The 115441-nt window shown below is 42.5% G+C and overlaps 3 protein-coding genes across 8 annotated transcripts; all 3 read left to right on the top strand.

Annotated features, from left to right (window-relative positions):
* Positions 1–258: 258 nt before the first annotated feature.
* LOC139558614 (semaphorin-4A-like) lies at positions 259–51526 on the top strand. Of its 5 annotated transcripts, none has more exons than XM_071373850.1 (15): positions 259–406; positions 17737–17983; positions 36226–36386; positions 36735–36794; positions 38836–38934; positions 40297–40402; positions 41493–41615; positions 41979–42106; positions 42228–42409; positions 43912–44056; positions 44926–45115; positions 45253–45368; positions 47411–47574; positions 48675–48757; positions 49466–51526. In XM_071373850.1, the coding sequence occupies exons 2-15, from the start codon at positions 17887–17889 to the stop codon at positions 50299–50301; spliced, it is 2490 nt and encodes an 829-aa protein (XP_071229951.1). In that variant the 5' UTR covers positions 259–406; positions 17737–17886; the 3' UTR covers positions 50302–51526. The 5 variants fall into 5 exon arrangements, with proteins under 5 accessions (XP_071229951.1, XP_071229952.1, XP_071229948.1 ...); XM_071373851.1 differs by lacking the exon at positions 259–406 and adding an exon at positions 1267–1523 and having other exon boundaries at positions 49481–51526; XM_071373847.1 differs by lacking the exon at positions 259–406 and adding an exon at positions 1267–1523.
* A 6302-nt stretch (positions 51527–57828) lies between these two features.
* Positions 57829–62955, top strand: mrpl24 (mitochondrial ribosomal protein L24). Of its 2 annotated transcripts, none has more exons than XM_071373841.1 (6): positions 57829–58017; positions 58744–58930; positions 59395–59490; positions 60148–60251; positions 60752–60882; positions 62466–62955. In XM_071373841.1, the coding sequence occupies exons 2-6, from the start codon at positions 58748–58750 to the stop codon at positions 62600–62602; spliced, it is 651 nt and encodes a 216-aa protein (XP_071229942.1). In that variant the 5' UTR covers positions 57829–58017; positions 58744–58747; the 3' UTR covers positions 62603–62955. The 2 variants fall into 2 exon arrangements, with proteins under 2 accessions (XP_071229942.1, XP_071229943.1); XM_071373842.1 differs by lacking the exon at positions 57829–58017 and adding an exon at positions 58274–58304.
* Positions 62956–81985: 19030 nt separating this feature from the next.
* On the top strand, positions 81986–114969 carry LOC139558611 (brevican core protein-like). The gene is made up of 14 exons (XM_071373840.1): positions 81986–82247; positions 94453–94532; positions 95228–95614; positions 95851–96025; positions 96402–96529; positions 98615–98908; positions 100588–102192; positions 103174–104172; positions 107678–107785; positions 108877–109035; positions 109605–109687; positions 109842–109986; positions 110294–110476; positions 111540–114969. Exons 1-14 carry the CDS (start codon positions 82228–82230, stop codon positions 111662–111664), a joined length of 4491 nt encoding a protein of 1496 aa, XP_071229941.1. The 5' UTR covers positions 81986–82227; the 3' UTR covers positions 111665–114969.
* The last annotated feature ends 472 nt before the right edge of the window (positions 114970–115441 follow it).

Below are 115441 nucleotides of genomic sequence, written 5' to 3'. Positions count from 1 at the left end.
TGTGTCAGCAATTAGACATTGTTCTTAGTGTGGGCTAGTTACCCCCTATTACCCTAACCGTTTCGTCCTCACGATTATCCCTTGAGAAATTCTTCATTGGAGGTTTTCTCAGCGTTGATATGTTTTAGCAGTTGTTAAACTGCCTAGTTCAAAATTGCCGCCGGTATAGGCACGTAACGCCCATCTGACTATCCAAGATAGCGGCTGCGGTGGCAAATTGGTTTAGATTACATGAGAAGAAAATGATGGTCTGTTATAATAAGCGTTTCTCTTGTCCTTTCCTTAATGACCTTCTGTAACCCGTCCCAACAAGAAGGGCCTTCTATCATTTTCACCAGAGAATTGACCAGCGAGAGATTGACTGAAGATAAATTCTGTGGAGGGAGCAAGATCAAGTCATGACCAGGTAAACTGATTCTTTATCTACGGTACATGTCTGCACCTGTCATGAGCTCTGAGGCGCAGGGTTGCAGGGAGATGTTGGGGGTTTATGCATCCTGTGCTGTGTAGGTTAAGTTTTGTTTTATACCCAGCAAGCTGGTCCAGCATATCAAGCTAATGATTAACAATATGTTACTTTATCACAGGTAATTTATTTGCACGTTATTGGCTACACTCATCCAGGTATCACCTGTGAGATGGTTTCGCCTGCAAGGTATGTGTGAATAGCCTACCCAATGGTTTGATTTGTAATTAAAAGCTTAGGCTATGAGATGCTTTTCTGTCATTTTGTAGATATCAAGTGGCCATCTTAGTTTTAGGTTTTGATCAATTCAATTTGGCTAGGCCTACCTATTCAAATATATCCTACAGTAGACCTATTTATAATCGGCATTGTTTTGTTTCCAAAAACGGATAGTCAAGTAATATGTCTGCCAGAATGCTCTGCCGAAGTTGAGTTAGTAGTGGTTGATGCCAGTAAAAGCCAGATTGGGCTTTAAGTTGACAATGGCATTGAAAAAAATGTGTTAACATGAATTGTAATGAAGGGAAAATGTAATGATGTGACCTCAAGCGACATGGTGGATTTGTTCGTATAGCCTACAATATTGTGTTAAAAGCAGCAGAGGATAAAATACATGTTGGTTGTCTTAGCGACATGGTGGATTTGTTCGTATAGCCTACAATATTGTGTTAAAAGCAGCAGAGGATAAAATACATGTTGGTTGTCTTATCGGTTTTCCTCCTGTAGATGGCGCCTGTTGATCACTAGAGATCAGTCTACTAACAGCAATCTGTTGATCAACGGTGTGTGTTCACTTCGCTGAACAGGGGCAATACAATTGTATGGGAGAAAGCAGGCCAGGCAGACAGGCGTTTTTCATCTGGGAGCGCCATGAGCAAATGTTTACGGTCAGAGGTTTCCTCTTGTGGGCACGATTTATTTCGTTCGTAGCGAGAAGAGAGCTTGCTACCTTAGTGGCGTAGGTAGGCTTCTACAACAATCAGACCGTCTACCTGAACGCAAGGGCGCTCTGGTTAGATCAACGGGAGGGAAATATAAGCACCAACACTCGGTGAAGGTACACAATCCTCTGTACTTTGAGATGTGGGTAAGAACGCTGTGTCGAGTAGGGCATTTTAGCAGCTTTTGTTCAATTCGTTTGCACAACACGTTAAATATAGGCTATATAGCTAGTTATGCACTTGAAATTAGCACATTTCAACCAGCACAACGAGAATGTCGTTAGCCTGCTAACGTTTGCTAGCTCACTCTTTTTTTCAGTGAGTGTTTTGATTGCAAACAGCCCATGTTATAGCCAGCATACTCATGGCAGCCTGCACATGTTTCTGTAATTTGCGTTACAGAACAAAAAACCGGAACAAAACCGATGCACATGTGTGATAATGCACGCTTGTATTTTGCAAATGATTCTGAATGACTTTTGCGCGCTATATACGTAGAGAACGCAACAATTCTGGGATGAATATGGGAAAACACGTGCTTCCCTCTGTCTGTGGCATGTATTGACTGTTTTCCATGTTCTTGTACTTGGTTGTTATTGTAACGTTATGCAACTTGCTTCCAGCGTTCCCTCAGGAATTCAACGTTTGTGGGTGTTGAGTAATATCAGCAGTGAAAATATCAGCTATATTCACTGGCACATAACCTTTGCCCTGTCTGTTTTCCCGGCAACGTTTCCAACCAAACGCATAACATGGCGAAACGTGTCACGATTGTCTACACTCGGTCTCAAACGTGAGTCTACCCCCCTGATTCCACTGCTGCACAGAGATGCAGGATACCCATGAATAGGCTATATCTGCGTAACAAAGTGATTTGAATGCCTTTTTGTTATTCTGTGACCGACCTAATGCCAAGGGAAAGCCAGGCTGGGCTGCAAATATAAAGGCAAGGAAGTCATAATTGACTGACTATTGTCTTTATGGAGAGGGAGGGTCTTCTTCCTCTTACCTACTGAGGTGGAAAATTGGATAGATAGTTGAAGTGTGCATCAAAGGGGCACAAACAATTGCTTCTGCCCTTTGAGGAGGAATTCCACAGCTCTTGAAACCAAAGCGTGCACAGCACAATTATCTTGCATGAACTCTGCTTCAGCCTCAGGACATGCTTGCTGATGCTTTATAACCTGTCGGTAGTCGTTGTCCAGTCCTTTCATCTGACACTATTGTTCATTATTGGGGGATTTTCCCTCAGATCTTTGTATCATGAGTCAATGAGTAATGTTTGATAGCAGAGAAAGGGGTGTGGTGGGCAGAAGTGCAGGTATCTGCTGGTTTGTCTCTTTTTAAGAGAGGCTTTGTATGCTTCATTCACACACCTGTCACCAGGCAGTCTGTCAGCTATGTACAGTCTTGTATCATTAACCTTTTTTTAAATGACTAGTATTTGTTGATTAAAGTGGAACTGACATAATGCTATCAGGTTGTAAATCACAGCTGGTCTGGTACATTGTTTGCTGCCTCAAGCCTATTGGGATGCACTGTTTCAGTTTTAATACTTTGGACAAAAATGGTTGAATGTAATGAAGGCTGGGAATGTCAATATAATCATACTAGCATTGGCAATGATAACAAGTCAGTCATAACGTGGCTAATAGGATAGCTTATCTATTTATGTATTCATTTATTTAGCAAGCTAAAAACACGGAGCCTAATGTTAGCTATAAATGCAATATGTAAAGTGTTGGTCCTATGTTTCATGAGCTGAAATAAAAGATCCCAGAAATGTTCCATACACACAAAAAGCACATTTCTCAAGTTTTGTGCAGAAATTTGTTTACATCCCTGTTAGTGAACATCTCACTATTTCACTCTTGCTAACATTAGTTGATCTGGTTGTTGATGTGCATAGGCAACTGAGCCAGAGAGAGCCTACCTCATTGTTTGATCAATAAGACTGTAAAGTTCCCAAATCTAAGAGGACTCCTGTGGAATTTGCATATTTGCAGAAATCCATTCAGGTGTATTGTGTGGCTTTTGGCGAATGCTTTTTAATGATGTAAAGTCACGCTGTTACTGCTGCCTGTAAACACGCAGCCCAGTTTAAAGTGAATGATGGCAGGCCTGTGTGGAAAATGGCTTATTTTCATATAGGCCTAATCTAGCTCTGATTGGCTATTGCTGTGTAGAGTTCGGTCCTGGACAAGACGGATGTTTTTATTATGGTTTATTTAGTGCAGTGTCTATTAATTGTCCAAACGCACAGTCGCTTTATAACTCTCTATATTGCTATAGAATTTTAACAAATTACTTATATGAATGTTTGGGATTGAAGTAGAGTATGAAAATGGCCATATGTTTTTTTTAAATTTAACTAGGCACGTCAGTTAAGAACAAATTCTTATTTACAATGACAGCATACACCGGCCAAACCCGGACAACGCTAGGCCAATTGTGCGCCGCCCTATGGGACTCCCAATCACGGCCGGTTGTGATACAGCCTGGATTCGAACCAGGTTGTTCTGTAGTGACACCTCAAGCACTGTGATGCAGTGCCTTAGACCGCTGCGCCACTCGGGAGCCCCAGAATGTGGGTGTATATGAATGTATTAAAATCTGATTTCATGTTGCTAAAAAGCTGTCAGTTCCACTTTAAATCTGACTTTGTTAGTATAATGAGTAATTAAGGAATGTCAAGTTACAAGTCAATTGACACGTCAACCCGAGAAATAGCAACTCTACAGCGCGCCAATGGCTAAATTACTTCCGGACATGAACGGTTTGTAGAGTTCTTCCTCCTCACCTTTCATGCTCTGGGCTGGTCAGATCTGCTGTAGTCATGGAAACCCCACAGGGGCCTAGGGGATCAAAGCCTTCCCTGAGCCATTCCAGGAGACTTTCCTCTCGCTTTTCACGCGCTCTCTCTGTCCACTCTCTCGATGCCATATATATATATATGACACACAGACACACACACACACAAGTCTTCTCTTTCTTTCTTGTCTTCTCTTTCTTTGCAGCTGGGGTTACCCCTACCTAGGGCTATAGAGGTCATGACATTTTGTCATGCGAAAGACTGCCTGTCTCAAGGGTAATTGACAGTTAATGAACATAAACATGTTTCGCAACTCCAGACCTCCACACATACAAGCTGCGTACAAGCCGCTGCTGCGTGCCTTTGGAACATCTGCATTTAAAAAAGTATAATAAATCAATTGAATATACAGTGGGGAGAACAAGTATTTGATACACTGCCGATTTTGCAGGTTTTCCTACTTACAAAGCATGTAGAGGTCTGTCATTTTTATCATAGGTACACTTCAACTGTGAGAGACGGAATCTAAAACAAAAATCCAGAAAATCACATTGTATGATTTTTAAGTAATTAATTTGCATTTTATTGCATGACATAAGTATTTGATCACCTACCAACCAGTAAGAATTCCGGCTCTCACAGACCTGTTAGTTTTTCTTTAAGAAGCCCTCCTGTTCTCTACTCATTACCTGTATTAACTGCATCTGTTTGAACTCGTTACCTGTATAAAAGACACCTGTCCACACACTCAATCAAACAGACTCCAACCTCTCCACAATGGCCAAGACCAGAGAGCTGTGTAAGGACATCAGGGATAAATTGTAGACCTGTACAAGGCTGGGATGGGCTACAGGACAATAGCCAAGCAGCTTGGTGAGAAGGCAACAACTGTTGGCACAATTATTAGAAAATGGAAGAAGTTCAAGATGACGGTCAATCACCCTCGGTCTGGGGCTCCATGCAAGATCTCACCTCGTGGGGCATCAATGATCATGAGGAATGTGAGGGATCAGCCCAGAACTACACGGCAGGACCTGGTCAATGACCTGAAGAGAGCTGGGACCACAGTCTCAAAGAAAACCATTAGTAACACACTACGCCGTCATGGATTAAAATCCTGCAGCGCACGCAAGGTCCCCCTGCTCAAGCCAGCGCATGTCCAGGCCCGTCTGAAGTTTGCCAATGACCATCTGGATGATCCAGAGGAGGAATGGGAGAAGGTCATGTGGTCTGATGAGACAAAAATAGAGCTTTTTGCTCTAAACTCCACTCGCCGTGTTTGGAGGAATAGAAGGATGAGTACAACCCCAAGAACACCATCCCAACCGTGAAGCATGGAGGTGGAAACATCATTCTTTGGGGATGCTTTTCTGCAAAGGGGACAGGACGACTGCACCGTATTGAGGGGAGGATGGATGGGGCCATGTATCGCGAGATCTTGACCAACAACCTCCTTCCCTCAGTAAGAGCATTGAAGATGGGTCGTGGCTGGGTCTTCCAGCATGACAACGACCCGAAACACACAGCCAGGGCAACTAAGGAGTGGCTCCGTAAGAAGCATCTCAAGGTCCTGGAGTGGCCTAGCCAGTCTCCAGACCTGAACCCAATAGAAAATCTTTGGAGGGAGCCGAAAGTCCGTATTGCCCAGCGACAGCCCCGAAACCTGAAGGATCTGGAGAAGGTCTGTATGGAGGAGTGGGCCAAAATCCCTGCTGCAGTGTGTGCAAACCTGGTCAAGAACTACAGGAAACGTATGATCTCTGTAATTGCAAACTAAGGTTTCTGTACCAAATATTCAGTTCTGCTTTTCTGATGTATCAAATACTTATGTCATGCAATAAAATGCAAATTAATTACTTAAAAATCATACAATGTGATTTTCTGGATTTTTGTTTTAGATTCCTTCTCTCACAGTTGAAGTGTACCTATGATAAAAATTACAGACCTCTACATGCTTTGTAAGTAGGAAAACCTGCAAAATTGTCAGTGTATCAAATACTTGTTCTCCCCACTGTATACCATAGTAAATCCATTGTTTGTTTTAGGCAGGTCTAAAGAAACATGATATGAAGAAAATGTATTTCAGATTAACAGAATATTGGTTGGCCTATTTATTGTATGTTATCTGGCTATGCCACATGCAACAGGCTTGTTCATTTAGCAGACAAGATGTGTCATTATTTTATATGAATTTATAGTAAGAAGAATATAATTGAACTTAGCTGAATAAAATTGAAAGGATATTTTTCACATATGCGAGTGCGCATATGAATGCTAGGTTGAGTGTAAAGGGGATTATTTGAAACAGGTTCTATAGGCTATGCTAGACTTAAAGTTGCCAAATAACTCTAGTTGTTAATGATACAAACCTTACATGCTGACCAGACCGCACGTTGATTTTTGTCAATCCACCCCGGACGCACTCGGGACACGCAGGTTGAAATATCAAAGCGAACTCAGAACCAACTATATTAATTTGGGGACAGGTCGAAAAGTATTACACATTTATGGCAATAGCTAGCTAGCTTGCTGTTGCTAGCTAATTTGTCCTGGGATATAAACATTGGGTTGTTATTTTACCTGAAATGCACAAGGTCCTCTAGGACAATTAATCCACAGATAAAAGGGTAACGTTAAACCAAGTTCGTTTCTAGTGATCTCTCCAGGCTTCTTCTCCTCCTTTGGACTTTATATGGCGGTTTAACTTTAACCTCTACAGGATCGGTGTTTCCCCCTGCGTGACGGTTGAGCTAATGTAGGCTAATGTAATTAGCATGAGGTTGTAAGTAACAAGAACATTTCCCAGGACATAGACATATCTAATATGGGCAGGAAGATTAACAAGAATTTAAGCTAACTGCACTGTCCAATTTACTGTAGCTATTACAGTGAAAGAACACCATGCTATTGTTTGAGGAGAGTGCACAGTTATGAACATTTGGGCAGTCGTGATGCAACATTTTGAACAAAAATGCAATGGTTCAATGGATCAGTCTAAAACTTTGCACATACACTACTGCAATCTAGTGGCCAAAATCTACATTTCACCTAGATTTCTAAGTCATATGTTAGCCTTTCTCTTGCATTTCAAAGATGATAATTTAAAAAAATAAACATTTATAATATTTTTTGTATTATCTTTTACCAGATCTAATGTGTTATATTCTCCTACATTCCTTTCACTTTTCCACAAATGTCAAAGCGTTTCCTTTCAAATGGTATCAAGAATATGCATGTTCTTGCTTCAGGTCCTGAGCTACAGGCAGTTAGATTTGGTATGTCATTTTAAGCGAAAATTGAAGAAAGGGTCCGATCCTTTTTAAGGTGCATTACCACAACCAACTGGGCTGGAGTGTGGACCTCAGTTAATCTTTCAATCACCCACGTGGGTATATGCTTCTCAAAACTAATGACGAGATGGCACGTGGGTTATATGCTCCTGAAACCCAACGAGGAGATGGAAGAGGCAGGACTTACAGCGCATCAAATGACACAAATAGAACCGAGTTCTATTTTAGCGCTTGGCCACGCAGACGCTCGCGAGCAGTGTGGATTCAATGATTGAATAACATGTATGTGAGCGGTGTGGTCAGCATGTTAGAATGTCTTATAAATCAAAACATACAGTGCCTTCGGAAAGTATTCAGACTCCTTAACTTTTTCCACATTTTGTTACGTTACAGCCGTATTCTAAAATTGATTAAATGAGGGGGGGAAAATCCTCAGCAATCTACACACAATAACCCATAATGACAAAGCGAAAAACTGTTTTTTAGAATTCTTTGCAAAAATAAAATAAAAAAATAAAATAACAGACCTATGAGATTCGAAATTTAGCTCAGGTGCATCCTGTTTCCATTCATTATCCTTGATGTTTTTACAACTTGATTGGAGTCCAGGTGGAGTCCACCTGTGGTAAATTCAATTGATTGGACAGGATTTGAAAAGGCATGCACCTGTCTATATAAGGTCCTACTGTTGACAGTGCATGTCAGAGTAAAAACCAAGCCATGAGGTCAAGGGAATTGTCCGTAGAGCTCTGAGACAGCATTGTGTCGAGGCAGCGATCTGGGGAAGGGTACCAGAACATGTCTGCAGTATTGAAGCTTCCCAAGAACACAGTGGCCTGGAAGAAGTTTTGAACCACCAAAACTCTTCCCGGAGCTGGCCGCCTGGCCAAACAGAGCAATTGGGGGAGAAGGGCTTTGGTGAAGGAGGTAACCAAGAACCTGATGGTCACTCTGACAGAGCTCCAGAGTTCCACTGTGGAGATGGTTGTCCTTCTGGAAGGTTCTCCCATCTTTGCAACACTCCACCAATCAGGCCTTTATGGTAGAGTGGCCAGACGGAAGCCACTCCTCAGTAAAAGGCACGTGACAGCCCGCTTGGAGTTTGCCAAAAGGCACCTAAAGACTCTCAGACCATGAGAAACAAGATTCTCTGATCTGATGAAACTAACTATTTGGCCTGAATGACAAGCATCACATCTGGAGGAAACCTGGCACCATCCCTACAGTGAAGCATGGTGGTGGCAGCATCATGCTATGGGGATATTTGTCAGCAGCAGGGACTGGGAGACTAGTCAGGATAGAGGGATAGATGAAAAGAGCAAAGTACAGAGAGATCCGTAATAAGGCGAAGGTTCAACTTCCAACAGGACAACGACCCTAAACGCACATCCAAGACAACGCAGAAGTGGTATCGGGACAAGTCTCTGAATGTCCTTGAGTGGCCCAGCCAGAGCCCGGACTTGAATCTGATCGAACATCTCTGGAAAGACCTGGAATTAGCTGTGCAGCAAAACTCCCCAGCCAACCTAACAGAGCTTGAGAGGATATGTAGAGAATAATGGGAGAAACTCCCCAAATACAGGTGTGCCAAACTTGTAGCGTCATACCTAAGAAGAATCGATGCTGTAATCGCTGCCAAAGGTGCTTCAACAAAGTACTGAGTAAAGGGTTACGCACAGCAGGTCTGAATATTTATGTAAATGTAAAATTTCATTTTTTTAACGTTTTATTAGCAAACATTTCTAAAAACCATTTTTTTGCTTTGTCATTATGAGGTATTGTGTGTAGATTGATGTAGAAACAAAACAATTTAATCTATTTTAGAATAAGGCTGTTACGTACCAAAATGTGGAACAAGTCAAGGGGTCTGAATACTTTCTGAAGGCACTGTATCTGGGCTGCACGGTGCGACTACAGCACGCCTGGATTATAGACTACGGATTATTTGAGAAAGTCGCAGAAAAAGCGCTCTGTTGCTTGCCTTACACACTGTTCTCTCAAGCGATCATATTTCCATCCTTCAGACTATTCCAGTTTTATCTCGATTTAGAATGACCCATTATCAAATGAGCAGGGTCAGAGGAAAAAAGACATGTCATCCACCTATGCGCTTGAGGCCGCTATCCCCCTTTTCTTTTGGGTAGGCTACTCCAGTTATTCCACTCCATGCATCAACTTCTGTTTGAGGAGCATGCAGCCTCTCGCTGCACGACAGGTGATATTCCATACGGACGGTAGTGAGAGATTCTGTAGCAAAAGGTATCCTAATGTGTCACCCTATTAATTATGAAAATATTAAAACATGTCATATTACTAGGCTATTAAATATCAATACAAATTCACTATTGTAGGCTAACTCTGTAAGCCGCCCTGCACAATCAATGAACGAACAGCATCGCCTAGGCCCATAGGTTACATTTACATTACATTTACGTCATTTAGCAGACACTCTTATCCAGAGCGACTTACAAATTGGAAAGTTCATACATATTCATCCTGGTCCCCCTGTGGGGAATGAACCCACAACCCTGGAGTTGCAAGCGCCATGCTCTACCAACTGAGCCACACGGGACCAGGTTCTCTCCCAGACTCATTGATAAAAACTTTGGAGTGTACCACAAGGTAACCAGTCCATCCAGTATTCATAATACCTTCCACGTTCAAAGACTAGAATTTGTTTAATTTTGGAATATAGGCTAGAACAATTAAAGACATCTTATATAAGAACAATTTTACACGATTTTCTGCTGTGCGTAATTTGCTGTAAGCTATGTATTGTATAACGAACGGCACAATCATTATTCTATTTCAGTTTTTTCCCCCAGACTTGATGTCAGTGGTTAGAAGGACAATAGATCTTTGAGTACCAGGCCATTAGTGAGTTAGACAACCAATGCATGTCCTGAATCCATAGGAGGAGATTACCTCGTAACCGACTTCAGTGGGTAAATGCTCACCTTTTGATAGCCACTGGCATACCATTTATTACAGAGAATCTGTATCCTCTTGCCTATTGGCGACTTAGCGTATTCAAGCCTGTCTCAAAATGCAACACTGCACCTTTAAGACCAAAAGAATACTCTTCACATGACTCTCTTTTCAAAGATGTCTAGAAATGTACTCGTTTTGTGCCGTTGTAGGAAGCAATCACTCTCCTATTGCTGACTACAAATTATCTATAACTGGGCTAAAAACTCACTAATGAGCAAAGGATATAAACAGTGTGCACACGTGGCTACATGCAGCTCTCGCGTTGATCTCAAAACAAGCGCATCTACTCATGACCGTTCATGCTGTAAACACATTCCAGTTCAAAGTAAATGGCACAGATCCATATGGCAATGGTCTATTTAAGCAATAAGGCATGAGGGGGTAAGGTATATGGCCAATATACCACGGCTAAGGGATGTTCTTATGCACAACGCAATGCGGAGAGCCTGGATACAGCCCGTAGCTGTGGTATAGTGGCCACATACCACAAACCCCCAAGGTTTCTTATTGCTATTATAAACTGGTTACCAATGTAATTAGAGCAGTAAAAATAAATGTTTTGTCATACCTGTGGTATACGGTCTGATATACCACGGCTGTCAGCCAATCAGCATTCAGAGCTCGAACCACCGAGTTTACAGTTGCATATAGGCCTATTGCAGCCATGACTGTTTATGCCGCACCGGTATGTGTAGAGTAAGGGCTGAGTAGTGGGTGTCAATGTAATAGAATCCTACTCCGATGCGTTCTGCCTACAAAAAAATCTCTTTGAATAGTTTGTTTTGGTCTTTTGCATTGAAGTGGCTATTATTGCGTTGATTCTATCACATTTTCCACAGTAAAAAGAAACGTTGATGGTGTTAACAGGGAAATCTCTAGAACAGTGGTCACCAACCTCTTCTGAGTCAAGATCACTGAGTCAAAATGCAAGCCGATATTTATCTACGATCAGATTTGTTTTGCTTAACTTGCCATGCCAAAGCATTGTTTGGGGCATTGCTCATTCATACTTTTTAAAATCATTTGCTTTTTATTTTACTGGGCTGATGGTGCCTGCATCTGTTGGTCAGTCTCAGCAGAGGGAGAAAGCAGCAGACTGAGGGTCCGCCTCTCAAGATCCCTCCACTCTCCCTTTACTCTACTGACACTGACCAAAAAGGTACACAGTCATCCAGCTGCTAGTGAAACTCGAGTCGCACCGCATCATGCACAAATTCATGTTGTTACTCCTGTGACCAGACAGAGAAAGTGAAATATTCCTCTATATTAAAGAAGACCCAAGCTGCTAATAATAACAATGCAAGCCTATAGATGCACTTTCCTACTTATCCATTACTGCTGCACTGCTTGTCGTAGCGCTGAGTGGAAATGGGTGTTGACAGTGCTGAGTAAGAAGTTTAAACATGAACTCACTCATAATAACAGCATCTCTTTGCCATATGTGTTGACAGTTTTCTCTTGTCGTGGTTTTAAACATTTTGAATTCTCACAGTATCAACTTTTCTGTAGCTTTCTTTTATGGCTGCTACGTGGCTGCAGACACTGTATTCTGAGCCATTCGATTGGCCAGCAGTAGGCCTATAGTGCTCTTGATTTCCTCTTTGGGACCGCCGGGAAGGCAGAGTTTGTACCTTCAGACACATGACATGGTTCAAAATGGCAACTGTTTGCCGACCCAGCGTGCAGTGCAGCTGAATGGGTGCACCTACTGCCAACAGCCCCCCCCCTGTCCCCCCAATCGAATAGGAATGGCTTGGAGATCGACCGGTTGGTGACCACTGCTCTAGAAAGTTGGGTGAAGTTCAATCTCTCTTTGTGGGCGTATATTTCTCTGTGGCAGTCCGGGGAGCTGCATGGAAGTCTCGGGGCTAGCGCACACACACACACGCAGCTTAGAGGGAACATTGGTGACAACACTAGGAACGACCCAGAGATCTTTGAGCTATGTGGGTTATAGTGACAGCAGGGCTCATCTCGTCACATGTTTGTCACGCTGGAGGTGTCACATGGACATGCTGGCGTCCCTAATCCTTCTTATTCTGATGTTCATGGACTAGTAGTCTTAATGATTCCAGTGAGTTTTTATACTTTATCACCCAAGTATAATAACTCAATGCATGTACATTAAGTTAACGCTCAATGTCATCAATGTGTGCATATCCCAGATCAGTGGTTCCCAACCAGGGGTACTAGGACCCCTGGGGGTATGTGGTCTAGCCACAGGTGGTACTTGAGAAGACTCATTAGACTTACTGGTAAAATGCACAATAGTGGGTACTCCAGGCAGAGTCAAATTCAGTTGGTGGTACAGTAAATGAAAACTGTTGGGAACCACTGACCCAGTTTACAGGCTCAATCTAGGTGATGGAAAAACCAGGCAGATTTTCCAGTGATGTAACCTGGTCTACCAAGCCTGAAAAACCGGTTCTGCAAAAGCTGGTCCCTAATAATTGTAAGATCCCCCAGACAACGCTCTGTTTTCTATTAGTGCCCTGCAGGAATGCAGCATCGCCTGAGCACATCTCGCCCTACAAGTTACCAGCATCCTTCACAACACTGCCCAGAGAGGTAGAAACAGGGTGAGGGAGAGAGAAACTGAAAGGGAGAAAGAGAGATTGACACTGCGAGAGAAACCAGGGTGGAGACAATTGGAGAAGCTTGGAGAGGCAAAGACTGACCACCAAGGAGATCTCGGCTCTGCTCTCTGAACTTTGAACCCCTTGGTGAATGAATGTTTGAGATGTGTTTTTTTGTTTTGCTGGAATAGGGAGATTAGGAGCTCCTGAATTGGATGTTTTCATTCTACAGAAGGAAACTCTGAAACCCCCAGAAGATGGGTCACCCTGACATAGGTGAATGTACTTTATATAAAGGTGAAATAAGAAAAGACAAAACTAACCAAGGACATACCTGCTGTGGAATGTGTATGTTCCAAGAGTAGGCTAATTAGGCTATGCTTGTTCACATTTTGGACAAATGGCTGTTGTAGTAGATGTTGTGAAAATATTGTACATTTTACATTAGACTTATTTGAGTTAGATAATATTCTCCAAAAGGGTTGTGGCAAGACAGATGAATGGCAGGTATATTTATAGTTCCAGTAGATTGACTTGGAACGATTACTCAGATTAATGATGAGATCTGTTGGCGAGGTGCTTCTGTCTAGACAGCCTGAGACTTCAACCTGTCCTCATTGCCACGGGTAAAGGCTGACATATCTGTGCTAATCCTCATGCCTACAGCATCTGTGTAATCCTGTTATGTCACTCTGACAGGGGTGGACTCTGTTCTTGATTGGCCTATTGACCCAACACCGAGTTGGCACCGTCTATGGCGTTATGGGGGCTCCTCGCCATGTAGAGCGTACTTAGGTAGGGCCCTATAAAATCCTGGATGTCGAGAACGCGGACGGAATCACGGAATCCAGACATTAAAACGGAATTCAACAATATTCGAAAATGTATAGAATTTAGTAGTAAATATATTCTAAAATGATTTTGACCAAGAATATCATAAGACGTGAACATATTGCATAAATTGCATTTGCCTTCAACCTTCTGAAGCACAGTGTTAAATAACACTGTGAGAACAATATTTTTGGGGATTTTATTACTTTTCTTATTTTTACGTTATAATAAGGTTGGTAGCAACATGGAAAATCATTGTGTAAATCTGAGTCGCTAGCTTGCAAACGTAGCTACACAATAATATCAAAGACAATATCAGCATGTAACGTAGCTAGTTAGTGCACTTCACATTTAGGTGATTTTACAGCGATCAATTGAGGACTCTACAATCTCACCATGTTCAATCTGATCGTTGTGCCTCAGAGTAGAGTCAACATTCGCAAGGGCAGATATACTTTTGAGAATTGAAACGATGGATGGATCATTGGGGATCATTCAATATTCCCTTTTGTTGTTCAGTGAAATCATCCCAGGTGAAGAGTCAACTCATTTAATTACATTTCAGTTTGTAACTAAATTATTATTATTTTTTTTCTCTTGGAAGGATTTTATCATTTGCAATTGTCAACTTATGAGAAGGTAAAAGGTTTCTGTCTCCATATGATATGGTAAAAATATCCAATGCAAAAAATCAACTACATTTAAATGGTATTAATATTAATTAGCATATTCCCGTTAATTCCCACGGAAAGTTTCCACCTCTGAATGTGTCCCAAAATGTGCAAACCTAATCGTGACATTACGTACATGCAACGAAAATAGGCACGTTTCTCGACATATGCACCGACTGTGAGAAGGTATTGCGTGATGATTAGCTTAGCAACTGCGTGACGCAGCATGACAACGTGAACTTATGCTGGGTGGGACGTTATACGTTCCTTCATTCATTGGATTTCTAGCTCCTTTCTATAATATCTCTGGCAACGGCACCATCCAATGCACCCTGGACTAAAGAGCTGGACAAATAGGAAAGATGTGCTAGACCCTCCTTTTAAATTACACATTTCTCTGGGTAGGAATATTGCAAAAATATGATCAATGGCTCCTTCGAGAGAAGACATCCTCCCTACTTATGACATCGGCCAGTATTGAAATCTGACATGTATGATAGACATTTTTTCAATCTGAAAGTTGTATTCCTATTAACTTCATCACGGTGCTACGTCACACCTTCTGGATTTCTACCTGGTTGAACGCCGATCACTTGAAAACATGAAATGCTTTTAAGAGCAAAAACCTGAATAAACAGGAACAATCTTAAACCTGGAAAAACTAAACAAAGAAAAAGTAGTTTTGGGGAAAAACGGAATTAGACTAATCTAAATAGATTTTACATGGCCCTAATTATCTTGCACAGTAGATATCAATGAACATATTGGTAATGCATTTCCCTATATCATTTTCTTTTAAAAGGATCATATTGTTGTGAGCAGCAGTCATTTCAACCTAGTGTAGAGTAGGTCTTATCTGTATTCGTCACTGAACCCCCGTGATGTTCGGTATGTCAACTATCACTTTGAAATTCCATTTAAGTCCAAAATCAGTTTGTCAGGTATTTCTCTAGTTATAACTGAAATGACAGAATTTTATACCATATGAATCATCTAATTTAATTTAGGAAATTCCATGAGGTTTCTAGTAATGTTTTCCCCTAAAGAGCCTGTACTAGTCTGAAGTAATTTATTCCTCTTAATGCAGACTGGGGACGACTGATTTTGGATATGTTTTTCTGAACTTATTAGATCATTTTAACTCTGTCACATGACAGAACTAAAGAACCCTCAGGTTGATGGTGCCTTGTTATGATCTATAATGCTCAAACATACTAGTGGTTTTGCTTCATAGTGTAGAGCATCGTTTCCCAAACTCGGTCCTCTGGACCCCAGTGGGGCCACATTTTGGCTTTTGCCATAACACTACACAGCTGATTCAAATGATCAAAGCTTGATGATTAGTGGGTTATTTGAATCAGCTGTGTGGTGCTAGGACATACAGTGGGGAGAACAAGTATTTGACACACTGCCGATTTTGCAGGTTTTCCTACTTACAAAGCATGTAGAGGTCTTTAATTTTTATCATAGGTACACTTCAACTGTGAGAGACGGAATCTAAAACAAAAATCCAGAAAATCATTTTATGATTTTTAAGTAATTAATTAGCATTTTATTGCATGACATAAGTATTTGATCACCTACCAATCAGTAAGAGTTCCGGCTCTCACAGACCTGTTAGTTTTTCTTTAAACAGACTCCAACCTCTCCACAATGGCCAAGACCAGAGAGCTGTGTAAGGACATCAGGGATACAATTGTAGACCTGCACAAGGCTGGGATGGGCTACAGGACAATAGGCAAGCAGCTTGGTGAGAAGGCAACAACTGTTGGCGCAATTATTAGAAAATGGAAGAAGTTCAAGATGACGGTCAATCACCCTCGGTCTGGGGCTCCATGCAAGATCTCACCTCGTGGGGCATCAATGATCATGAGGAAGGTGAGGGATCAGCCCAGAACTACACGGCAGGACCTGGTCAATGACTTGAAGAGAGCTGGGACCACAGTCTCAAAGTAAACCATTAGTAACACACTACGCCGCCATGGAATAAAATCCTGCAGCGCACGCAAGGTCCCCCTGCTCAAGCCAGCGCATGTCCAGGCCCGTCTGAAGTTTGCCAATGACCATCTGGATGATCCAGAGGAGGAATGGGAGAAGGTCATGTGGTCTGATGAGATAAAAATAGAGCTTTTTGGTCTAAACTCCACTTGCCGTGTTTGGAGGAAGAAGAAGGATGAGTACAACCCCAAGAACACCATCCCAACCGTGAAGCATGGAGGTGGAAACATCATTCTTTGGGGATGCTTTTCTGCAAAGGGGACAGGACGACTGGAACGTATTGAGGGGAGGATGGATGGGGCCATGTATCGCGAGATCTTGGCCACCAACCTCCTTCCCTCAGTAAGAGCATTGAAGATGGGTCGTGGCTGGGTCTTCCAGCATGACAACGACCCGAAACACACAGCCAGGGCAACTAAGGAGTGGCTCCGTAAGAAGCATCTCAAGGTCCCGGAGTGGCCTAGCCAGTCTCCAGACCTGAACCCAATAGAAAATCTTTGGAGGGAGCTGAAAGTCCGTATTGCCCAGCGACAGCCCCGAAACTTGAAGGATCTGGAGAAGGTCTGTATGGAGGAGTGGGCCTAAATCCCTGCTGCAGTGTGTGCAAACCTGGTCAAGAACTACAGGAAACATATGATCATATGATCTCTGTAATTGCATATGATCTCTGTAATTGTAAGGTTTCTGTACCAAATATTAAGTTCTGTTTTTCTGATGTATCAAATACTTATGTCATGCAATAAAATACAAATTTATTACTTAAAAATCATACAATGTGATTTTCTGGATTTTTGTTTTAGATTCCGTCTCTCACAGTTGAAGTGTACCTATGATAAAAATTACAGACCTCTGCATGCTTTGTAAGTAGGAAAACCTGCAAAATCGGCAGTGTATCAAATACTTGTTCGCCCCACTGTATATCAAAATGTGCACCTCTTTGGGTCTCGAGGACCGAGTCTGGGGAAACTCTGTCAGAGGAAGTGGCCTCTCCTCCTCCCCCCCCCTTCTCGTGAGAAATTAGTCATTCCCTTGCATGCAGGCTCTGTCCACCCACATCTCCACCGTGCTAAGGGAGTACTGCTCTTCTCTCTGACCCTCCCTCCATATCTCTGTATTTTTCTCTCTCTCTCCATCTCTCTCTCTCTTTCTCTCTCCCTCAGATGCGATGACGGCTGCCTCCAGAGACCAGAGGAAGTGGCTTTTGCATCGGTGCTGCCCCCACAGACCCAGTGTTTGACATCTCAGACAAGCACCAGCCACTTTTCGCCTGACGCTAGCTCCCTAGCCCTGATTTTGCTCTTTGGGTCATCATGGAACACCAAGGCCTACTCTCTATCATCGTGGTCATTCTATGGGTTATGGCTGTGTGTGTGGCAAGGCTTACCCCCCGGGTCTCCTTTCCGATGGGTAAGTCGAAACACATTTTATGATCTTGTTAACTCCTCGATTTGTGAATATGAACTTTGAAATTGAGTGATACATTTCAATGCTTTCAGTTAGTCTCACTGTCTTGAAATGAAGTGACAGTCGCTTAAAGCAAAGTACTTTGCAGCTGTGATACGCTCCAGTGACTGTCTAGTTATGGATTTGTGTTTTTTGACTTAAGAACAGATCAGAAAGACACTCGTGGTGTGAATGCTTGTCTGTCATGCCCTGCTTGGGCTGAAGACACCCACCCAGTCCTCAGACATTTACACGTCCAATTTAACAGTGCTCCCGTACTTGTGTCGTGATATAAAAATGGTAAGGACCTGGAATGGCTGGGTAAGTATTGATATCTGTTATGGTGGTCACTATTAGAGCTCTGGTATTAACTGCATCCCTGACATGACAAGATGGAGGTTCAACAGGTCAGAAGTGCCACAGCGCTAACAGAGTGGAAATGCAACCGTGACTGACGAGCGAGGCGAATCATTTCTCTTGATGAGGGAGTTTCAGCTTTAAGTCGTGTTAGTTCAGTCCATTATCAAGAATTGAATCAAAATCAAAATCTTTGTCGTCTGTGTATGGTGGTGCTGTGTTTGTGCACATTGTATTGCTAGGTCCAAAGTTGTCCCACGTGAGGCTATTACAGGTCTGTTGCCATACATCATTTGTGGATATTCTAGAGAGGGGAATAAAAGTTGAGCTGAACCGATGCTCTGTTGTCTTTCGTACAAAGCACGGCTCTCTGCCATCTTAAGAAAAGCTCACGGGTTTTGTCCCAACTAACGAGCTACTAATGGGATAAGCATTATGGTTAACGAGACAGCCAGCTGATGACATCACAATGGTTGAACTGTTTGGTTGCATCGTCTTCAAAGCTTGTATTCATTACTATCGTTAAGGGGCTGGGTAAAAATATATATTTTTGTGATATGGTTTTTAAACTGTTTCAGTTTTTGTTTGCTCCAGTTGTGAGTATTGGAAGTTGTGACATAAAGTAAATAGCATCCACTGTTGGCCATTTGTTTGTATAACAATACTGTTCCTGCCTTAGTTTGTACTGAAAATGGCTCCATTTCTAATCAAATATCTCGTGATGCACGGTATCACACACAAATATTTACCTTTTATCTTTCTAGAGTATGGATTGTGGTTCATTTAAAAGCTGTGTTGTCTGTTGTGACCGAGGCTCTAATGGATTTATACCTAACATCGGAAGTGTTGTGCGACGCTAAATATTGAGTTGCCGAGAACTACTCAGTAAAACAAGGAAATAGTCTGCAGTGTCATGAAGGGAATCGAACAGGCCCTTGGCTTGCAAATATTACTGGACAAGATATGGACACTGGCACAATTTGGACAACTGTGTCAAGTCCTATAATGTTCATAGGCCCCCCCCCAAAAAAAAAAAAATCCCCACAAATTATTTTTCTTTGTTATGTTTTTTAAAGGTTTCTGTAAAACGTTAGTTTTTCGCTCTGAAAATCACGTGTTTTAAGGGAACATCCAATTTAGTTGTTTTTTGAATCCACAACAATGCTTGAACCAAAACAATGCATGAACCTACTTTTGAGGTCTGGTAGAAAAATAAAAATAAATGATTTTTGGGTGTAGTTACCCTTTAATGCAAGTGCACACCAGAAAGAGGCCGTTGTTTGGTTAGCAATGTTTCTGTAGCGCTCATGTGATTGCAGAGTTTGCAAAACAAATGGCCACTGGATTGATGCAAACAATCGTAACTACAAAGTAGCCTAACGTTTAATTGAGAAGGTTTTTGGGAAAGCCTTTCCATATCTGCTTGAAGGTTATCATTAGCATTATAGCTAACCGCTAAACAGTGTAGACGTACGCACGCACACGCAGGCATTCCTGTGCCGTTTCAGAAAGTTGAAGGAAAATACTAGTCACTGATGCATTTTGTTCATGTCTTATGATTTACAATGAATAAATCGAATAAGTTCAATACATTTAGTTGCTTTCCTACAACTCTGTGATTCTATTTGCGTTTATAGGGCCCTAAGTTCACATTAAGAGGACCTGCTGTATAACACAAACGGAAGCCCAAATGGGGTCCGACTACAAGACAAGGAAGCGAAGATGACCTGATTGAGGAGAAAAAGGAATGTGAAAGCTGATAGATTTGCTGTAGGTGAAGCCTTTTGTTTTCTTTGTGGCCTGGAATGAATAGCTCCGTTGTTTGGGCACAGTATCAGATAAGGTTGCGTGTGTGTGTTTTGTATGTGTTGCACAGGAATAGTACAAGTAGGGGTCACTCATACCCTTTTCACAGTATTGTACCGACCCAAACCGTTCTTTGCTGGCTTGGACGCATCTTCTCACATTGTCCTTTTTCAGCTTGGTTCCAGCAACAGGCCGTTGCAGTATAGCTAAGCTCAGCTCAGTAGTGTGAAAAGGGTAAGCTTTTAGTTTTCGCTGGAAGCCTGACTTGAACTCCTGGAAAAATGCCCATTCTCATAGACAATTGCCAACACCCCATTCAAGACCCATTTTCCCACACTCAATGATACAGCACAAATGCTAAGTTAGAGTTGACAACACTTCCTCCATCTAGGGACACAAGATCAGCATCTCCACCAATGCTGAATGTGTAGGGCCTGGGATTACGGTCTGAGGTGCTGATCTTTGATCATTTCCTGAGAGGTGAATGTAGACAAAGCTGCTTCAGGGTCTTTTCTCCTTTCAGATATCACTTAAGGAGGGTTGGCGGCAGGCAGGGGTTTGGGGAACTTAATAGAAACCTGTGACGTCCCCCTCCTCCAATGCAGCTCGTAAAGGTGATTAGCTCTGCTACCTGTGGCTGGGATGACCAAGAGAGCCTGGCAGTCTGATGCCTTAAGACCTGCCTGCTGCTTTAGTTTGGTTGTAGTTAGGGATGCACGATATGTCTGTAAGCATATCGGAATCGGACGATATTAGCTAAAAATGCCAACATCGGCATCGGTCCGATGTCTAGTTTAACTCTGATGTGCAAAACCGATGTCAAAGCTGACGTGCATACTTATATAACATAGGTAGATGAGGTAATGACACCACAAAAAATACATCTCTACACGTGTAACACAGCATTCCTAACCTAGCCCACAATGTCTGCTGTGTGGATCGAGCAGTCAACAAGTCGAGCAGGAATTTGAAAGAATAACAACATTTCAGCTAGACAACCAAAGGCGACATCCATTAACGCCAAGATAATGGAATTCATTGCACTTCGAGGACTGGTACACACTACCAAGCAGGTGCTATTTTTCAGATGCTGCCCTACCGGAGTTGCACAGTATTGTTGAAACTCACATCCAACACAACTGACATTTGGACCAGCAATGTCAGCCCCATGAGCATTAGGAGTCTGACAGCTAGGGTTGCACATTTTGGGGAATATATGGGAATTAATGGAAATATATGCAAATTAATGTTTTGCATTGGATATATTTACCATATCATATGGAGACAGAAACATAAACATTTGACCTTATCACAAGTAGACAATTGCAAATGATTAAATCTTTCCAATATAATAATTTTAAAAAATGTATTTACGAATTGAACTTTAAATGAGTTGACTCTTTACATGGGATGATTTCGCTGAACAACAAAGGGAATATTGAATGATCCCCAATGATCCATCGCATCTCCCAAAAACGTTTTCAACATACATCTGTAAAATGATAGTCTAGAAACTAAAGCTTTGGTTGTCTTCCTCTCAGTCTTCCATGTCTTCTCCCTGGACCTCCTCGATGTCCACCTCTTGAACATCAGACTCTGAAGCATCATCTTTACTGTCACTTTCCAACCTTGAGGATGGCTCGTTGTCAGGCTCAAAAAGTCTCAAATTTGCCCAGATGGCCATCAATTTTTCAACCCTTGTATTGGTCAGCCTGTTGCGTGCTTTGTTGTGTGTGTTCCCAAACAAGGACCAGTTGCGCTCTGAGGCGGCTGATGTTGGTGGGATTTGGAGGATGATGGAGGCAACAGGGGAAAGAGCCTCAGATCCACAAAATCCCTTCCACCAGGTGGCTGATGAGATACGTTGGCACAACTACCATATTGCATCTCCATCCCAAAGCCCTTGCTTGGAAGTGTACTTTGCCAGACTGCCAAGAACCTTGCCCTCATACAGGCCAAGGTGGCGAGACGGTAGTGATGACACCATAGGCCTTGTTGATCTCTGCACCAGACAGGATGCTCTTGCCAGCATACTTGGGGTCCAACATGTACGCTGTGGTGTGTATGGGCTTCAGGCAGAAGTCTTCACGCTTTTTTATGTATTTCAGAACTGCAGTTTCCTCTGCTTGGAGCAACAGTGAAGTGGGCAGGGCAGTATGGATTTCTTATCTTACATCTGCAAGCAGAGTCTGAACATCAGACAGGATGACATTGTCTCCCTCAATCCGTGCAATGGCTACTGCTATAGGTTTCAGCAGTTTCAGGCTGCTTACCACTCTCCCAAAATACATCATCCAGGAGGATCCTCTTGATGGGGCTGTCCATATCGGCAGACTGTGATTTGGCCATTTCTTGGAGAGACTCCTTCCCTTCCAGGAACCTTTCAAACATGATGACACCACCACCCCAAAGGGTGTTGCTGGGCAGCTTCAATGTGGTGCTCTTATTCTTCTCACTTTGCTTGGTGAGGTAGATTGCTGCTATAGCTTGATGACCCTTCACATACCTAACAATTTCCTTGGCTCTCTTGTAGAGTGTATCCATTGTTTCTAGTGCCATGATGTCCTTCAGGAGCAGATTCAATGCATGAGCAGCACAGCCAATGGGTGTGATGTGAGGGTAGGACTCCTCCACTTTAGACCAAGCAGCCTTCATGTTCGCAGCATTGTCTGTCACCAGTGCAAATACCTTCTGTTGGCCTTCAGCTCATCTCCAATGTAGAGACTGGTGTGTCTGTTGTCCCTTGTGTCTGTGCTCTTGTAGAATACTGGTTGAGGGGTGGACATGATGTAGTTAATTATTCCTTGCCCACGAACATTCGACCACCCATCAGAGATGATTGCAATACAGTCTGCTTTCTCTATGATTTGCTTGACCTTTTAGTAAATGAGTAGATAAAGCATGTCTGGTTGGAGGGGTGTATGCTGGGCTAAGAACATTCAGAAATCTCTTCCAATACACATTGCCTGTGAGCATCATAGGTGAATCACCTGCATACACAGCTCGAGCAAAACATTCATCAACATTTCTCTGACTACATTCCTCCATTGGGTCAAAAAAACTTCTGATTCCAGGAGGACCATGAGCTGTTGCTCTCGATAAGGTGTCTGATTCATCATTCTCACTTTTCACCTCGAAAAGAAGTAGAGGGACTTTTCTCAGAGGTTGCTTGTTGTGAGCGCTGAGGGAACTTTATGCACTTGGCCAGATTATTCTTCATCTTTGTTGCATTCTTCACACATGATTTGGCACAGTATTCACTATATTTGCTCCAGTGAAATGTCTCCACACATCAAATAAAATAATAATAATACAATTCCATGTTCAGATAAATAGTTAAGCAGTTAGATTAAACAACTCCTTTGTAAGATATGTTTTTAAATGAAACATGTATGGAAACAGGTGAATTAACACTCAGTCAGCAGGCTCAAGCAAGCCAAAACCCACATGCTAGCAAAAACTAACTAGCAGAAATTGTTAACAAGTTAGAAATGATTTAAACACACTTTATTGTGGGCTGCTATTTACTAGTTTACAAAAAAATCATGTCATATAAAATATATTCACCCCCACCCAGTATTGTGGGGCGGCAGGTAGCCTAGTGGTTAGAGCGTTGGACCAGTAACCGAAAGGTCAGGTCAGGGATTCGATCCAGCAACAAGATAAATATCTGTCATTCTGCCCCTGATCAAGGCAGTTAACCCACTGTTCCCCGGTAGGCCGTCATTGTAAATAAGCATTTGTTCTTAACTGACTTGCCTAGTTAAATAAAGGTTAAATACACACATTTATTTTTTCGTAATTGTAATCAAAACTTACCAGAAGGCATGTAGTCCTTGGCTGACAGTGTAGTAGTGTGGGCTCAAGAGCATCTCATTAGTATGCAAGATCTTGAGAATCAGCTGCACATGTGATGGAAGAATGCACTGTGCATGCAGAGGGTTGCAATTCTATTGAATTGGGGACAGATTAACCAAAATATGCCACAAGACCTAGAATTGCCTTATGTGTATCCCACAAAAAAAGGTTCACTGTTATAAGCTGAGTGTTTTGATGAATTTAAGCAACATTCTCCAAATTCCAGGGCTTGACTTCTCATGGAAAGTTTCCAACCCTCTGCAACTACTACTGACAGCACAGTGGGTCGACAAGGATTTTGTACTGAGGAAAACCGTATTGCATGCTCAAGAATTTGCTGGTTCTCATACCACTGCTGCCATTTCAAATGCATTTGAGAGCATGTTTGAAACTTGAACACTCCAAGTCCCATTCGAAAAAGTAACTTGAGAAATAAGCTCAACTGTGTCTGCAGCAGACGTGATGTCATGGCATTGAAACACCTCAACAAAAATGCCAACACAGACCGTCGGGTTAACTTGGAAAAGTACTCTACTAGAGGATGTGAACAAGCGATTCGGTGGCATTCTCTCTGAGCCTCTTCACTGTGTCGCCACCATGCGCGATGCTAGGTACAAGGACCGCTACGATGCAGACCAGAAACAGGGTTTGCGTGAAATGTTAGACACAGCTGGACAAGATGGAAAAGGACACAGTGCGCACCGATGAAGAGGCCACGGGTAGACAGAGCTGAAACTTCACTGCTTGACATGTATGATGAAATCCTGGTTGAGACTGAACAAATGAACAACGAAACAGCACAGCAAGTAAGTGATGGGGACACTTAAATACTTAGAAAATAACTTTTTGGTCAGGTGTGTGTTCAACTTTTTAACTGTACTAGAATGCTTTAAAGGCCGCAAAAAAATGTTATATTGGTATTTTTGTAAAGGAAAATATCGGATATCGTTATCGGCCAAAAATGTCATATCGGTGTATCACTAGTTGTAGTCTTATCATTTTCTCACAATAACATTGCGTTATTGGCGTTTGTGTACAGGAATCGCCTAACTTACAAAGCGGTTTGTCTTACAGTATGTTAGACCTGTGGTCAAATCAGTATAATAAGTATTTTATGCTTTTCTCCCAGTTTGCCAGGCATAGCTTATTAACAGCAATATCTGGTCTAGATGTCTAGAATTGACTCGTTTTAAGAATATGGTGTAGAAATGTTTACCTCAGGTGTTCAGGGCAGGTGCAGAAACTAATTTGTGAAAAATGTGTTTTCTGCTCACTCTCTGTTAGCTAAATGAGTACAAACACATTTTTGATAGTGTGTGAGAGCCAAGATACATGGTTGAGATGGACAACCACGTTTACAAGCTAAACTCCTTGTGACCCTACTCTGTGCTGTTTAGAATTCCACAGAATAGTGTTTGAGTTGGCCATCAGCGAAGACCTGACTATCACTTTACAGAACTCACTCATTTTTGTTGTGTTGACATGAGGATTTTTGGAGTTCCTCGTCTCGTTGGTCTTGAGGAAATGCCCTTGGGCAGTACATTTCTGCTGTTTGCAAACTCGCTCATCCATTTCCATCAGGCTTTACTTAACCACTCGGTCTCAGACAGTGGGGCCTCAGTCGGCTGGAGCCAGCCACTAATGTAGTAGCCGTCACGCAATGTGGAACACGAGTTGTGTACACATGCGTGCGCTCACACCCACACACATTTTATAGATACACAAGTTTTAGTGAGTGATGTTTTATTGGGAGTGTGACACAAGGAATCACACAAGTGTTGATCTCATTAATGGAGAGAAATGGATGTCCATCACGGTAGTTATTTCGATTCAAAATGGCATCAAATTGCCAAGAGAAAGGGAGAAACATGGGTCCTGTATCCACAATTGTGTTCAGTGTGTGTGTGAGAGAAAATAACCTCTTAGGATTAGTTTCCACTGAGGTCTCTTCATTTCCTCACTGAGACGAGCCTTAAACCCCGGTGTGTGTCTGTATGTGTGTCCAGATAGCGGAGGGATGATGACGCGTGCTGACAGATACGGGACGGGATCCATCCTAATCCCCAGGATGACAGGTCTTATCTACCGTGTTGCGCAACAACAGCCCCTCCCCCACTCCACTCTCTTTCTAAATGGGTGACTGCTCACACAGTAGCCCAGCTGTTGCTCATTCATGAGTAACCAACCCATGACCCATAGAGCAACACTGTAGTCGGGAAATGCAGTATTCACTCCGTCTGTCAAATGTCTCGCATGGCTAATTCTACAATGTGAAGTGTTTGTTTGTAGCTCACAGATGTTTTGGACTTCTAGATACGAATGTTTGTTACTATTTCAAGTGAAGTCAATGTGACTCTTTAAATGTAAACTCATCTCTTTAGCCGATATCCTGCCCCATCTTCCACTCCATCTGTGTTGCGTTAAAATACCTGTCTGAAGGCACGTGAAACAGCAAAATCAACTGTTTGTCTGGGCAAGGCCTCCTCTTCACGGCCTTACTCAGGACCCCTGTGAATCCCGTGCCAAGCTTCCTGGGGTTGCGGACAACCTTTCACTTGAACGGTTGCCAAGGACTGTTTGCTTTACTCCTCGGGCCTCATGAGACCTTATCTGTGTGAAGTCATGCTCTGCAGAGAGTTTACGTCTCAGCGCGTTCCTGCAACTGTGTGGAGTCTGTGATTCATCTGGCCATGCATGGGTGTGTGTGAGTGTGGCATGTTTGTGGGGGACATCAGCCAACGGACATCATTCATACCCAGCCCAGTCAGACTGAGAAAGACCTGTGTTTGTATTTTTGTATACTTTTGTTCTGAGTGTAGAGGAACTTTGAGGTTGTGGGAGAATCTTCCAGTGTGCGTTTTGCACACCCCAGGTAGAGGGAGATGTTCCCAGTAATGATGTGTGTGGCAATACACATGAATGAGTGAATGAGTGTGAGAGAGAGAGAAATGCTCTGTGAGTGGATGTGAAAGAAAATGTCAGGGGGAGAGGGAAAAAGTGAGAGGAGAGCAAATGTGGGTGAGAGAAAAACAACATATGAGAAAGACCGGGCCACTGAAACAGTTGGCTTAAAGGAATAATCCACTAACTTTCTTTTGGTATTTTTTTTCTCCCATTAGTCCACTGTTAATGCAGTCCCAAAATGTTGTGAATCTCAGCAATCAAGTTTTCAAGATATAGGACTTTCAAAAACCGAATTGTAATGATGATGTGGCAAGTTACAAATAGCTTTATGACATTCCTAAATCTTAACTTGATTGCTATTTTGTGACTGCATCAACAGTGGACTAAAGAAAAAATACCAAAATATAGTTTGAGTGGATATTCCTTTGTGAAAAGTGAAAATGATAAACTGCACGTGAGTAAAACCTGATGTAGCATGCTTCCATAATACAGTACCTCTTGGCCTAGCCTGAGCCTACAGCTGCTGGGTGGAGTTAGGGTGGGGCAGGGTGAGGATCTATGTCCTTGCATGAGGATGAGGGGGTGGGGAAGGATCTAAGGATCTATGGCAGTGTTGGCTCTTTAAACAAGGGTTACGTCTGTAACCTCCGGTTGCCACTAGATGAGGTTGTAATAAACAGAGCATTTCTTTCTTCAAAAAATGTGGCTCTATCTTTTGGAAGGTTTAAGCTACAAATATTATGACCCTTCACTGAACGATAAGACTCTCAGGAACACGTATGTGTCTTCTGTTTCCCTACAATATCTGACCAAATTATTAAAGACAAGAATTGTACTTTTAAATTCCGTAAAGTCAGTGTGGAATCGGTGACAAAATTATTGTTGTCTATCAACAATGACAAGCAACCGGGGTCTGACAATCTGGATGGAAAATTTACTGAGGATAATAGCGGGCGATATTGCCACTCCTATTTGCCACATCTTCAGTTTAAGCCTACTAGAAAGGGTGTGCCCTCAGGCCTGGAGGGAAGCTAAAGTCATTCCGCTCCCCAAGAATAGTAAAGCCCCCCTTTACTGGCTCAAATAGCCGACCAATCAGCCTGTTACCAACCCTTAGTAAACTTCTGGAAAAAATTGTGTTTGATCAGATACAATGCTATTTCACAGTAAACAAATTGACAACAGAATTTCAGCATGCTTATAGGGAAGGACACTCAACAAGCATGGCTCTTACACAAATTACTGATAATTGGCTGAGAGAAATTGATGATAAAGTGATTGTGGGGGCTGTCTTGTTAGACTTCAGTGCAGCTTTTGACATGATCAATCAGTCTGCTGCTGGAAAAACTTGTGTTATGGCTTTACACCCCCTGCTATAATGTGGATAAGAAGTTTATTGTCTAACAGAACACAGAGGGTGTTCTTTCATGGAAGCCTTTCAAACATAATCCAGGTAGAAGCAGGAATTCCCCAGGGTACCTGTTTAGGTCCCTTTATTTTCAAGCTTTACCAACGACATGCCACTGGCTTTGAGTAAGGCCAGTGTCTATGTATGCAGATGACTCAACACTATACACGTCAGCTACTACAGCAACTGAAATGACTGCAACACTTAACAAAGAGCTGCAGTTAGTTTCAGAATGGGTAGCAATGAATAAGTTAGTCCTAAATATTTCCAAAACTAAGAGCATTGTAAATGGGACAAATCATTCACTAAACCCTAAACCTCAACTACATCTCGTAATGAATAATGTTGAAAATGAGCAAGTTGAGGTGACTAAACTCAGAGTAACCCTGGATTGTGAACTGTAATGGTCAAAACATTGATACAACAATAGCTAAGATGGGGAGAAGACTGTCCATAATAAAGCGCTTCTCTGTCTTAACACTATCAACAAGGCAGGTCCGACAGGCCCTGGTTTTGTTGCACCTGTACTACTGTTCAGTCGTGTGGTCAGGTGCCACAGAGGGACTTGGGAAAATTGCAGTTGGCTCAGAACAGGGCTGCACGGCTGGCCCTTGGATGCACACGGAGAGCTAACATTAATGACATGCATGTCAATCTCTCATGGCTCAAAGTGGAAGAGAGATTGACTTCATTACTTGTTTTTGTAAGAGGTGTTGACAAGCTGAAGTCACTGAGCGGTCTGTTTTTAAAATACTAGCACACAGCTCGGGACACCCATGCATACCCCACAAGACATGCCACCAGAGGTCTCTTCACAGTCCCAAAGTCCAGAACAGACTATGGGAGGCGCACAGTACTACATAGAGCCATGACTACATGGAACTCGAATCCACATCAGGTAACTGATGCAAGCAGTAAAATCAGATTTAAGCAGGTAAAAATACACCTTATGGGACAGCGGGACTGTGAATCAACACAAACATAGATGCATGTATGCCTGCATGCCTGCATGCATACACACACCATAACATACGCACTATACACACACACACTTATACATGGATTTTGCGTTGTAGATATGTGGTAGTGGAGTAGGGGCCTGAGGGGGCACACTTAGTGTGTTATGAATTATGTAATGTTGTTAAAATTGTATAACTGCCTTAATTTTGCCGGACCCCAGGAAGAGTAGATGCTGCTGTAGAGAATCATACACCATTATTGCCTGATCTTCTGAACTTCCCAATACCTTTCTGATGCATTTCAGTCACTTCAAACCATACTTCCTTCAGATTGAAATACAGTGATCCCTCGCCACTTCGCGGTTCACTTATCGCGGATTCGCTATTTCGCGGATTTTCATAATGCTTTTTTTTTTTTTTTTTTGGTGCATTGTGCTCTGCATTCTGATTCGCTAAAAACTCACTCCCGCTTCTTGTATCAAAACATGCTACGAATTGTGCTATCATTTTGTCGTCTCGTGCAGTTATGTGTACGTACATAAAACAGCTTGGCAAATTTACATTAAGTTGGCCAAATTATCTTGTAATTTCGAACATCTCCTAAACCCATAATGTCGACGAAACGGCCTACACGTGAGTCACTGTATTTGTATACATGTAATAGTTGCTAATTGTAAAAAAAAAAAAAAAGTTTTCTATTTCGCGGATTTCACTTATCGCGGGTCATTTTCGGAACGTAACCCCCGCGATAAACGAGGGATTACTGTACTATCAAAAGTACTGTCAGACTGATTTGTAATATACTGTTTGTAATAGCCCCAATTAAAGAAGTAAACATTGGCCGTTGATTACATCACTTTTTTTTTTACATGGTGGGGTCGCAAAACAGTTTTGATATGAAAATGGGGTCCCAGCCAAAGAGACTGTTGGTTGTGACAACAGTCTAACATGATTGGTGCTGATCAAATGTTCACTGTCGGACCTCGAGTCTGGCCCGTGTGTGTGTGTGTACACCGCACTGAGATCTGGAACACAAATGGCTTGGCCCGAGTCCAGTTCTTGGCCCGAGTCCAGTTCTTGGCCCGAGTCCAGTTCTTCTCTCGGGTGCTCAGTTCTGGATTAACCAGAACTGAGCACCCGAGAGAGACAACCCATATCAGACCCTGAGGTGAGGGGGTGGTGCCTTTCAGACAGGTATTTTAACGCAACACAGCTGGAGTGGAAGATGTGGCAGGTTATGAGCTAAAGAGAAGAGTTTACATTTAAAGAGTCACACTGACTTCACTTGAAATAGTAAAATATCAAACTTTCATGTCCAGAAGTTCTAAAAAATATATATATTGTTAATCCACTATTGATGCAGTCACAAAATAGCAATCAAGTTTTCAAGATATAGGACTGTCAAAAAGCTATTTGTAACTTGCCACATTACAGTCCAGTTTTTGAAAGTCCTATATCTTGAAAACTTGATTGCTGACATGCACAACATTTTGGGACTGTATCAACAGTGGACTAATGGAAGAAAAAAAATACCAAAAGATAGTTTGAGTGAATTTTCTATTTCTGTCTTCTCTCGTTTTCTCTCTCCACTGGACATTTCCTCTCACAGGGCATATCTCTCTCACTTAATTAATTAATGTGTATTGCCATCCTCCCATTTCCTGGAGCAATCACTTCCGTGAGCGAGAATCCCAGTGGAGGAGCACATCCCTGTTGAAGCATAGACCACACTCATTATTACTGGGCACATCTCCCTCTCCCTGGGGTGGGCCAACAGCACACTGGAAGTTTCTCCCTGGGGTGGGCCAACAGCACACTGGAAGTTTCTCCCTGGGGTGGGCCAACAGCACACTGGAAGTTTCTCCCTGGGGTGGGCCAACAGCACACTGGAAGTTTCTCCCTGGGGTGGGCCAACAGCACACTGGAAGTTTCTCCCTGGGGTGGGGCAACAGCACACTGGAAGTTTCTCCCTGGGGTGGGCCAACAGCACACTGGAAGTTTCTCCCTGGGGTGGGCCAACAGCACACTGGAAGTTTCTCCCTGGGGTGGGCCAACAGCACACTGGAAGTTTCTCCCTGGGGTGGGCCAACAGCACACTGGAAGTTTCTCCCAAAACCTCAAAGTTCAGATGGGCTGGGTATGAATGATGGCCGTTGGCTGATGTCACCCACAAACACGCCACACTCTTGCACTCTCTCACACACACACCCATGCATGGCCAGATGAATCATCACAGACTCCACACCCTTGCAGGCACGTGCTGAGACGTAAACTCTCTGCAGAGCATGACTTCACACAGATCAGGTCTCATGAGAGTTGCACCCCTTCTGAAAAAACCTACACTCGATCCCTCCGATGTCAACAACTACAGACCAGTATCCCTTCTTTCTTTTCTCTCCAAAACTCTTGAACGTGCCGTCCTTGGCCAGCTCTCCTGCTATCTCTCTCAGAATGACCTTCTTGATCCAAATCAGTCAGGTTTCAAGACTAGTCATTCAACTGAGACTGCTCTTCTCTGTGTCACGGAGGCGCTCCGCACTGCTAAAGCTAACTCTCTCTCCTCTGCTCTCATCCTTCTAGACCTATCGGCTGCCTTTGATACTGTGAACCATCAGATCCTCCTCTCCACCCTCTCCGAGCTGGGCATCTCCGGCGCGGCCCACGCTTGGATTGCGTCCTACCTGACAGGTCGCTCCTACCAGGTGGCGTGGCGAGAATCTGTCTCCGCACCACGTGCTCTCACCACTGGTGTCCCCCAGGGCTCTGTTCTAGGCCCTCTCCTATTCTCGCTATACACCAAGTCACTTGGCTCTGTCATATCCTCACATGGTCTCTCCTATCATTGCTATGCAGACGACACACAATTAATCTTCTCCTTTCCCCCCTCTGATAACCAGGTGGTGAATCGCATCTCTGCATGTCTGGCAGACATATCAGTGTGGATGACGGATCACCACCTCAAGCTGAACCTCGGCAAGACGGAGCTGCTCTTCCTCCCGGGGAAGGACTGCCCGTTCCATGATCTCGCCATCACGGTTGACAACTCCATTGTGTCCTCCTCCCAGAGTGCTAAGAACCTTGGCGTGATCCTGGACAACACCCTGTCGTTCTCAACTAACATCAAGGCGGTGACCCGTTCCTGTAGGTTCATGCTCTACAACATTCGCAGAGTACGACCCTGCCTCACGCAGGAAGCGGCGCAGGTCCTAATCCAGGCACTTGTCATCTCCCGTCTGGATTACTGCAACTCGCTGTTGGCTGGGCTCCCTGCCTGTGCCATTAAACCCCTACAACTCATCCAGAACGCCGCAGCCCGTCTGGTGTTCAACTTTCCCAAGTTCTCTCACGTCACCCCGCTCCTCCGCTCTCTCCACTGGCTTCCAGTTGAAGCTCGCATCCGTTACAAGACCATGGTGCTTGCCTACGGAGCTGTGAGGGGAACGGCACCTCCGTACCTTCAGGCTCTGATCAGGCCCTACATCCAAACAAGGGCACTGCGTTCATCCACCTCTGGCCTGCTCGCCTCCCTACCTCTGAGGAAGTACAGTTCCCGCTCAGCCCAGTCAAAACTGTTCGCTGCTCTGGCACCCCAATGGTGGAACAAACTCCCTCACGACGCCAGGTCAGCGGAGTCAATCACCACCTTTCGGAGACACCTGAAACCCCACCTCTTTAAGGAATACCTAGGATAGGATAAAGTAATCCTTCTAACCCCCTCCCCCCTTAAAAGAGTTAGATGCACTATTGTAAAGTGGTTGTTCCACTGGATATCATAAGGTGAATGCACCAATTTGTAAGTCGCTCTGGATAAGAGCGTCTGCTAAATGACTTAAATGTAAATGTAATGAGGCCCGAGGAGTAAAGCAAACAGTCCTTGGCAACTGTTCAAGTGAAATGTTGTCCGCAACCCCGGGAAGCTTGGCACGGGATTCACAGGGGTCCTGAGTAAGGCCGTGTGGAGGAGGCCTTGCCCAGACAAACAAGCAACAGTTGATTTTTGCTGTTTCACGTTCTCCACTAACTCCTAAGCTGAAGCGGTTTTCTCATGACCTCCACAACAAAGGAGCACTGTGTGCCCAGGGCCTGGAAAGAGCCACTTCATAGGTGGGGTGGGCATGGAGGACAAACAATTACCTTGATCGCTGAGCTGGCGTTTTTGCGAGATGTCTCCTGCTAACAGAGCTTGGAGAAGGACGGAGTGGTGAAAGGTGACCTTGCACACAATGAAACCAGTGTTAAACTAGAGGGGTGGCAAATGCTCCTGAGGCAACCTTGCCCCAGGCCTAATGACAAGTTTTGACTACCTTAGCTACATTAACACCAACTTTATCAACTGGAATCACATATTTTTTCATGTAGGGCTGTAGTCTGTTCAAAACATATTTATTGGCTGAATACATGACTAATTTGAGGACGTTACTGCATAAAATATTCAGATTGCTTAACCTTTGTGAACCCAGAGGTAGAATTTGCTTTCATTGCAAGGAAATTAAGACTTGAAGAGAATACTTCTCAAAAGCGTCATTTTTAACATCTTTATGATTCAGTCGTATGATCGTTGCATTGATTCTAGGGTGCTAAGTATAGTGGTCGATGTAAATGGTTCCCAAGCTCTCTGCTACAATGACACAAACCAGTCACACCACCACGTTATTTTCACTGCAGCTCATACAGAGTAAACCCATATTTCACCAAACTTTGTACTGTTGCAAAAACTACTCTTCAGAGTTCAAGCGGAACTAGTCTTGTCCACCAGCCGTGTGTCTGACAGCTGTGAACACAGGAAAGCCATGCGAAAGTAGAACGAATGCGTTCACAAGTCTTCAAAAATAACCGTGTCTGTGAAAGCGTGACATAGGCCTAATCAATGTAATCAGTTTGGCTGCTGATTGGTTTTGAGGAATTGCCTAAAGCTGTTTGTTGGGTTCACTCACGGCACTTACTGTTCAAGTCTCATTAATGCTGTCAATGTTTTGTCGTCTGTAACTTCTGATGCCCCAGGCTTACGCGTTCTCTCTTGACAGGAGGTATTGTAACAGATCATAACAGTTTTCTGGATGGCAGTGCCTCTGTTCTGTAAGCAGAAGTGTTAGAACAATTCAGAACACTGATGTACTTGTCAGGCATCCACACGTATAGATCACTATGCACGCATGCAATTGTGCTGTGTTCAAGGCCTGTGTGTTAAATTTAAGGGTGTGTGCATGTGTTTTAAACACCTCTGTTTTATGTGTGGCCATGTTTGAGTAAGGACTGTGTGTATGTTTCTGTGCATGCATTCAATAGCTAGTCGTATGGCTGAGCCGCGGTACATGGATGTTTCCGCTGTTGTTAGCACATCACTCCAAATCTCTTTATCTTATCTCTTATAAAACCGAGATCTCATCTCCTCACCAGAAATACTGCCCTAAGCAGGAAGTGGCTTTGTGTATTCTTCGTCAGCTCAATGTCACACATACACAGGCACCTTTCGGAATCACTGAACACAAAGCTGTCATAGTGAAGCTCTGTGCCGATTTTAATAAGTGTGTGTGTGTATATATATATATATATATATATATATATATATATATACACATACACATACATACATACACTTAGGTGTTAACAAACTATAGTTTTGGCAAGTTGGTTAGGACATCTACTTTGACACAAGTAATTTTTCCAACAATTGTTTACAGACAGATTATTTCACTTATAATTCACTGTATCACAATTCCAGTGGGTCAGAAGTTTACAAACACTAAGTTGACTGTGCCTTTAAACAGCTTGGAAAATTCCAGAAAGTGATGTCATGGCTTTAGACGCTTCTGATAGGCTAATTGACAACAAGGAGACGGCCTATAGGGACAACAGGACAACAACCTCTCCCTCAACGTGCTCAAGACAAAGGGGATGATTGTGGACTACAGGAAAAAGAGCACCGAGCACGCTCCAATTCTCATCGACAGGGCTGTAGTGGAGCAGGTTGAGAGCTTCAACTTCCTTGGTGTCCACATCACCAACAAACTAACATGGTCCAAACACACCAAGACAGTCGTGAGGAGGGCACGACAAAGCCTATTGCCCGTCAGGAGACTGAAAAAATTTGGCGTGGGTCCTCAGATCCTCAAAAGGTTCTACTGCTGCACCATCGAGAGCATCCTGACTGGTTGCATCACTGCCTGGTATGGCAAATGCTCGGCCTCCGACCGCAAGGCACTACAGAGGGTAGTGAGTACGGCCCAGTACATCACTGGGGCCAAGCTTTCTGCCATTCAGGACCTCTATAGCAGGCGGTGTCAGAAGAAGGCCCTAAAAGTTGTCAGACTCCAGCCACCCCAGTCATAGACTGTTCTCTCTGCTATCGCACTGCAAGCGGTACCGGAGCGTCAAGTCTAGGTCCCCCCCCCGCTACTCTCTGTTTATTATCTATGCATAGTCACTTTACCTCTACCTACATGTACATATTCCCTCAACTCACCTGTACCCCCGCACATTGACTCTGTACCGCTGTCCCCTGTATATAGTCTCGCTGTTATTTTACTGCTGTTCTTGAATTATTTATAAAAAAATATATATTACTTTTCACTTAACACTTATTTTTCTTAACTGTATTGTTGGTTAAGGACTTGTAAGTAAGCATTTCACTGTAAGGTCTACCTGTTGTGTTCTGCGCATGTGACAAATAACATTTGAAAATGTAGGCCTAAGCTAATATTCTTGTAGACCATTTACTAGCTACTCGAATCCAACATGGATAGCATATGTGGGATTTGAACCCACGACCTCTGTGGGGCTGACACCATGTTCCAACTATCTGAGCCGTATGATACTCCCTGATTTATACGAAGGTCCAGCTCTATCTGTATGCACTTCATTTTGAATGTGAAAGGGAAGCCTAATGCCTGTCACTTTAATCTATTGCGTAACAGGTACACCCGGGAGGTGTCTCAGCCACTTCGACAGCTCGGACGTCGGCAACACCACGACACTGTTGCTCAGCGATGACGGCGACACGCTGTTTGTGGGAGCACGGAACGCAGTTCTCTCATTGGATGTCAGCCAGGAGGACGCCATTGTGATCAGGAGCAAGGTGCGGGGTTGACATTTTACCGTTGACATTTACACCCGTGTTATCAACACGTTATTAACGTAGTATTATGAGCTTTATGAGACTTCATGAAGCTTTATAGACCCCATAAGCTTTAAAGGTCATGCATAAGCCCACCAGATTTTGTGGGAAAATACTTAAGCCCGACAGTTCATGCAGGCTATATCGATCAGCAGTTTTCTATTGGGAAATATTCAACACTGCCTAGGGCCCGTCTATGCTGCAGGAACTGTCCCCCTCCAGTGGTTTAGTGCAGCGGTTGTCATGTGAAACACAAACACAGCTGGTTCAACAGTCTTAACACTGACCTCTCACCCTTCCTTCTCTCAGCTGGACTGGTCCCCCTCAGAGAAGGACCTGGACGAATGTTCCATGAAGGGCAAGAAAAAGGCAAGTTAACCCTGGCTCATACAATCCACCCATTTAGCGTTATTAATGCCACATGCTGCCAAGTGTTTCCCCCTAGATTTGATCTTGGCCAAGCAATTAATATCGCAAGGTTTTTCAATAGCACTTCATTTGAACTTTAGAACTTAAATAAATAATTTAATACGTTAGAATTAGAAATGACTAAAACAACAAAGCAAGTAGGTGGGGCGATATAAGGCTGGGCAAGCGGGTCGGTCTTAGGGAGGATAAACATGACTCACCGGAGGCACAGCTGTCGCTGCATTCCACTACTATCCACCAAGACTGTAATTCCCTAATGGAACTTTTTTTTACTATTTGATTGATTGGGTAACTTACACCGGCTTCCTGGCCGTCAATGTGTTTGCAATACAAAAGGAGGAAGTTGATACAAGATGGTCTTAGCCAATAGGGATTAGCAGACCTATGGACCTGTAGGTATAGGGTTCGCGTTAATGCAGAAATCTGCGTTTTTCACAGAAGACATAACGCGTAAGAAATGTCTTGCTGCATTTTGTAAACACAGATGTAAAATGCTTCTTATTGTGATTTCTGTTCAGCATCAGACTAACTTTGTGCTTCCGTTGCACTTCTCCACTTGGATGAGAATTCACAAACAGGCATTATTTTAGCAGACAGCAATCTGACTGTGTAGCTACTTTTCTCTGGTACTTTGCTGTGTATCCTACTTTCTCCGGTAAAATGCTAGATTAACTTCAAGCAAAACATTAGTACATGTAAATGGCTACTTTCTTTTGATCAACATTAGAAATATGTTTTTTTTTTGCAAAAAAGACCTTGCTTTTTCATTGTGAACGCGTTTACTTGTGTAGCTGCAGGCCAAATAGTGTTGCACTTCTGTTGTCATCTGATGAAGCTATTTTCTGCCGAATGTGTACTAATGTATTTACTGTGAAGAAAAACTATAGTTGCACGCCTCTGATCACTGTATTGAAGACAAAAAAAACGGTTGACTTTCAAAATAAAATGCAGGTGAAATGCTTTAAAACAGATTTTTTTGGGACGGTCTGCGTTTTGAAAATGCAGATTTCTGAACTCTTAACGCAACCCCTGACGTTGCGTCACAGGCAATGGGCTTAGCTACATTTGACATATCTTCCTCTGACAGGTCAAACAGAGCCATTCAATACACATCCATAGTATAAATCAGATGAGCGATGACCATAATGGCCATGCATACAAAGAAAGACCAATTCCATTATATAATATAGACTTGATCCTCTTCGAACATTATGCAAGCGCTTATACACGAAGGTACCTTGCACAGCTTTATGCACGAAGGTAAATATGTCATAATTACCAACATGCCCCATATCTCATGATTAAGGATTGAGGAAGGAGCTATGATAAGTTATATCTTACAGAGGGATAAAGAAATTATGCGAAGCAAGCTGGTCTGAGTGTGTGTGTGGTGGGGGAGAATATGCGCAATTCTCGCAATAAAAACTTCACAATTGATCTAATTCAAGTTAAAAACATGACGTTTCGGCCGCCAATGGCCTTAATTGGAATGAACGTTGTTGGGGCAGAAACAAGGAACTGCCATGGCTTATTGTAATGTAGGTCTTCCATGAAGTAAGCCTCCACATGTGGCTCCATTAAACTAAGTAATAGGATTAGGGTTACCAGCGCTAACGGTGCTTCCTCCCCCTTACCTTCTATCTTTAGGCAGACTGACATGAGCTTTGTTGCAGTGTCACCCAGTTCTGGTTCTGGATGCTCATTGTGTTTTGGAGGTTTATTTATTTGGCTTGGCTATCACCTATCAAACTTGGCCAAAGTTTAAATTCTACAGTTCCTAGGACAAGAGTATTGTGTAGACTGGAGTGACAGACAGTAGCACAGCGTGTGCCTCAAGGACCAGGATTAGGAAACCGTTTTACAACATTAACATGTCTTGGTTTTCTCCATCTCTCCCTGCACTCACATTTCTAGGAACTGTACCTAGTTATTTGCACTGTTTTAAAAAAAGTTATCCATCTCTATCTTGTCCCCCCTTCAGACGGACTGTCCCAACTTCATCCGGGTGCTGCAGTTCCTCAACTCCACGCACATGTACGCCTGTGGAACCTTCGCCTTTAGCCCACGCTGCACTTACATCGTAAGATTCTTTTTTCTCCTTCTCCATGTAACTTTTACTCCAATCTTTTACTGGCGTGACATACATTTGTTCAGTATATTGTAACCCACACCTACATAGATTATTTTCTTAAAATACTTTTCTCATACTCCATATTCAAATAAAAACAAGCTTTATCGTCACCGAATGTATGATTCAGTGTTATCCAAGCAGTGTACTCAAGGGCAAATAGTGAGGAGAACAAGAACTTAACAGGTTTTAGTATCCATCCCACACAATCTTGCATTTATCACTGTCTCAAGCTTATTTTATTGGTTGTTTATCCCTATTTGTTCTCCTTCCGTCACTGCCTCCCTCACCCTCTCTCTATTCGTTTTTTTGTTCCATCTTTCACCTCTCTCCCACCCACTGAGCATCTTCTCCAACTCTCTTAAGAGGGTAATGGTGCTTGGTCATGGGCTGTACAGTAAACCCATATTAGATATTCAATGGCAACGACATTAGTGCCAAGAACATCACGGCTGTAGGTCATGTTTTTGCTCAGAAACGTGCGTGCCGGTGCTTCACACGAGGTTGATCATGTCTTAATCCAGTTATATATGTGCGGTACTGAGCTCAACAACCAGCCCCAGCAATGTTTTCATACTCTGCTGGCTCGCCCCCGGAGTGAGATGCCCAGGGGCTGAGACTGTGTGTGTTCATTTCTGTGTGATAATGTGTAAGAGATGGATCCTCGCGTGACCACCAGTCCAGCCTGTTAACTCAGGTCATGTTGATGCTGGCAGCTTTGCCCTACTACACGCACATAGCCAACGCTAGCCAGGCCACTCAGACAGGACATCCCTCACATATAATGATTCCCAAGACTGGGCTACACTTGTATCTATCTCCGTCTGTGGTATAGATAAAGACAATTCGGTTGCTCCTTTATATACTTAGCTAGAATTAAGCATCCTTTAGCGTCAAAGAAGCATGTGTTTCTTTAGTAGTCATTTTTACATTTCTGCCAGGTTGTACAGGAGAGGTTACGATCTCTAGTAGCCTAATAACACTTGTAGGTTTTTAGGAGCAACACTGGCAGCTCAAGCCACTTAATCATGTATTTACCCTCATGAGCCGATGTTCAATTAGCAGAAAATAGACTCCAAGCCTACTGTCACGCTTCAATAGGACGCTTCGCTCATACGGCCATTGTAGCAGGATTAATTGACTACGGGGGAGGGTGTTACTCGTGGCATATGCTCAGCAGAAAATGAAGTGTCCAGTGTAGCAGGTCTGTAACTCTTATGGTCTTTGATAAAACTGCACTAAACACGGATTAGCGTAGGCTTCCTCATGAGTCATGACCTTTGGTGTGACCCTGCTCTGCTCTTTTCCTTACAGAACTCTGAGACGTTCTCCCTGGTGACGGGCCTCAGCGGAAAGCCAGAGGAGGGCAGAGGTCGCTGCCCCTACGACCCCTACCAACGTAACTCGGCCATCACCGTCGGTAAGAGATGACTCACAGGAAGTGGAGGGGGTAGCCAAACGAACAAGGAAATATAATTGGCAAAGGGCAATGATGACGACATAGCCTTACACATTCTCCAGGAAGTGTTCCATTGCGGTCGGCGCTCCAGTCAATGTAGTCACTCAACCCAATGACTTTCAATGCACTGAACGGAACCAACGATGTCATGGTATACTGGTGTCTACTCCTGAGATCTGAAAGGATTTGACAGGTCTGAGTTATTTGGCAAAAAAAATTTACCCAACGAATGAGAAGGCAACATGAAGCAATTAACATATTGCTTGAACCAATCCAATCCTTTCAGATCTACAGGAGTGCCTTGGGATCCGGGGGATTGGGATCCATGTGAACTTCTTGGTCTCTTCAATGTCATCATATTTGTCCCGTATCATTGTAGGGTAAAGAATAGTGTGCGTGAAGGGGGTGGAGATTGCCATGATAAAGTGGTGCTGTTTTAATCTGTGATTGTGTGAGAGAGAGGAAGAGCAGACGCGGATAATCCTCTTGTCAATAAATCCTTGGCCTGATGTCTTTACCGTTATGTGGGCGACATGTGACTGCTAGCAAACGTTACAGGAGGGTGGGCAGCAGTTTTGCATATGTATCCTGATCAGGCCTATAAATCTGCCAATGGCCATAATTAACATTTTATGTTTACAAGATTGTGATTTCACTTACCATTTTTAATTTTGACTGATTGTGAGAATCTGCCCCCAGCAGAATCTGTCTCCAACATTGCAAACATCTTGTATCCCTCGCAATAAATATCAAGCCTTGACAGAATCTGTCGTCACCTGCTAAGGCATTGTGTCTTGATGTGGAAGGCCATCTCAAGTACAGTACATAATGATTTCATGCACTGACTGTACAACAATCGTTTTTCTTTCCTCTGACAATGACCTTGTTGTCATCCAAAGCCAGTACAACTCTATCATTAATAGAGGTATTGCACTCTGGAATTTTTCAGCTTTGGCTGTTATGTCATTCTCCTGTATGTTTACTCAGATTCACATGTTTGAGGCACACATGGGCTCGTACTGGATGACGCTCACTGTGTGTGTGTGTTTAGATGGAGAGCTGTACACTGGAACGGTAGCGGACTACATGGGAAACCGGCCGGTCATCTCCCGTCACCTCAGCGAGGGCGGCCATGTTGATCTGAAGCTGGACGACACTTTGGGCTGGCTGGAGGGTACGTGTCTGCAACAAACTACTCATGATGTATTACACACACCCCCAAGGCTCTTACATATATTGGATATTTAGCAAGACGTGACAGAGGGAGAAATACCTACAAGTAACCTTTTCCACATAAATCACAACTAAAAGGAAATGTACATTTTGACTTCTGTATTTAAACAGGTATTTTAAAGCACTCTATTTTTTTTAAAGGAAATCGTTGAATGATAAGTTGTTTGGTGTTGATTAAGCCTCCTAAACAATACGTCTGGAATACTTTCCAATGATTCCTTCGTTAATTAATTTGCCTAACCAGCTTTCAGTAACGCACTTATCTCTCAATTAGTCTAGCCAATTGTTCAATCTTTTTCTCCAGATCCCACTTTCATCAGCTCCAACTTTGTCCCCAGCGAAGAGAAGATCTATTTCTTCTTCAGCGAGGTGGGCCGGGAGTACGACTTCATTGACAAGTTCACTGTATCTCGCATCGCCCAAGTCTGCACGGTAAGACCCTAAGAGATGCATTATTGTGTGTTTGTAAACCATTGATTGTGTGGTTGTATGCCTGCGTGTGTGCGGATGCGTGTTAATGGTAATCCTCTCAACCATTTCCTGTCCGTCCCAGAGTGACGTAGGGGGCCAGCGTACCCTGCAACGACGCTGGACCACCTTCGCCAAAGCCCAGCTCCTGTGCCAGTCTGACAACGAGCTGCCCTACAACGTCATCCAGGACATCGTCACCCTCCCGCCACCTGAGGGCGCCCCAGTGGACGACACCCTCTTCTTCGGCATCTTCAGCTCTCAGTGGTCAGTAGTTTATACATTCTATACGCTATGAATGGGATGAAGTCATCTGTTGACAGTCTCCCGTAGGAATGGCAACGGTTTCTTGTTAGCAGGTCTTAATGATATGTACAGGTCTCAGTCACCAGATCTCAACCCAATTGAACACTTATGGGAACCAGTAGTGGTGCGTGGGTAAAATCACTGGTGAAGCCAGAAGAAAAAAAAAGCCAGATTACAACCTATGTATTGTGATAATTGCGTTGTTTGCTCTATAACCTGTTAGTTCATATACCTTAAGTAAATTCAACCACATCTTCGTTTCATCACAAAACCGGAGAGCATCCTCTTTCTGGTGAAGTCAACAAAGCATATTGCATGTAACAAACAGTTACATGACCTACAGCATGGGCAAGCAAGTTAATGTTTCTGACATTTTCAGATCATTAAACAACTATTTATTTTAGAACCGTGGAGAGTTACCGCAAGTCTCAAAGAAAACAGGAGCTGCCTCCACTATTCCAGTACCATTTCAACATCATCAAATCACCTCTGCTTAGTCTAATACAGTGACAACTAAAAGATACCAAAAACTATTTAGTCCAATCAACAAAAGCTAAATATAATGTGGCTGTCCATGGTTCAGATTTCTTTCTCTGTAGGTGGGTGCGTATTGAACTTCCATCTTCTCAGGCCAGGGGTACAATCTATTAATTAATGGTTGGATCAGAATCACCATTATAATCATTGGCTAGTACGGAGAATTAAGTTAAACCACAAGTCCAAATCCATGGCGATTTAGGATGGGGACAATTTTAGCTAGCTAGATAACCACTGGAGAACAACAACACAATGAGATGCAACAATTCAAGTTGTTTTTGTCAATGAGGTATGCTCTCAATGCGATTTGATAGGAGTGACGCCAAATCCAAACTAGACCCCCCCCCCCCTCTCTTTTTTTGTGGTTGATATATTCAGCCTCTTGCATATTGAAGGAAATTATGAAAAGACTAAATACATTATTTTATGTTTTTTTTTTCTTAAATCTTTTTTGGTCGGAAGCGTGGCTTCACTTGGCATTCATGAAAGCACGCCACTGTAAAACCCCCACTGAGTTATGGAATTTCTTGTGGAAGAATGGTGTCGCATCCCTCCAATAGAGTTCCAGACACTTGTAGAATCTATGCCAAGGTGCATTGAAGCTGTTCTGCCTCGTGGTGCCCAACGCCCTATTAAGACACTTATGTTGGTGTTTCCTTTATTTTGTCAGTTACCTGTACCTTGCTAGTTCAGTATTGAACTAGTATTGAACTAGTTCAACTACTATTGAACTGAATTTTATTTGAATCCCTGAAAAAGATTTGTCAAATAAGACCACTTGTTTTTGAAAGACTGGTTGGTGTGTCGAGGGTTTTTGAAACAAGGAGTGCATTTCAGAAGGGTGTTCACGTTTTTACAAATTTAGCTGCTACCAGATTGTTGCATGGTTGTGACCGCAAGTGTCTTTGATGTTTGTGCTCTACTAGGTCGGTGAACTCAGGGCAGTCGGCAGTGTGTGCGTTCCGCCTTGGCGATATCAAAGCGGTTTTCGCAGGCAACTACAAGGTCCTGAATCGGGACACGCTTCGGTGGAGCATGCGGGTTCAGGAGAAGGTCGCCAACCCTGGAGAGGTAAGCGGTGTCCCCGTCTCGAATGACAGAGGTCCCCAGAGGGTTAGCAGAAATAAATTGGCTTGTTAGCTTCTTCTAAGAAGTTGGATAAAAGGAAAATATACATATGAAGTTAAAACAACTTCTCTAGACAAAACAATGCTGGGAGAATGCAGTGTTTATCCTTGCCCAGGTAGATGTTAAGTTTCTGATTTGTCTTAGATTCATTGACATATTGTTTTGTCTCCCTATTGAGGATTAAATCAGCCATGCCTTACATCAGTGGTTTTTAAATGTAAAACATTTATCAGAGTACAGATTATTGTATGGGAGTGTAATTTCAGAAGGGTGTTCAAGTTTTTACAAATTTAGCCGCTACCAGATTGTAGTTATCTTAACCTTTTTGAGATAGATCATTTGAAAGATACAATTTTATTGAGTAAATGTATTTATTGGTTTCTTTTCATTTTGATGAAGAGATGAAGATGCAATTAATTGAAGGTTATTTGTTGTTGTAAAAATCTAAATGTACAGATTTTAAAGTTGTGTCATCAGATTTGGGATGGGGTGAAATTCTTGGGGGGGAAATTGAGTCCCCAGAAATCCTGGTGGAAAAAATGGGGTCCCTGTTGAAAAAGTTTGAATACCACTGCCTTCGATCATAAGCATGGCCTGGTTTGATGTTCAGCAAGAATAGACTTCCACACATTGGAATAATAAATGTGATATTGGAGTTTTAAGACTTTGGAGTCTTCTTTATTCAACGTTTTTCCTCAAACTCCTTAACATAATTGTTGTGGATGACTCCCAGACCAGGCAATTGGCACACAGCTGGATGTTTCTCAGTAGCTGTGCCTGGCTCAATCCCATTTGTCTCTCCCTCATCTCAGTGTGGCCTGCACAATGCCTCAGACAACACCCTTCGCTTTGTCAAAGAAAACTTCCTCGCGGATGACAGCGTACACCCTGTGGGGCGGAGCCTGACCATGGTGTCACCTGACCAGCGCTACAGCCATGTGGTCACCCAGAGAGTACAGGCCGCCAATGGCAAGGACTTCACCGTTCTCTTCCTGCTCACAGGTACTGGACATTTATTTAACTCGGTGTGGCAGGCAATTGACCTGGAATCGGCCTAAATATGACTGTATTACTCAGTACATGTATGCATGTGCACACCATTACCGTGTTAGTCATTTCTTTCAAACGCTTGCTTTCAGAATTGGGCTACCTCCACAAAGCAGTGTTGCTGGAGAAGGGTGCACACATCATTGAGGAGATCCAGGTCTTTGAGCAGCCTCAACCTGTGAAGAACCTCCTGCTTTCCATATCAAAGGTACCGTTCTAGTCATTAAATATTCTCCATCTCAAGTTGAGTACTCATTCCACTTTACCCTCGCCTCGCTGTCACATAACATTTTAATTCAGAACCCGCTGGCACTTAACTTTAGTGCTTCAACCGTGCATGAGGCAAACTGTGAATCCCCCTGTCGCCAAAGCTCTCAGAAGATGTTTCCTGTAGATTAACTGCCCCTGTCATCTCTTCCCTCAACCTTCCCCACAACCAAACATCTGGTCACCTCATGCGTGACGGCCTTGTCAGTTCCTTTCACAGCGAGGCAAGCAATTGCTCGCCCCTGAGGAACAGATCGCATTAAAGTATAACACAGTGAATCACGCGACAGTGGAGCGAGTTTCACGCTAGTTCTTCGTGTGATGCATATGGTGGGGCAGGCAGGCAGGCCCTGGTGAGGGGTCAGTGTGTGTATGCGTGCGCTGGGTTCATCTGCTCTCTAACCTCACCAGCATGCCCAGAGGTCTCAACCAATCAAGTCACATCTGCTGGTGACTGACAGATGGACATGGCCTGTGGAGTCCGTGTCACTTGCTGGCTTCATGCCGTCTGTGAAGTGCGAGGTGATTGGTTAGCACGGAATAGACACAAAGTCAATTGCACATGCAGAAACTCTGTGAAACATTTGTATTACCACTGCATATAATATTTCAAAGTTTATCTAACAGCCTTCACACATAATGAAATACTGATGACGAATACAAATTGTTTCATTTTTGGGACCGTTGAACTATTAAGTGTACACTGAACACCGTAGTGTAGGCTAAAGTAACAGAAGTTGGTAAGGTTTTGCAGGACTATGTGTCCGAGGCAGCATGACAGTAGAGAAGGCCATGGTTTTAGCCCTGATAAGCCCTTTCTCTCGGATCTGCTACACGAGAGAGAGCGAGCGAGCGAGAGAAATAATAAAATGAACCAACTTTCTCATCTGCTTTCAGTTTCTGAATAGCTGTCTAGCAAAAAAACACGTTTTCATTCAAAATGCAATTTTGGCAATATCACAGTTTTCAAAGTGATTTGAGGATTTATGTCCAGTTAATATGCTGACAACACAAATTATAAAAACTAAAAGGTCTCTAAACACCAGCATAATCTTGTTTGTTCTGGAAGAGATAAGCCCTACAGTGTCAAATCAACATCATGTTCTCATGGCTTCACAGACCGCAGGATTTTTTTTTAAAGCGTTTTGGGTGAAAGAGAAAAAATAAAAGTAAATTGGCAGCACATTCAACAGAATGACAAAAAGAAAAAACAAAAACAATAGAACATTGTACCGTACAACGTGCTCCGCTAACTTTCACAATGGCGCAGCATACAAAGAAAGTGGTTTAGCAATGTAGACCTGATATTACAAAAATACTGTTAGAAAAAAGGCTGTTTTTTGTGTTCCTCACAATATGCATCCACACTGCCTGTGATTTGAGTGGACACGTTAGTTAATAGTTAGTCAGGAGCCATTTTTATTTTTTTGTGGCAGTTGTTGTGGCAGTGTAGTGATGCAGTCCTTCATGTACATTCGATAAATCGGCTTTCTTGGCTCTTTCATTAAATACACATAACAGTGGCAAGCTGTCTGTATGGGGTGTGTATATCACAACGCAGCTCTCCAGTGTGACAAATGTATTCCAGGTGTGCACGGTTTAGTTCTGGTTCAGTATGGCTGGCTGTAGAACTCAAGTTATTTAGGACATCATGTCAAGTAAGGGTCACACCATGTCGCAGAGAATCTTTGTTTTCTGACTGAGCTAAAATATGGTCATTTAGCGGACACTGTTATCCAAAGCAACTATCAGTTGAAGGTGTTATATTCAGTACGTGACCCACAACCCCAGTGTTGAGAGCGCCTTGGTTTAACCAAGATGGACAAGATTAGTTTAAATTAATTATTCTCTTAATTACTACCCAATCATCAGTTTGTGCCATTGTTCATTAAGTGTATATTAATGCTAACATGGTTCTGTCCTTATCTCCCATGTACACTAACATTAGCGAATTAGCACTAATGCTATCCTTCACCCCCACAGGGTGTGGTGTTTGTGGGCTCATCAGAAGGCGTGGCGAGGGTCCCGGTCTCCAACTGCTCCTACTACTGGAGCTGTGCCGAGTGTGTGCTGTCCCGGGATCCCTTCTGTGGCTGGGACCCCTCCGTCAACGTCTGCACCCACGCCACCAGCATCCAGGACAACGCGTGAGTGTCACACCCCATCATGTTACATTACAACCACTCCACTCAGCAGGCACAACACCAATCAAATAGATTAATAGAATGTACCATGGCAAGTGTAATATGATACTTGCATAGAGCCGGGTGTTAAAAATAACTTTTGGATAAAGGCCGTTGCGTTTGATTTTGTGGAATTCATTTATTTCCTTCAGGGCTGTATTCCCTGCACAGATGAGACTATTCCTCTACTAAAAATAACATTAAATTGATAATCTCCATTGAACATGCTTCTTAGTGCAGGAGTAGGCTTAATGTGTCCTTTAAACTTTAAACTGGCCCATAATATTTAAGAATTAACAGAATAACATTTAATGGGTATTTATTTAGGGTGTAGGTAGAGTAGATACTTTCATTGGGTCATTTTATAAATACATTTTTTTACATTATAGAGTTATAGAGCCCACTGCACTCTCCCAGAAGTGTAGTTGGTGCTTAAAACCTGTGAATTCAGAAAAGCAAAAAAGTGTGATGGGTCCGCACTCAGAAAGATGACGCATAAAGCTTACTTCATTTTTTAATATATAAAAAATAATAATATTCACTGCATCAGAGATGGTGTACACAGAAGTTTCGGCTTTGCAGTCTTCTTCAGTGTGTAGGTACAAATCTTCATTCAAAAAAGATTTGTATGGCCTAACGAGTGGCACAGCGGTTTAAGGCACTGCATCGCAGTGTTGCGGTGTCACTACAGCCTGGGGTTCGATCCCGGAGGACGCAAGACTCAACCTTCACCTCTCCCGAGCCCGTTGGGGAGTTGCAGCGATGAGACAAGATCGTAATCCCAATCTAAAAAATAATACAATAATTTGTACCTACACAGTGAAGAAGGCTGTAATGCCAAAACGTCTGTGTACGCTACGCTATCCCTGATACAGTGAATAATATATATATATATATATATATATATATTTTTTTTTTAAGTATGTTTTATGCATCATTATAGAGTTAACCAGAATGTAAACAGGAACTTTGCATGGACCGACGCACAGAATAAATAACACAAACTCAAACGTAAACAAATATACCCACACACAAACTGACAGTGTTTATCTCGTCTTCTACAGAGGCCAGGATGTGGAAGGAGGGAATGTGCAGGAGGCGTGTGCTTCGCCCAAATCCAGATTTGGACTGCACAAAGGAAAAGCAGGTGAGAATCACACATCTTCATACTTATCCTTATCCCGTCAGACTAGTATAGCTAGATAGTATAGTATTCATAGGTTGCACCAACATAGTGGTGCCCTAAAGTGGTGCTAAGCCCAGCCATTCTGGATGGAGGCTAACTACTCTTTTGTCTAAATTACACCATAGTGCCTGAAAATATGATGACATTTGCCAGCGTTATCATGTCGTCAAATGTACTTTAGTCAGAAAGCAATGTTGTCATTAGCTAGCAACGTTTGTCAAAAATAACTAGCAATGCTAACATTAGCTAGCTAAAATCCGGTGGCCTCGATCCCCTCGATCTTAGCTAGCTAACTAGTGTTATACTGCATCTAAAGTCAATCTGGTGACAACAAAATGATGACAAAAGGTTTTCCTACTAATTATTTGCCTCCTTATGAATGTCATAGTATTTCGAAGCCACCGTAATGCTCTTGTGATGAAATCTTAATCAGCACTCATTGAGGATGCATTGAGTAGAATGCTCAGTCATCAATCTAGAACGAATGTTCAGAACAATATTTTGACAACATGCAACCCATGAAAACATAGATACACACTGCAGTGTGTGTGTGTGTGTGCTCAAGCCTTTGCTTGTGGGCTAGCCGCTAGCTTAGCCGCCAACTGCCATAACTAGCATCCGGCTCAGTCTAAGCTTGGGCCTCAGTCAGTGACTCCTGATTTCTGTTAGACTCCTTTCCCCTAGGTGAGCTGGTGTCTGTGTCCCTGAATGAGGTGGTGCGACTGCAGTGCCCAGAGGCCTCGAGCCTGGCCCACCGCCACTGGGAGCGACCCAACAGCCGCCTCTCCTCAGACCTCTACCTGCAGCTGGAGGATGGAAGCCTGCACTTCCTGGCCACGCCCGCCACCCTGGGCCACTACCTGTGTCTCTCCACAGAGAACGGCTTCCAGCAGAACCTGGCCATCTACCAGGTAAAGCAGAAGAGCAGCCCCACCCCTCAGGCCACTGCCCCTGGCATGACGACCACACGCCCCCAGAGCCCAGCCCTCCCCCCATCCACCCAGGCTGGTTCAGGAGGAAGGCTCACTCCTCACTTGACTGGGCCCAAGCAGACCGAGCCGGAGCCCACCGCGCCAGCAAGGGAGACTCCGGTCACCACGAGGTGGACCAGCAGGAACTTTACTTTCTGGGTGGAGCAGTCGGGGGAGACTGAGACTGAGGCGAAGTGGCGGGGAGGGGAGAAGCTGCTGCTGGGGCAAACCTACCTGATGGAGCTGGTGGTGGTGTCTGTACTGCTAGCGTGCTGCGTTAGTATTCTGCTAACTATGACGCTGTATAGCGTGAGGCAGCGCTGCCGCAGCAGGACGGCACCCCAGGCCAACACCCCAGGGAGGGACTCGGAGAGGGGTGGCTCTCAGGAGCGGGAGGCCCTTCGGGGGGATCAGTCGCCATGCAGCAATGGCATGCGGAATGGGCAGATGGCCCACAACGGCCAAGCCACCGGGGTCGTGTGCAACGGCACGCCGAGGGGCTCCAATGGGCATCTTCCCAACACCCCTATCTGAGCACAGTCAACCACACCTCACCCTATTGACATACCGTATCCACTCTACCTGAGAACAATGTAGCCTTTACATGGTCACTCTTGAGCCATGGGGTTTTACATGAACACGGCTAACTGCAGCACTGTGTGTGGACTGTCATGACAGCGAGTAAGACTGTATGGCCTGATGTGGTAACTCAACTAAAAGGACACCGTTTTCTTCTGGTACGATACCAGCCGGTGTGAATCAAAGGGCAGACTGTTTAACATGACTCACTGCTGTTATATAATAATGTGTATTATATTGTGCTGTATATACTTTGGAGACGAGGTTCCATTGACTAGACTTATGTGTATTTAATGAAAGAGCCAAGAAAGCCGATTTATCGAATGTACATGAAGGACTGCATCACCACACTGCCACAACAACTGCCACTGCCGCTACACTGCCACAAAAAAAAGAAAAATGGCTCCTGACTAACTAACGTGTCCACTCAAATCACAGGCAGTGTGGATGCATATTGCGAGGAACACAAAAAAAAGCCTTTTTTCTAACAGTATTTTTGTAGCATCAGGTCTACATTGCTAAACCACTTTCTTTGTATGCTGCGCCATTGCGAAAGTTAGCGGAGCACGTTGTATGGTACAATGTTCTATTGTTATTTATTTAGCTGGTTTTTTTTTTGTCATTCTATTGAATGTGCTGCCAATTTACTTTTCTTTTTTCTCTTTCACCCAAAACGCTTTTTTTATTTTTTATCCTGCGGTCTGAAGCCATGAGAACATGATGTTGATTTGACACTGTAGGGCTTATCTCTTCCAGAACAAACAAGATTATGCTGGTGTTTAGAGACCTTTTAGTTTTTATAATTTGTGTTGTCAGCATATTAACTGGACATAAATCCTCAAATCACTTTGAAAACTGTGATATTGCCAAAATTGCATTTTGAATGAAAACATGTTTTTTTGCTAGACAGCTATTCAGAAACTGGAAGCAGATTATGAGAATGTTGGTTCATTTTAAGCTGCTTTAGATAACGATGAGAAAGACTAATAGTTATTAAACAAATATATGGTACTCCTTGTCTTCGGTACAGATCACAAACCACTTTTAAAAAAAATTAGTTTTCTCTTTATTTTTATACAATTGTATCTTACTGTTTCAATGTTGCAAATAAACTGTTCAATTTGTGCAAAAACAATATCTGTAATTTGAGTTGAATTAAAGCCTACTGGAGAAAATCACAGTTTACAGCATTTTAAAGCTTCACAGTAATATGTTATTAATGTAAGCTTAGTTGAGTAGGATTTAACAGAGAAAATGGCTCCAGGCTAATCTCCATATAAATTGGCCATTGTGCTGTGTTGTGAAACAGTTTTTCACAAAGATGTGATTCTCTGTCCCGTAAATCTTCATAGTCAAAAGACCAACAATTGGGCAAAAGATCAGAATCTGGCTGCCTGTGTAGACGCAGCCATAGTACCATATGCCACACAGAAGGGCTTGTTTGAGAAATACATTTGATGGCTTGCTACAATGAACTGATAAGATGACTCAACATGATCAGATTGATTTTCATCAGTGTCTTGATGTAATATACTGAACTTCAAATTATTATTAGTCACATGCACCGGTTACAACAGGTGTAGAATTTACAGTGAAATGCTTACTTACAAGCCCCTAACCAACAATGCAGTTTAAAAAAAATACGGATAAGAGATAAAAGTAACAAGTAATTAAAGAGCGGCAGTGAAATAACAATAGCGAGACCATATATGGGGGGTACCGATACAGAGTCAATGTGCGGGGTCACCGGTTATTTGAGGTAGTATGTACATGTAGGTAGAGTTATTAAAGACGGGGGTCACTGCAAATAGTCTGGGTAGTCATTTGACTAGATGTTCAGGATGTCTTGGGGGTAGAAGCTATTTAGAAGCCTCTTGGACCTAGACTTGACGCTCCGGTTCCGCTTGCCGTGCGGTAGCAGAGAGAACAATCTATGACTAGGGTGGCTGGAGTCTTTGACAATTTTTAGGGCCTTCCTCTGACACCGCCTGGTATAGAGGTCCTGGATGGTAGGAAGCTTGCCCCAGTGATGTACTGGGCCGTACACACTACCCTCCGCAGTGCCATGCGGTCAGAGGCCGAACATTTGCCATACCAGGCAGTGATGCAACCAGTCAAGATGCTCTCGATGGTGCAGCTGTAGAACCTTTTGAGGATCTGAGGACCCATGCCAAATATTTTCAGTCTCCTGAGGGGGAATAGGTTTTGTCGTGCCCTCTTGACGACTGTCTTGGTGTGCTTAGACCATGTTAGTTTGTTGGTGATGTGGACACCAAGGAACTTGACGCTCTCAACCTGCTCCACTACAGCCCCGTTGATGAGAATGGGGGCGTGCTCGGTCCTCCTTTTCCTGTAGGTCATAATCATCTCCTTTGTCTTGAGCACATTGAGGGAGAGGTTGTTGTCCTGGCACCACACGGCCAGGTGTTTGATCTCCCTATAGGCTGTCTTGTCGGTGATCAGGCCTACCACTGTTGTGTCATCGGAAAATGTAATGATGGTGTTGGAGTCGTGCCTGGCTGTGCAGTCATGAGTGAACAGGGAGTACAGGAACTTGCTCCATATCATGTAGATAGGTAATTTATGACATTTTTGAATGTCACTTTAAAAGTTCTCCCATTTGTCCACTGGGTGGCAACCACTACACAGAAACAGCCACACAACTGATGCAAGGTTAGCCAAAGATTTTTTTGTAACTAACCCAAGATAGACCAGAGCATATCGTGTCCAATGGGAGTAAATTGCCAAAAACTTTGGCAAAGGGTAAAGTCTACAAAACCCAGTCCACTCTGTCTATTACAGATTCTAGTTTTGCAAACAGAAAACTGTATGACGATCAAATGTTTCATCGATGAGAAAATGAATCAGAATGTCGGCCAAAGTCCATCTCGCTCCATCTTCTCCCACTGCTGGCCGGTGGGCTTCCTCTCATCACCATATTTGGTAGTGAGTAGAAACGGCAACCAGATGCTCCGACAATGATTTTGCCCAATTTGTCACAAATGCGCTGACGAGGGAAAAAGTTTGTTGATGTCAGGGTTGATTGAACAAAATGCAGTAAATGTGCGAGATTGGTTTCAATTGCGAGCCCTTATTTTTGTAGCGCGTGTTTTATGCGACATCACCATATTTGGTAGTGAGTGGAAACGCACACCGGATGCTTCACATTTATACATCCGGTGGAATATCTGTCTCATTGTTCTTTCTGTGGTTTAGCATTAGTCTTGGAATCTTGCCATTTATCACCAAGTTATTCAAACTAGATTTACAGTAGTAGGTAATATCCGGTAATCTGCAGCACTCATGCTTTAAACATTGTTATAATGATACTTAAAGAACAGTACAAACACCAACAATAGATCGACTAAGGATGCCAGGTAATAAACTCACTCTCACTAACAGACAGACACACACACACACACACACACACACACACACACACACACACACACACACACACACACACACACACACACACACAGAGAGAGAGAAGACATCCTTAACTCTATTTGGCTGTATTTTCTCAGGGACATGAGACCGGGGTGTGCCATCAATCTATTTCCTACATTTAAATACCTGAAAATGGATTCTGTAGATTTACAGAGGAGACACAATTCACTGTGACCAAGTATTTTCAAATGTTAATGATCATTTCTGTTTATCTGCAGCAAAGCATCAGCCCACCCAAGGCCACTACGCAAGATTACTTAAATCTAACCTGCTTTGAGGCTATAACAAGCATATCCGCTGCTAGGCTCAAATTTGCAGAGGGTGTCATCCGGATTGTGAATGGAAAAATTGACGGTGTTGACAGAAGAAATCTAAGGGTAACCATTAAGTCTGGATTCTGTGAGGGCAAACCGAGTCCAAAAGAGTTTGAAGTACTGTACTGAAGGAGTATTCAGATTGTTAGCAACTTGACAGGGACTGTCCTCCAGAAAATGCTTGACATATTTCTGGAGAAATACATAGAGGATGGGCACCATGGAGAAGAGTGTGAAAACCTTAAATATTACAAGGCAAGGGTACAACATAGACAATTTCAGTTTCCTTTGTTTTCAGAATGTGCAGTAGAGGCCACAAATGACAAGATCCGAATCTCAGACACTCTTCTCAGAGGAATCCAGTGACTCTCTCTTAATGCCAGGACCTGAAACTATTGGAAAAAAACAATTTAAAAACAATTTATCATAAAACTTAAAGCGTTGACAAAAATTATACGCATACATTTTGCGATCATTACAGTAATACACTACATGGCCAACAGTATATGGACACCTGTTCAAATTAGTTGATTTCAGCCACACCGGTGTATAAAATCAAGCACTCCGCCATGCAATTGTAACAGTATAACTTTAGTACGTCCCCTCGCCCCGACCCGGGCGCGAACCAGGGACCCTCTGCACACATCAACAACAGTCGCCCACGAAGCGTCGTTACCCATCGCTCCACAAAAGCCGCGGCCCTTGCAGAGCAAGGGGAAACCCTACTTAAGTCTCAGAGCAAGTGACGTAACTGATTGAAACGCTACTAGCGCGTACCCGCTAACTAGCTAGCCATTTCACATCCGTTACACTCACCCCCCTTTCAACCTCCTCCTTTTCCGCAGCAACCAGTGATCCGGGTCAACAGCATCAATGTAACAGTATAACTTTAAATCGTCCCCTCGCCCCGACCCGGGCGCGAACCAGGGACCCTCTGCACACATCAACAACAGTCGCCCACGAAGCGTCGTTACCCATCGCTCCACAAAAGCCGCGGCCCTCGCAGAGCAAGGGGAAACCCTACTTAAGTCTCAGAGCAAGTGACGTAACTGATTGAAACGCTACTAGAGCGTACCCGCTAACTAGCTAGCCATTTCACATCCGTTACACAATCTCCATAAACAAACATTGGTAGTAGAATAGCCTGTACTGAGAAGCTCACTGACTTTCAATGTGGCAACATCATAGGATGCCACCTTTCCAACAAGTCAGTTTGTGAAATTTCTGCCCTGCTAGAGCTGCCCCGGTCAACTGTAAGTGCTGTTATTGTGAAGTGGAAACGTCTAGGAGCAACAATGGCTCAGCCATGAAGTGCACAAGCCTAAGATCACCATGCGCAATGACAAGCGTTGGCTGGAGTGGTGTGAAGTTCACCGCCATTGGACTCTGGAGCAGTGGAAACGCACTCTCTGGATGTGATGAATCACGCTTCGCCATCTGGCAGTCTGACAGACGAATCTGGGTTTGGCGGATGTTATGAGAATGCTACCTGCCCCAATGCATAATGCCAACTGTAAATTTTGGTGGAGGAGTAATAATGGTCTGGGGCTGTTGTTCATGGTTCGGGCTAGGCCCCTTAGTTCCAGTGAAGGGAAATGTTAACGCTACAGCATACAATGACATTCTAAACGATTCTGTGCTTCCAACTTTGTGGCAACAGTTTGGGGAAGGCCCTTTCCTGTTTCAGCATGACAATGCCCCCGTGCACAAATCGAGGTCCATACAGAAATGGTTTCTTGAGATTGGTGTAGAAGAACTTGACTGGCTTGCACAGAGCACTGACCTTAACCCCATCGAACACCTTTGGAATAAATTGGAATGCCGACTGCGAGCCAGGCCTAATTGCCCAACATCAGTGCCCGACCTCACTAATGCTCTTGTGGCTGAATGGAAAGTCTCCAAAGCAATGTTTAAACATCTAGTGGGGGAAAAAATATTACCAGAAGATTGGAGGCTGTTACAGCAACAAAGGGGGGACCAACTCCATATTAATGCCCATGGTTTTGGAATGAGATGTTCGACGAGCAGGTGTCCACATACTTTTGGCCATGTAGTGTACATCAAAGAACATTGAGTGAAAACATAGAAATAGAATCCATTTGTATGTGAAAACAATTGTATATTTATAAAATAACTAGTTTATGTCACCATTTTATTGTGATGGTTAAACATGACAAGAGGTTCAAGTCAGTAAGTTGGATATATTCAATATCAATCTGTCAAACTAGCCTACTACAATTAGCAGAGTATGAAATGAACAAGTCACAAACTGGGCAAATTGTGTGGGGACAGCTTCCAGTGCTGAATGGTCAATAACATTAAAACCGCATTCAATTGAATTGAAATAACATTAAATAGAAGGATCACAATGGAAATAAGACTCCAGGCTTTATTGTGTTTTATTAATTCTAATTTAATGTATTTATTGTACACATGCCAGCACCTCTGTGTCTCCACTAAATTTTAATTTCTTTGGGGCAAAGTTCCAATTACACCTTTTTGGATTCATCATATGGCTATATCCATGCCAGACTTTAGTAACACATTTGACATGTAGCCACACACTTGACTAATTTAAATCGATGGAAAAATGTAAAGTGTTTCTGTCATTCCATGAATGAGTTAAATAGGTTATCCTATGAGTTTGACTGCTGCTGTAGTTATAGTTTTATAGACTTGACCTCTGTGGCAGCTGTTGTTTCTGTTCGACACTAGGATACTGATTTGACTAAAGACATGACGAAAGGAGCTTCAGCTATTTAGTTCTGCAATCCACCCTGTGAACAGGGACATATTCGGAGGTATTAAAACATCAAACTGTCATAATAACCACAATAACCTTTTAATAGGATAACACTGTATATCATTTTAATCCACTCACATCCATGACTATTCACATGTACTTCTCCATTTTGCTTGTTTGAAGATGAAAAATTGCACTTATTGATCATAACATCTCCAGAAGTTAGTGATTCAAACAGCTTTTTGTGCACATTCAACAATTCTGTGAATAATTGTACATATATATCTGGCACACCTGGATCATTTGGTTCTGTATTCTTCATCACATTTTAAGATATAATTGTGGATACTACAATTATATTTCATACAGGTATGGTCAGGCGAAATGTATCCAATGAGTTGTTTGGTAGCTATATTGGAAAAAGGCTTCTGTGGGGTTAATGTATGAATCCTGTGATGGCCTATCTACAAGTCTTTTTTTTAAACCTGTTCTAGCTGTGTGTGCAATTTGGTCCTTCTATCACTAAAGTTACAATTAATTCTATGTCTATGTTTCCAACATTCTAATGTCAATGGCACAATTTGTGAGATTTTTCAACAATAGTTGTAGCTAGTGCATTCAAAGTTTATTATGTTAAATATATCATTTAAAAGGTAATTTCATGACCTTTCAGAAACACTTGTCAAACACAGTTTAACATGTATCAAGTATTCTGATATGTACCCTAGAGGTCAAAGTTCTGTTGAACTGAACATTCCTGAAAATGTGTCTGATGGATAGCTGTGAATCTAAGCATTCCATTTATGATTGAATTATAGAACTTGTTTTATACTGACAATGTTTGTCATAGGGTAAAAGTCCTATCGGAAAAATTTATGGGATGGCGGGTGAAAGAAAAAGAGATAACAGAAAACTCCCAAATTTGGGTGGCTGGCTCATAGACTACTATTAATGACCCCGAGCCCAAGTCAGTTTGTGACTTGGGCGTCTGCAGGTGATTTCGTTTGGCTGTCATTCCTCATTCACCTGACAGTGGCACAGATTCATCACTACACCCGTACAATAGATGGCGGTAGAGAGCCAGTAAACTAATTACAACCCCTAAAGAAGTAGTAGGGGTCAAAGTGGAACGATTTACGCATGTGACATTGAAAACGAGAAGGGGTAAATGCAATTTTCTGATTGATAATTTGGAAATGAATGTTATATGCTTTGGTTTGCTATCTATTTTAGTTGCGTTTTCTGGATTGTGGAGGCGATTGACTTTCAAGCTTCCTTGAATCCTCGGCATGCATCTCTCTTTTCAAGCTAACTAACGTTAGCTAACTGTCAACAAAATGTCACAACAATTAGCTACATTGCTAGCTCTAGTTTATTCGGGTTAGCTACTACAATTAAGCTAACTAGCTACATATTCGCTTGGCAACGTACTACTAACCAGAAAATAGCAGGTGTGTTTTGCTATAGCCAGAAGAACGATTACCATTCTATCTAGCATAGCCAATGTTATCCAGCATCTAACTGACAGAGCCATCATTTTCATCACTGGTCAATGTCAGTGTTGCATTTGTGTCAATAAAACATAATGAAAATGCACACAGTTATTCACACAGTGTATACTTAAAAATAATATATCTATTTTATAATCAACTTTACATCACAGGAGAATTTGCTGATCAGCACATTTCATCTTATGTATCCAGCAAGCTATCTATACTGTCACTATCATAGAGATCCTAATTATATGGTCATTATACTGTATAGGCATCCATAATTAGCCTGTTGAGTAGTAAATGTTGAAAGATAATGACTTCTCGTTGTCTCCCTTTGATTTTTACAAACCGCACACACCAATTAAGTAAAATTCTGTTGTATTTTCTTTTCTCTTAGGAAAATGCGATTAACAGCCATACTGTCGATGGCCGCTAAGGCTGCCTTCCCTAAAGACTACCGCTACGGCACAAGTCGGCCATGGACCATAGCTGCCAAGAGATTGAACCCACCAGGCAAGAAGAGAAGAAAGGTGTTCATTGAGCCCATAGCTTATGAGGACTGGTCTGTTTTCAAAGGGGACACAGTAAGTGGTCATGCCAAAAGGACAATGAAGATTTTTAGATATGGAATATTTAAGCAATAAGGCACGAGGGGGTGTGGTATATGGCCAATATATCACTGCTAAAGGTTGTTCTTAGGCCCGATGCAGCAGAGTGCCTGGATACAGCTCTTAGCCGTGGTATGTTGGCCATATACCACAAACTTTATAATTTCTAATAATAAATATTATACACTGAAAATGTTATGCTTCCATCTAAACACTGGTATTGCAGTTATATGCCTAATTCCTTTGCAGAGATACCAGTTATTAGACACAAACAAACTGTTAGGCAAACCATTGAGTTGATCAATTCCTTGCTATAAAAGCAACACATGGAAGGTCACAATAATGAGATGTAGGACTGAAAAGGGAGTGTCACTGGCAAGGTTTATTCAGCCATTAGCCTGATGCTTTGATATTCTAAACTGGTATTCCACCTTGACCAGGTTGAGATTCTCTCTGGGAAAGACAAAGGAAAGCAGGGAAAAGTGGCCCAGGTCTTCAGACACAGAAACTGGGTCATCCTGGACGGGCTGAACACGGTAAGAATCCTAGTCATCGTTGTAAGACGGGATATGTTTGCCACTTCCATAACAGAGAAGACATTCATACACTACATTCAGTATAAACACCCAACAGTTGTATAATATTTTCTATACATACTGTATAACCCACTTGATATAGTGCCAGCTATGGTTGTTGTTGCGTAGTCACATATTTATTTTATTTTTGCATTTTAGAAAACTGTCCCTACTACCAATGAGGAGCTTCATAAATGCTTGATGGGCTTCCTTCTAATATTTTTATCATACTGGTTTCTAGTGCACTGTCTTTGAATCTGGGTAGCCTTTTCAATGGCTTCACAGGCCAAGCTACAGTTGCAAAGACCAGGGCCCGGTTTCATCGCTAGAACCATAGGATCCTACAACTCACAAACTAGACTTAATGCCATCCAGTAATTTATTTTGCTACCATCATTACAGTGAATTTAGTGAGAATCCATTGTCATGTTTTGGACTATGATGATAAACAAGTATGGTATGTTTTATGTTGAACCCCACTTTATATTATTAAAAAAGAATATGGCCCTTTTTAGGCTGCGTTACAAACGATCGACATTGATTTCAACAATAATTGAAGTTCTGTTATCTCTGCAATGTTTGAATAGATTAAATGAACCAAGTATTTCTCAATTTTAGCATTTCAGGTACATTGGGAAAACTGCAGGTTACCGGGGGACCTATATTGCCAGCGAGGCTCCCCTTCTAATCCGAGACATCTCACTTGTCGACCCTACTGACAGGTGAGTCCCAGTGCATTATGGGGAGTTCCAGATTTTAACATTTGTCTAAGCCTATGATCACCAAACCTGTTTCTAGATAGTTGCTGGGTGTGCAGGCTTTGGTAACAGTCCAATACTGAAATAACTGATTCAGTTAACCAGGGCTTCAGTGGAAAAGTCTCATGGTATTCAAACCTTTACCACAGGGTGGTGCAGAAAACACCCATGCAAAACAGAAGCGGAGCAATAGCCTGCTCACCCAGTAACTATCTACAACCAGGGTTTGTGTCCATGCTCAGAGTTTAGTTCTGGATTTAGTTTAGATTTTCAGTAGATTTTATGTGCAGGGCTTGGATTTAATGGTGCAATAAGTAGTATTTTTGTGCACAGATGTACCCACATTTCTATTGTATTTAAATAGTTTATGATTAGTGAATGCTTTGACTTGAACCCTGACTGATCTTGACTACTTTAGTCCTGAGTTTAATACCAAACCTGACTCCTGTCTGTTGCTCCAACAGGAAACCCACTGAGGTGGAGTGGAGGTTCACAGAGGAGGGGGAGAAGGTGCGCGTCTCCCTCAGGACGGGCCGCATTGTCCCCAAACCAGTGTTCCAGCGCAGAGACGGTATCGTACCGCAGCAGTGGAAGGGTGAGTCTGCGTTTGGGGAGGAAGGAACAAAGGCTAGAGGAGGAGCAAAGAAATCTAGATGGATTGATGAGGTTGAGAGGGAGCTTTTGTGAATGAGAGTCAAGCTTGTCAACAATTTGGGTGAAGATGAGTGAGTGGAAAAGCAGGACACAAGCTGGTCTGGGTGATGTATAAGGAACACCTTTATTTGTTTAAAGCGGTAATCAGCAGTTGAAACAATAACAAAGCGTAGTCTCCGCCATTGTTTTGGTAAAAGCTGAGGGATGGGACTGGAGAAATGTAACCACTCAAATTTATTCACAGAGTTATGGATGCAAACTGTCCATGATATCAACATTCTAATTTAAAAAATGTGTTTATGTAAATGTTTGTTCACATTTACTTTGTTTACAAACATTGGAGTAAAACAGGCTTACCTTTTGGCTTCTGATAGGGTATGACAGTTGAACTAAGCTCATGAGGCATTAATAAGTTATATTTTCAAGAATCAATGGGATTTGGTAGCAAAATTTGGTAGCAACTTCAGATTGCCCCTTTAAAGGCCCAATCCAGCTATTTTTATCTCCGTATCAAATAATTTCTGAGTAACAATTAAGTAACTTACTGTAATGATTTTCAATTAAAATTCTTAGCAAAGAGCAATTTCTCAAGCAAGAAAATTACTAGGAATGTTTGGGACTGATCTGAGCGGGAAGGGGAAAACTGAAAACTAGCTGTTGGTGGCAGAGAGGTCTTTCTTATTGGTCTATTAACTAATTTACCAAAACTCCATCCCACCAAAACAGGCTGAAATTGCAGGCGGTCTTTTCAAACCACTCTAGAGTGGAAATATATATAACACACAGGATAAATCACATTTTGGCCGGCACTGGGCCTTTAACATATACCCATGCAAAACCTACTAATTAGAAGGTCCTGTGTAGATTGTATTTTCAACCAGCAACTATCAGAAAATAACACTGATTAAAAAAAAATATATATATATATATATATACTTGTACAGTGCTAGTTTCATCAGCTGTTATTACACAATAAAACACAGGAAAACTTAATTTCGACTCCACTGGGCCTTTAAATAATTGTATTATAGCAATGTGAGAATTGTGCTGAAGTTAACAGTTCCCTGCGTCTCTAGTCAGAATTTGGCCTATGATTAGGATCCTTTTGCAGTCCCTCCATAATTTAGCGATTCTGCCATGGCATTTTTAGATGTTTTATTTTTTTCAAAGTCAACGATACTCCGCAAATTTGATCAATTACCGCATAAAACAGTAAAATCATCGCAATATCACAAAAAAGTGACCGATCACACACTACGAAAACAGGGCTCGCTGTTTCAACCAATCGCTTACATTTACTGCATAATATGGTTCAATCAAGCCAACAAACTTTTTCCTTCATCAGTGCATTTTCGTAACAGTCAATCACAGAACAATTACTAGGGTGATGTGTACCAGATTATAGACTGGTTAGGTGATTTGGGTCAGCTACATGCTGTGTACTTAGTGTAAGTATACCCTTTCTTCTGAATTAACCACCCCTAATTTTGAAATCCCCTTATTGGTTGGTGTCTGCCATCCCAGACTGCCCTAAGGACACCAGTCCGGAGGACACCCTGGAGAAGACTTACACGCCCTCCCTCAAGACTCTGGAGGAGGAGGTGATGGAGAAACTGGGCATCGAGGAACCCAGGAGGAACCGGAAGACCTACTGGTACTGAGAGGGAAGACCCTCTGGTGTCTGGGCCACACAGCCACAGGTTGGGTTAGGGGTTGGGGCGTTGCATCCACGGTATCCCTACTGAATGCTCTTTATGGACCTACAGTAGGCCTACATCTGTGTCTTAAAGAAATGTTCCACATCGCTCAGTCCAGATGGATATCAGTGGAAATGGGTTGAGTGAGTACAGTAACGTGATGGGAACCTTCATGTGCACATAGAAATGTAACTGCATTACAGATCCTCTGTCAGGCATAAATTCAGCAGAAGTCACTATTTATGATGCTTTCAGAGTTTGTCTAAAATGTTTTGGTTTGTTTTTATGTCATAAATAAATGTCTAAGTAATCTACAATCCTCTTCTAGATTTGACTTTGTTTTCCTAGATAGTGGGAGATAAAAACTAACACTAGAAGTAATCCTAATGTTTCTGTGTTACAAATTGAGCAGGTAAGTACTACATCTGCATTTGTTGTAGAATTGGCTACTTTAGTTATCCATTCAGATGTTGAACAAGTGGTCTTGTCAAAGCATCCCCAAGTGAACTTATGTCTGAGACTTAGATGAATATGTGTAAATCTGCAATGACGTCTCGTGTTACCAAAACTGCACAGTCAGCAACTAGTTCAAGCTTTTTAAAACAGGTTTTTACTTTGCAGGACAGAACTTGGCTTTTGTGGGACATTTTGACAAATAGAGAGCTCAGAATTTGACAGACGAGCTGAAATCAGAGTTAAGGAGAAAGACGTCAAAGCTCTAAAGTTTGAGCTGCAGCAAACGCAGTGCCAGGAAAAAAATGTAGCTGCCAGCCTCTCTTGTAAAAGGGTTTGGGAAGATGAAGTAGAAAATACCTTAAGTCATTACTCATCTTGGGAAAGCTCACTGCCACTTTGGCCATTTATATGTTAAAATTAGTTCAATTATACTACTTGGGCCAGGGTGTAATAATGCCATTTTAAGCTTTAAGACAAATGTCTGGGTTTCTTTTCAATCCGTCTGAAGGAAAGAGGCGAAGGACCAACTAATGGACATAGTCCAGAAGTAAATCCCTGGCAAGGGCGTGGCGAGGAGCTGGACGTCTTCTCAATAGGACCACACTTTCCTCATTTGATTAGGGTGCGTCGTCTTCTATGCCCAGTCACCTCATTTGACTCTGTTGGAAGCTGGATATGTGACATTCAAACTTTTACCACAGGGTAGTGTACAAAGTACTCATACAGGTTTTATATGATGGTCAAGAAGGGAAAAGCCCACCCCCCAAAAATAACAATACTGATGTACTGAACTGTTGAAAGTCCATGATTTATAAATGATTCATCTTTACATTTTATTTTACAGAAGTGTAATAATATTCTGTCGGTCAATAGTGGAAAACTTAGTCAACTGAAAAGCAATGTTCATAAGTCTGTTTTTTGTCACTTTGACATCCTGCTTGTTCATTTGCATAATTTTAAAATAGCAGCTGCAAAGGTGTAATGTAATATGGATGCATCCATTTCTTCAATTTATACTGTCGATCCAGTTGATGCTTAGATTAGCTGATGCTCCCTGGTGATAAAATGACACCGACAGACAGGGCAGCCGTGCTTCTAGCTCCTAAGCAACTTTGCAGTATTTAGTTTATGTGTTATAGCTTACATTATTAGCCCAGGATTTTGGGGGGATTATTACATACAACTGGAAATAACCTTTGGATATCAGAGCGGCGGTAACCAGCATTACGATCAGGAATACGACTTTCCTGAATTTGATCCTTTGTTCGTACCCCCTATTGCAATTGAACTGATTCCAGAGGCTGATCCAAAACACCGCCGGTGGAGAAGAGGTATTCGGAGTCTGACTAAGGAGGCGCGCACACTAGAGGTCGACCGATTAATCGGAGTGGCTGATTAATCGGGGCCGATTTCAAGTTTTCATAACAGTCGGAAATCGGTATTTTTGGGCGCCGATTTGCTTTTTATTTATTTTTTTACACCTTTATTTAATCTTTATTTAACTAGGCAAGTCAGTTAAGAACACATTCTTATTTTCAATGACGGCCTAGGAATGAGGCAAAACGACAGATTTTTAACCTTGTTAGCTCGGGGGATCCAATCTTGCAACCTTACAGTTAACTAGTCCCAATGCTCTAACACCTGATTACAGTGCACTCCACGAGGAGCCTGCCTGTTGGCGAATGCAGTAAGCTAAGGTAAGTTGCTAGCTAGCATTAAACTTATCTTATAAAAAAACAATCAATCAATGACTGTCATTGCTCCAATGTGTACTTAACCATAAACATCAATGCCTTTCTTAAAATCAATACACAAGTATATATTTTTAAACCTGCATATTTAGCTAATAGAAATCCAGGTTAGCAGGCAATATTAACCAGGTGAAATTGTGTCATTTCTCTTGCGTTCATTGCATGCAGAGTCAGGGTATATGCAACAGTTTGGGCCGCCTGGCTCTTTACGAACTAATTTGCCAGAATTTTACGTAATTATGACAACATTGAAGGTTGTGCAATGTAACAGGAATATTTAGACTCATGGATGCCACCCGTTAGATAAAATACGGAACGGAATAAACGTTTTGTTTTCGAGGTGATAGTTTCCGGATTAGTCAAAGGTATATGGTTTAGAGAGAAATAGTCGACGCGTTATAATTCCTGTAATAACTGGCGGGTGAATTTGAAAGGGGTTCCTTCGTTATTTTACCGTTCATGTCTTCCATAGAGAATGTCTTGATCTACTTCAAATAAGGTCTGTGTTTCGTGCAGGCTTAAACCGCCTCAACGTTTTGATACCCGTGTAAATCTCACTAGGATAAGGTAACGTTTGTCAACATATTTTCATAATTCCACTCTACAATTTTTTTTATCTTCGCTTATATTTAGCCAATATTGATCAGAGTTACCTTGTCCTATGGATATCTACACAGTTATAAAATGGGCACGGTGATGTAAGCCTACACGAAACACAGACCTTATTTTAAGTGAATCTAAAAATATCCTATGCAATAAATGAAGGAACCGCTTTTCAGATTTTGCTAAAAGGTGTCATGGGAATTATGACTCGCACTTTGGTTGTCAATTCTTACCATGCCCATTATTAAAATAGGATTTCCTGCATATAGAAATTAAGGTTTTTGTTTTCAACATTCATCACAGGTAACTTAAACTCTATTTTTATTCAAACAGTTCAGAGTATTTGTCTCCTAAGCAGACTCTTCAGTATCATTGTCACTTCAGAGCTGTGTGCGTGTGTGTGTATTTATGTATTATATTTATTTTTATTTATTTTTTATTTAACCTTTATTTAACCAGGTAGGCAAATTGAGAACACGTTCTCATTTACAATTGCGACCTGGCCAAGATAAAGCAAAGCAGTTCGACACATACAACAACACATAGTTACACATGGAGTAAAACAAACATATAGTCAATAATACAGTGGAAAAAAAAAAAAGTCTATATACAATGTGAGCAAGTGAGGTGAGATAAGGGAGGTGAAGGCAAACAAATATATGTATAAATAAATACAAATATAAAAGGCCATGGAGGCGAAGTGAGTACAACACAGCAAGTAAAATAAAAACTAAAAAAACAATGGAATGGTTGGTTTGCAGTGGAAGAAAGTGCAAAGTAGAGACAGAAATAATGGGGTGCAAAGGAGCAAAATAAATTAATAAATAAATACAGTAGGTAAAGAGGTAGTTGTTTGGGCTAAATTGTAGATGGGTTATGTACAGGTGCAGTAATCTATGAGCTGCTCTGACAGCTGGTGCTTAAAGCTAGTGAGGGAGATAGGAGATAGGAGGGAGATATTAAGTTAAAATAAAAGTGTTCATTGTTCATTCAGTATTGTTGCAATTGTCATTATTACAAAAATGTGTGTGTATGATATATATATATATATATATATATATATATATATATAAAAAAATATATATATATTTTAAATAAATCGACCGATTAATCGGTATCGGATTTTTTTGTCCTACAATAACCGGTATCGGTATCGGCATTGAAAAATCATAATCGGTCGACCTCTAGCGCACACCACCCACCGCTTCTGAGTATATTACTCGCAAATGTTCAGTCTCTGGATAATAAAGTTGACGAGCTCAGTGTAAGGATCTCCTTCCAGAGAAACATCAGGGATTGTAACATAGCCATGTTTCCGTGAAACAGAGTCTCTCGGGATATACTATCTGAGTCCGTACAGCCAGTTGGGTTCTCGGTTCATCGCGCAGACAGGAATAAAGATCTCTCCGGGAAGAAGACGGGCGGGTTGTATGTTTCATGATTAACTACTCATGGTGTGATTGTGATAACATACAGAAACTCAAGTCCTTTTGTTCACCCGACCTGGAATACCTCACAATCAAATGCCAACCGTATTACCTCCCAAGACAATTCTCTTCAGTTATAGTCACAGCTGTGTATATTCCCCCTCAAGCCGATACCACGACGGCTCTCAAGGAACTACACTGGATTTTATGCAAACTGGAAACCACGTATCCCGAGGCCGCATTTATTGTTAGCCGGGGATTTTAACAAAGCTAATCTGAGGAAAACGTTACCTAAATTCTACCAAAACATTGACTGTAGCACACTCTGAGAACATTGGACCACTGCTACTCAACAAAATGCCTACAAGACTGTCACGTAGGCCAGAAGGCTAAACTGAAAAACCTAACCTCTATGAAATAAAAAGATGGCGGAGCTGCAAAAGTACAACTGTGCAAGAGTGTTTATTTACATAGTGAATCCGGAAGAAAAACAACAGTACTGCCATCCAAAGTATACATTATGGGGACAGCTTAAAACAATGCTGCTCCATCAACAGCTCAATCCCAAAATGGTTCCCCCCTTGAACTGAAAGAGAGGCTCATTTTGTAGGGGAAGCCCCTCCCATCAGAACAAACCCAGCACTAACTAATTAAGCAATTACCTTCATCAAAGCCTACATTTTACACTCAGCTAAGCATAATGAATTATATACATTGCAACACGTTTCTCATGATACAATACACCAATATAACACACATCAATATAACACAAAATCCCATCCCTACTGACATGGAGTCTTCCAATATGCCCATTCACATGAACGAGCCATTCGGGACAGGCACTACAAAGCCAGCCCGATTACCGTAGCTCTGGTCCTTATCCCAGCATACCTGGAACCTACAGAGATGGAGAGAGAGGGACAGAACCAAACAAACAACGCGCTTGTCCATAACATTGATAACTACAATGTGTTGCTTAAATTAAACATGAACGCTTGTCTGTATATTCTTTAAACTGCTACTGACGGGAGGTAAGAATAAAGTGTGAAATGTATGTACTAGGATAGGGAAGTTAACTTGTGTATCGACCCACATTGTTCACGTAGCTGATAACGGAGCAGGGAGGCTAGTGTAGTGTGATAGTGATAGTGTACCAAACGCTGCCCGCGGCCAGTGTCGGACTTCTCCGTCACAAAGACCCTCTCCCCCTCTCCCGCCCTCCCTTCAGGCAAATCTGATCATGACTCCATTTTGCTCCTCCCTTTCTATAGGTAGAAACTCAAACAGGAAGAACCCGTGCTTCGGACTATTCAACACTGGTCTGATCAATCAGAATCCATGCTTCAAGATTGTTTTGATCACGCAGACTTGGATATGTCCCGGGTAAAACCTACCCAAACCAGAAATCGTGGATAGATGCAAAACTGAAAGCGCTAACCACCACATTTAACCATGGAAAGGTGACTGGGAATATGGCCGAATACAAACAGTGTAGTTATTCTCTCCGTAAGGCAATCAAACAGGCAAAACGTCAGTACAGAGACAAAGTGGAGTCGCAATTCAATGGCTCAGCCCTCTCCTGTACTTACTGTTCACCCATGACTGCGTGGCCACGCATGCCTCCAACTCAATCATCAAGTTTGCAGACGACACAACAGTAGTGGACCTGATTACCAACAATGACGAGACAGTCTACAGGGAGGAGGTGAGGGCCCTAGGAGTGTGGTGCCAGGAAAATAACCTCTCACTCAACGTCAACAAAACAAATGAGCTGATCGTGGTCTTCAGGAAACAGCAGAGGGAGCACCCCCCTATCCACATCAACGGGACCGCAGTGAAGGTGGAAAGCTTCAAGTTCCTCAGCTTACACATCACTGACGATTTAAAAATGGTCCACCCACACAGACAGTGTTCAACCTCAGAAGGCTGAAGAAATTTGGCTTGGTCCCTAAAACCCTCACAAACTTTTACAGATACACAATTGAGAGCAACCTGTCGGGCTGCATCACCGCCTGGTACGGCAACTTCACTGCCCTCAACCGCAGGGCTCTCCAGCAGGTGGTGCTGTCTGCCCAACGCATCACCGGGGGTAAACTACCTGCCCTCCAGGACCCGATGTCACAGGAAGGCCTAAAAGATCAAGGACAAACAACCACCCGAGCCACTGCCTGTTCACCCCGCAGAAGTCGAGGTCAGTACAGGTGCATCAAAGCTGGGACCGAGAGACTGAAAAATAGCCTCTATCTTAAGGCTATCAGACTGTTAAATAGGCATCAATAGCACGTTAGAGGCTCCTGCTCTATATACGTAGACTTGAAATCACTGACCACTTTAATAATGGAACACAAGTCACTTTAATAATGTTTACATATTTTGCATTACTCATCTGATGTATATACTGTATTCTATTATATTCTACTGTATTTTAGTTTATGCCGCTCCGACATTGCTCGTCCAAATATTTACAGTTGAAGTCGGAAGTTTACATACACCTTAGCCAAATACATTTAAACTCAGTTTTTCACAATTCCTGACATTTAATCCTAGTAAAATTTCTCTGTCTTAGGTCAGTTATGATCACCACTTTATTTTAAGAATGTGAAATGTCAGAATAATAGTGGAGAGAATGATTTATTTCAGCTTTTATTTCTTTCATCACATTCCCAGTGGGTCAGAAGTTTACATACACTCAATTAGTATTTGGTAGCATTGCCTTTAAATTGTTTAACTTGGGTCAAACATTTCGGGTAACCTTCCACAAGCTTCCCACAATAAGTTGGGTGAAGTTTGGCCCATTCCTCCTGACAGAGCTGGTGTAACTGAGTCAGGTTTGTAGGCCTCCTTGCTCGCACACACTTTTTCAGTTCTGCCCACAAATTTTCGATAGGCTTGAGGTCAGGGCTTTGATGGCCACTCCAATACCTTGACTTTGTTGTCCTTAAGTCATTTTGCCACAACTTTGGAAGTATGCTTGGGGTCATTGTCCATTTGGAAGACCCATTTGTGACCAAGCTTTAACTTCCTGACTGATGTCTTGAGATGTTGCTTCAATATATCCACATAATTTTCCTGCCTCATGATGCCATCTATTTTGTAAAGTGCACCAGTCCCTCCTTCAGGAAAGCACCGCCACAACATGATGCTACCACCCCCGTGCTTCACAGTTGGGATGGTGTTCTTTGGCTTGCAAGCGTCCCCTTTTTTCCTCCAAACATAACAATGGTCATTATGGCCAAACAGTTATATTTTTGTTTCATTAGACCAGAGGACATTTCTCCAAAATATATGATCTTTGTTCCCATGTGCAGTTGCAAACCATAGTCTGTCTTTTTTATTGCGGTTTTGGAGCAGTGGCTTCTTCCTTGCTGAACGGCATTTCAGGTTATGTCGATATAGGACTCGTTTTACTGTAGATATAGATACTTTTGTACCTGTTTCCTCCAGCATCTTCACAAGATCCTTTGCTGTTGTTCTGGGATTGATTTACACTTTTCGCACCAAAGTACGTTCATCTCTAGGAGACAGAAGGCGTCTCCTTCCTGAGCGGTATGACGGCTGTGTGGTCCCATGGTGTTTATACTTGCGTACTATTGTTTGTACAGATGAACGTGGTACCTTCAGGAGTTTGGAAATTGCTCCCAAGGATGAACCAGACTTGTGGAGGTCTACAATCTTTTTTCTGAGGTCTTGGCTGATTTCTTTGGATTTTCCAATGATGTCAAGCAAAGAGGCACTGAGTTTGAAGGTACACCGCAGGTACACCTCCAATTGACTCAAATTATGTCAATTAGCCTACCTGAAGCTTCTAAAGCCATGACATAATTTTCTGGAATTTTATAAGCTGTTTAAAGGCACAGCCAATTTAGTGTATGTTAACTTACCCACTGGAATTGTGATACAGTGAATTATAAGTGAAATAATCTGTCTGTAAACAATTGTTGGAAAAGTTACTTGTGTCGAGCACAAAGTAGATGTCCTAACCGACTTGCCAAAACTCTAGTTTGTTAACAAGAAATTTGTGGAGAGGTTGAAAAACAAGTTTTAATAACTCCAATCCTAAGTGTATGTAAAATTCCGACTTCACCTGTATATATTCTTAATTTCATTCCTTTACTTTAGATTTGTGTGTATTGTTGTGAAATGTAGATATTACTTGTTAGATATTGCTGCACTGTTGCAGCTAGAAACACAAGCATTTAGCTAATAATATCTGCTAAACATGTGAGACCAATAAAATTTGATTTGATCAACACACCCCATCTCCAGACATCATCTCTTCCGCTTGCTCAGCAGTTCTCCACTCGCTCAATGGTTTGTATTGTGCTCCCTCGCTTTTTGTCGAGTGGCTTTCTGTGTGTCTTTTTAGCTATTAACTTGTCAGTTTTCTGTTGGCGTGTGTGTCTTTGATTCAGTGCCTAGCTTGTCTTGTCTGTCCACTTTAAATAGCCCATTTTTTCCGTAGCCACACTCTTTGCACTATGAACAAAGGATACTGTTAGTTCTGCCGCAGACTGCCGTAGGGGTGGCCTGTCATGAATCATAGTCTGTTTGACTCTGAGGCTCAACCGTGTGTGTGTGTGTGTGTGTGGTATGTATAAAACCCCAATGTATATATTCTTCCAAACACCACCGCTGACATGTTATGTCCACTGGTGTCCATTTCCTCCCAGTTAAAAGTGCTTCACAGGATTCGAGCTGCTGGAAAAACTATCATCACCGCCAGCCGGTGAGTCAAGAGAAATGACGTGTCACGTGTCATATAAATACATCATTACCTCATTCATGGTCATCCATATCCTCCCTTGGCCAATGCAATACCATCATCATCTGGGAGTATGACTAGCCAGAGGTTTGGCCAGGGCAGTCAGCTTCTTACTTGTAAGTGAGACAAGCACAGTTATTTGCCCAGGCTTTGCATCCAAGGAAAAAGAACGGCGAGTCAGCAAAAAAATCTGGTTTTGTGGTTTCTTTTAAAAGGAAAGGAATGAATGGGGAAAATGACTTAACAGCTTGTCTCTTTTCCCATTGCCGTGTGAGTACGTTATGGATCGCAGCGTAGGAATATGGAGAGTAGGCCTATAGCCGAACTCTTGCTCACATTTTTACGCCTGTGTGTTGTGGGATCTCTGTTTCGCTTTCTGAATTAAATTTAAGAAGCTATATTGGCTTAGAAACTGCAAGAACTTACGTTACCAAAGCAAGCGTATAGGGACATATTGAATGAATGATGACAGAAAAATATCCCTCTGGAATTCTCAATATTTAATTGGCAGATGAAACACATTTGTCAACAACCCATCTTTGAGCCTGCACAGTAATGGGAAAAGTGACCTTGAAAAATATGTAAACTTGTATTTTCCTTTATGTGGTAAAACAGCAGGAAGGATAACAAGCCATTTAAATAATACCGCTGAGAGTGAACTCAGACAGGCTAAATTAGAGACTTCTAATAAACACAACTCGGGTTCCTTGTAATTTCAGTGATTCACTTGGTGACCCAGCTTGTCCATGGAAAACAAATGCATCCCCAAATGCAGCCTGTATTTAATGCAATTGTTCTTACCTAAATTTTTAACCTTCTTATTGTGGGTTATTTGTTTCAAAGAGTTCTGGCATAGTTCTGATGTAATGTTGAACCATGTCCATGAGTCACTAAATGACCTGTGGTTACTTGCATGTTTGGTTGACTCCATTTTGCATAGCTTCCCTCACCAAATGAAACAGAATTGATGCTCATGAAACCGACATCAGTGTACTGCTAACTTCCTCCACTGTCCCCAAACCGGGCTCGAACCAGTGATCCTCTGACCGCAAACACATGACCGCCCTCCTTGACAATGTACCAACCAATTGAGCTATAGAAAAGGATCCAATTTGATGGCTCTATTGGAGACATTTCAAGCTTATGGCATGTTCTTAACTCTGTGGCAGATTTGTGGACCTCACTTATGCTTACAAACTACCCAGAGGAATTCCCCAAGCTTTTGCACTCTGAGACGTGGCGCAAATAGTCTTGTGCTTCAGGACCACCAATCAACCTCCTCCAATGTGTATTTAGTCGTCCACCTGGATGCCTGAATAAGCCAGCCAGGTCATCAAAAAGAAAACCCCTCTGTCCTTATAGCCTTGGCTAACCTCAGTTGAATGACAGCCAGCCCAAATCTATATGGAATTATGCCCTCTGGACGCCAGCAGGATGGGATGGATGGATGCACTGGGCAAAAGTTAACTTTGCACATAGCTGCCACTGTGAGGGCATTTGAATGGCAGCTATCCATTGACCAGCATGCTTATGGCTAGCTACTGGATGGCTCTGAATGCACCGCTAGCATGCAGTCACAGATTTGACCACATATGTTAACTTCTACTTCATCACCATCCCGGATCCGGGAGCATCCTCATCAGTAAAAAGCTGACTAGCATAGCCTAGCATAGCGCCACAAGTAAATACTAGCATATAAATATCATGAAATCACAAGTCCAATACAGCAAATGAAAGATACACATCTTGTGAATCCAGCCATCATTTCCGATTTTTTAAATGTTTTACAACGAAAACACTATGTATTTCTATTAGCTAACCACAATAGCAAAAGACTCAACCGCATATTTTCACCATTTTTTTAACCGCATAGGTAGCTATCACAAAACCGACCAAATAGAGATATAATTAGTCACTAACCAAGAAACAACTTCATCAGATGACAGTCTTATAACATGTTATACAATAAATCTATGTTTTGTTCGAAAATTTGCATATTTTAGGTATAAATCATAGTTTTACATTGCAGCTACCATCAAAAATATCACCAAAGCAGCCAGCCAATAATTACAGAGAGCAACGTGAAATACCTAAATACTCATCATAAAACATTTATGAAAAATACATGGTGTACAGCAAATGAAAGATAAACATCTTGTGAATCCAGCCAATATTTCCGATTTTTTTAAGTGTTTTACAGCGAAAACACAATATAGCATTATATTAGCTTACCACAATAGCCAGACACACAACCGCATTCATTCACCGCAAAGGTAGCGATCGCAAAAAAACAGCAAAAGATATCAAATTAATCACTAACCTTGACCAACTTCATCAGATGACAGTCCTATAACATCAGGTTATACAATACACTTATGTTTTGTTCGAAAATGTGCATATTTAGAGCTGAAAACCGTGGTTATACATTGTGAAAATGTAGCAACTTTTTCCCAGAATGTCCGGATATATTTCTGACACTCACCTAATCTGACCAAATAACTCATCATAAACTTTTCTAAAAAATACATGTTGGACAGCAAATGAAAGATACACTAGTTCTTAATGCAATCGCCGTGTTAGATTTTTTTTAAATTACTTTACCATAACAAACAGCTTAAGTTAGTGTTCTTCTCTGACTCACTTTAGCTGTTCAGTCAGATAACCTTTATGCGGAGAAGTTCCACTCTATTACATTTTCTTGTCACACGGTGGTATACAGCGGAGCATCAACCTTGCAGTACCAAATTCTCTGTCAATGGGGGGCACATATCAAGGGACTATGTTGTCCTACCACCACTGAGGTGCCAGGACAGGGAAGAGCTGTGGCTGGGATGAAGGGTGCGGAAGCCAGGTGTCCACAGATTGCTGAACAGAGTGCTTGAGCCGAGGCAGAGATGGGCAAAGATACATCAAAATGTATATTGTTACAAAATACCCCCCAAACAAATTATCAGAATCCTGGTGCCAAATAAAATACATATTTTATTTCAAATAGAAAAGTCGAGTCACTTGTGGACCAAATTCACTGCATGATCCTTGCTCTGGAAGTGCATCCCTGTTTCAACTGTCTTTCAAGCTCCTCCACTCATCCACCAACACCTCTAATGGCCTCAAAGGATACTGCCATAAGACTTCTGATACCAATGCATTACATTTGGGGTAATGGGAGCCACAAAATTCGGAACCTCTATAAAAAATGGTTAAAAGTATTTTGTAAATGTTCTGAAGTATCTTGTTACAAATCACATACATTTTTTCCCAGGCCTTTCAAATACAAATGATAAAATACTCAAAAGTAATTAAAATACCCATCTCTTACTGGAGGTAGGGAGGAGCGATTTCCTTTGCTGCTCCGTAGGCATAAACCAAGGTGTTGAATTGGATGCAAGCTGCTACTGGGAACCAATGGAGATTGCAAAGGAGCGGAGTGACATGGGAGACCTTGGGCAGATTGAACCCCAGGGGGATGCGGCATTCTAGATGAGTTCATGGCATGGAGCCTAGCCAGCAGAGTTGCAGTAGTCCAGACAGGAGATGACATGTGCCTGGACTAGGACCTGTGCTTCAGCTGCTGTTGTTCCCCTTCAATCTATTAGAAACATTGTTCAGATGGTGATAGTCGTTTCATTTCAGTTGTTTCTGTCATGGCCTCTTCACCCCAGTGAGGATGTTGTTCTCAGTCCTTGGTCTCCAGAGCCCCCCTGTGTTTCTGTCAGAAGACTCCGGTGTGCTCCCCAGCTCTGGGCCAGTTCAAGTAGGTACGTCTCTCCAGAAACACCAGGATCAACACGTCCTTTTGCTCAGCAAACAGATGGAAGATGGAGAGACCAGAGTGGCTAATAAAAGTGAGTTGTGTTTGTGTGTGTGCTTAGAAAATAGAGTAACCCCATAGGACATACAACCAAGGGTTTAAATCGGCATTTGCTGTATTTGTTACCTGTTCGAGTCACACCAGTCTGATTCGAGGGACATTAGATACACCCCACAACCTGGAACTATATGGAGCACCCCTCGCCCCCAGATAAATACGGCTGATCACACAGATGGTCTTTCTGCTCCCGTCTGTGATGTTGTCTATGATTGGTTTGCCTGTGGAATACAGTTGAAAACCAATCCTTGGTAAATACTGTTTATTTTCAGAACCACATTAATGTAACGCTTAGAGAGGATCTCATGTTAAATACTGCTAAAGTAATATGGCTACAGGTTCATCTGCCTCCCTTAAAACCCATTCTTGTGGGAAGCTGCTATAGACCACAAAGTGCTAACAGTCAGTATCTGGATAAAATGCTTGATAATGTATGTGATATCAGCAAAGAGGTATATTTTCTGGGTGATGTAAATATTGATTGGCTTTCATCAATCTGCCCACTCAAGAAAAAGCTTCAAACTGTAATCAGTCAACCTACCAGGATAGTTGCAAAGGAATTAAATCATCAACATGTATTGATCACATCTTTACTAATGCTGCAGAAATTTGCTTTAAAGCAGTATCCAGATGCATCGGATGTGGTGATGACAATATAGTAGCCATATCTAGGAAAACCAAAGTTTTGGAGGGAGGCCTGAGACGCCATTATAGCTGAGATCAAGGGGTGTGAGTGAATGTGTTTGGGTGCAGGGTCTGAATACAAAATCTCCTGCAATTAAAAATTATAACGATCTCAGACTTTCAACGTTCTAGTCATTTAGCAGCCGCTCTTATCCCGAGCGACTTACAGGAGCAATTAGATTTAACCACCTTGCGCAAGGGCATATCAACAGATGTTTCACCTCATTGGCTCGTATTCAAAACAGTGACTTTTCGGGTACTGGTCTAACGCTCTTAACTGCCAGGCTACCTAGACAGTTAAGCGGTAAACTACAAGATACTCCCGTAGATCCTGATTGTCAATCATCAGGTAATCTCGAGATGACAGGTTAGAGAATGATGGAGAGATTGGTATATATGTTTCATAGAAGATAGCATTACAGGATATTTCAAGGTTTAGTAAGCTTCTTAGTCCTGTGAGCACAGCACTTGTTATATGATACTGATCAACTGGATTTGATGACAGATGGAGTATTGTAACGTTGGCCAGTCGCTCTAAGACCCCGGGTTCCAGATGGAACATTTGATTTCCAGGTAAATCTAAATTATTGACTATATTATATATAAGCTTTTTTGTTCAGATTAATTTAAGATTATTTCCGGTCAAATCCAATGTCTCTAGTTTTTGCAAACCCTCCTTGAAAGTCTTCCTCAAGGTCTGGAGATTGTTGCTCTCAAGATTCATGGTTTTTAGGCCCTCAAACCCTGGACAAAACAGCCTTAAAGGTTTGGAATGTTAAGATTGAGTTCTGTGAGACCGGTGAGATTTTCACTACAGAAATTGCACCTTTTTTCTGGTCTATTAAAAGTAATCCAGCAAAACAGCCTAAAATGTTTTTGCAATGGAAAAATAAAATGAATGTTTCTTATTGTACAAGTCCAGGTATTCCCTCCCTATTTCAATCTGTTTTCTTCTATTTGATTCCTAATGACCTAGCCCTTCCTGCTTGACCTAGCCCTTCCTGCTTTGCAGTTTTCCACCTAGACAGTCCTGGCAATATCTCATCAGTGTTAAATTCCTCTGGGCCCCGCCACTTCTGCCAAGGCAGAGGAGGACATCTACAAAGCACCATTCACTCACTGCCCGCCCAGCAACACAGGTGCCACCATGGCACACTACCACCAGGTGTGTTGAACTCCAACTCAATGCCCATATGCAGCATGTACAGTGGGGAGAACAAGTATTTGATACGCTGCCAATTTTGCAGGTTTTCCTACTTACAAAGCATGTAGAGGTCTGTAATTGTTATCATAGGTACACCTCAACTGTGAGAGACGGAATCTAAAAAAGAAAATCACATTGTATGATTTTTAAGTAATTAATTAGCATTTTATTGCATGACATAAGTATTTGATACATCAGAAAAGCAGAACTTAATATTTGGTACAGAAACCTTTGTTTGCAATTACAGAGATCATACGTTTCCTGTAGTTCTTGACCAGGTTTGCACACACTGCAGCAGGGATTTTGGTCCACTCCTCCATACAGACCTTCTCCAGATCCTTCAGGTTTCGGGGCTGTCGCTGGGAAATACGGACTTTCAGCTCCCTCCAAAGACTTTCTATTGGGTTCAGGTCTGGAGACTGGCTAGGCCACTCCAGGACCTTGAGATGCTTCTTACGGAGCCACTCCTTAGTTGCCCTGGCTGTGTGTTTTGGGTCGTTGTCATGCTGGAAGAACCAGTCACGACCCATCTTCAATGCTCTTACTGAGGGAAGGAGGTTGTTGGCCAAGATCTCGCGATACATGGCCCCATCCATCCTCCCCTCAATACGTGCAGTCGTCCTGTCCCCTTTGCAGAAAAGCATCCCCAAAGAATGATGTTTCCACCTCCATGCTTCACGGTTGGGATGGTGTTCTTGGGGTTGTACTCATCCTTCTTCTTCCTCCAAACACGGCGAGTGGAGTTTAGACCAAAAAGCTCTATTTTTGTCTCATCAGACCACATGACCTTCTCCCATTCCTCCTCTGCATCATCCAGATGGTCATTGGCAAACTTCAGACGGGCCTGGACATGCGCTGGCTTGAGCAGGGGGACCTTGCGTGCGCTGCAGGATTTTATTCCATGACGGTGTAGTGTGTTACTAATGGTTTACTTTGAGACTGTGGTCCCAGCTCTCTTCAGGTCATTGACCAGGTCCTGCCGTGTAGTTCTGGGCTGATCCCTCACCTTCCTCATGATCATTGATGCCCCACAAGGTGAGATCTTGCATGGAGCCCCAGACCGAGGGTGATTGACCGTCATCTTGAACTTCTTCCATTTTCTAATAATTGTTGTTGCCTTCTCACCAAGCTGCTTGCCTATTGTCCTGTAGCCCATCCCAGCCTTGTGCAGGTCTACAATTTTATCCCTGATGTCCTTACACAGCTCTCTGGTCTTGGCCATTGTGCAGAGGTTGGAGTCTGTTTGATTGAGTGTGTGGACAGGTGTCTTTTATACAGGTAATGAGTTCAAACCGGTGCAGTTAATACAGGTAATGAGTGGAGAACAGGAGGGCTTCTTAAAGAAAAACGAACAGGTCTGTGAGAGCCGGAACTCTTACTGGTTGGTAGGTGATCAAATACTTATGTCATGCAATAAAATGCAAATTAATTACTTAAAAGTCATACAATGTGATTTTCTGGATTTTTGTTTTAGATTCCGTCTCTCACAGTTGAAGTGTACCTATGATAAAAATTACAGACCTCTACATGCTTTGTAAGTAGGAAAACCTGCAAAATCGACAGTGTGTCAAATACTTGTTCTCCCCACTGTATGTGCTGGCTTTCTCTACCTTATATAACTTTTTGACCAATTAAATAAGCTTAGAGAAATGTGATTCAAACAACTGGAGAAGATGGTGCTGCTTAAAATACAGTGCCTTCAGAAAGTATTCACACCCCTTGACTTTTTCCAAATGTTGTGTTACAGCCTGAATTTAAAATGGATTAAATTGAGATTTGTTGTCACTGGCCTAAACACAATACCCCATAATGTCAAAATGGAATGATGTTTTTTGACATTTTTACAAATTAATTACAATTGAAAAGCTGAAATGTCTTTAGTCAATAAGTATTTGTCATTGTAATCAGAGGGCTAATATTAATACTATGCATGTCAGTCTCTCTTGGCTAAGAGTTGAGGAAAAACTGACTGCGTCACTTCTTGTTTATATAAGAAATTCCAAATTGTTTGCTTAGTCAATTTATACAGCACTAACACACACACTTACCCCACCAGACATGCCATCAGGGGTCTTTTCACAATCCACCGTTTCAGAAAATATTCAAGGAAATGTACAGTATTATACAGAGCCATGAGTGCATGGAACTCCCTTCCATCTTATATAGTGCAAGTAAACAGCAAACCTGGTTTCAAAAAACAAATAAACCAACACCTCACGGCACAACGCCTTTTCCCCATGTGAACTACTTGTTGTGTGTATGTACTGACATGTATGTGTAACTGATAGATTCACACACACACTACATGTTAATGTATGTAAATTGTAAAGTATTTTGTCTGTAATGTCTTTTTTGTTATTTGTCGGACCTCAGTAAGACTAGCTGTTGCCATTGGTGTCAGCTAATGGGGAACCTAATAAATCAAATCCAAAAATGTGTTATGACAAGCTTAAATATATTCAGGAGTAAAAATTTGCTTAAGTCACATAATAAAGCTGCAAGGACTCACTCTGTGTGCAATAATAATGTTTAACATGATTTTTGAATGACTACTTCATCTCTGTACCCCACACATCTGTAAGGTCGAGCAGTGAATTTGAACCACAAAGACCTGGGAGGATTTCCAATGCCTCGCAAAGAAGGGCACCTATTGGTAGATGGGTAAAACAAATTAAAAGCAGGCATTGAATATCCCTTTGAGCAGGGTGAAGTTAATAATTACACTTTGGATGGTGTATCAATACACCCAGTCATTACAAAGATACAGGAGTCCTTCCTAACTCAGTTGCCAGAAATGAAGGAAACTGCTCAGGGATTTCAACATATGGCCAATGCTGGCTTTAAAACAGTTAGAGTTTAATGGCTGTGAAAGGAGAAAACGGAGGTGGATTAACAACATTGTAATTACTCCACAATACTAACCTAATCATAAATAACTCCCTAGTCCTTGCCGATGACAAGCAAACCCATAACATGATGCAGCCACCACCATGCTTGAAACTATGAAGAGTGATGTGTTGGATTTGGCCCCAAAATTATGCTTTGTATTCAGAAGATAAAGCAAATTTCTTTGCCAATGTCTTCGCAGCTTTACTTTAGTGCCTTATTGCAAACAAGATGCATGTTTTGGAATATTTGTTTTCTGTACAGAAGTGACAAGAAGGAAGCCTGTACAGAATACAAATATTCCAAAACATACATCTTGTTTGCAATAAGGCACTAAAGTAAAACTGCAAAAAATTTGGCAAAGAAATGAACTTTACCTTCTGAATACAAAGCACAATGTTTGGGGCAAATCCAACACAGCACACCACTCTTCATAGTTTCAAGCATGGTGGTGGCTGCATCATGTTATGGGTGTGCTTGTCATCGGCAAGGACTAGGGAGTTATTTATGATGTGAAAGAAAAGGAATAGGGCAAAGCACAGGCAAAATCCGAGAGGAAAATCTGGTTCAGTGTGTTTTCCAACAGAAACTGGGAGACAAATTCACCTTTCAGAAGAACAATAACCTAAAACACAAGGGTATATATACACTGGAGTTGCTTACCAGACAACATTGAATGTTCCTGAGTGGCAAGACTTGAAAATGGCTGTCTAGCAATGATCAACAACCAACTTGATTGAGCTTGAAACTTAAAAAGAATAGTGTGCAAATATTGTACAATCCAGGTGTGGAAAGCGCTTAGATTACCCAGAAAGGCTCACATTCGTAATCGCTGCCAAAGATGATTCTAACATGTATTGACTCAGACACAACACATTGTGGAAAAAGTCAAGGGGTGTGACTACTTTCTGAAGGCACTGTATGTACTGTGTACCAACCACTCAACTCTACTCTGTTTCCCAAATTCACAGTTTAACCCTTAGGATGGGATGCCACACTGTGCTGGCTTTGCATACTGCTCTTTGGGGTTAAGAAGACATTGTTGTCAATGATGCACTTTCAGATATCATTAGCAGAAGAGGAACTTTGTGAAGTTCAAAGGCCTTTGTCAACCTTTGTGGACATAAACATTGTATGTACTCATTTTGATCTAAATAATATCCAAATTTAGCATAACACATAGAATTTCTAAATAATTGTATTATGTTCATTGACCAAAATGAACATATTGTAAGTGCATTATAAGCCTATTGTAAATGCACTATTCATGGATGTCTGCAGGCATACGTTATATTCAATATACTTTTTCGTGGGCTGCTACCCATCTTCACATCGTCTTCTTTGCCTGCTTCCTGCGAATCTAGCCTATACTCTCTCTTAGCGCGTGCCTGCAGCATCAGCAACTTGCCCGCATGCTGCACTGACTGACGCACTATCCCCATTTGTCTCCTCTCTACGCACGGCATCTCTCTACGCACGACACTTCTCTTCTATCACCCTTTTACTGCAATATAACCATGTGTCCTTTCCATTAAATGTCATATTCACCATCAGTTTTATGATGAATAAGCCTACGTTGAGACATTGCTCAAACAGTTCAACTGCATTGCTCTGTAGGCTGTCATTCCGTCCCACTTTAAACCCCATCCCTTTTTGACGGACACATTCTCCTCCATCCTCTTAGTTGCATGAAAAAAGTGGGCAGTTCAAGATTTTATATTTGCCCTCACTATCTCAAACTCCCTCTTTTCTCCCTGTTCTTTGCAGCCGGTCGGACGCACGCGTCCCATACCTGCATAGAGCTCCCTGCATTCTTGAGGACCGTCCCGTATCGAACGTCGCAATATCCCGCGCGCACTGCACCAAGAGGGAGACGATACCGAAAATAATTCACTTCACTTCAACCAAAATTATTATAAAGTCCAGGACTTCACAACCATTAATCGAAATGTTTGTCAAAAGAATGCGGTAGGTAACGTTTTATTTAATTTAGCCTAACAGCTTTGGACCGATGGCGCTTAAATGAGGGCAGAAAGTTCTAGTTGGCTATGTCAGAGTATATTTATTGTATTTACCCATAACCTGCACTTATATGTGATATGGAGCTTTTCTTTCTTTCCTCGCATTGCGTTCCTCCCCCGGTGGTCCTGAATTTAGCCTACTCTTATTTACATGAGCTATAATAGGGCTACAAACAGGATTAGACCACTTAGGGTCGTATTTCTTTGAAGCTCACCTGCGCACTATCAGGAAAAAAGTACATGTTAAGAACAATACTCTACTAATATTCTACAGTGACATTTGACAGCGTAATTTTAACGTCTTTGCATCAGATTGAGGATAAACCAGTAACTTCATTTTTCATTCCATAATCTTAATGCAGTGTCTTTTGGGTGATACGTTTTAAACTTTGCTTAGTAGCTTAAAGTTTGAACCAACTATGGGCCGAAGGTGTCGCCAACTAAATGCTGCTGATGAAAGAGGGTTTTTATGTGGACCTTTGAGAGTTCTGATATGGTTTGTGGAACATCTTGCAAAGCTCTTTAATTACATTAAGAAACGTACAGTAGACTTCTTCACCCTTTTTCTAATGTAGAAACTTACACATAATTCAACTCTATACTTAAACACTTTCTTTTTTGCTCTTCTCCACTAGTACAGTACCACTCCTAGTAACTCTTTAGTCTTTCTTTCTCTCTTACACTCTCTCTCTCTTGTCCCCTCCCTGCTACCTCTATTTCTCTCTCTCTCTCTCTCTCTCTCTCACTCCCCCCTCTCTAATGCAGTCTCTTAGTGGACATGTTGCCTTTGGCATCAGGCTAGAAGCCTCAGTCTCTGTCAGTGACATTCGACTTTAAAGGTCCAGTCCAGTCAAAATCGTGATTACCTGTGTTTTATATTTATTTCCACCCTATGAAGTTGGAATAATACTGTGAAATTGTGGAAATTAGGAAAAATCCCTTTTTGTGTAAGAGCTGTTTGAAAAGACTGCTTGAAATCTCAGCCTGTTTTGGTGGGATGGAGTTTTGGCCTTCCTGGTGACATCATCAATAGACCAATAAGAGTTCCAAACCTCTCTGCCAATAGCATCTTGTTTTCAGTTTTCTCCTCCCCACTCAGACCACTCCCAGACAGTCCTATCAAAATTCTTGCTTGAGAAATAGCTCTTCGCTAAGAAGCTATTTTTGTTTCATTTTGATAATTTTAATTGAAAATAAAGTAGCAAATATAGTAAATATATATAGTGTATATATATAGTAAATATCAACCGTGTTGCTATTTAATTTTGTTGTGAACTATATTCTGAGGAGAGATGTTGCTAACCCTCATGATGTGTATTCTTCTCCTCTCAATACAACCCATCTGAAGAAGATCATTGCACATCTATGATCTGACCCCTGTGGTACTGCTTTGGCTCTTTAATCTAGTGGCACCAATAGGATTCTAGCTCATAACTACCAAACTATTATCAATATTCAACTTCAGGGCTAATTTTAACCAACCTAATTTGCCAGACGTGATTTAAAATGGCTGGTGACAGAGTGGGCGTATGTTACTTGTTATTATCCCTGGCTTGTGTGCTTTGTGGCCACAAAGGTTGTTGTCCAGAGCCCACATTAGCGTAGAACATCCACCCCTCAAGCTATGTCTGAAGATGCAGTCTTGACAAACAAATGTTATTGCCACCATTGGTTGTGAATTTGAACTTTTGAAGAGTTCGTCAACCACTGGTAGGTAGTACAACTATGTTGACACAAGGATTGGGGTCAATTCAATTTCAATTAAGTCAAATCAGGGGGTTGGCTAAAATTCCATTTCCATTTTTTTGTTGCTATTTCAGTTTATTTGAAGATACTTTCTGATAGACTCTTGGGTTCAATCAAATGTCATTTTCACTCCCAAGTGGCGCAGCGGTTAAGGCACTGCATCGCTGTGTGTCGAGAAGCAGTGTGGCTTGGCAGGGTCAAGTTCCGGAGGACACACGGCTCTCGACCTTCGCCTCTCCCGAGTCCGTACGGGAGTTGCAGCGATGGGTCTAGACTGTACCAATTGGATATCACGAAATTGGGGAGAAAAAGGGGTAAAAGAACAACAACAACAACAAAAATTCAACCAAGAATCTGAAATTGCAATAGTGGAGGTGGTTGTGTGATTCACACACTTTTTATTAGCTACATGAAAAGGAAGGATGGATGGAGAAATAGATAAATCCATTAGGATTCTGAATCTATTGAATCTCCAGCCCAAATAACATGTAATAATCCTTACTAGAGATTTCCACGTCAATGATATCAATCTCCCATTGACATTAATACTTGACTTACGTGAAAGTTCAAATGACAGCACACACACATTTCTCAACTTACAATGCAGGCATAAACGACTGTAGAGGTAAGATGAGCAAACTCATGGGATGTGTGATAGAGGAAACAGACACTGGGGAGGAAACATACACTGGGGAGTTGGAGAGTAATCTTCCCTAAGGGATTTTTTTTGTGGTAACAGACATGATGAGTGATTTATGAATATGTGGAAGCAGGTTAAATTAATAAACAAAAAGTAACTGGGTTCTACATGGTTGTTAAAGGGATAGTTCACCCAAATTGCATTGTAATTTGCGTGAACTATCCCTTTAACAGACAAGATTGTGGGGAAGAGTCAGAGGTAGCACTTAATAAAGGAAGAACTAGCCTCCGGTGTTCATTGAAAAAGGGGAAGTTAAATGAATGAACTAGGCTCACGGAGGACAGACCAGTGATGAAGAGACAATGAGCTGAGAGAATTAAAAACAAGCCACCAACATTCTCTTGTGTATCTGTGCCAGAACATTCCTTTTGTAGTTTTCTATAAAACAACATGCGGATGTTGTGCCTCACTGGGCCGTGCAGAGACTGCTAACATCTTCTGCTTCCCCCGTGACTGTCTCCTCAGTCTCCTCATCCAGGAAACCAGGACATCATGCACCTTCTTGCCTTTCATCCCACCCTGCAGGAGGCGAGAGCCGGCTGCTCTGAGTGCACTCTGTTTCTCTGGCTTTCACCACGCAGCCTCTGGGACTGTGGGCTCATTTAGTTCACTTCATTAACGGACACGACATATAGGCTGGGCGGGTGGAGAAGAGAGGGGGAGATGGAGGAGTGGGAGCATAAGCAGAAAAGTGAGAGGTGTCCTGACGGAAGTGAAGGGATGGAGAGCAGGAGGTAAGGAGGGAAAGCAAGATTCAATCTAAATTTAACACTTCATTAAGCATCCCCCAACCTTGAAATTAAGTGACAGAAAACACAACCTCACTAAAATGGGTGCAAGAGCTACAGAGCTTCAAATCAAACCAAATCAAATTGTATTGGTCACATACACATGGTTAGCAGATGTTATTGTGAGTGTAGCGAAATGCTTATGCTTCTAGATCCGACAGTGCAGCAGTATCTAACCGGTAATATCTAACAATTCCACAACAAAACCTAATATCTAACAAATTCCACAACAAAACCTAATACACACAATCTAGTAAAGGAATGGGATAAGAATATATAAGTATATATGGATGAGCAGTAACAGAGTGGCTAAGATGCAATAGATAGTAAAGAATAGATAGTGAAGGATACAGTATACAGTATATACATATGAGAAGAGTAATGCGAGATATGTAAACATTCTTAAAGTGGCATTATTAAAGTGACTAGTGTACCATTTATTAAAGTGGCCAATGATATCAAGTCTGTAGGTAGGCAGCCGCCTCTCTGTGCTAGTGATGGCTGTTTAACAATATGATGGCCTTGAGATTGAAAAACAGCTTCTATCTCTCTGTCCCAGCTTTGATGCACCTGTACTGACCTCGCCTTCTGGATGGAAGCGGGGTGAACAGGCAGTGGTCTTGATGATCTTTTTTGCCTTCCTGTGACATCGGGTGTTGTAGGTGTCCTGGAGGGCAGGTAGTTTGCCCCCGGTGATGCGTTGTGCAGAACTCACCATCCTCTGGAGAGCCCTGCGGTTGTGGGCGGTGCAGTTGTCGTACCAGGCGGTGATACAGCCCGACAGGATGCTCTCAATTGTGCACCTGTAAAAGTTAGTGAGGGTTTTCGGTGACAAGATACATTTTTTCAGCCTCCTGAGATTGAAGAGGCGCTGTTGCGCCTTCTTCACCACACTGTCTATGTGCGTGGACCATTTCAGTTTGTCGGTGGTGTGTACACCGAGGAACTTAAAACTTTCCACATTTTCCATTGCTGTCTCGTTGAAGTGGATAGGGGGGTGCTCCCTTTGCTGTTTCCTGAAGTCCACAATCATCTCTTTTGTTTTGCTGACATTTAGTGAGAGGTTATTTTCCTGACACCACACTCCCAGGGCCCTCACCTCCTCCCTGTAGGCTGCCTCATTGTTGTTGGTACTCACTCAAGCCTACCACTGTAGTGTCGTCTGCAAACTTGATGATTGAGCTGGAGGCGTGCATGGCCACGCAGTCATGGGGGAACAGGGAGTACAGGAGGGGGCTGAGAACGTACCCTTGTGGGGCCCCAGTGTTGAGGATCATTGGAGTGGTGGTGATGTTTCCTACCTTCACCACCTAGGGGCGGCCCGTCAGGAAGTCCAGGACCAAGTTGCACAGGGCGGGGTCGAGACCCAGGGTCTCAAGCTTAATAATGAGATTGGAGGGTACTATGGTGTTGAATGCTGAGCTGTCGTTAATGAACAGCATTCTTACATAGGTATTCCTCTTGTCCTGATGGGATAGGGCAGTGTGCAGTGTGATGGCAATTGCATCGTCTGTGGACCTATTGGGGCGGTAAGCAGTTGGGTGTGACAGGTAGGGTGGAGGTGATATGATCCTTTACTAGTATCTCAAAGCACTTCATGATGACAGAAGTGAGTGCTACGGGGCGTAGTCATTTAGTTCAGATACCTTAGCTTTCTTGGGAACAGGAACAATGGTAGCCATCTTGAAGCATGTGGGGACAGCAGACTGGGATAGGGATTGATTGAATATGTCCATAAACACACCAGCCAGCTGGTCTGCGCATGCTCTGAGGACGCGGCTAGGGATGCCGTCTGGGCTGGCAGCCTTGCGAGGGTTAACACGTTTAAATGTTTTACTCACGTCAGCCACGGAGAAGGAGAGCCCACAGGCTTTGGTAGCGGGCCTTGTTGTTGGCACTGTATTGTCCTCAAAGCGTGCAAAGAAGTTGTTTAATTTGTCTGGAAGCAAGATGTCGATGTCCACGACAGGGCTGGTTTCCTTTTTGTAATCCTTGATTGTCTGTAGACCCTGCCACATACGTCTCATGTTTGAGCCGTTGAATTGTAACTCAACTTTGTCTCTATACTGATGGTTTGCTTGTTTGATTGCCTTATGGAGGGAATAACTACACTGTTTGTATTCGGCCATGTTTCCAGTCGCCTTGCCATGATTAAATGCGGTGGTACGTGCTTTCAGTTTTGCGCGAATGCTGCCATCAATCCACGGTTTCTGGTTAGGGAAGGTTTTAATAGCCACAATGGGTACAAGATCTCCTATACACTTCCTTATAAACTTGCTCATCGAGTCAGCGTATACGTCAATGTTATTGTCTGAGACTACCCAGAACATATCCCAGTCCATGTGATCGAAGCAATCTTGAAGCATGGAATCCGATTGGTCAGACCAGCATTGGATAGGCCTAAGCACGGGTGTTTTAGTTTCTGCCTATAGGAGAGGAGCAACAAGATGGAGTCATGGTCGGATTTGCCAAAAGGAGGGCGGGGGAGGGCCTTGTATGCATGGAGGAAGTTGGAGTAGCAATGGTCGAGCGTGTTACTCGCTTGTGTACTGCAAATTATATGCTTATAGAATTTAGGTAGCCTTGTTCTCAAATTAGCTTTGTGAAAATCCCCAGCTACAATAAATGCAGCCTCAGGATATATGGTTTCCAGTTTGCATAAAGTCCAGTGAAGTTCCTTGTTGGCTGTCTTGGTATCCGCTTGCGGGGGGATATACACGGCTGTGACGATAACCGAGGAGAGTTCTCTTGGGAGATAATGTGGTCCGCATTTGATTGTGAGGAATTCTAGGTCAGGTGAACAAAATGACTTGAGTTCTTGTATGTTGTTACAATTACACCATGAGTTGTTAATCATGAAACGTACACCCCCGCCCTTCTTGTTACCGGAGAGACGTTTATTCCTGTCGGTGCGATTCACTGAAAAACCCGTTGGCTGGGGACAGCATGTCCCCAGCTAGCCATGTTTTTGTGAAACAGAGTATGTTACCATCCCAGATCTCTTTGGAAAGCAACTCTTGCCGTGATTTCGTCGATTTTGTTAACTACTGTAGGGACTGGACATTAGCAAGTAATATACTCGTAAGTGGTGGGTGGTGTGCGCGCATCCGAAGCCTCACTAGAAGACCGCTCCGGTACCCTCTCCTCCGACGGCGTTGTTTTGGGTCGGCCTCTGGAATCAGTTCAAATGCCCTGGGAGGTGCAGACAAAGGATCCATTTTGGGAAAGTCGTATTCCTGGTCGTAGTGCTGGTTGTGCTGGTAAGTTGACGTCTCTCTGATATCCAATAGTTCTTTCTGGCTGTATGTAATAACACTTAAGGTTTTCTGAGCTAACAATGTAAGAAATAATACATAAAAAAAAAAAATACTGCACAGTTTAGAAGTGAAGCTTCCATCTCTATCAGCGCCATCTTGTAGCTGTTTATGTGATTTGACCTTGGTACGCCTCTTGTATGAGACATGTACTGCGGCAGTACACCTGTAGTCAACCAACCCAGGATCTGGGAGAGATACAGGGTGTGCAGGCTTTTGGTCCAGCCCTGCACTAAGGCACCAGAATGAACTAATTTGATTCAACTAATTGATTGGAACAGAAGTGTTTGTGGTGGGCTGGAACAAAAAGCTGCACACCACATAGCCCCCCTGGCTCAGGGTTGGTGACAATAGTGCACAGTGCATCACAACACAGTACAGTATAAGTGTTTGATATCATAATAAACTGCAGTATGGGTTGTGATAACCTCTTTTCAAAGTCCCCACAGTTACTTCTCAACAACGTTTATCTTGCATTCTACCTGTCTTTTTGTGTCTGTATAAAGCGGGTATCATAGTCCAAACCTTGTATGCGTTTGCACAGCGGTGTTCTAGAAAATTGTACCGTTGGCTTTCAGACTTGTCAAATTCTCAGCGCGGCCCAAGCAATTTCTCCAACTGTCAACACGTTCGAATGAAAAAAAGGACGTGTACATGGGAGCCGCGTTTGTTGGGAATTTTGGGAAGGTGTGCGTGCGTTGGGGCTGTGCGTCCCCTGTGGACAATGGTCTCAGAGCCGCGGATGTCACAATGGGACGCCGGACTATCAAGTCTTAGTGTCTGTGGACTATGATTTACGCTTTAAAACCTCTTAAGGATCCGCCCCCTTATTTTCAATTTTCGCCTAAAATCACATAACCAAATCTAACTTCCTGTAGCTCAGGCCCTGAATCAAGGATATGCATATTCTTGGTACCATTTGAAAGGAAACACTTTGAAAGTTTGTGGAAATGTGAAAGGGATGTAGGAGAATATAACAAAATAGATCTGGAAAAAGTTAAGAACCAGTTGAAAGAGCCCTATTTTATACTGTGTGTATCATGTACTTGAGGATATTGCACAGGCAGCTTTTACTGGATATGGAATTGCTCTTGGTGGCGTCTCTGGGTGATGCTTGAGTTCTATTCACTGTTTTCTTCATTAAAAAGAGCAGAAAGCTGGCGGCCCAATGACTTTAAGTCCAAGGACTTTCTTCCTGAAAGATAACCAGGCATGACCGCCATTTTATTCCCCGTCATCAGTCTGTCGCCATTAGGATGGATCCAAACCTGTGTTTATGGATACTCATATAACAATTATATCGTTTCAGACATCCCTGGTTAGCGTCCTCTTCATGTGGTCAAGTCCTGTTTAAAGGGATTCCTAGTGGTTTTCGGCTTCCTTTTCCATAAAAAAAGCAAATACAGTGTGCCAGGGCCTCTTGTCCTGTAATCTTCCCACATGGACTTTTGTAAGAGAACTGATATAAAGTGAAACACAGTGTGCAGCTGTCCTCTTGCCCGTCGCTCGCCTTTTGTGAGACATTTTCTAGTCGAGAATACTAATGGCTGCATGTCTGTGGAGCTAACCCAGCTGGCATGAATACAAACAACATTTATTCGACCACAAGAGAGTGCCGTTTTATACTACACGTGTGTCTCTTTGTTTGCTTTGTATTTGGAGACCTTTGCATGGATAGGTTGTCATTTGATATAAAGTAACAGTAATGATGAGAGTAAGGATTAAAAAAACACAGATGAATGACCTGTGCACTGCGATTGACTAAGATTGACTTGATTGCGAGTGACGTCAGCTAACATGATTTTCATGAACATCTGGAAAATTGCCTTTTAAAGTATCCTGTTGTGCGCAGCTCACTAATCTGTGTTGGATGGAATCCCGGCCTAAATTTTGACTCAGAAAGAAACACATACTTTGTGCACGTGTGCTTATGTACAGTACCAGTCAAAAGTTTGGACACACCTACCCATTCAAGTGTTTTTCTTTATATTTACTATTTTCTACATTGTAGAATAATAGTGAATACATCAAAACTATGAAATAACACATATGGAATCATGTAGTAACCAAAAAGTGTCAAAACATATTTTTTATTTCAGATTCTTCCAAGTAGCCACCCTTTGCCTTGATGACAGCTTTGCACACTCTTGGCATTCTCCCAACCAGCTTCATGAGGAATGCTTTTTCAACTGTCTTGAAGGAGTTCCCACATATGCTGAGCACTTGTTGGCTGCTTCACTCTGCGGTCCATCAGTACAAAGGATCACATTAGCCTATGTTAGCTTAACCGTCCCGTGGCGGGGACACCGATCCTGTAGAGGAGGTAGACTCAGCGATGCAGGAGGTAGACTCAGCGGGCTGATTTCCTCAACAATGTTGAAGCGTGAGGCTAAACTTATCCGCTGTTTTGGTTCTGTAGCTACTACGTTGTAGCAGCATGAAGCACACCTGTACACATGTGCAGATCTTATGTGTGACTGTGTGAGAGCAACGTCTTAATTCGTTCTCAGCTTAACTTCTGTGGTGCTGCTCGTGCCAATGTCGTTGCGCTGCGTCTACCTTTAAATATTATGGAATAATATGTACTTACACTGTAGTTAAACTGTTTCTGCCTACGTAATTACTTTGTAAAGACAGATTTTTAGGAAAACACTTTGAAGTGGTCCCGAAATGCTCACATTCAATGGGTCATATAAGGACTTGACTTTCAATTTCACTTAACACAGAAGAGAGTGAATATCCACAAATGTTAGTAGAAGTATTATTATTAGTAGTAGTAGTTTGTTACATTTTACATGTAGGCCGTACTTGGCAGCTAAAAGCTGAATTGCAGTACACAGCATATACAAGTAAACAAATCTCAAAGCACTTGAAAGCAAAACAAGCATCAATTGAAAGTATGAATGACATGAGTATAGGTCTGGACTTCAAAGATCTAAGTACTTCAAGCCTCCAACAGATGAAGCGACAACCGCTTATACATTTGTAGCTACAACCCGCATCAGAGTAGCTACTGTACGAGCCCTTTAACACAGACAGCTCAGAGTAGGTTATGTGTTGTCTCCTGCATTTACATATTCCTTACCATGACTTGTATCATGATGGAAGGTGATCTTGGGTTTCCAGAGAAGTGTACTGGTATAATATATGTGCTGGGTCTTCCTTGGTCAGTCGAATGAACTTGGCTCTGTTTTGAGGGTGTCTGGGGCTCATTTAGTAGGCGAGTAGTAAGCTCTGTGAAACTGTTGGAGGTGGATTGGTGCAACTGGTGCTTGATTATTAGAATTTCAGTCACATAGAATGACTAAAAAAGCCTGAATCAAGCCAGCTGGATAGGAGTGTACTCCCCCAACACAAAGACAAATACCCCCCCACACACAAACACGCGCACGCACACACACACACACAGAGTATTTGTGTGTATTTTGATAAGAAGACCTTCTTCATTTAATGTGAGCAGAGTTGTATTTTTTTGAGCAGCTCACAGACTCTGCTTGTCTCTAAAACAGTGTCTGCAGTCCAAGTGACTTAATAGTCTACTGTGTCTGTTAATAGTCTACTGTGTCTGACTGAAAAATAATGCAAATGAAACAAAAACAATATTCACAAACATGTGTAACAAAGACAGATAACTAGAGAATTTTTTCAAAAAGTTGGTTTCCCGCAATCATTGCATTTTTTTGCAGAAAAGGCACTCAAATTTGCCTTTATCCGCAGAATTTACCTTTGCGGCAGAATTTCCCCAAAATGCATTTCTCTTCACCGCTACTAGATGGCACCAGCCACACTGTATACTTACCCAGTCAGCTAACCTAACATAGATAGGCGTAAAAGAAACGCCTGAAACTAGATTCCCCACATTCTGTTTTCGACAATATATATATTATTTTAACTGTCAGGGAAGGTTCTCTTCTGCACTTTTCAACCAATCCAGTAAATGTGAAGGAGAAGTTAAGATGGAGTGTCGCCTTGTTAAGTTCCGTTTGTTGGCAACTCTGCTAATGCTACCAGTCGACAAACATTCAGGGAGATTCTCAATTGGCCAAAAGTCTGTCCTTACCTCAACTCCTCCTCCTCTGTGACCCGGAAACCGATAAGTGGTCGAGGAGAGTATCAGTTTGTCAGTAGGCGAATGCAGGAGTGTCCTCTTCACCTCGATAGCCTCCTCTCGCGAAATCCTCAGCAGAAGAGTTTTGAAATCTGCCACACCCCCTTTGAATCAGCTGTTGCACATATTTAAAAATGATACACTACTTATCCTTTTATCTATAATATCTGTAGACATATCACAACTACCTACATTTATTTTTAATGCTTCACACATTTATGTTGGGATACCATGCCTGTAACTGTCATGACGCGCTAGTGAAGAAGGTCTCATTTCATGGAAGTGCATTTGTTTCCACGGTTCATCCCCTCCTCTCCTTGACTACCTTTGACTTTTTTAAAAAAGAGGTGAGGAGAAGAGGATGTAAGGAGTTGAGAAAACCAATAGAGATTCTCCCTTCATTATTCATGGAGGAAGAGAGGTTTTTACGACCAGCTAAGCCAAACGCAGGAAACTAGGCAACTTATCAGGTTTAGAGGGTTTTTGACAATTTAAATATTTAGTATAGGTGATTCAACTGGTGGTCAAGACACACAAAATTGAAATATTTTAATTTATATGAGGTTAAAGGTAAAAAGCATACCCTTTCGGAGGTTCTGAAAGTACTCAAAAGTATGAGGTAAAGTTTGTTGCCCTGTCCTTTCTGAAAAGTATTTTGAAAAACATAAGAAGTACTTCTGCTGTCTTTTGTCAAAAATGCCTCTGCCCTTATTTGTGTGAGGTCGATGTTTATGGCCCCTCCCCTTTCCATCGTGGCTGCCTCTGAGGTTGTGTGAGGTCAGTGAGAGCCGCCTGCCATGCCTGCTGAGCTAATAACAGGGTCAGACTGGTGAAGAAGCACTGGCAGGCAGCCCTGGGCTATGCAGACGTGTAATTTTCTCTTGGAGGTGATGAATCGCTTGCGGTCCGATGTGGATGTGCCGCCGGATTCCTTTTTGGGGGCTGAGCAACTGCTCCTCCAATGTCTCTGTGTCCTGTATTGGGTTATTTCAAGGTCCCTGATCTTTTTTATTTTATTGAATTAAGACCGTTTAGTCTTTACTTTATTCCCATAAATGGTACATTTTCTGTCACCCCCACGTTTTTTCCTCATAATGCATATGCTTTTCATCAACTACACTTTCAATCTCATCATCCTCTATTTCTCCACACATCCTTCCCAACTGATAGATAGAGAGATGAGAGAGAGCAGGAGCATGCTCTCTCTCATCTCTCTATCGATCAGTTTGACGCTGTTTATGTCATTCAAACTACTTGTTTACCATCTGGCATTGATCTAACATTTTAATACTCATCATTCATCACTCTCTGCCCCCTCTGTCCTTATCTACACTCAAATCATAGAGGGTATATAATGTAGGAGTAAAATAAGCCAACTAAAATAATACTGCAACCAATTGACGAAGTAGAAATAGTTTCTTAAATGAGGTGCATATGCCATATGTAATATGTCAATTTTTCCCCCTCATCTCACTCTCACTACCTCTCCTCCACAGACCAGTAAGGTTCCTTCTCCATCTGTGCGCAGTTTGCCATCTGACCCAGGCTTTCCCCGCCCAAACAGGCTCCTCAGAAGGTACAGATCTTCTAATGTGTATTTTGATGGACTATCATTATTTGGGATGACTGCATTGCATTAAAACTTTTATTTTGATTTCAGGTTATTATTTTAAAGGGATACTTCGGGATTTCAGCCTTTATCTACTTCCCCAGAGTCAGATGAACTTGTGGATACCATTTCTATGTCTCTGCTAGCATTAGCGCAAATAGCATGCTAGCTGTTCCTGTAGACTTCTAGTCATTGTGCTAACGTTAGGTAGCGTTGGCTCACGAAACTACCTCTTAACTTCCTTCATACTGGACACAGAGACATAAAATGGTATCACAAAGTATCCCTGTAGCTTTAGCAGCTCTGTGGTCCTCATGAACTGAAATTTAAAGCCTCAGTTGCGGTATAGTAATTGCCGCATAATAGTTGCTGTATTACAATTGTTTGGGATAGAAGATAGTTAATATAAACATGGATTATGTATAATTTATATTTCTATATATTCAACATGTAGCTGATTAAAGCATTTGGCTTTCCACCCACTCCGTAATCATATAATATTTTTGGTGGAAATTATACTCATCCATGGAATATAACCATTGCTGCAGAATTTTGAAGATTGTCCCCGAAATGCATTATTCACCATCACCACTAGAGGTCAATAGCCGGCCACTTACTCAGTCAGCATCATTTACTCACTGTGTCTCTCCTTCCTGACTCAGATGACAACCGACAACTCCAGGTCACCATCTCCAAGGCAACCCCGATCTCCACTGCACAGCTAGGAGGCTCCATCACAATCCCCTGTCTGGTGTCCCTGTCGCCTGGGCCCCCCTCGTCCTCCTCACCCCCCAACCCGCCCCGGGTCAAGTGGAGCGTGTTGCATGATGGGGAGCAGGAGGAGACAGAGATCCTGGTGGCGCGGGGTCAAAGGGTGAAGGTCAACGAGGCCTACAGAGAACGAGCTTCCCTGGTCAACTTTGCAGACTCGCCCGAGGACCTCTCCCTCTGGCTGGGGGAGCTGCGCTCAACAGACACAGGGCACTACCGTTGCGAGGTGCAGCAGGGCCTGGATGACGCCAGCGACTTCACACAGATCAAGGTCAAAGGTAACAGAGGTAGAAGGATTTTTAAGGTTGTAGGAGTTGATGTGAATATTTTTTATTTTTTAAACTTGTCAAACAGGTTTAGAAACTGCGAACAGGTTTAGAAACAACCAGATTTTGCCTTATATGCAACTATTAATATTTTTTCTTTCAGTTTTTACCACATATTGTGTATTTGAGCCTGTCCATATTTCTGTGTGTGTGTATGTTTGTGTTTGTGCACACGTGTGTGCGTGTAGGTGTGGTCTTCCACTACAGACATTCCTCTGGTCGCTATGCATTTTCATTCAGTGAGGCCCAGGGGGTGTGCGAGAGCATTGGGGCACACATCGCCACTCCCGACCAGCTTCTGGCAGCCTATTACGATGGCTATGAGCAGTGTGACGCCGGCTGGCTCGCTGACCAATCTGTCAGGTATCCACAACTTATAATACAAAGACACATTTCTTAAAGGTGCAATACTTTGTTTTGACTAATTCACACGCCTATAGGCTACTGGGGATTTAGAATTTGGCCCACCGTGTGGTATGTAATACTATTTTCTGGCAGACTGTATGTTGAACCGAGTCAGTTTCACTCTAGTCCTGGTGTTAATTAAGCTAGATTTCCTCATGAGCATTATCATGGCTTACATGTGTAAGATAGGGACTCTATTTGGTCCGTGCTCCCAACACACACAACAATTCCCGCTAACAGATTAAAAAACAATGACTGAGGCCCCTCACCTATCAGAGTTAGTCTTTACAACATTTTCTTAGCACAGGAAATACTAACATTTTCTATTCCGCAGATATCCAATCCAAGTTCCCCGGGAAGGTTGCTATGGTGACATGGATGGCCGCCCGGGAGTGAGGAACTATGGGACGCTGGAACCAGAGGAGCTGTTTGATGTGTATTGTTATGTGGAGCATATTGATGGTAAAAAAAACTACTTGTCAATAGCTCCCCATAAAAAGGCAGTGTAAATAGTGACAGTGTGAATAGTTCCCCGTAAAAAGGCAGTGTAAATAGTGACAGTGTGAATAGCTCCCCGTATAAAGGCAGTGTAAATAATGACCGTGTGAATAGCTCCCCGTAAAAAGGCAGTGTAAATAGTGACAGTGTGAATAGCTCCCCGTAAAAAGGCAGTGTAAATAGTGACAGAGTAATTAGCTTCCCGTAAAAAAAGGCAGTGTAAATAGTGACAGTGTGAATAGCTCCCCGTAAAAAGGCAGTGTAAATAGTGACAGTGTAAATAGCTTCCCGTAAATAGCTTCCCATAAAAAAGGCAGTGTAAATAGGGACAGTGTGAATAGCTCCCTGTAAAAAGGCAGTGTAAATAGTGACAGTGTGAATAGCTCCCCGTAAAAAGGCAGTGTAAATAGTGACAGTGTGAATAGCTCCCCGTAAAAAGGCAGTGTAAATAGTGACAGTGTGAATAGCTCCCCGTAAAAAGGCAGTGTAAATAGTGACAGTGTGCATAGCTCCCCGTAAAAAGGCAGTGTAAATAGTTACATTGTAAATAGCTTCCCGTAAAAAAAGGCAGTGTAAATAGTGACAGTGTAAATAGCTCCCCGTAAAAAAGGCAGTGTAAATAGTGACAGTGTGAATAGCTCCCCGTAAAAAGGCAGTGTAAATAGTGACAGTGTAAATAGCTCCCCGTAAAAAGGCAGTGTAAATAGTGACAGTGTGAATAGCTCCCCGTAAAAAGGCAGTGTAAATAGTGACAATGTAAATAGCTTCCCGTAAAAAAGGCAGTGTAAATAGTGACAGTGTGAATAGCTCCCCATAAAAAGGCAGTGTAAATAGTGACAGTGTGAATAGATCCCCGTAAAAGGCAGTGTAAATAGTGACAGTGTATATAGCTTCCTGTAAAAAAGGCAGTGTAAATAGTGACAGTGTGAATAGCTCCCTGTAAAAAGGCAGTGTAAATAGTGACAGTGTGAATAGTTCCCCGTAAAAAGGCAGTGTAAATAGTGACCGTGTGAATAGTTCCCTGTAAAAAGGCAGTGTAAATAGTGACCGTGTGAATAGTTCCCTGTAAAAAGGCAGTGTAAATAGTGACAGTGTGAATAGATCCCCGTAAAAAGGCAGTGTAAATAGTGACAGTGTGAATAAATGTGATTCTACTGAGCAATAACATATGTTTGTAAGTTTGTGTCATTGTGTCAAAAAATAATAAAGGCCAATATGTAATTTTGCCAAGACAGGTGCTTTGTCATTGTATATCATAATGTGTTCTGAAGGCACTCTATAAAATGACTGTGTTGGGTCTCCTTAAAGGGATAGTTCACCCAAATTGCAAAATTACATATTGGTTTTCTTACCCTCCAAACAGTCTCTGAACAAAGTATGACAGCAATCCATGCTTTGATTTAGTTTCCCTGGTACTGTTTCCACATGCTAACCTTTAAGTATTCAGTATTTGTGGCACCATCCGAGTCATGGGACCGATATTAGCATTTTTCACGCATCATATTCAAATAATTTATAAGTGACTTTGTTGAGCTACACAATTTTAGATACTTTCTGATTATTTGGACATGATGTGTGAAAAATGCTAATATCGGTCCCATGACTTTGAATGGGATGTGTGCCACAAATGCTAAAACATGGTAACAGTGCCAGGTAAACTAAACCAAATCATGGATTGCTGTCATACCTTTACCATAGACCACTTACAGGGCAAGGAAACCAATATATAATTTTGTAATTTGGGTGAACTATCCCTTTAAGTTACAGGCATGTAGGGATTTTAGCTAGTGGACAGAGTACACACTTTAGATGAGTCAGATAAGTTGTATTTACACAGCATAGATTTTAGATATTAATAGTACTTTCCCTCCAAGGACAGGTACAATACACATCAAATATTGATGTCAATTTCCCAACCGAGATCTCATTCTCCCATGTGTTCAGCCTTTTGTATTTTTCCAGATACTGCAGGAAAATGAAGGATCTAGGACAATCGTTCGGAATCTAAATCCCATTAGGAGTCTAACACATTACCTTTTTTTTGTGCAGGGGAGGTGTTCCATGGCTCTGCCCCTAAGCAGCTGTCATTGAATGAGGCTTGGGCATACTGTGAGAAGGAAGGGGCAGAGCTGGCTACCACAGGGCAGCTGTATATGGCGTGGAGTGAGGGTCTGGACCGCTGCAACCCTGGCTGGCTGGCTGATGGCAGTGTGCGCTACCCCGTCATCACCCCTAGAGCGCGCTGTGGAGGGCCTCAGGCAGGGGTCAAGACCCTGTATCGCTACAGCAACCAGACAGGATTCCCTGAATCATCCAGCCGCCATGATGTTTACTGTTTCAGAGGTCTGAGTCTTGTACTGGACTAATTAGTAGTTAACCTCTACGGGATCGCCCCCCCCTCCCCTCCTTGAGCTAATGTAGGCTAATGTGATTAGCGTGAGGTTGTAGGTAACAAAATAAATCCCAGGACATAGACATATCTGATATGGGCAGAAAGCTTCAATTCTTGTTAATATAACTGCACTGTCCAATTTATAGTAGCTATTACAGTGAAATAATACCATGCTATTGTTTGAGGAGAGTGCACAATTATGAACTTAAAAATGTAATAAAAAAACAATTAGGCACATTTGGGCAGTCTTCATACAACATTTTGAACAAATATGCAATGGTTCATTGGATCAGTCTAAAGCTTTGCACATATACTGCTGCCATCTAGTGGCCAAAATCTAAATTGTGCCTGGGCTAGAATGATACATTATGGCCTTTCTCTTGCATTTCAAAGATGACAGTAAAAAAAAAAAAAAAAGTTCATTCTTTGTATTATCTTTACCAGATCTAATGTGTTATATTATCCTACATTAAATTCACATTTCCACAAACTTCAAAGTGGTTCCTTTCAAATGGTATCAAGAATATGCATAGTTAGATTTGGGTATGTCATTTTAGGCATTGAAAAAACATAGAAAGAAAGTGTTCGATCCTTAAGAGATTTTAAAAGAGATAGTAAAGTACTTATTTCAGAGGTCTGTTTTGTGCTGGACTAATTACTAGTTAAAAGATCCTTAAGAGTATATTGACGCACCCGTGCATTAAACCTAAGTAACATAATAATAAAATCCCCATCAAAATCCGTCAGTTTAAGCTAGAGATATCCGTTTTTTTGCATGGGCTGCGTCTCAGTCCCTAACAACTGTCTATGTCGGCCTTCCGTATCTGTGGTGGAAGGTGGCCAAGCTACAGTGGTGTTTGTCAGACCATGAGACATCCCGAAAATCGGTCAAAACGGATGTAGCATCTGAACGGTTTGGCCTAAAAAACTGTTATGACCACTCTATGGAAAAGGGAGACCCTCACGAACACGTTTTCTGTTTTGCTTTACGAGGACACGGGTCTCGTCTGAAGGTAACCCATACGTGAACCCATAAGTGTGAAGGTTGTTTTGTGCCTACAAAAATAAGGGTTTAAATATGTGGAAAGAAATTTTAAAAAATTATCCTGAGCTTTCTTATATCTCCTAAATATAGGACATACACTTCAAAACCTTATTTCTTATGGAGTTAATTGTTTTACTATTTTTTGCCATGTTTGAATGTGTTATTCAATGCGTTTCTATGGGCTATAGTCGTAGAGTCCTAATTCAATATTTAATCAAATAATGTAAAACATTTTTTTTTTAAAGATACCTAAATGGGTCCTAAAATTCTAATCAGATATCCATATGATCCATGGTATGACCATCTTCAAATAATTCCATATTCCCCACTAATTTTAGAGGTCTGTTTTGTACTGGCCTAATTAGTAGTTAAAAGAGATAGTACAGTACTTATTTCAGAGGTCTGTTTTTGTACTGGACTAAATAGTTGTAGCATAGATAATATAGTTTTTTTTATTGCAAGATATTTGTTAGATTGCGTGCTTCCATGGATTATTTTGTGTTGTTATGCAGGGAATGTGTTCGTTTAATGAATGGACATAAAACTATCTCACTGAGTCTCCTATCTACTCCCTGTTCTTTTCAGGTAATGGGAACTCTCACACTGAGGCCCCCATGGACTACATGGCTACTGAGCCAGAGGACATCGGACAAGATATTGTTGTTCTTATGAAGCCTGCCGAGGAGCTCCATCTGAGCCTGGATCCAGAGCAAGTGGAGCGAGAGGCCCAGAGTGTCCTGCAATCCCTCCCCGTCTTCCAGTCAGCTCCTGCTCGGGAGGACCTGCAAGGATCTCCCCCTACTTCCATGTCAAGCACAGAGATTCCACTCACCCGTACAGCTTCCACCCAGGACCTCCTCCAGCCTTTTGATGAGACTTCACTTCCTGTAGAAGAACACTACCACTCCCAGCATCCGACTTCACTTCCCAGCACCTCCAGTGAGCCAGACTCCCTTCTCAAAGAAAACTATCACTCCCAGCATCCTACTTCATTACCCAACACCTCCAGTGAGCCAGACTCCCTTCACAAAGAAAACTATCACTCCCAGCATCCTACTTCATTACCCAACACCTCCAGTGAGCCAGACTCCCTTCTCAAAGGAGACTATCCCTCCCAGCATCCTACTTCACTAGCCAGCACCTCCAGTGAGCCAGACTCCCTCCTCAAAGGAGACTATCTCTCCCAGCATTCTACTTCACTACCCAGCACGTCAAGTGAGCCAGACTCCCTTCACGAAGGAGACTATCACTCCCAGCATTCTACTTCACTTCCCAGCACCTCAAGTGAGCCAGACTCCCTTCATGAAGGAGACTATCACTCCCAGCATTCTACTTCACTTCCCAGCACCTCAAGTGAGCCAGACTCCCTTCACGAAGGAGACTATCACTTCCAGAATTCTAGTTCTCTACCCAGCACCTCCAGTGAGCCAGACTCCCTCCTCAAAGGAGACTATCCCTCCCAGCATCCTACTTCACTTCCCAGCACCTCCAGTGTGCCAGACTCCCTCCACGAAGGAGACTATCACTCACAGAATTCTAGTTCTCTACCCAGCACCTCCAGTGTGCCAGACTCCCTTCATGAAGGAGACTATCACTCACAGAATTCTAGTTCACTACCCAGCACCTCCAGTGTGCCAGACTCCCTCCACGAAGACGATTATCACTCCCAGCATCCTACTTCACTACCCAGCACCTCCAGCGTGCCAGACTCCCTCCACGAAAGCAACTCCAGTTTCTACCGGCTCGAACTGGAAACGACCCCAGAATTCCCAGAACCGTCCTACGAGCCACACAGACATTACCAGCCGATGCCAGAGATTAACCCGGAGGAACCTGACTACCAGCAGTCAGGCTCTTCCAAGCACTTCCAGCCAATGCCAGAGACCAACCTGGAGTTGGATCAACTGGAAGCCAACTACAGCACAACAGCAGGTAACCAGAGTCATCGGGAGAATGCACAAGAGACTACCAACATGGCCTTTGACCCCATAGAGAATGCTACCGAGGCACGTGACCACACCGCAGAGAGAAGGCACAAAGAGGCGATCGTGGGAGAACCTGAGGAGACATCCATCTCGACCGAATCCCCGGGAGAGCTTGATCCCCACCCAGTCTGGTCTACACTCTCCCCCCACGGAAGGGCAACCTCAGCGTGGTTGCCCCTGGATGGATCTGGAGATATGTCCCAAGGTATGGCTAATGTGGCAGCCAATTCCTCTTGTACTTTGGGTTATAGCTTTATGATACATGACATTTCATATTTTTTGTATTTTGTATTTATTAGGATCCCCAATTAGTTGTTTCCGAGGCAGTGGCTACTCTTGCTGTGGTCCAAACAGGAATCAACACAGCAAATAAAATACATAATACATAATATACATTTCAAAACATTTACATTACAATTTAGCCATTCAGCAGACGCTCCCATACAGAGCGACCCACAGCTAGTACATTCATAAGATAGCCAGGCGAGACAACCACCATATCACAGTCGTATCCCAACCACGTATCACATACTACATAATACAATGCAAAATACAATACAAAATGCATAAAAATGTATGTGTGTCTCTTCACAGTCCCCGTCGTCCCGTAAGGTGTTCTTTTATCAAATTTTTGAATCTGGTTTGATTTGCTAGCTTGAGTTACCTGGGGTGGCTGAGAGTTCCATTTAGTCATGGCTCTATTTAATACTGTGTGTTTCCTAGCCTAAGTTCTGTACCTGGGGACTGTGAAGAGACCTCTGGTTGCATGTCTTGTGTGATACCGATGAATGTCCGAACTATGTGCCAACTGCTTGAACAGACAGTTCTGTACCTTCAACACAATAGCGATGCAGTCAATCTCTCCTCAACTTTGAGACAGAAGAGATTGACATGCATGTCATTGACATTCGCCCTCTGTGTACATCTAAGTATGATACGTGCTGCTCTGTTCTAGACCAACTGCATCTGCCCATTGCATGAAAACATGCTTGTTATTTTAGAAGCAAGTGTATTTTGATCATACTTGAAAATAGTGTATAAAGTTAAAAATAATAATGTTTTTGATCTTATCGATGTTACTCCTAACTCCTTTTCTCAAAAGTATGTACTTTGTCATTGTAGGGCTGTGTAAAACTTAAGACTTGATAATCATGCAATAATAATGTATATTGTACCTTCTTTACAGAGATAGACCTAGGTGTCCACCAGGGAATGCACACAGACAGATCCCCCACCTCTGAATCCTCTGACTTCACCACTCACATGTCCGCCTCCCCTGGAGCCACCGGCATCCCCAGTGAGCAGCAGACAGGAGTTCTGCATTCAAGCAGCATCTCATCTGGACTGGATCATTCTGAGGAGCTGGGACTGGATGTGTACTCCACAGTAGCTGTGTACTCCACAGTAGGCCATCCACCAGGAACCTTCCAGGGAACTTCCTTCGCTAGGCCGGAAGGCAGCACCAGTCTAGATTTCGAGGGTATCGTCAATCCAGAGAGATTGGAACCTTCAGGAGCAGTGGAGCTGGCACCAGGGGAGTCTGATGAGGAGCACCTGGGGGCTGGAGAGGGCATAGCTACGACTGAGTCTCCAGACCTGTCCACCACCTCCCAGCTGCCTGTCGAGTTTACCACAATGGGCTATCAAACAACGGCCATGTCCAGAATAGAGGTGGATCCCACAACCACGGACCCTGAAGAAGACGGAAGTGGACATGAGCCAGGCACTGATGAACCGTCCCTCGGAGACAAAGTTACAGTCTTCCCCTTTGAGTCGCAAACAACCAGTTGGGATCTGCACCGTACCACCTCTGCACCCCAAGACTCTCAGGACGACCTTGAATACAGCGGGGAATCCGCTTCCTCCTCTTCCCAGACAGAGCTTCCAGACTCCTCAGCAGAACCTGAACTGTTTGGGTCAGACTCCTTGTCCACCTCAAGTACAGATCCCACCGCTGCCACTATGTCCACATCCACCATGTACACATCCACAGAGTGGGCCACACAGACCTGGAGCCCCATCACCTCCACTACACAAAGTCCCCCAGAGCCAGAGAGGGTGACGGCTCTTATGCCCCCTGTGGATCATGGCCGGATGGATCTGGAATTCGGCCTCACCCAGCTGCCAACCCTGCTCATCTTGCCCAATGAGAGAGCTGCTGTGGGCAGTTCCAGGAAGATTTCAGGTAACACTCGAGCCACCCTAACCAGCCTAACCGCCCTCCTCTTGCTGCTCGACACGGCGATGCACTAAACCCCGGCCTCTCCCACCCCAAGCTGCCTTGCTCAATTTTCTGTAAACCGCCACCCTCCCAACGGCTCCCCCCTCTTCGTCTGTCTCACTGTTTGTCTCAGCAGCCCACTCCCCCTCCTCCCCCTCCCTCCCCCCTAAAGAGCACCCTGCTTCTTGTGATGCCCGAGAATTGAGCATTGAGAGATATATGGGACAACCCCCTTTTGACATTTGTCAAACAAACCAGTCTTGCGGTGCATGATGTTTTTTTCACTCAAAGATTGACTTCTGTGAAGTACTGTATTGCCCGGACACACCATTTCTGTGAAAGAGAATTGCGATGCTTGATTGTCTCCCTCTACTCTTCCTGCAAGAGTGAAGTCCAACTTGCACCTTCACCGTCCTGAATGTTTCTGCATTCAAACAGTCAATTTCCTCTTACCGGGGGCCCATATTAGTTTGAGCACATTTCCAAGTGGAAAAAAACAGTGTTATTCAACCGGACAAACATTTGTCCTTGCATTGTAACTCCACTAACTCTGAATGTAACAGCACTGACTCCCAAATGCAACACCACTGACATTTTTGGGGTAACGAATACAGATATTATTGATTTAATAGAGGGACAGTATCCCAATTACAAAAAATCAGCAACTTTTTAAACTAACTCAGCAGCTATTGAGTTAGTATATAGTAGAGAATGTATGGCAAAGAATGTCACTTTTATAACCATAATAAGGGAATATCCGGTTTTCAAGTCTTGTAGATATGTAAATTACATCTATCAAAATATTTGTAATGTTATTTGAGGTAAAAATGTCTGTACTGCCATCAATCTCCCAGTGTAACAGGACGTACCATTTGAAAAATGACAATGACCTCCTAGATGGCGGTCTGATCATAGTTTCTCCCAAATCTTTTAAACATTTGTAATGAGTAAGAGTTGCTAAATGCAAAATGGAAAGTATTGAGGCTGGTTTATTGTTTAATGTTAAAGTATAGTCAGTGTGGCATGATTATTGCCATGTCATCTAATCTAAAATGGGTCTTTGCAGATTGTGATTGTACTGTGATTGTAGATGGAGAGTCTGAAGCAGCATCTCACAAGCACAGCTAACAGCATTGATTATTGTTTAAACATGTGTGCTTTCTCCTCTAAGGAATTAACTCATACAGGATGGCCCAATCCATAAAACCATCAAACTAACAGACCATAAACCAGCCTGTTGGATAACTTGCACAGAATTGTATAAAATGCTACATTTGCCGTCTCATTTTAGTAAATGTGCCTTTTCACAGAGCCGTAACCATTAAAGGTGAAAATCTAAATTAGAGGACATGGCCTTTAATTTTAGGTTTACTTTGTCACTGGTGCTTTACATTCCTGACAGGTTAGGTTAGGTCTCATTTACAACTGCGACCTGGCCAAGATAAAGCAAAGCAGTGCGACAAAAACAACAACACAGAGTTACACATGGGATAAACAAACGTACAGTCAATAACACAATAAAAAAATCTATGTACACTGTGTGCAAATGTAGTAAGGTTAGGGAGGTAAGGCAATAAATAGGCCATAGTGGCGAAATAATTACAATTTAGCATTAACACTGGAGTGATAGATGTGCAGACAATGATGTACAAGTAGAGATAATGGGGTGCAAAAGAGCAACAACAAAAAAATAACAATATGGGGATGAGGTAGTTGGGTGTGCTATTTACAGATGGGCTGTGTACAGGTACAGTGATCGATCGGTAAGCTGCTCTGGCAGCTTCCCTAACCACTGACACAGCATCTGATATTTTTTTATCTCATGGCTAAAATACTGGGTTGGGTAATCTGTTCCTACATCTGTAGTTAAGGACAACTTCTACATCAAACTTTCTCGACACTGAGCTAATGCCAGATGCAGGCTTTGTGAGTGTTGTTATCAACTCAATATGTGAACTTTGGTGCCATCTACTGGCTAATTGCATGCTCATCTAAAGGAAAGGAGAATTCGGAGGTAACTTCTGGGAGATAACTTGTGGAATAGACCACATCCCTATCAAATCAAATTGTATTTGTCACATGCGCCAAATACAAAAAGTGTAGACCTTACTGTGAAATGCTTACTTACAAGCCCTTAACCAACAATGCAGTTCAAGAAATAGAGTTAAGAAAATATTTACTAAATAAACTAAAGTAAAAAAAATTGAATCAAAAGTAACACAAGAAAATTAAATAACAAAAACGAGGCTATATAAAGGGCGAAATGGTACCGAGTCAATGTGTGGGGGACAGGTTAGTCGAGGTAATTTGTACATGTAGGTAGGGGTAAAGTGACACCAGCTGGAATGCGGTTTTAACCAATCAGCATTCCGGATTAGAACCACCTGTTGTATAATGTCAGATTCGTGTGTCCTCTAGTCTGACACATGAGGCAATGTGATACTTTCAGTCAGTATCTTTTTGGTGTTATTTTGGGGATTGGACACATTTTCATACCAAATCGTCTAATGTCTAAGTCTCAGTCGCTCACTTCTGGTTCCAGCCCAGGTTACATTTACAGTAGATTGCAGAAATACCACTAAGGTATGAGGCATCCATAATGTGTCATAGTTCATTTTTACAATTGTCAGCAGTCTTAACACTGTACTTTGGTAATATGTTCTCAGACCAAAATATAACATCTACACAGAGATACCTGCAAAAGTATAACCTATGGAAAACAGCATGAGCGGTTAATTGTAGGTAATCAGTTGCAGATAAAGACAGTAATACTAATTCCCTTGCACTCTATCACATCACCTTCATCATCACAACACTGAAATCATCATCGTAATTGTCAACGTGATAGAAATGCCTTAGTCATCCTTGCCAGAGAGGGCGTAATTATCCTGAGAGTTAATAAGTACTTGCCCTGGTGAATAGTCAGGGAGTCAGTCAAAGTAATGGTGATATCTTCAGCAGACATGACAAGGACTATGTTTTCATTTTTACATTTTTTTATTGAACCTTTATTTAACTAGGCAAGTCAGTAAAGAAGAAATTCTTATTTACAATGACGGCCTACCGGGGAACAGTGGGTTAACTGCCTTGTTCAGTGGCAGAGTTACAGAGTTTGACCTTGTCAGCTTGGGGATTCAATCCAGAAACCTTTCGGTTACTGGCCCAACGCTCTAACCACTAGGCTAGTGAACATCATTCGGGCAGGAGATGAGGCACCTGATTGGGCAGCCTTACAGACCTTCACCAACCTTGCTTTTTCTTTACATCATCTCTTTGTCTTCAACTCTTTTATGATCATACTCATATTCTTTGCTGCAGCTGCCCGCACTGCTTTCTACACACTAGGCTGTAATATCATTGTATTATTTGTTTTACTACAGTACAACTTTATTATTTACCACTATTACTACAGTAGTAGGCTGCATATGATTATCAGAGCTGGCAGGACTGGCCTCTTGCTGTGTTTCAGATGCCTGTCTGGAGGACCCCTGTGCCAACGGCGGCACCTGCATTGAGATGGGCGGGAGCACCAAATGCCTCTGTTTGCCCAGCTATGGAGGTGACCTCTGTCAGATGGGTGAGCTCCTCATTCAGCTGTTACAGTACCTCTATAATTGTAAGAGTGCTATTAAATAGCGTTATACTGCACCAGATGACAGAATACTGGGCGACAGGTAGTCTAGCGGGTTAAGCTCAGGGATTCAACTAGTTGAAAAATATGCCAATGTGCCCTTGAGCAAAGCACTTAACTCTAATTGCTCCTGTAAGTCACTCTGGATAAAGAGCGTCTGCTAAATGACTAAAATGTAATGTAATGCGCCACCACATTCAGTAATAATAATTGTGGGATTGTATGTGCTGGAGCAGATTGTCAGGCTCCGATGAGTGGAGCCACATTCCAGTTATTTTCGTAATAAAGAAGTAATGGGATATATACGGCCAAAACATAAACAAAGTAACAGGTCCTTCATTGTCTTGTTATTAGAAGGTAAGACATTTGTACTAGTCTAGTTTAGTAGTAGACTAGTACAAGTCTATTAATAACTAGTTTTACTATTAACTCAATCAATCAAAATATAAATATTACACACTGTGGCTTTAAGAGACCATTAATCACAAAGACCCACCTTGTTTTGAAGAGGACAATCCAGGAATGGCTGTTCCATCCCTGAGCCCAACTCAAGAAAGGACAAAACCTTTCTTTTGGAACAATTGTCCCCTTCAGTTCAGTCGGACGAAGCCTTTTCTTTGAGACCTGCTTGCTATGCCACCGTGTTCCTGTCACATAGTTTTAGGGATGAGAAAATAGAGATGGAAAGAAGGTGAGATGAGAAGTGTTCTTTAGATGGATGAACCTCATGGATCCATCTGCTCAGGGAATCAGGGAAACTGTCTTCCTGGGTTAGAATCATCTAGTTTCAGAGTCAGGCCAGGATTCAATCAAAGGCCATTTTCCTGACATTGGCGGCGATCATATTCACGTCAACACTGGGCATGTTGGCTCAAGCTTAAACAATTTCCTTCAAAAGTCAAGTGTATTGAACTTGTCGATAATGCATCTTTGATTGAATCCCGGCCAAGGACGGATCTTACCTTTCCCTCTTAATCATTCAAATAAAAATAATGACATCTAGTAAATCTCTCCGTCCCTCCTGTTCTGTCTTTTAGATCTGGAGCAGTGTGGGGTGGGCTGGCAGAAGTTCCACGGGAACTGCTACAAGCACTTCAACCAGCGGCTGAGCTGGGAGGTGGCGGAGCAGCACTGTCGCATGGTGGGGGGCCACCTGGTGTCAATCATGACCCCTGAGGAGCAGGACTTCATTAACAGTACGGTGGGAGCGGTGACAGCGAGCCACCAAACTTCATACTCCACCTTTTCTCTTTCATTGACAGGCAACTCCATCTGTTAGCATAGCGTACCATTTTTACAGCGTATTAATACATTGGAAATACAGCAGCAAGCTCTCAAGGGTTTGTGTGTGCTATTTACTAGCATAGGAAGGCCCATGACCCTGCTGTGCGGAAGTGCTACATGCAAATGCTAATCTGGTTCATTAAAGAGGTAGTTCAGCAAAATGACTAAATAAATTAGATGCACACTTACTTTTAACCAGAGTGACAGACTGTGTACTAAGCCACTGTCACCAACTGCTGACAATAGCATTCATTACCAAACAAACTATGGGAGTGATGGGGGCAGCTTTAGCATGTTCTAAATTACGTGGCCACATTACTTCCAAGTAACTTCATGCCAAGTCAATTGGAAACACAAACCCTGGCAGAGGTGTTGATAGTCGCAGTGGAAGCACAAAGACAAAGGCCTACTGTATAATGTCTTTGAGAAGTGATAGGCCTACTGCTTGAAAAGCAAATAAACTGGCTTATTCTATCCGCAGATAACTATAAGGAGTATCAGTGGACTGGACTGAACGACAAGACCATCGAGGGGGATTTCCGCTGGTCCGATGGTAACCCTTTGGTGAGTCCAGACAGATTGGGTTGACATAGAAAAAGTACTGTGTCAAAACATGTCCACAGGATGACATGCAGCTACAAAGACACAGGAACACAAGACATTAGCTCCCAGGCTTATAAACAACTACAGCTCTGTGTCTCTTACCTTGCTTTCACAGCTCTATGACAACTGGTACAGGGGCCAGCCTGACAGTTACTTCCTGTCTGGAGAGGACTGTGTGGTGATGGTGTGGCATGATGCCGGGCGCTGGAGTGATGTGCCCTGCAACTACCACCTGGCCTACACCTGCAAGAAAGACACCTGTGAGTAATGGACATGATGTTACTACAAGCAAGCACCTATCTACCAGTGCCTCTACATACCTGTAACTACCTCTGTGCAATAGAATATATTGCTACAGTATACAGGCAATAGGTCACAGAGGTAGTTAACTTAGAGGTATGTAGTAGTAGATGTTTAATGCATACATTCAATACAGTCCCAAACTAGTGTAATGCTCAAAACGTAACTGAATGTGTACATTAGGACAAATAATCATTCAACTTTTCATTCATATGTTGTTGATTTAGAAGACATTATCACCTACAGTCTTTGTAACTCCTCCCACAGCTTCATGTGGCCCTCCCCCCAAAGTCCGGAACGCATCTGCGTTTGGCAGAATACGCCAGAGGTACGAGACAGACGCCGTTGTGCGCTACTACTGTGCCCAGGGCTTCCAGCAGAGACAAAACCCTCTGGTCAAGTGCCTGCCAGGTGGCAAGTGGGAGGAGCCCCAGATCCTCTGCATTCCTGGTATGAACAGTTCTATGATCAGCCCACCTCTCTCTAACCCATGACCATGTTCCATTACACGTCTATGATCAGCCCACCTCTCTCTAACCCATGACCATGTTCCATTACACGTCTATGATCAGCCCACCTCTCTCTAACCCATGACCATGTTCCATTACACTTCTATGATCAGCCCACCTCTCTCTAACCCATGACCATGTTCCATTACACTTCTATGATCAGCCCACCTCTCTCTAACCCATGACCATGTTCCATTACACTTCTATGATCAGCCCACCTCTCTCTAACCCATGACCATGTTCCATTACACTTCTATGATCAGCCCACCTCTCTCTAACCCATGACCATGTTCCATTACACTTCTATGATCAGCCCACCTCTCTCTCACCCATGACCATGTTCCATTACACTTCTGATATTGCTAAATATGACTCAAGAACAGTTATTGGGATACAGTTCATCTCCCATGACAGACTGTCAGCAAGAATCTGCCCCACTAAAGAAATACTGAAGAATTGTGATTTAGTTCATCAGTGTCACTGATTCTTTTAAAGGACTAAGGAGATGCTTAAGAGCAGAGACAGGTTTTTTTTTTAACCGGAAAGTTAGTTGTTGTTCTGTAGTGGGGAGTTTCTGATTCTGCTTTAGCTCTGGAGGAAAACATCTGTCTTTGTGTTCAAGGCTGGGATTCTACCAATCGCATTGTCGACAAGCGCACTGCACTTCACTTTTAAAGGTAGTTTACACTTGAGCCAACATCCGCAGTGTTTACTGCGAATGCTATCTACACGACCGTCAGGGAATTGCCTGTAGAAGGCACAATGTCAACTGTCGACAGTGCTGTGCGCTTGTTGAAATGTGCCTTTCAAGTCAAGGCAATGCCATAACAGCAGGCAAAGCCAACCCAGAAAACTAGTGTCTAAATCAGACAATGTTCTCACTCTGGACATTATGTGGGGGGGACAAGATAAATGTATGAAAGGGGTGTACATATGACACTGCCTTTTTATCCAACAGATTTGTCAGAAGTATTTATTTTCAACTTGTTGGGGTTTCCTTTCAGGGGCAGGAAACACAGCACAGGTAGCAGGAGTAACATCACCAACAACAGAAAACCAGGAGCCGACTGAAGAGGAATCACAAACAAAGAAAACACCTCAATACTGGGACATCAAGTGGAACTTTTAAATTCCATACCATGTCCCATTACACTTCAAGAGTTTTCTTTCTTCATTGACCAGAGATCTGAAATGGCTGAACATGTGAAGGCAATATGGTGATCTTGAAAGGAGACAAGGAAAGAGTATTGAGACACAGGGTCAGTTTGGCATTACATTCCTACTCCTCCTCAAAGCACATCGATCTGAATCTGTAGTTGGGATAGCCTGGGCTTTAGTGTCTCTTGCAGCCCTACATAGGATGCCATGAATTGCAATGTTGTGCTAGAATGCGGAACACGGGACATTTTCCGTGAAAAGTCCTTAAGCTTTCCGAAAATCCTGCCACTGACGCATATCTATTATCAGTAACTCCTTGTCCATCCATCCTGATTGTACACTATATATATAAAAGTATATGGACACTCCTTCAAATTAGTGCATTTGGCTATTTCAGCCACACCCATTGTTGACAAGTGTATAAAATCGGGCACACCGCCATGCAATCTCCATAGACAAACATTGGCAGTATAATGGCCTTATTGAAGAGCTCAGTGACTTCCAACGTGGCACCGTCACAGGATACCACCTTTCCAACAAGTCAGTTCGGCAAATTTCTGCCCTGCTAGAGCTGCCCCGGTCAACTGTTAGTGCTGTTATTGTGAAGTGGAAACGTCTAGGACCAAAAACGGATCAGCCACAAAGTGGTAGGCCACACAAGCTCACAAAACGGGACCGCCAAGTGCTGAAGCGCGTACTGCGTAAAAAACGTCAGTCCTTGGTTACCACACTCACTACCGAGTTCCAAACTGCCTCTGGAAGCAACATCAGCACAATAACTGTTCGTCGGGAGCTTAATGAAATGGGTTTCCATGGCTGAGCAGTAGCACACAAGCCAAAGATCACCATGCGCAATGCCAAACGTCAGCTGGAGTGGTTAAAGCTCGCAGCCATTGGACTCTGGAGCAGAGATGTTCGACGAGCAGATGTCCACATACTCTTGGTCATGTAGTGTGTAATGTGTCGCTATCTGTAAAGAAACTGTCTGAACCTAACTTTTCTCCAAACTGGCACCTAACTCCAACTGTGTTAGACAGTGGTAGGATACACGGTAGCTCGTCTTGAGAAAAATTTGGTTCAGATGGTTTTTATAACGATGTCCACACATTGTACAATCCAGAAGGACGGACAAGGAGTAATGGATTATAAATATGCCTTAAGTAGCAGGATGTTTGGAAACCGGTATGCCTAAGAATTTTTCACCAAATATGTCCCGGGCTCCAAATTATAGCGATCTAGGATGCCATTGCATTCAATGTGCGACGTCAACTGTAGGCCCAGGTCAAATCAAAAATCAAATTTATTTTATATAGCCCTTCGTACATCAGCTAATATCTCGAAGTGCTGTACAGAAACCCAGCCTAAAACCCCAAACAGCAAGCAATGCAGGTGTAGAAGCACGGTGGCTAGGAAAAACTCCCTAGGAAGAAACCTAGAGAGGAACCAGGCTAGGGCTTGGTTTTAGTGTTCTGCCACTAGGTTACCAAAATAGCTTACTGAACAAATGTCATGACATTAACTCTGGAAGATACAACATTCAGACAAACAGTAAGAAATTGCAAATATGAACCTAATCATAAACACATGACAAACTACGAGCATTGATACTGTATGTTCCAGGTCTTGGTTGGTTTTAAACAGGCGTCAGCATGCTAACGGTGTCAATCATTGTTTATTGACTATTATTGGCAAATCAGCTTTATAAATCCACCCATCATATTTTAAACAACAGCTGGTCTGTTTGCAATTCCATTCATATTCCATCAGCTAGTGATTACCTGGGGTCTGTTCAGGAGGGAGAATGTTACAGAACGTTCAGATTTTGCTATGTAAATTCACCTAACCTTTGTCGTTTTAGTTCTCCTAACCTTTGCCGTTAGTTCCCCTAACCGCCCATGTAAATTCTCCCTGTAGTTCTCCTTTGTTGTTACAGCGCAACAAGAAACCTGGCCTCAGATAAAGACCTGGAATACTATACGTCCTCCAAGACGTATGATAAGTTACATCACCCAATTCGTATGTTTTGTATGACCGGGTAACACCTATGGCACTGTACGTCCTCTAATTCGAATGATATTGTACGACTGCTATTCCATTTAGAATCTAATGTAACGCATCATACTAAATTGAATCTTAGACTGTCACAGATGTACGTACAGAATAATATGAATTGCCCTGAGACCACATTGGATTGCCTGTAGACTTGGGACTTGGGGACGAATGTAGTTCTATTAATAATATTTCTACCTGCAATGTTTTTGAACTTTTTATCTCACCGAGTACACTCCAGGACGGGTGAGTCATTATTGGGATGTTTGGTTGAGTGTCAGGGAAGACACACAACAGACTCTGTGGTCCATATCCAAACCTGTTCCACGTCACAACCTCTAGGTCCTTTGAGTCCCTTTCATTGAACTAAAAATGACTGTATAGGTGTACACAATATTGTTGGAGCTCTGCCAAGCCTACCAGAGGGCTAGGTGTGGCTATTACCACATTGCTGATACCAATCCAAATATTTCAGATCCACAAGATAACTTGACAAAGTATTTAGAAAAAGAGCAATGGTTGGTTTGGAATTGGAGCAGAAAAATCCCTGTCCTCCTAGGAACCCATATCAACTCTTGAACTCTTGAACTCTTGAACTCAGCATTATTTCCATCTCAACTTTCTCACAACCATAGATAGGCCTTCTTGGACTTTTATCATCAACAGACTTCATATGAAATATGGTGCTAACACCCTTGCCTATGATACATGCATGAAGTACATTTCATTTTTTAAATCATAAAGAATCAAAATGGCACGTTTGTGCAGTAAGATGTTAGAAAACAAAACGACTCCAAACACAGCACGTTTATAAAGCCAATTCCATTATCAAACTAAAATGTACATTTCACACAGTGGTTTATTTATTCACTCTTAACTATTTTGGGGTGAAAAAGGTTAGAGTGAGTAGCCTGCAATTGTTTTTACAAGGGTAACAATGCCTTTACTGTACGTATCAATGATATTGATTAGATTTTGTTTCAAAGTATTGTTGAATTACTGTCCACTCTTCCCTGTGATAGATGCCCTACATTTTACTGATACAGTCCTATGAAAAGCTTTATGTTGTAATAAAGTTTTGTAGAATAAAGCAAGGATTTAATCAGTATTAACCACAAAGCCATCTTCAGAAATATGTTTTGTTTGTTCTTTATTTTCCAATTTTATAAGTATCTTTTACAGTAACACTCTTCCTTTATAAACAAAATAAAATGACGTTAGAACGTTTCTGTGACTGTTTGTGTGCCTGTTTGTGTGCCTGTTTAGTTGATGTGGAGCATCAACTGTTGAGAGATAGTCAGAGGTTCAGGTGCATAAAATTGTGGAATTTATTTAACAGTCCAGGTGATGATGAAGACTGTATCCAGAGGTTGTATTTACACTGAACAAAAATAAAAACGCAACATGTAAAGTGTTGGTCCCATGAAACGAGCTGAAATTCAAGATCCCAGAAATGTCCCATACGCACAAAAAGCTTCTCTTTCATTCTGTCAATTTTGTCCACAAGATAATCCATCCACCTGACAGGTGTGGCATATCAAGAAGCTGATTAAACAGCATGATCATTACGCTGGGGACAAATAAAGGCCACTCCAAAATGTGCAGTTTTGTGTCACAACACAAAGTTGAGGGATTGTGCAATTGGCATGCTGAATGCAAGAATGTACACCAGAGCTGTTGCCAGAGAATTTAATGGTCT

This window comes from Salvelinus alpinus, chromosome 29, assembly GCF_045679555.1.
Source record: "Salvelinus alpinus chromosome 29, SLU_Salpinus.1, whole genome shotgun sequence".
In the NCBI taxonomy this organism is placed as follows: domain Eukaryota; kingdom Metazoa; phylum Chordata; class Actinopteri; order Salmoniformes; family Salmonidae; genus Salvelinus; species Salvelinus alpinus.
The sequence above is the reverse complement of the archived record's forward strand: the minus strand, read 5'-3'. Positions and strand labels throughout refer to the sequence as shown.

Excerpts from the sequence above, each read along its gene's own strand:
- LOC139558614 (XM_071373850.1), top strand. The coding sequence starts at position 17,887 with ATGGAACACCAAGGCCTACTCTCTATCATCGTGGTCATTCTATGGGTT. Across the intron at positions 41,616-41,978 it reads CACTTTGGGCTGGCTGGAGG|ATCCCACTTTCATCAGCTCC; the intron begins GTACGTGTCTGC and ends CTTTTTCTCCAG. Across the intron at positions 45,369-47,410 it reads TCCTGCTTTCCATATCAAAG|GGTGTGGTGTTTGTGGGCTC; the intron begins GTACCGTTCTAG and ends TCACCCCCACAG.
- mrpl24 (XM_071373841.1), top strand. The coding sequence starts at position 58,748 with ATGCGATTAACAGCCATACTGTCGATGGCCGCTAAGGCTGCCTTCCCT. Across the intron at positions 58,931-59,394 it reads CTGTTTTCAAAGGGGACACA|GTTGAGATTCTCTCTGGGAA; the intron begins GTAAGTGGTCAT and ends CACCTTGACCAG. Across the intron at positions 60,883-62,465 it reads CGTACCGCAGCAGTGGAAGG|ACTGCCCTAAGGACACCAGT; the intron begins GTGAGTCTGCGT and ends CTGCCATCCCAG.
- LOC139558611 (XM_071373840.1), top strand. The coding sequence starts at position 82,228 with ATGTTTGTCAAAAGAATGCG. Across the intron at positions 96,530-98,614 it reads TTATGTGGAGCATATTGATG|GGGAGGTGTTCCATGGCTCT; the intron begins GTAAAAAAAACT and ends TTTTTTGTGCAG. Across the intron at positions 109,987-110,293 it reads CACCTGCAAGAAAGACACCT|CTTCATGTGGCCCTCCCCCC; the intron begins GTGAGTAATGGA and ends CTCCTCCCACAG.